At 46.6% G+C, this 144,179-nt stretch overlaps 2 protein-coding genes across 3 annotated transcripts; both read right to left on the reverse strand.

Annotated features, from left to right (window-relative positions):
• Window positions 1–11,584: 11,584 nt before the first annotated feature.
• Window positions 11,585–97,397, reverse strand: LOC122550422 (matrix metalloproteinase-20-like). 2 transcript variants are annotated; one of them, XM_043691132.2, is made up of 10 exons: window positions 97,235–97,359; window positions 96,902–97,140; window positions 96,672–96,820; window positions 78,981–79,106; window positions 77,113–77,274; window positions 75,117–75,237; window positions 74,871–75,004; window positions 74,261–74,420; window positions 12,359–12,462; window positions 11,585–12,120 (listed from the first exon to the last, which is right to left on the reverse strand). In XM_043691132.2, the coding sequence occupies exons 1-10, from the start codon at window positions 97,283–97,285 to the stop codon at window positions 12,020–12,022; spliced, it is 1,347 nt and encodes a 448-aa protein (XP_043547067.2). In that variant the 5' UTR covers window positions 97,286–97,359; the 3' UTR covers window positions 11,585–12,019. The 2 variants fall into 2 exon arrangements, with proteins under 2 accessions (XP_043547067.2, XP_043547066.2); XM_043691131.2 differs by having other exon boundaries at window positions 11,588–12,120; window positions 97,278–97,397.
• A 32,128-nt stretch (window positions 97,398–129,525) lies between these two features.
• On the reverse strand, window positions 129,526–142,769 carry LOC122551025 (collagenase 3-like). The gene is made up of 10 exons (XM_043692669.2): window positions 142,632–142,769; window positions 142,256–142,515; window positions 141,360–141,508; window positions 138,532–138,657; window positions 136,074–136,235; window positions 135,627–135,750; window positions 133,572–133,705; window positions 132,989–133,148; window positions 132,795–132,898; window positions 129,526–130,067 (listed from the first exon to the last, which is right to left on the reverse strand). The coding sequence occupies exons 1-10, from the start codon at window positions 142,746–142,748 to the stop codon at window positions 129,967–129,969; spliced, it is 1,437 nt and encodes a 478-aa protein (XP_043548604.2). The 5' UTR covers window positions 142,749–142,769; the 3' UTR covers window positions 129,526–129,966.
• Window positions 142,770–144,179: the final 1,410 nt, after the last annotated feature.

Raw genomic sequence — 144,179 nt, forward strand, 5'->3', positions numbered from 1 at the left:
ATGCTCATGCTCTCCCACTCTTCCTGTTATCCATAAGATCTTTCCACAGTCAATCCCCCCCCACCTTCCAGCCCTACCTTCTCCATGGCTTGCAGGGCCTCTGTACTGCCTCCTAACTCATCACCTACACCAGCCAAGGCACACTGTTCAACCTCACTCAATCCCTCACTATCACATTCCAGGGGAACCCAGCCTGTATTGTGCCAGAAAGGCCCTGCACCGGTGCAGGGGATGCCCAGCGACCAGCTCCCGGGGAACCGGGACTACCCCAGCAGAGATTCCGAAACACTACGGCCCAGCAAGCAGGTAGATACCACTCTCCATTCGCTGTGACTCCCCAACCCCCAGTCCCACACGTCTCAGTCAACACATGGCGATGGATTCCCAGACGTCATTTGATAAGGGTGGGGGCAGGGAGGGTAACATATTGGTGGAGATTGTGGATTCGAGCTGAAAATGTGTTGCTGGAAAAGCGCAACAGGTCAGGCAGCATCCAAGGAGCAGGAGAATCGACGTTTCGGGCATAAGCCCTTCATGCCCGAAATGTCGATTCTCCTGTTCCTTGGATGCTGCCTGACCTGCTACGCTTTTCCAGCAACACATTTTCAGCTCTGATCTCCAGCATCTGCAGCCCTCACTTTCTCTTGGAGATTGTGGATTGGCTGGTTAACAGGAAGCAGAGAGTAGGAAGAAGGCTTCTTACTCAGGCTGAAAGATGTCATGAGTGGTGTGTCACAGAAGTCACTGCTGGGTCAATTCTAATTTATTTGATGACTTTGAGGAGGAGGTCAAAGGTGAGGCAGTTAAATTTGCTAATGTCATAAAGTGGGCTGTCAAGAGGAATTAAGGAGCTTACAAAGGGACAGAGGTAGGATCTGTAATGGTTAAAGGTCTGGTAAATGGAGTATAACATGGAAATTGTGAAATTTTGTCTAAAAGAATGACTAAAAAAATTCTCTGAACAGTGAGAGATTGCAGAGTTCTGGGAAACAAAGGAGCTGGGTATCCTCATGTATGAATCACCGAAGGTTAGTCTGCAGGTACAAAATGATCAAGAAAGCTCAGAGAATGTCTTATTTGATTATGAGGGGAATTGAATACAAGAGTACAGAGGTTAGGCTTCAGTTTGGCAGGGCATTGGTGCGATCACGTCCGGTCTCACCGTACTTGCAGAAGGATGTTAATGTGTTGGAAGGTGTTCAGAGAATGTTTACTGGACTAATCCCTGAAGGAGTGGATTACCGTATGAGGAAAGGCCAGACAGGTCAAGCCTGTATCCTCTGGAGTTTAGCAGAGTCTGAATCCTGAGGGACCTGATTGTGTGGATGTTAAAAGGGTGTTTTCTCTTGTTTGAAAATCTCGAACTAGAGGTCATATTTTAAAATAAGGAGGCGCCCATTTAATACTGTGGTCAGGTAGCCAGCAAGGGAAAGACTGTTTCAGAATTAAAATCAAGCATGCTGGGAAATTTGGTCAAGCTAGTTTAGAATCATAGAACTGGTACAGCATGGAAAGAGGCCATTCAGCCCACTGAATTCACACTGATTCTCCCAAGAGCCTGGTACTTAGGCCATTCCCCATAACCTTGCTATCCCCATGGCTAACCCACCTAACCTGCACATCCCTGGATACTATAGGCAATTTAGCACGGCCAATCCTCTCTAACCTACACTTCTTTGGAATGTGGGTAGGAACCCATGTAGAAATGGAGAGAATGTGCAAACCCCACACAGATAAGGGCCCAAAGGTGGAATTGAACCTGTGTCCTTCACCACTGAGCCGCCCAGGAGTTTAAGTTCTGACTTTGGTTCAATCTGCACCTAGGACATAATGTGATCTGTCCTGAAACTGCGACCTGCAGTTTCCTGTGTTGACCAAATAAGGAAGTTGTATGTTGGTCTGCTCGACCATGTTACCCTCCAGAGAGGGTGGCATGTGGCTGGTTATGATTTGGTTTCAACATTTGAGAGTTGTTTACCAGCAAACTCCACTGGCTGGGATCCAACATTGGGATCAGGTTTGGTCAATTCCTTGGCTGACTGCCAGAGAAGTTTCCAGAAAATGAGCACACTTGGGAAAAACGTCACCAGCACAGATGATTTTGCAGGAGTGAGCCTTGAGAGCCACATTTGAGAAGTACGCACCTTGACATTACATTCTCAGGGACAAAGAACCACCCAGCCAGATCAACACTGACAGCGACAACTGGCCGTTTCACCCGAATCGAGGTGGTATTGACTTCAAGCCAACCCTTATTAGAGTTAAAGTTAGCTTTAAGTGAAGATTAAATTAAAGTTAACTAAAGTGAAGTTAAATGAAGTGAGTTAAAGCTGAAATTTGGTTAGATGAAGTTAGAAGTAAATGTTTCAATTAATTTCAGTTTTACATTGAGTATTGGTACCTGAAGAGTTAAATAAGGAAGGGTTTGTTTAATTAAAGACTAAATTGACTCACTGTCTTTTGACTATTGCACAATGGAAGAATTCCTGGGAACAAGGCTCCACCCCTCCACTCAGGTAATCAGTAAGAGATGCAGAGTTTGGATTCTCTCACACGTTTGTAAATCTTTGGTGAGCAGGGAGCTGAAGTTATTCAGGGAATGCAGGAATGTAGAGTTGAGGTTAAAGTCAGACCCAGGATAGATCTTATTAAAGTCAGACCCAGGATAGACCTTATTAAAGTCAGACCCAGGCTAGACCTTATTAAAGTCAGACTCAGGATAGATCTTATTAAAGTCAGACCCAGGATAGATCTTATTAAAGTCAGACCCAGGATAGACCTTATTAAAGTCAGACCCAGGATAGATCTTATTAAAGTCAGACTCAGGATAGATCTTATTAAAGTCAGACCCAGGATAGATCTTATTAAAGTCAGACCCAGGCTAGACCTTATTAAAGTCAGACCCAGGCTAGACCTTATTGAAGTCAGACCCAGGCTAGACCTTATTAAAGTCAGACCCAGGCTAGACCTTATTAAAGTCAGACCCAGGCTAGATCTTATTAAAGTCAGACCCAGGCTAGACCTTATTAAAGTCAGACCCAGGCTAGACCTTATTAAAGTCAGACCCAGGCTAGACCTTATTGAATGGTGGAGCAGACTTGAAAGGACAATGGCCTACTCTTGTCCCAGTTTTTTCTGAAAGTTTTTTTTTGTCTGGGAGAATTGAGGCAATTTGTTAGTAGTTGAGGAGATTTGTTAGCAGTTTTGTCTGGGAGAATTGTGGAGATTTGTTAGCAAAGAACAAAGAAAATTTACAGCCCAGGAACAGGCCCTTCGGCCCTCCAAGCCTGAGCCAATCCAAATGTACTGTCTGAACCTGTCAGTCAATTCCTAAGCATCTGTATCCCTCTGCTCCCCACCTACTCATGCATCTGTCCAGACGCATCTTAAATGAATCTACCGTGCCTGCCTCTACCACCTCTGCTGGCAACGTGTTCCAGATGCCCGCCACCCTCTGTGTGAAGTACTTGCAGCGTGTATCCCCATTAAACTTTCCACCTCTCACCTTGAAAGCATGACCTCTCGTTACTGAATCCTTCACCCTGGGAAAAAGCTTGTCTCTATCCACCCTGTCTATACCCTTCATGATTTTGTAAACCTCAATCAGATCCCCCCTCAATCTCCTTTATTCTAATGAAAACAAATCTAACCTACTCACCCTCTCTTCATAGCAAGCACCTTCCATACCAGGCAACATCTTCATGGACCTTCTCTGCACCCTCTCCAAAGCATCCACATCCTTTTGGTAATGTGGCAACCAGAACTGTACACAGTATTCTAAATGCAGCCGAACCAATGTCTTGTACAATTTTAACATGACTTGCCAGCTCTTGTACTCAATACCCCATCCAATGAAGGCAAGCATACCATATGCCTTCTTGACCACTCTATCCACCTGTGCAGCAACCTTCAGGGTACAATGGACCTGCGCTCCCAGATCTCTCTGCCCATCAACTTTTCCCAAGGCTGTTCCATTCATTGTATAATTCGCTCTAGAATTAGTCTTGCCTAAATGCATCAACTCCCATTTGTCTGGATTGAAAGCCATCTGCCACTTTTCCACCCAACTCTCCAGTCTATCTATATTCTCCTGTATTCTCTGACAGTCCCTTATGCTTTCTGCTACTCCACCAATCTTTGTGTCAGCTTTGTCTGGGAGAATAGAGAAGATTTGTTAACAGTTTTCAAAATTAAAAGGGTCCCCTTGATAAAATAGCAAAGGAGAAACTGATCCGATTGGCTAAGGTCAGAGGGCACCAACTTAGGTTGATTGCCATTAGATCAAAAAGTGCCACGGGGAATAATTTTGTTACATAATGAGTGGGTCAGATCGCCTCTGTGAGGAGCCGAATACAATTGTGCTTTTCAAAATTATATCAATTATCTGAATAGAAAACAATTGCAAGGCTCCAGAGTGAGTGTGAATGAAGGGAAGTAAATAACATATATTTACAAATTAAAGGACTCCTCCCCCAAGCAGTGCTGCTGAAGTCGTTCTTGATCCACTTAATTCAAACTAAACAGATAAAGCGTCCTTTTGGAGCAGTGAACACAATATAATAATGTTTTAAGACCAAACACAAAATAGAAGTGAGCTGAGGAGAACAGAAACTAAGTTCAGTGTGGGATTCTTAAAAGACTGAACACTAATCCAGTGAAAATCATGAAAATATAGAATTAATACAATAAAGAAAGATGGTTGCAAAGCCTGAATTCTTCTCATAACTCACTGAAGTATCTCACTGGAAATCAAGCTCCATTATTGTTGGAGTCATCATAAAAGTTAAAGATTTGAAAATAGGTACACAAATTTTCCCAATTTATCTCATGTTCACACCCAGGTTAAGAGCAAACATTGACCATTTACAAGTAGTTAGCCTCAAGCTGCATGTAAACAGTTATAAACTATCAGCGACTAACCCTACTAATCAAATTCCAACCCCCTTATAAACTTCCCACACATGCACACACAAACAAACATGCACACACAGAAACAAACATGCGTGCGCATACACACACACACACACACACACACACGAAGAAAAACTGACAGGCAGCTCAGTGCAGAGTATTTGTAGGTTGCTAAGAATATCCTTATGATTCTTACTCTGGTGAGAACCATGCATTACATTTGTCTTTCTTCAGATACCTACACTGGCTTGTAAAAAAGAGACACAAGTAGGCTAATTCATAGAGTCATAGAGATGTACAGCATGGAAACAGACCCTTCGGTCCAACCCGTCCATACCGACCAGATATCCCAACCCAATCTAGTCCCACCTGCCAGCACCCGGCCCATATCTCTCCAAACCCTTCGTATTTGTTTACCCATCCAGATGACTTTTAAATGTTGCAATTCTACCAGCCTCCACCACTTCCTCTTGCAGCTCATTCCATACATGCACCACCCTCTGAGTAAAAATGTGGCCCCTTAAGTCCCTTTTAAATCTTTCCCTTCTCACCTTAAATCTATGTCTCTTGTTCTGGCTCACCCACCCCAGGAAAAAAAACCTTTTCTATTTACCCTATCCACACCCTTCATGATTTTGTAAACCTCTATAAGGTTACCCCTCAGCCTCTGACGCTCCAGGGAAAACAGCCCCAGCCTGTTCAGCCTCTCCTTATAGCTCAAATCCTGCAACCCTGGCAACATCCCTATAAATCTTTTCTGAACCCTTTCAAGTTTCACAACATCTTTCCGATAGCAGGAAGACCAGAATTGTACACAATATTCCAACAGTGGCCTAACCAATGTCCTGTACAACTGCAACATGACCTCCCAACTCCTGTACTCAATACTCTGACCAATAAAAGCAAGATATTGAACACCTCCTTCACTAAGGGTCAGTTAGACTCGAAATGTCAGCTCTTTTCTCTCCTTACAGATGCTGCCAGACCTGCTGAGATTTTCCAGCATTTTCTCTTTTACCTTCTTCACTATCCTGTCTACCTGTGACTCCACTTTCAAGGAACTATGAACCTGAACTCCCATGTATTTTTGTTAGGTAACCTGCCCCAGAGCCTTACTATTAAGTGCTAAAGACCATAAGACTATAAGACATAGGAGCAGAAATTGGGCCATTCAGCCCATTGAGTGTGCTCTGCCATTTGACCGTGGCTTCTAGGTTTATCAACTAAATTTTCCTGCTTTCTCCCTATAACCTTTGATCCCTTTGGCAATTAAGAACTTTACTCTAAGGCTGTGCCTTCAGGTCCTCATCTCTCCTGCCAATGGACACATCGTCCCAACATCCACTGTGTCCAGGCCATTCAGTATTCTGTAAGTTTCAATGTGGTCCCTCCTTCATCCTTCTAAACTCCATCAAGTCCAGTTCCAGAGTCCTCAAATGTTCCTCATGTGTTCAGCTGTTCATTCCTGGGACCATTCTCATGAACCTCCTCTGGACCCACTCCAGGGCCTGTACATTCTTCCTGAGATATGGGGCCCAAAATTGCTCACAATACTCTTAATATGGTCTGGCCAGAGCCTTACAGAGCCTAAGAAGTACATTCCTGCTTTAATATTCTAGTCCTCTCAAATAAGTGCCATCATTATATTTGGAAACACACTAGCTTTCGGAGTGACGCTCCTTCATCAGGTGATGGTGGAGGGCTCGATCGTAACACAGAATTTATAGCAAAAATTTACAGTGTGATGTAACTGAAATTATACATTGAAAATTTGATTGTTAAGCCTTTCATCTGTTAGAATACAGTGATAGTTTCACTTCTTTCATGTGTAAATCACAAAACCCTTTTTTTAAAAGTTGCATTCTCGGGTTAGCTGTTAACAATGGTGATAGCTAGACAATATGTTGAAGGTGTTAGCCCCCTGTGTTCTCTGTCTATGACCTGATGTTTAGATAGATTCTAATCTAAAAAGTGAGATAACGGAGTTTTACATAAATTCATGCAGTTTTTGAGCTCAGAGTTCTACATGAATGTATGCAGCTTTTGAGCAAAGTGCAATGTAACCCTGCAAGTACAAATTCACCCCACAAAATATACCTGTGCATGTGGGTCTTTGTCTGTCTGTGTGTCTGTCTGTCTGTCTGGGGTGGGGGTTGTGAGTGTGAGAAAGTGTGTGTATGTGTGTGTAGTGAGTGCAGAGTGTCTTAAGTCTGTGAGAGGGTGTATGTATGAGTGTGGGAGTGTGTGTGTCTATAAGGGTGTGTGGGTGTCTGTGTGCGCGTCTGTGTGTACCTATGTTTCCTCCCAGTTGGGGAACACTTCAGTGGTCCACGACATTCAGCCTCGGATCTTCGGGTGACCATCCTCCAAGGTGGACTTCGGGACAGGCAGCAGAGGAAAGTGGCCGAGCAGAGGCTGATAGCTAAGTTCGGTACCCATAGGGAGGGCTTCAACCGGGACCTTGAGTTCGTGTCACATTACAGGTGACCACCATTGCACTACACACACACACACACACACACACACACACACACACACACACACACACACACACACACACACACACACACACACACACACACACACATATTCCTACACACACACACACGGACACACATATACACAAACGTGCACACCGAGACCCACACACACCCTTATAGACACACACACACTCCCACACATGCACCCCCTCACAGACGAAAGACACTCTGCACTCACTACACACACACACACACACTTTATCACACTCACAACCCCCACCCCAGACAGAGACACACACAGACAGACAGACAAAGACCCACATGCACACATATATTTTGTGGGGTGAATTTGTACTTGCAGAGTTACATTGTACTTTGCTCAAAAACTGCATGCATTCATGTAGAACTCTGAGCTCAAAAACTGCATGAATTTATGTAAAAGTCTGTTATCTCACTTTTTAGATTAGAATAAATCTAAACATCAGGTCATAGACAGGGAACACAGGGGCTAACACCTTCAACATATTGTCTAGCTATCACCATTGTTAACAGCTAACCCGAGAATGCAACTTTTAAAAAAAGGGTTTTGTGATTTACACATGAAAGAAGTGAAACTATCATAGTATTCTAACAGATGAAAGACTTAACAGACAATCAATTTTTCATTGTATAATTTCAGTTACATCACACTGCAAATTTTTGCTATAAATTCTGTTATGATCGAGCCCTCCACTATCACCTGATGAAGGAGCGTCGCTCCGAAAGCTAGTGTGCTTCCAATTAAACCTGTTGGACTATAACCTGGTGTTGTGTGATTTTAAACTTTGTACACCCCAGTCCAACACCGGCATCTCCAAATCATCATTATATTTGCCTTCCTAACTCCTGGCTGAACCTGCAAGTTTACCTTCATAGAAACCTGGACCAGAATTCCCAAGTCCCTTTGCACTTCCGATTTCTGAACTTTCTCTCTATTCTTTCTACCAAAGTGCATGGTCTTTGTAAACTTCCCAAACCCCTGGCTTCCCACTGCCCTGCACTACTTTCTCTTTTGTTGATATGTTGTCCCTGATTTCCGTAGTCAGCATGGTTGCCTCATTGTCCCTTTACTATGTTCCTTTTTCCTTGGGATGAATTGTTACTGTGGCTCTCTAATTACTCCCAGAAACTCCTACCATTGATGTTCCACTGTCTTTCCTGCTAGGCTTCTCTCCCAGTCAATTCCAGTCAGCTCCTCCCTCATGCCTCTATAGTTGCCTTTATTCAACTGTAGTACACCTGGGAGAAAGTGAGGACTGCAGATGCTGGACATCAGAGCTGAAAAATGTGTTGCTGGAAAAGCGCAGCAGGTCAGGCAGCATCCAGGGAGCAGGAGAATCGACGTTTCAGGCATAAGCCCTTCTTCAGGAATCCTTCTTCCTGAAGAAGGGCTTATGCCCAAAACATCCATTCTCCTGCTCCTTGGATGCTGCCTGACCTGCTGCGCTTTTCCAGCAACACATTTTTCGGCTGTAGTATACCTGGTACTATTACAGCATTGATAAGGGACCTGGGTGGGTATATGAATAGAAAGGGTTTAGGAGGATATGGGCCAAGTGCTGGCAGGTGGGACTAGATTGGGTTAGGATATCTGGTTGGCATAGATGAGTTGGACCAAAGGATCTGTTTCCTTGCTGTACATCTCTATGACTCTATGAATTAGCCTACTTGTGTCTCTTTTACAATCAGTGTAAGTATCTGAAGAAAGACAAATGTAAAGCATGGTTCTCACCAGCAGGGGTCTCCCAGTTTCCCTAATACTCTACAACCACCTGATGAAGGGGCAGCGCTCCGAAAGCTAGTGCTTCCAAATAAACCTGTTGGACTATAACCTGATGTTGTGTGATTTTTAACTTTGTACAGTTTCCCTCTGATTGTCAGGAGTGTTTGGAATTCTCTCTCCTCGCTCTCCCCTCCCTAGTGAGCAATGGGGTCTAGATCATTGAATGTACAGAAGTCTGAGAGAGAAAGAGTTTTGATTGATAGGGAGAGAAAGTTTGTGGAAAGCCGATAGGGAGGTGGAGTTAAGTCAACCTCAGATCAGCCATAATTTTATAGAATGGCAGAGCAGTGTTGAGCAACTAAATGACCAACGCCTGTCCCTATTATTTATGTTCTTATGTTATGTTGGTTACTGTAAGTTGGAAATTACAACAGAAAATTCTGAAAACACTTCTGTTAGGTTAAACAATGTAGGGTGGAGAGACCACTGGAGTGAACATTTCATATTGATGGTCTTTCATTAAGATTGTAGTCATAAAGGGTCACAGATCAAAAAGATTAACTGTGCCCCACTCCCCAGACACAGGCACCTCTTTTCATTTTTTTTTGAGGTGGGATGTTTATGACTTCCCAAAGTTGTCCACACAAGGAAAACAATATTCCCTTCAGAAGGGGATTGATGAAGAATGAGATCACCATCTACTGGGGAGGTAGCAACAGTCACAAAGCACACATGACAAGAATCTCCAAAGTGATACATCCAAAGTAAGTAATCTGGCATTGCTTATTCAGATTTATAAATCAGCATTTCACCAAGGGTTTCAGATCCCAATGTCATTGTCAAATTGGGGTTGTAAACTTTTGGCTTCAAAGTCTACTCATCCAGTCATTGGACAAAAACTTAAAATATTTATAATTTCCTGCTAAATTCTGTCAGAGATGTTATTCACTGGGTGATGACAAATTAACCACCCATTTTGAATGCATCATTTGACATATGCTCATCAGCTTTCAGATTCCTGTGAATTCTCTAACCTGCCTAAATTCCTCTGAGATAGCAGCCCCCACCAAATCTGATCTCTTCACAGCTTTGGTTTTGTTAATTTTGTTATTTGCTGTGCACTCACATACCAAGACTTGAGCTTTTTAATTCTCCTACTTATTCTTGATGACTCTGCCCCTTTTCCTTTTGCTGTGACGCTGTTTAAAGCACAAGTCTTTGACCAAGCTTTTGATCATTTGTCTAATACCCCCTTTTCCTTCTTTTCTCAGTTTCATTTTAGTTTCTAATGTTTCTTACCTTTTGGAGTCAGCAGCAGTGATGGAGCGCGGCAGCGGCTGGCAGCAGTGCTGGTCAGCAACAAGGTGGCGGTCAGTGCTGAAACTTTGTGAGGTGTGGCAAAGCCTGGCATTCTGGGATAGGTCTCAGCCCAGCACCGGGGAGAGCGAGCTCTTCTGGGAAAAGCTCAGCCTGGACCATCTGCAGGTCCATGGCTTAAAGGACTGTAATGTTTAACTTTCACCTTTATTTCTTTATTCTTCTACTTTTTATGCTAAGAACACCGTCATACTGAACTTTTTAATTTATTTTTTTCTCTCTCTATTTCTGTAACTAAGACTTTGGTGCTGTGTGCGGTAATCCTGTACCCAGTATTGAGAACACATGACAATAAAACCTACATCTAAATCGAAATGGAAAAGTCTTATGTAGCTCAGTGTCCAGCTCCATGAATTAATACTCACGTTAATTCATGGAACTTGAAATGTTTTACCACATTAACCATACGGTATAAATACAGATTAATTACTGTAATTATTGCAGTTTTGAATTCGATTTTGTTTATCTCAATCAAATCTCCTCTCCAAGGCAAAGAAGACCCACTTCTTCCATCTCTCTTTGTAAATGAAGTTCCTCATCTCTCCACAAAACCTTGAGACAATTTGGAAAGATTATTCTCCACGCTTTGGAACTTTGGGCTGTCTGATATGTTTCATAGTGAACCCAGCATGCTTTGGCTGTCTGGTCTGTATTTGAGTGATAACCCTCCACTTCCAGGGAAACAAGATTGTATACGAGAAGCATTAAAATATATTCTTTTTGCAGATTTTCATGTCTATTTTGGTGTTTCATATTAGCTTTGTGTCAGTATTCTGCCCCAGTTCAACATTCTGCAAACATAGCCCTAACACTTATGTAAGTTACCATGGGAATGTGTTTCAATAAAATGATTTCACTTTTCAGGTATGTAACTATTGTGTTAATCAAAGGTTAACCATAATTATCAACTCACATCATTGGCAGTGGTCAATGAAGTACAGCAGATCATAGAAATGATCAGAATTAGCATGCGATATAGATTGTGTGTTTCATATATTGATAGTAACAGGAATGAGCATTCCTGATCTCATCCTTATCTACCCATTTTCAGGTGCAATTAAATTCCAAACCATAGAATTGACCATGAAAATTACTTGTGTAACAGGAGGAGGCAATAATCTGAAAAAAGGCATCATTGAGTCATAAAGACGCAACAATGAACAACCTCCAACGTTATTTGTGTTACATTTGTACACATTAAACTCTGACCATACAGTGGGGTGGTCTATCAATAAAAGATGCTCAATGGACTGCTCATGGATTCACTTCTATCCTTTTGAATACCTTATATTTATAAAGATTTAGCATTGCTCAATCATTTAATACAGTTACAATGTTAAAAAACATTGGATGCATTAAAAGGATTTGTTGTAATCATGTTATTTAATTAAATTCTGTAGCAGAACTGTCCTCCTTATAACCATTTGGCCACAGAGATTTGACCTTTAGCCTAAAATATACGTTGTATAGTGAGTCTGAATTCAGAGGCTCAGCATCCCAACCATTTGTTAGAATTTAACGTACGAACAATTTCTCTTCTCCAGCTGTCATATTCATACAGGCGTGGCCCACTGAAGAAGTAAAGGAATCCTAGGAAAAATAATCAGAAAAATACCACTGTATTCAATTTGCTTAAAAAACAGAATTGGCCCAATAATCTTATCTGCAGTAATCTTTGTGTTTCATCAGCAATTATAAAGGATATCATTCCAATTATTGTACTAATTCTCCTGAAGTCTGTTATCCAGCTGAATTTAAATGGACAATGACAGTAAAACTCTTATCCATTTGAAGTTTTAAGAAACTTTTGTCACAATGATACACTTACCATTATTCTGTAAGGCAGCATCTATGTTGTCATCGATTCCTGGCCAGCTGCTATTTATCTGTTTTGGATAGCCATAGTCCATAGACTTTATTTTATCATTATAACTGAACAGCCGAAAATAAAACAACTTTAGTTAATACAACTTTAGTAATGTGTAAGATTACTAAATAAGTGAACAATTTTACACATTACCTATAACTTGGAAACTTGTGCTCCAGTATGTTCAAGTACTAAAACCTATTTAAATTGTGATAAGTCTTTACTGGCATTGAATTTCATTTGTTTTGTATACTTTATTGAAACAACGTGGAACTTAAATTTAAACCACACTCACTCAAATTTAAATTTCAGTTATTATAACAGTGTGACTCAGATTTATCTTCCTCACACCACCTCCTGATAGCCATTGTTGAAATACAATGGTCAGTGAGTTGGCTCGACAGTACTGTATAAAATCCTCCTGTCTTTCAGCACAGCCTTCCACTGGGGTGACTGAACCTATCTTTGGTTTTTTTATAATATTACTAACTGCCAAATATGACAGCTAGAGTTTTTCCCTGTTTCATGTTCCCTGCCTCAACTTCAATAGAGTGAAATTCCCAGCCTTCACAAGGCTGTATCCCTGACTCTGATGTTGATGGAATAATGACTGAAAGTATCTTTTGGATTCTTGATCTTCAGGGAGTTGGCTGGGTATGTATTCAGTGAACTGTCCTGTGATATTATTTGTTCAACTTTGCTCATGTGTATGTAATTTCAAAACATGAATTCACAATGGTATTCCACTGGCTTATAATAGCAGAATAAATTTGGTCAATCCCCAATATCGAATGCAGCCATTTCAACGTATAATCATTTACCATTATTTCAGTTTCTTTTTTCTATAGTTTGGTTTCACCCTGATTTTTGCTTTCAGCCAGATGCCATCCCAGATTTCTGACAGGCCAGATGATCATTCCTACAACATGTACACAATGACCCTCTGAAACCACCAATATAGCACTTGGGAGAGAGGGGGAGAATTGCAAGACACATCAGTAAGTCACTTTGGGGTATTAATGAAATGAAAATAGATGGAAACTTCCCATTTGTTATTGAGATACTGACCTTGTCATTGAAAACTTAAGGGAAAATTGGACTTGTATCCTAACAGCAAAAAATCAAATTTCCTTTTCATTCTCACCATGTGCAGTTCAGGAGGATCTGAGAGTTGATAACTGAGTCAGCAATGAGCCAGGCATATTCACAGCAGTAAGGATTACATCAGACGAAACAAGTGAAAGGCTATCCCAGGATAAGTGTTGGTAAGAGTTGGGGTTTCAAGGGAAGATTGTCACGGTCCCTCTACAACTCTCCTTTCACAATTTAGAAAAACGCCATCTTTCTAACAGCAGCTTCAGGTCTGGGTTCTTCAGGAAGCTGGAACTGACTATAACGCCACAGGTCCCTGGCAGTGCAGAGTAATCAGAGTCTGTTCTTGCAGTGCAGAGTAATGAGGGATTGATCTGGCAGTGCAGAGTAATCAGGGTCTGTTCTTGCAGTGCAGAGTAATGAGGGATTGATCTGGCAATGCAGAGTAATCAGGGTCTGTTCTTGCAGTGCAGAGTAATGAGGGACTGATCTGGCAGTGCAGAATAATTGGGGACTGATCTGGCAGTGCAGAGTAATCGGGGACGGATCTGGCAGTGCAGAGTAATCGCGGACTGATCTGGCAGTGCAGAGTAATCGCGGACTGATCTGGCAGAGTAGAGTAATCGCGGACTGATCTGGCAGTGTAGAGTAATCGAGGGTTGATCTGCCAGCACAGAGTAATCAAGGACGGATCTGGCAGTGCAGAGTAATGAGGGACAGATTTGGCAGTGTAGAGTAATCGTGGATTGATCGGGCAGTGCAGAGTAATCGGGGACTGATCTGTCAGTGCAGACTAATGGGGGACTGATCTGGCAGTGCAGAGTAATGGGAGACTGATCTGGCAGTGCAGAGTAATCGGGGACTGATCTGGCAGTGCAGAGTAATCGGGGACTGATCTGGCAGTGCAGAGTAATCGGGGACTGATCTGGCAGTGCAGAGTAATCGGGGACTGATCTGGCAGTGCAGAGTAATCGGGGACTGATCTGGCAGTGCAGAGTAATCGGGGACTGATCTGGCAGTGCAGAGTAATCGGGGACTGATCTGGCAGTGCAGAGTAATCGAGGACTGATCTGGCAGTGCAGAGTAATCGCGGACTGATCTGGCAGTGCAGAGTAATCGCGGACTGATCTGGCAGTGCAGAGTTATCAGGGACTGATTTGGAAGAGCAGAGTAATCGGGGACTGACCTGACAGTGCAGAGTAATCGGGGTCTCATCTGGCAGTGCAGAGTGATCTGGTTCTGACCTGGCAGTGCAGAGCAATCAGGGACTGATCTGAAGTGCAGAGTAATCGTGCACTGATCTGGCAGTGCAGAGTAATCAGGGACTGATCTGACAGTGCAGAGTAATCAGGGTTTGTTCTGACAGTGTAAAGTAATCGGAGACTGATCCGACAGTGCAGAGTAATCAGGGACTGATCTTCAGTGCAGAGTAATCTGGGGCTGACCTGGCAGTGCAGAGTAATCAGGGGCTGATCTGACAGTGCAGAGTAATCAGGGGCTGATCTGACAGTGCAGAGTAATCAGGGGCTGATCTGACAGTGCAGAGTAATCAGGGGCTGATATCTGACAGTGCAGAGTAATCAGGGGCTGATATCTGACAGTGCAGAGTAATCAGGGGCTGATCTGACAGTGCAGGGTAATCATGAGCTGATCTGAGTGCAGGGTAATCGGGGATTGACCTGGCAGTGCAGAGTAATGAGAGGCTGATCTGGCAGTGCAGAGTAATCAGGGACGGATCTGGCAGTGCAGAGTAATCAAGGGTTGATCTGCCAGCGCAGAGTAATCAAGGACGGATCTGGCAGTGCAGAGTAATCAGGGACTGATCTGGCAGTGCAGAGGAATCAGAGACTCATCTGACAGTGCGGAGTAATCGGGAATTGATCTGGCAGTACAGAGTAATCAGGGACTGACCAGGCAGAGCAGAGTAATTGGGGACTGATCTGACAGTGCAGAGTAATCAGGGGCTGATCTGGCAGTGCAGAGTAATCGGGGACAGATCTGGCAGTGCAGAGTAATCGCGGACAGATCTGGCAGCGCAGAATAATCAGGGACTGATCTAGCAGTGTAGAGTAATCGAGGGTTGATCTGCCAGCGCAGAGTAATCAAGGACGGATCTGGGAGTGCAGAGTAATGAGGGACAGATTTGGCAGTGCAGAGTAATCGTGGATTGATCGGGCAGTGCAGAGTAATCGGGGACTGATCTGGCAGGGCAGAGTAATCGGGGACTGATCAGGCAGAGCAGAGTAATCGCGGACTGATCTGACAGTGCAGAGTAATCAGGGGCTTATCTGGCAGTGCAGAGTAATCGGGGACAGATCTGGCAGTGCAGAGTAATCGTGCACTGATCTGGCAGTGCAGAGTAATCAGGGACTGATCTTGCAGTGCAGAGTAATTAGGGGCTGATCTGGGTGTGCAGAGTAATCAGGGGCTGATCTGACAGTGCAGAGTAATCAGGGGCTGATATCTGACAGTGCTGAGTAATCAGGGGCTGATATCTGACAGTGCTGAGTAATCATGAGCTGATCTGGCAGTGCAGAGTAATCAGGGTTTGTTCTGACAGTGAAAAGTAATCGGAGACTGATCCGACAGTGCAGAGTAATCGGGAACCAAACTGGCAGTGCAGAGTAATCGGGGACTGATCTGCAGTGCAGAGTAATCTGGGGCTGACCTGGCAGTGCAGAGTAATCAGGGGCTGATCTGACAGTGCAGAGTAATTGGGGATTGACCTGGCAGTGCAGAGTAATGAGAGGCTGATCTGACAGTGCAGGGTAATCGGGGACTGATCTGACACAGCAGAGTAATCGTGGACTGATCTGGCAGTGCAGAGTAATCGGGGACTGGTCTGACAGGGTAGAGTAATCGGGGACTGATCCAGCAGTGCAGAGTAATCAGGGACTGATCTAACAGTGCAGAGTAATCAGAGTTTGTTCTGGCAGTGCAGAGTAATCGGGGGTGGATCTGACAGTGTAAAGTAATCAGAGACTGATCTAGCAGTGCAGAGTAATCGGGAACCAAACTGGCAGTGCAGAGTAATCGGGGACTGATCTGCAGTGCAGAGTAATCAGGGACTCATCTGGCAGTGTAGAGTAATCAGGGAATATTCTGGCAGCGCAGAGTAATCAGGGACTGATCTAGCTGTGCAGAGTAATCAGATGCAGATCCGACAGTGCAGAGAAATAAGAGACTGATCTGACAGTGCAGCGTATTCGGGGACTGATCTGGGAGTGCAGAGTAACCGGGGACTGATCTGGCAGTGCAGAGTAATCGTGGACTGATCTGGCAGTGCAGAGTAACCGGGGACTGATCTGGCAGTGCAGAGTGGCCGGGGACTGATCTGACAGTGCAGAGTAATCAGAGGCAGATCCAACAGTGCAGAGTAATCAGGGACTGATCTGACAGTGCAGAGAAATGAGAGGCTGATCTGACAATGCAGCGTAATCGGGGACTGATCTGGCAGTGCAGAGTAATCGGGGACTGATCTAGCAGTGCAGAGTAATCGGGGACTGCTCTGGCAGTGCAGAGTAACCGGGGACTGCTCTGGCAGTGCAGAGTAACCGGGGACTGATCTGGCAGTGCAGAGTAATCGTGGACTGATCTAGCAGTGCAGAGTAATCGTGGACTGATCTAGCAGTGCAGAGTAATCGGGGACTGATCTGGCAGTGCAGAGTAATCGGGGACTGCTCTGGCAGTGCAGAGTAACCGGGGACTGCTCTGGCAGTGCAGAGTAACCGGGGACTGCTCTGGCAGTGCAGAGTAACCGGGGACTGATCTGACAGTGCAGAGTAATCGGGGACTGATCTGACCGTGTAGAGTAATCACGAGCTGATCTGGCATTGCAAGGTAATCAGGGATTCACCTGGCAGTGCAGAGTAATGAGAGGCTGATCTGACAGTGCAGAGTAATCAGGGACTGATCTGGCAGTGCAGAGTAATCGGGGACAGATCTGGCAGTGCAGAGTAATCAGGGACTGACCTGAGCTGACAGTGCAGAGTAATCGGGGACTCATATAGCAGTGTAGAGTAATCAGGGAATATTCTGGCAGCGCAGAATAATCGGGGACTTATCTAGCAGTGCAGAGTAATCGGGAACTGATCTGGCAGTGCAGAGTAATCGGGGACTGATCTGGCAGTGCAGAGTAATCGGGGACTGATCTGGCTGTGCAGAGCAATTAGGGGCTGATCTGGCTGTGCAGAGTAATCGGGGATTGATCGGGCAGTGCAAAGTAATCAGGGACTGATCTGGCAGTGCAGAGTAATCAGGGACTGATCTGGCAGTACAGAGTAATCGGGGACTGATCTGGCTGTGCAGAGTAATCGGGGAGTGATCTGGCAGTGCAAAGTAATCAGGGACTGATCTGGCAGTGCAGAGAAATCAGGAACTGATCCGGCAGTGCAGAGTAATCAGGGGCTGAACTGGCAGTGCAGAGTAATCAGGGACTGACCTGACAGTGCAGAGCAATCAGAGACTCATCTGACAGTGCAGAGTAATCAGGGACTGATCTGGCAGTGCAAAGTAGTCGGGGACTGATCTGGCAGTGCAGAGTAATCAGGGACTGATCTGGCAGTACAGAGTAATCGGGGACTGATCTGGCAGTGCAAAGTAGTCGGGGACTGATCTGGCAGTGCAGAGTAATCAGGGACTGATCTGGCAGTACAGAGTAATCGGGGACTGATCTGGCAGTGCAGAGTAATCGGGGACTGATCTGGCAGTGCAGAGTAATCGGGGACTGATCTGGCAGTGCAGAGTAATCGGGGACTGATCTGGCAGTGCAGATAATCGGGGACTGATCTGGCAGTGCAGAGTAATGAGGGACTGATCTGGCAGTGCAGAGTAATGAGGGACAGATTTGGCAGTGCAGAGTAATCGGGGACTGATCGGGCAGTGCAGAGTTATCAGGGACTGATTTGGAAGTGCAGAGTAATCGGGACTGACCTGACAGAGCAGAGTAATCAGGGACTGATCTAGCAGTGCAGAGTAATTAGGGGCTGATCTAGCAGTGCAGAGTAATTAGGGGCTGATCTGGCTGTGCAGAGTAACCGGGGACTGATCTGGCAGTGCAGAGTAACCGGGGACTGATCTGGCAGTGCAGAGTAATCGGGGACTGATCTGACAGCGCAGAGTAATCAGAGGCAGATCCGACAGTGCAGAGTAATCAAGGACTGATCAGACTGTGCAGGGTAATCAGGGACTGATCTGACAGTGCAGAGTAATCTGGGGCTGAACTGGCATTGCAGAGGAATCAGAGACTCATCTGACAGTGCAGAGTAATCGGGGACACATCTGGCAGTGCAGAGTGTTCTGGTTCTGACCTGGCAGAGCAGAGTAATCAGGGACTGATCAAGCAGTGCAGAGTAATTAGGGGCTGATAGCTGACAGTGCAGAGTAATCGGGAACCAACCTGGCAGTGCAGAGTAATCGGGGACTGATCCGGCAGTGTAGAGTAATCAGGGAATATTATGGCAGCGCAGAGTAATCAGGGACTGATCTAGCAGTGCAGAGTAATCAGAGGCAGATCCGACTGTGCAGAGAAATAAGAGACTGATCTGGCAGTGCAGTGTATTCGGGGATTGATCTGGCAGTGCAGAGTAATCGGGGACTGATCTGGCAGTGCAGAGTAATCGGGGACTGATCTGGCAGTGCAGAGTAATCGGGGCCTGATCTGGCAGTGCAGAGTAACCGGGGACTGATCTGACAGTGCAGCGTATTCGGGACTGATCTGGGAGTGCAGAGTAATCGGGGACTGATCAGGCAGTGCAGACTAATCGTGGACTGATCTGGCAGTGCAGAGTAGCCGGGGACTGATCTGGCAGTGCAGAGTAATCAGAGACTGATCTGACAGTGCAGAGTAACCGGGGACTGATCTGGCAGTGCAGAGTAACCGGGGACTGATCTGGCAGTGCAGAGAAATGAGAGGCTGATCTGACAATGCAGCGTAATCGGGGACTGATCTGGCAGTGCAGAGTAATCGTGGACTGATCTAGCAGTGCAGAGTAATCGGGGACTGCTCTGGCAGTGCAGAGTAACCGGGGACTGCTCTGGCAGTGCAGAGTAACCGGGGACTGATCTGGCAGTGCAGAGTAACCGGGGACTGATCTGACAGTGCAGAGTAATCGGGGACTGATCTGACAGTGCAGAGTAATCGGGGACTGATCTGGTAGTGCAGAGAAATCTGGGGCTGAACTGGCAGTGCAGAGAAATCAGAGACTCATCTGGCAGTACAGAGTAATCAGGGACTGATCAGGCAGTGCAGAGTAATCGGGGACAGATCTGGCAGTGCAGAGTAATCGGGGACAGATCTGGCAGTGCAGAATAATCAGGGACTGACCTGAGCTGACAGTGCAGAGTAATCGGGGACTCGTATAGCAGTGTAGAGTAATCAGGGAATATTCTGGCAGCGCAGAATAATCGGGGACTGATCTAGCAGTGCAGAGTAATCTGGGGCTGAACTGGCATTGCAGAGAAATCAGAGACTCATCTGAGAGTGCAGAGTAATCGGGGACACATCTGGCAGTGCAGAGTGATCTGGTTCTGACATGGCAGAGCAGAGTAATCAGGGACTGATCTAGCAGTGCAGAGTAATTAGGGGCTGATCTGGCTGTGCAGAGTAATCAGGGGCTGATATCTGACATTGCAGAGTAATCAGGGGCTGATAGCTGACAGTGCAGAGTAATCAGGGGCTGATCTGACTGTGCAGAGTAATCGGGAACCAACCTGGCAGTGCAGAGTAATCGGGGACTGATCCGGCAGTGCAGAATAATCAGGGACTCATCTGGCAGTGCAAAGTAATCAGGGACTCATCTAGCAGTGTAGAGTAATCAGGGAATATTATGGCAGCGCAGAGTAATCAGGGACTGATCTAGCAGTGCAGAGTAATCAGAGGCAGATCCGACAGTGCAGAGAAATAAGAGACTGATCTGGCAGTGCAGAGTAATCGGGGACTGATCTGGCAGTGCAGAGTAATCGTGGACTGATCTGGCAGTGCAGAGTAATCGTGGACTGATCTGGCTGTGCAGAGTAATCGGGGACTGATCTGGCAGTGCAGAGTAACCGGGGACTGATCTGGCAGTGCAGAGTAACCGGGGACTGATCTGGCAGTGCAGAGTAATCGTGGACTGATCTGGCAGTGCAGAGTAATCGTGGACTGATCTGGCTGTGCAGAGTAATCGGGGACTGATCTGGCAGTGCAGAGTAACCGGGGACTGATCTGGCAGTGCAGAGTAACTGGGGACTGATCTGGCATTGCAGAGTAACCGGGGACTGATCCAGCAGCGCAGAGTAATCAGAGGCAGATCCAACAGTGCAGAGTAATCAGGGACTGATCAGACTGTGCAGGGTAATCAGGGACTGATCTGACAGTGCAGAGTAATCAGGGAATGATCCAACAGTGCAGAGTAATCAGGGACTGATCAGACAGTGCAGGGTAATAAGGGACTGATCTGACAGTGCAGAGTAATACGAGGCTGATCTGACAGTGCAGAGTAATCAGGGACTGATCTGACAGTGCAGAGTAATCAGAGGCTGATCTGACAGTGCAGGGTAATCACAGACTGATCTGGCAGTGCAGAGTAATCTGGGGCTGATCTGACAGTGCAGGGGAATCAGAGACTCATCTGACAGTGCAGATTAATCGGGGACTGACCTGGTAGTGCAGAGTAATCGTGGACTGATCTGGGAGTGCAGAGTAATCGGGGACTGATCTGGGAGTGCAGAGTAATCGGGGACTAATCTAGCAGTCCAGAGTAATCGGGGACTGATCTGGCAGTGCAGAGTAATCGGGGACAGATCTGGCAGTTCAGAGTACTCGGGGGAAGATCTGACAGTGCAGAGTATTCGGGGGCTGATCTGACAGTGCACAGTAATCCGGGACTGATCTGGGAGTGCAGAGTAATGAGAGACTGATCTGTCAGTGCAAAGTAATCGGGGACTGATCTGGCAGTGCAGAGTAATCGGGGACTGATCTGGCAGTGCAGAGTGATCTGGTTCCGACCTGGCAGCGCAGAGTAATCGGGGACTGATCTGGCAGTGCAGAGTAATCGGGGACTGATCTGACAGTGCAGTGTAACCGGGGACTGATCTGACAGTGCAGAGTAATCAGGGACTGATCTGACAGTGCAGAGTAATGAGAGGCTGATCTGACAGTGCAGAGTAATCAGGGACGGATCTGACAGTGCAGGGTAATCAGGGCCAGATCTGACAGAGCAGGGTAATCAGGGACTGATCTGACAGTGCAGAGTAATGAGAGGCTGATCTGACAGTGCAGAGTAATCAGGGACGGATCTGACAGTGCAGGGTAATCAGGGCCAGATCTGACAGAGCAGGGTAATCAGGGACTGATCTGACAGTGCAGAGTAATGAGAGGCTGATCTGACAGTGCAGAGTAATCAGGGACTGATCTGACAGTGCAGAGTAATCGGGGATTGATCTGGCAATGCAGCGTAATCAGGAATTGATCTGCCAGTGCAGAGTAATCAGGGACTGATCTGGCAGTGCAGAGTAATCGGGGACTGATCTGGCAGTGCAGAGTGATCGGTGACTGACCTGACAGTGCAGAGTAATCGGGGACACACCTGGCAGTGCAGAGTGATCTGGTTCTGACATGGCAGAGCAGAGTAATGAGGGACTGATCTAGCAGTGCAGAGTAATTAGGGGCTGATCTGGCTGCCCAGAGTAATCAGGGGCTGATAGCTGACAGTGCAGAGTAATCAGGGGCTGATCTGACAGTGCAGAGTAATCGGGAACCAACCTGGCAGTGCAGATTAATCAGGGACTGATCCGGCAGTGCAGAATAATCAGGGACTCATCTGGCAGTGCAAAGTAATCAGGGACTGATCTAGCAGTGCAGAGTAATCAGAGTCAGATCGGACAGTGCAGAGAAATAAGAGACTGATCTGGCAGTGCAGTGTATTCGGGGATTGATCTGGCAGTGCAGAGTAATCAGGGACTGATCTGGCAGTGCAAAGTAATCAGGGACTGATCTGGCAGTGCAGAGTAATCGCGGACTGATCTGGCAGTGCAGAGTAATCGGGGACTGATCTGGCAGTGCAGCTTAATCAGGGACTGATCTGGCAGTGCAGAGTAATCGTGGACTGATCTGGCAGTGCAGAGTAATCGGGGATTGATCTGGCAGTGCAGAGTAACCGGGGACTGAGCTAGCATTGCAGAGTAACCGGGGACTGATCTAGCATTGCAGAGTAATCGGGGACTGATCTAGCAGCACAGAGTAATCAGAGGCAGATCCGACAGTGCAGAGTAATCAGGGACTGATCTGACAGTGCAGGGTAATCAGGGACTGATCTGACAGTGCAGGGTAATCAGGGACTGATCTGACAGTGCAGAGTATTGCGAGGCTGATCTGACAGTGCAGGGTAATCACAGACTAATCTGGCAGTGCAGAGTAATCTGGGGCTGAACTGGCATTGCAGAGGAATCAGAGACTCATCTGACAGTGCAGATTAATCGGGACTGACCTGGTAGTGCAGAGAAATCGTGGACTGATCTGGGAGTGCAGAGTAATCGGGGACTAATCATGCAGTGCAGAGTAATCGGGGACTGATCTGGCAGTGCAGAGTAATCGGGGACTGATCTGACAGTGCAGAGTAATCGGGGACTGATCTAGCAGTGCAGAGTAATCGGGGACTGATCTGGCAGTGCAGAGTAATCGGGGACTGATCTGGCAGTGCAGAGTAATCGGGGACTGATCTGGCAGTGCACAGTAATCCGGGACTGATCTGACAGTGCACAGTAATCGGGGACTGATCTGTCAGTGCAGAGTAATGAGAGACTGATCTGTCAGTGCAGAGTAATCGGGGACTGATCTGTCAGTGCAGAGTAATCGGGGACTGATCTGACAGTGCAGAGTAATCGGGGACTAATCTAGCAGTGCAGAGTAATCGGGGACTGATCTGACAGTGCAGAGTAATCGGGGACTGATCTAGCAGTGCAGAGTAATCGGGGACTGATCTGGCAGTGCAGAGTAATCGGGGACTGATCTGGCAGTGCAGAGTAATCGGGAACTGATCTGACAGTGCACAGAATCCGGGACTGATCTGACAGTGCACAGTAATCGGGGACTGACCTGACAGTGCAGAGTAATCGGGGACTGATCTGTCAGTGCAGAGTAATGAGAGACTGATCTGTCAGTGCAGAGTAATCGGGGACTGATCTGTCAGTGCAGAGTAATCGAGGACTGATCTGGCAGTGCAGAGTGATCTGGTTCTGACTTGGCAGTGCAGAGTAATGAGAGACTGATCTGTCAGTGCAGAGTAATCGTGGACTGATCTGACAGTGCAGAGTATCCGGGGACTGATCTGACGGTGCAGAGTAACCGGGGACTGATCTGACAGTGCAGAGTAATCTGGGACGGATCTGACAGTGCAGGGTAATCAGGGACTGATCTGACAGTGCAGGGTAATGAAAGGTTGATCTGACAGTGCAGGGTAATCAGGGACTGATCTAGCAGTGCAGAGTAATCGGGAACCAACCTGGCAGTGCAGAGTAATCAGGGACTGATCTGGCAGTGTAGAGTAATCAGGGAATATTCTGGCAGCGCAGAGTAATCAGGGACTGATCTAGCAGTGCAGAGTAATCAGAGGCAGATCCGACAGTGCAGAGAAATAAGAGACTGATCTGGCAGTGCAGTGTATTCGGGGATTGATCTGGCAGTGCAGAGAAATCGTGGACTGATCAGGGAATGCAGAGTAATCGTGGACTGATCTGACAGTGCAGGGTAATCACAGACTGATCTGACAGTGCAGAGTAATCTGGGGATGAACTGGCATTGCAGAGTAACCGGGGACTGATCTGGCAGTGCAGAGTAATCGTGCACTCATCTGGCAGTGCAGAGTAATCGGGGACTGACCTGGTAGTGCAGAGTAATTGGGGACTGATCTGGAAGGGCAGAGTAATCGTGGACTGATCTGGCAGTGCAGAGTAATCGGTGACTGATCTGACAGTGCAAAGTAATCAGGGACTCATCTGGCAGTGTAGAGTAATCAGGGAATATTCTGGCAGCGCAGAGTAATCAGGGACTGATCTAGCACTGCAGAGTAATCAGAGTCAGATCCGACAGTGCAGAGAAATAAGAGACTGATCTGGCAGTGCAGTGTATTCGGGGATTGATCTGGCAGTGCAGAGTAATCGGGGACTGATCTGGCAGTGCAGAGTAATCGTGGACTGATCTGTCAGTGCAAAGTAATCAGTGACTGATCTGGCAGTGCAAAGTAATCGTGGACTGATCTCGCAGTACAGAGTAATGAGGGACAGATTTGGCAGTGCAGAGTAATCGGGGACGGATCTGGCAGTGCAGAGTAATCGGGGACAGATCTGGCAGTGCAGATAATCGGGGACTGATCTGGCAGTGCAGAGTAATCGGGGACTGATCTGGCAGTGCAGAGTAATCGAGGACTGATCTGGCAGTGCAGAATAATCGAGGACGGACCTTGCAGTGCAGAGTAAGCGGGGACTGATCTGGCAGTGCACAGTAATCGGGGACTGATCTGGCAGTGCAGAGTAATCAGGGACTGATATCTGACAGTGCAGATTAATCGGGGACTGATCTGGCAGTGCAGAGTAATGAGGGACTGATCTGGCAGTACAGAGTAATGAGGGACAAATTAGGCAGTGCAGAGTAATCGGGGATTCATCAGGCAGTGCAGAGTAATCGGGGACTGACCTGGCAGTGCAGAATAATCGGGGACTGATCTGGCTGTGCAGAGTAATCGGGGACTGATCTGGCAGTGCAGATTAATCGAGGACTGATCTGGCAGTGCAGATTAATCGAGGACTGATCTGGCAGTGCAGAGTAATCGTGGACTGATCTGGGAGTGCACAGTAATCGGGGACTAATCTAGCAGTGCAGAGTAATCGGGGACTGATCTGGCAGTGCAGAGTAATCGGGGACTGATCTGGCAGTGCAGAGTAATCGGGGACTGATCTGACAGTGCACAGTAATCCGGGACTGATCTGACAGTGCACAGTAATCGGGGACTGATCTGACAGTGCACAGTAATCGGGGACTGATCTGACAGTGCAGAGTAATCGGGGACTGATCTGACAGTGCAGAGTAATGAGAGACTGATCTGTCAGTGCAGAGTGATCGGGGACTGATCTGTCAGTGCAGAGTAATCGGGGACTGATCTGTCAGTGCAGAGTAATCGGGGACTGATCTGGCAGTGCACTGTAATCCGGGACTGATCTGACAGTGCACTGTAATCCGGGACTGATCTGACAGTGCACAGTAATCGGGGACTGACCTGACAGTGCACAGTAATCGGGGACTGACCTGACAGTGCAGAGTAATCGGGGACTGACCTGACAGTGCAGAGTAATCGGGGACTGATCTGTCAGTGCAGAGCAATGAGAGACTGATCTGTCAGTGCAGAGTAATCGGGGACTGATCTGTCAGTGCAGAGTAATCGATGACTGATCTGGCAGTGCAGAGTGATCTGGTTCTGACCTGGCAGTGCAGAGTAATCGTGGACTGATCTGTCAGTGCAGAGTAATCGGGGACTGATCTGACAGTGCAGAGTAACCGGGGACTGATCTGACAGTGCAGAGAAACCGGGGACTGATCTGACAGTGCACAGTAACCGGGGACTGATCTGACAGTGCAGAGTAATCGGGGACTGATCTGGCAGTGCAGAGTAATCGTGGACTGATCTGGGAGTGCAGAGTAATCGGGGACTAATCTAGCAGTGCAGAGTAATCGGGGACTGATCTGGCAGTGCAGAGTAATCGGGGACTGATCTGGCAGTGCAGAGTAATCGGGGACTGATCTGACAGTGCACAGTAATCCAGGACTGATCTGACAGTGCACAGTAATCGGGGACTGATCTGACAGCGCACAGTAATCGGGGACTGATCTGACAGTGCAGAGTAATCGGGGACTGATCTGACAGTGCAGAGTAATGAGAGACTGATCTGTCAGTGCAGAGTAATCGGGGACTGATCTGTCAGTGCAGAGTAATCGGGGACTGATCTGGCAGTGCAGAGTAATCGGCGACTGATCTGACAGTGCAGAGTAATCGGGGACTGATCTGACAGTGCACAGTAATCCGGGACTGATCTGACAGTGCACAGTAATCCGGGACTGATCTGACAGTGCACAGTAATCGGGGACTGATCTGACAGTGCACAGTAATCGGGGACTGATCTGACAGTGCAGAGTAATCGGGGACTGATCTGACAGTGCAGAGTAATGAGAGACTGATCTGTCAGTGCAGAGTGATCGGGGACTGATCTGTCAGTGCAGAGTAATCGGGGACTGATCTGTCAGTGCAGAGTAATCGGGGACTGATCTGGCAGTGCACTGTAATCCGGGACTGATCTGACAGTGCACTGTAATCCGGGACTGATCTGACAGTGCACAGTAATCGGGGACTGACCTGACAGTGCACAGTAATCGGGGACTGACCTGACAGTGCAGAGTAATCGGGGACTGACCTGACAGTGCAGAGTAATCGGGGACTGATCTGTCAGTGCAGAGCAATGAGAGACTGATCTGTCAGTGCAGAGTAATCGGGGACTGATCTGTCAGTGCAGAGTAATCGATGACTGATCTGGCAGTGCAGAGTGATCTGGTTCTGACCTGGCAGTGCAGAGTAATCGTGGACTGATCTGTCAGTGCAGAGTAATCGGGGACTGATCTGACAGTGCAGAGTAACCGGGGACTGATCTGACAGTGCAGAGAAACCGGGGACTGATCTGACAGTGCACAGTAACCGGGGACTGATCTGACAGTGCAGAGTAATCGGGGACTGATCTGGCAGTGCAGAGTAATCGTGGACTGATCTGGGAGTGCAGAGTAATCGGGGACTAATCTAGCAGTGCAGAGTAATCGTGGACTGATCTGGCAGTGCAGAGTAATCGGGGACTGATCTGGCAGTGCAGAGTAATCGGGGACTGATCTGACAGTGCACAGTAATCCAGGACTGATCTGACAGTGCACAGTAATCGGGGACTGATCTGACAGCGCACAGTAATCGGGGACTGATCTGACAGTGCAGAGTAATCGGGGACTGATCTGACAGTGCAGAGTAATGAGAGACTGATCTGTCAGTGCAGAGTAATCGGGGACTGATCTGTCAGTGCAGAGTAATCGGGGACTGATCTGGCAGTGCAGAGTAATCGGCGACTGATCTGACAGTGCAGAGTAATCGGGGACTGATCTGACAGTGCACAGTAATCCGGGACTGATCTGACAGTGCACAGTAATCCGGGACTGATCTGACAGTGCACAGTAATCGGGGACTGACCTGACAGTGCAGAGTAATCGGGGACTGATCTGTCAGTGCAGAGTAATCAGAGACTGATCTGTCAGTGCAGAGTAATCGGGGACTGATCTGTCAGTGCAGAGTAATCGAGGACTGATCTGGCAGTGCAGAGTGATCTGGTTCTGACCTGGTAGTGCAGAGTAATCGTGGACTGATCTGTCAGTGCAGAGTAATCGGGGACTGATCTGACAGTGCAGAGTAACCTGGGACTGATCTGACAGTGTAGAGAAACCGGGGACTGATCTGACAGTGCAGAGTAACCGGGGACTGATCTGTCAGTGCAGAGTAATCGAGGACTGATCTGGCAGTGCAGAGTGATCTGGTTCTGACTTGGCAGTGCAGAGTAATGAGAGACTGATCTGTCAGTGCAGAGTAATCGTGGACTGATCTGACAGTGCAGAGTATCCGGGGACTGATCTGACGGTGCAGAGTAACCGGGGACTGATCTGACAGTGCAGAGTAACCGGGGACTGATCTGACAGTGCAGAGTAATCTGGGACGGATCTGACAGTGCAGGGTAATCAGGGACTGATCTGACAGTGCAGGGTAATGAGAGGCTGATCTGACAGTGCAGGGTAATCAGGGACTGATCTAGCAGTGCAGAGTAATCGGGAACCAACCTGGCAGTGCAGAGTAATCAGGGACTGATCTGGCAGTGCAGAGTAATTAGGGACTCATCTGGCAGTGCAGAGTAATCAGGGACTCATCTAGCAGTGTAGAGTAATCAGGGAATATTCTGGCAGCGCAGAGTAATCAGGGACTGATCTAGCACTGCAGAGTAATCAGAGGCAGATCCGACAGTGCAGAGAAATAAGAGACTGCTCTGGCAGTGCAGAGAAATCGTGGACTGATCAGGGAATGCAGAGTAATCAGGGACTGATCTGACAGTGCAGGGTAATCACAGACTGATCTGACAGTGCAGAGTAATCTGGGGATGAACTGGCATTGCAGAGTAACCGGGAACTGATCTGGCAGTGCAGAGTAATCGTGCACTCATCTGGCAGTGCAGAGTAATCGGGGACTGACCTGGTAGTGCAGAGTAATCGGGGACTGATCTGGCAGTGCAGAGTAATCGGGGACTGATCTGGAAGGGCAGAGTAATCGTGGACTGATCTGGCAGTGCAGAGTAATCGGTGACTGATCTGACAGTGCAGGGTAATCACAAACTTATCTGGCAGTGCAGAGTAATCTGGGGCTGAACTGGCAATGCAGAGTAACCGGGGACTGATCTGGCAGCGCAGAGTAATCTGGGGCTGAACTGGCAGTGCAGAGTAACCGGGGACTGATCTGACAGTGCAGAGTAATCATGGACTGATCTCGCAGTGCAGAGTAATCGGGGACTCATCTGGCAGTGCAGAGTAACCGGGGACTGATCTGGCAGTGCAGAGTAATCGGGGACTGATCTGACAGTGCAGAGTAATCGGGGACTGATCTGACAGTGCAGAGTAATCAGCCGCAGGTCCGACAGTGCAGAGTAATCAGGGACTGATCTGACAGTGCAGGGTAATCAGAGACTGATCTGACAGTGCAGGGTAATGAGAGGCTGATCTGACAGTGCAGAGTAATCAGGGACTTATCTAGCAGTGCAGAGTAATCGAGAACCAACCTGGCAGTGCAGAGTAATCAGGGACTGATCTGGCAGTGCAGAGTAATCAGGGACTCATCTGGCAGTGCAAAGTAATCAGGGACTCATCTGGCAGTGTAGAGTAATCAGGGAATATTCTGGCAGCGCAGAGTAATCAGGGACTGATCTAGCACTGCAGAGTAATCAGAGGCAGATCCAACAGTGCAGAGAAATAAGAGACTGCTCTGGCAGTGCAGCGTAGTCGGGGACTGATCTGGCAGTGCAGAGTAATCGGGGACTGATCTGGCAGTGCAGAGTAATCGTGGACTGATCTGTCAGTGCAAAGTAATCAGGGACTGATCTAGCAGTACAGAGTAATGAGGGACAGATTTGGCAGTGCAGAGTAATCGGGGACTGATCTGGCAGTGCAGAGCAATCGGGGACTGATCTGGCAGTGCAGAGTAATCGGGGACTGATCTGGCAGTGCAGAGTAATCGTGGACTAATCTAGCAGTGCAGAGTAATCGGGGACTGATCTGGCAGTGCAGAGTAATCTGGGGCTGAACTGGCATTGCAGAGGAATCAGAGACTCATCTGACAGTGCAGATTAATCGGGACTGACCTGGTAGTGCAGAGAAATCGTGGACTGATCTCGGAGTGCAGAGTAATCGGGGACTGATCTGACAGTGCACAGTAATCGGGGACTGATCTGTCAGTGCAGAGGAATCGGGGACTGATCTGTCAGTGCAGAGTGATCTGGTTCTGACCTGGCAGAGCAGAGTAATCGTGGACTGATCTGGCAGTGCAGAGTAATCGGGGACTGATCTGACAGCGCAGAGTAACCGGGGACTGATCTGACAGTGCAGAGTAACCGGGGACTGATCTGACAGTGCAGAGTAACCGGGGACTGATCTGACAGTGCAGAGTAATCAGGGACTGATCTAGCAGTGCAGGGTAATCAGGGACTGATCTGACAGTGCAGGGTAATGAGAGGCTGATCTGACAGAGCAGAGTAATCAGGAACTGATCTGACAGTGCAGGGTAATGAGAGGCTGATCTGACAGTGCAGGGTAATGAGGGACTGACCTGGCAGTGCAGAGTAATCAGGGACTGATCTGGCAGTGCAGAGTAATCAGGGACTCATCTGGCAGTGCAAAGTAATCAGGGACTGATCTAGCAGTGTAGAGTAATCAGGGAATATTCTGGCAGCGCAGAGTAATCAGGGACTGATCTAGCACTGCAGAGTAATCAGAGGCAGATCCGACAGTGCAGAGAAATAAGAGACTGATCTGGCAGTGCAGTGTATTCGGGGATTGATCTGGCAGTGCAGAGTAATCGGGGACTGATCTGGCAGTGCAGAGTAATCGTGGACTGATCTGTCAGTGCAAAGTAATCAGTGACTGATCTGGCAGTGCAAAGTAATCGTGGACTGATCTCGCAGTACAGAGTAATGAGGGACAGATTTGGCAGTGCAGAGTAATCGGGGACTGATCTGGCAGTGCAGAGTAATCGGGGACTGACCTGGCAGTGCAGAGTAATCGGGGACGGATCTGGCAGTGCAGAGTAATCGGGGACAGATCTGGCAGTGCAGATAATCGGGGACTGATCTGGCAGTGCAGAGTAATCGGGGACTGATCTGGCAGTGCAGAGTAATCGAGAACTGATCTGGCAGTGCAGAATAATCGAGGACGGACCTTGCAGTGCAGAGTAAGCGGGGACTGATCTGGCAGTGCACAGTAATCGGGGACTGATCTGGCAGTGCAGAGTAATCAGGGACTGATATCTGACAGTGCAGATTAATCGGGGACTGATCTGGCAGTGCAGAGTAATGAGGGACTGATCTGGCAGTACAGAGTAATGAGGGACAGATTAGGCAGTGCAGAGTAATCGGGGATTCATCAGGCAGTGCAGAGTAATCGGGGACTGACCTGGCAGTGCAGAATAATCGGGGACTGATCTGGCTGTGCAGAGTAATCGGGGACTGATCTGGCAGTGCAGATTAATCGAGGACTGATCTGGCAGTGCAGATTAATCGAGGACTGATCTGGCAGTGCAGAGTAATCGGGGACTGATCAGGCAGTGCAGAGTAATCAGCGACTGAACCGGCAGTGCAGATTAATCGAGGACTGATCTTGCAGTGCAGAGTAATCGAGGACTGATCTGGCAGTGCAGAGTAATCGGGGACTGATCTGGCAGTGCAGAGTAATCGGGGACTGACCTGACAGTGCAGAGTAATCAGGGACTGATCTGCCAGTGCAGAGTAATCGTGCACTGATCTGGCAGTGCAGAGTAATCAGGGGCTGATCTAGCAGTGCAGAGTAATCCGGAACCGACCTGGCAGTGCAGAGTAATCGGGGATTGATCTGGCAGTGCAGAGTAATCAGGGACTCATCTGGCAGTGCAAAGTAATCAGGGACTGATCTAGCAGTGCAAAGTAATCAGGGACTGATCTAGCACTGCAGAGTAATCAGAGGCAGATCCAACAGTACAGAGAAATAAGAGACTGATCTGGCAGTGCAGAGTAATCGTGGACTGATCAGGGAGTGCAGAGTAATCGGGGACTGATCTGGCAGTGCAGAGTAATCGTGGACTGATCAGAGAGTGCAGAGTAAGCGGGTACTGATCTAACAGTGCAGTGTAATCGTGGACTGATCAGAGAGTGCAGGTTAATCAGGGACTGATCTAGCAGGGCAGAGTAATCCGGAACCGACCTGGCAGTGCAGAGTAATCGGGGACTGATCTGGCAGTGCAGAGTAATCGTGGACTCATCTAGCAGTGCAGAGTAATCGGGGACTGATCTGGCAGTGCAGAGTAATCGGGTACTGATCTGGCAGTGCAGAGTAATCGGGTACTGATCTGGCAGTGCAGAGTAATCGGGGACTAATCTAGCAGTGCAGAGTAATCGGGGACTGATCTGGCAGTGCAGAGTAATCTGGGGCTGAACTGGCATTGCAGAGGAATCAGAGACTCATCTGACAGTGCAGATTAATCGGGACTGACCTGGCAGTGCAGAGAAATCGTGGATTGATCTCGGAGTGCAGAGTAATCGGGGACTGATCTGACAGTGCACAGTAATCCGGGACTGATCTGACAGTGTACAGTAATCGGGGACTGATCTGACAGTGCAGAGGAATCGGGGACTGATCTGTCAGTGCAGAGTAATGAGAGACTAATCTGTCAGTGCAGAGTAATTGGGGACTGATCTGTCAGTGCAGAGTGATCGAGGACTGATCTGGCAGTGCAGAGTAATCGAGGACTGATCTGGCAGTGCAGAGTGATCTGATTCTGACCTGGCAGAGCAGAGTAATCGTGGACTAATCTGGCAGTGCAGAGTAATCGGGGACTGATCTGACAGCGCAGAGTAACCGGGGACTGATCTGACAGCGCAGAGTAACCGGTGACTGATCTGACAGTGCAGAGTAACCGGGGACTCATCTGACAGTGCAGAGTAATCAGGGACTGATCTAGCAGTGCAGGGTAATCAGGGACTGATCTGACAGTGCAGAGGAATCAGAGACTCATCTGGCAGTGCAGATTAATCGGGGACTGATCTGGCAGTGCAGAGTAATCGGGGACTGATCTGGCAGTACAGAGTAATCGGGGACTGATCTGGCAGTGCAGAGTAATCGGGGACTGATCTGGCAGTGCAGAGTAACCGGGGACTGATCTGACATTGCAGAGTAACCGGGGACTGATCTGACAGTGCAGAGTAATCGGGGACTGATCTGACAGTGCAGAGTAATCGGGGACTGATCTGACAGTGCAGAGTAATCGTGGACTGATCTGACAGTGCAGAGTAATCGTGGACTGATCTGTCAGTGCAAAGTAATCGGGGACAGATCTGGCAGTGCAGAGTAATCGGGGACTGATCTGGCAGTGCAGATAATCGGGGACTGATCTGGCAGTGCAGAGTAATCAGGGACTGATCCGGCAGTGCAGAGTTATCACGGACTGATTTGGAAGTGCAGAGTAATCAGGGATTGATATCTGACAGTGCAGAGTAATCTGGCAGTGCAGAGTGATCTGGTTCTGACCTGGCAGTGCAGAGTAATCAGGGACTGATCTAGCTGTGCAGAGTAATCAGGGGCTGATCTGACAGTGCAGAGTAATCGGGAACCGACCTGGCAGTGCAGAGTAATCGGGGACTGATCCGGCAGTGCAGAGTAATCGTGGACTGATCTGGCAGTGCAGAGTAATCGTGGACTGATCTAGCAGTGCAGAGTAATCAGGGACTGATCTGGCAGTACAGAGTAATCGGGGACTGATCTGGCAGTGCAGAGTAATCGGGGACTGATCTGACAGTGCAGAGTAACCGGGGACTGATCTGACAGTGCAGAGTAACCGGGGACTGATCTGACAGTGCAGAGTAATCAGGGACTGATCTGGCCGTGCAAAGTAATCTGGGACTGATCTAGCAGTACAGAGTAATGAGGGACTGATCTGGCAGTGCAGAGTAATCGTGGACTGACCTGGCAGTGCAGAGTAATCGGGGACTGATCTGGCAGTGCAGAGTAATCTGGGACTGATCTGGCAGGGCAGAGTAATCGTGGACTGATCTGGCAGTGCAGAGTAATTGGTGACTGATCTGACAGTGCAGGGTAATCACAAACTGATCTGGCAGTGCAGAGTAATCTGGGGCTGAACTGGCAGTGCAGAGTAACCGGGGACTGATCTGGCAGTGCAGAGTAATCTGGGGCTGAACTGGCAGTGCAGAGTAACCGGGGACTGATCTGACAGTGCAGAGTAATCATGTACTGATCTAGCAGTGCAGAGTAATCGGGGACTTATCTGGCAGTGCAGAGTAACCGGGGACTGATCTGACAGTACAGAGTAATCGGGGACTGATCTGACAGTGCAGAGTAATCAGCCGCAGGTCCGACAGTGCAGAGTAATCAGGGACTGATCTGACAGTGCAGGGTAATGAGAGGCTGATCTGACAGAGCAGAATAATCAGGGACTGACCTTGCAGTGCAGAGTAATCAGGGACTGATCTAGCAGTGCAGAGTAATCGGGAACAACCTGGCAGTGCAGAGTAATCAGGGACTGATCTGGCAGTGCAGAGTAATCAGGGACTCATCTGGCAGTGCAAAGTAATCAGGGACTGATCTAGCAGTGTAGAGTAATCAGGGAATATTCTGGCAGCGCAGAGTAATCAGGGACTGATCTAGCACTGCAGAGTAATCAGAGGCAGATCCGACAGTGCAGAGAAATAAGAGACTGCTCTGGCAGTGCAGTGTATTCGGGGATTGATCTGGCAGTGCAGAGTAATCGGGGACTGATCTGGCAGTGCAGAGTAATCGTGGACTGCTCTGTCAGTGCAAAGTAATCAGTGACTGATCTGGCAGTGCAAAGTAATCAGGGACTGATCTCGCAGCACAGAGTAATGAGGGACAGATTTGGCAGTGCAGAGTAATCGGGGACTGATCTGGCAGTGCAGAGTAATCGGGGACTGTCCTGGCAGTGCAGAGTAATCAGGGACGGATCTGGCAGTGCAGAATAATCGGGGACAGATCTGGCAGTGCAGAGTAATCCAGGACTGATCTGGCAGTGCAGAATAATCGAGGACGGACCTTGCAGTGCAGAGTAAGCGGGGACTGATCTGGCAGTGCACAGTAATCGGGGACTGATCTGGCAGTGCAGAGTAATCAGGGACTGATATCTGACAGTGCAGATTAATCGGGGACTGATCTGGCAGTGCAGAGTAATGAGGGACTGATCTGGCAGTACAGAGTAATGAGGGACAGATTAGGCAGTGCAGAGTAATCGGGGATTCATCAGGCAGTGCAGAGTAATCGGGGACTGACCTGGCAGTGCAGAATAATCGGGGACTGATCTGGCAGTGCAGAGTAATCGGGGACTGATCTGGCAGTGCAGATTAATCGAGGACTGATCTGGCAGTGCAGATTAATCGAGGACTGATCTGGCAGTGCAGAGTAATCGGGGACTGATCAGGCAGTGCAGAGTAATCAGGGACTGAACCGGCAGTGCAGATTAATTGAGGACTGATCTTGCGGTGCAGAGTAATCGAGGACTGATCTGGCAGTGCAGAGTAATCGGGGACTGATCTAGCAGTGCAGAGTAATCGGGGACTGACCTGACAGTGCAGAGTAATCAGGGACTGGCCTGCCAGTGCAGAGTAATCGTGCACTGATCTGGCAGTGCAGAGTAATCCGGAACCGACCTGGCAGTGCAGAGTAATCGGGGACTGATCTGGCAGTGCAGAGTAATCAGGGACTCATCTGGCAGTGCAAAGTAATCAGGGACTGATCTAGCAGTGCAGAGTAATCAGAGGCAGATCCAACAGTACAGAGAAATAAGAGACTGATCTGGCAGTGCAGAGTAATCGTGGACTGATCAGGGAGTGCAGAGTAATCGGGGACTGATCTGGCAGTGCAGAGTAATCGTGGACTGATCAGAGAGTGCAGAGTAAGCGGGTACTGATCTAGCAGTGCAGTGTAATCGTGGACTGATCAGAGAGTGCAGGTTAATCAGGGACTGATCTAGCAGGGCAGAGTAATCCGGAACCGACCTGGCAGTGCAGAGTAATCGGGGACTGATCTGGCAGTGCAGAGTAATCGTGGACTCATCTAGCAGTGCAGAGTAATCGGGGACTGATCTGGCAGTGCAGAGTAATCGGGTACTGATCTGGCAGTGCAGAGTAATCGGGTACTGATCTGGCAGTGCAGAGTAATCGGGGACTAATCTAGCAGTGCAGATTAATCGGGGACTGATCTGGCAGTGCAGAGTAATCTGGGGCTGAACTGGCATTGCAGAGGAATCAGAGACTCATCTGACAGTGCAGATTAATCGGGACTGACCTGGTAGTGCAGAGAAATCGTGGACTGATCTCGGAGTGCAGAGTAATCGGGGACTGATCTGACAGTGCACAGTAATCCGGGACTGATCTGACAGTGTACAGTAATCGGGGACTGATCTGACAGTGCAGAGGAATCGGGGACTGATCTGTCAGTGCAGAGTAATGAGAGACTGATCTGTCAGTGCAGAGTAATTGGGGACTGATCTGTCAGTGCAGAGTAATCGAGGACTGATCTGGCAGTGCAGAGTAATCGAGGACTGATCTGGCAGTGCAGAGTGATCTGATTCTGACCTGGCAGAGCAGAGTAATCGTGGACTGATCTGGCAGTGCAGAGTAATCGGGGACTGATCTGACAGCGCAGAGTAACCGGGGACTGATCTGACAGCGCAGAGTAACCGGTGACTGATCTGACAGTGCAGAGTAACCGGGGACTGATCTGACAGTGCAGAGTAATCAGGGGCTGATCTAGCAGTGCAGGGTAATCAGGGACTGATCTGACAGTGCAGAGGAATCAGAGACTCATCTGGCAGTGCAGATTAATCGGGGACTGATCTGGCAGTGCAGAGTAATCGTGGACTGATCTAGCAGTGCAGTGTAATCGGGGACTGATCTGGCAGTACAGAGTAATCGGGGACTGATCTGGCAGTGCAGAGTAATCGGGGACTGATCTGGCAGTGCAGAGTAACCGGGGACTGATCTGACATTGCAGAGTAACCGGGGACTGATCTGACAGTGCAGAGTAATCGGGGACTGATCTGACAGTGCAGAGTAATCGGGGACTGATCTGACAGTGCAGAGTAATCGTGGACTGATCTGACAGTGCAGAGTAATCGTGGACTGATCTGTCAGTGCAAAGTAATCGGGGACTGATCTGGCAGTGCAGAGTAATCGGGGACTGATCTGGCAGTGCAGAGTAATCGGGGACTGATCTGACAGTGCAGAGTAATCGTGGACTGATCTGACAGTGCAGAGTAATCGTGGACTGATCTGTCAGTGCAAAGTAATCGGGGACTGATCTGGCAGTGCAGATAATCGGGGACTGATCTGGCAGTGCAGAGTAATCAGGGACTGATCCGGCAGTGCAGAGTTATCAGGGACTGATTTGGAAGTGCAGAGTAATCAGGGATTGATATCTGACAGTGCAGAGTAATCTGGCAGTGCAGAGTGATCTGGTTCTGACCTGGCAGTGCAGAGTAATCAGGGACTGATCTAGCTGTGCAGAGTAATTAGGGGCTGATCTGGCTGTGCAGAGTAATCAGGGGCTGATATCTGACAGTGCAGAGTAATCAGGGGCTGATCTGACAGTGCAGAGTAATCGGGAACCGACCTGGCAGTGCAGAGTAATCGGGGACTGATCCGGCAGTGCAGAGTAATCGTGGACTGATCTGGCAGTGCAGAGTAATCGTGGACTGATCTAGCTGTGCAGAGTAATGAGAGACTGATCTGTCAGTGCAGAGTAATTGGGGACTGATCTGTCAGTGCAGAGTAATCGAGGACTGATCTGGCAGTGCAGAGTAATCGAGGACTGATCTGGCAGTGCAGAGTGATCTGATTCTGACCTGGCAGAGCAGAGTAATCGTGGACTGATCTGGCAGTGCAGAGTAATCGGGGACTGATCTGACAGCGCAGAGTAACCGGGGACTGATCTGACAGCGCAGAGTAACCGGTGACTGATCTGACAGTGCAGAGTAACCGGGGACTGATCTGACAGTGCAGAGTAATCAGGGGCTGATCTCGCAGTGCAGGGTAATCAGGGACTGATCTGACAGTGCAGAGGAATCAGAGACTCATCTGGCAGTGCAGATTAATCGGGGACTGATCTGGCAGTGCAGAGTAATCGTGGACTGATCTAGCAGTGCAGTGTAATCGGGGACTGATCTGGCAGTACAGAGTAATCGGGGACTGATCTGGCAGTGCAGAGTAATCGGGGACTGATCTGGCAGTGCAGAGTAACCGGGGACTGATCTGACATTGCAGAGTAACCGGGGACTGATCTGACAGTGCAGAGTAATCGGGGACTGATCTGACAGTGCAGAGTAATCGTGGACTGATCTGACAGTGCAGAGTAATCGTGGACTGATCTGTCAGTGCAAAGTAATCGGGGACTGATCTGGCAGTGCAGAGTAATCGGGGACTGATCTGGCAGTGCAGAGTAATCGGGGTCTGATCTGACAGTGCAGAGTAATCGTGGACTGATCTGACAGTGCAGAGTAATCGTGGACTGATCTGTCAGTGCAAAGTAATCGGGGACTGATCTGGCAGTGCAGATAATCGGGGACTGATCTGGCAGTGCAGAGTAATCAGGGACTGATCCGGCAGTGCAGAGTTATCAGGGACTGATTTGGAAGTGCAGAGTAATCAGGGATTGATATCTGACAGTGCAGAGTAATCTGGCAGTGCAGAGTGATCTGGTTCTGACCTGGCAGTGCAGAGTAATCAGGGACTGATCTAGCTGTGCAGAGTAATTAGGGGCTGATCTGGCTGTGCAGAGTAATCAGGGGCTGATATCTGACAGTGCAGAGTAATCAGGGGCTGATCTGACAGTGCAGAGTAATCGGGAACCGACCTGGCAGTGCAGAGTAATCGGGGACTGATCCGGCAGTGCAGAGTAATCGTGGACTGATCTGGCAGTGCAGAGTAATCGTGGACTGATCTAGCTGTGCAGAGTAATTAGGGGCTGATCTGGCTGTGCAGAGTAATCAGGGGCTGATATCTGACAGTGCAGAGTAATCAGGGGCTGATCTGACAGTGCAGAGTAATCGGGAACCGACCTGGCAGTGCAGAGTAATCGGGGACTGATCTGGGAGTGCAGAGTAATCGGGGACTGATCTGACAGTGCAGAGTAATCGTGGACTGATCTGTCAGTGCAAAGTAATCAGTGACTGATCTGGCAGTGCAAAGTAATCGTGGACTGATCTCGCAGTACAGAGTAATGAGGGACAGATTTGGCAGTGCAGAGTAATCGGGGACGGATCTGGCAGTGCAGAGTAATCGGGGACAGATCTGGCAGTGCAGATAATCGGGGACTGATCTGGCAGTGCAGAGTAATCGGGGACTGATCTGGCAGTGCAGAGTAATCGAGGACTGATCTGGCAGTGCAGAATAATCGAGGACGGACCTTGCAGTGCAGAGTAAGCGGGGACTGATCTGGCAGTGCACAGTAATCGGGGACTGATCTGGCAGTGCAGAGTAATCAGGGACTGATATCTGACAGTGCAGATTAATCGGGGACTGATCTGGCAGTGCAGAGTAATGAGGGACTGATCTGGCAGTACAGAGTAATGAGGGACAAATTAGGCAGTGCAGAGTAATCGGGGATTCATCAGGCAGTGCAGAGTAATCGGGGACTGACCTGGCAGTGCAGAATAATCGGGGACTGATCTGGCTGTGCAGAGTAATCGGGGACTGATCTGGCAGTGCAGATTAATCGAGGACTGATCTGGCAGTGCAGATTAATCGAGGACTGATCTGGCAGTGCAGAGTAATCGTGGACTGATCTGGGAGTGCACAGTAATCGGGGACTAATCTAGCAGTGCAGAGTAATCGGGGACTGATCTGGCAGTGCAGAGTAATCGGGGACTGATCTGGCAGTGCAGAGTAATCGGGGACTGATCTGACAGTGCACAGTAATCCGGGACTGATCTGACAGTGCACAGTAATCGGGGACTGATCTGACAGTGCACAGTAATCGGGGACTGATCTGACAGTGCAGAGTAATCGGGGACTGATCTGACAGTGCAGAGTAATGAGAGACTGATCTGTCAGTGCAGAGTGATCGGGGACTGATCTGTCAGTGCAGAGTAATCGGGGACTGATCTGTCAGTGCAGAGTAATCGGGGACTGATCTGGCAGTGCACTGTAATCCGGGACTGATCTGACAGTGCACTGTAATCCGGGACTGATCTGACAGTGCACAGTAATCGGGGACTGACCTGACAGTGCACAGTAATCGGGGACTGACCTGACAGTGCAGAGTAATCGGGGACTGACCTGACAGTGCAGAGTAATCGGGGACTGATCTGTCAGTGCAGAGCAATGAGAGACTGATCTGTCAGTGCAGAGTAATCGGGGACTGATCTGTCAGTGCAGAGTAATCGATGACTGATCTGGCAGTGCAGAGTGATCTGGTTCTGACCTGGCAGTGCAGAGTAATCGTGGACTGATCTGTCAGTGCAGAGTAATCGGGGACTGATCTGACAGTGCAGAGTAACCGGGGACTGATCTGACAGTGCAGAGAAACCGGGGACTGATCTGACAGTGCACAGTAACCGGGGACTGATCTGACAGTGCAGAGTAATCGGGGACTGATCTGGCAGTGCAGAGTAATCGTGGACTGATCTGGGAGTGCAGAGTAATCGGGGACTAATCTAGCAGTGCAGAGTAATCGGGGACTGATCTGGCAGTGCAGAGTAATCGGGGACTGATCTGGCAGTGCAGAGTAATCGGGGACTGATCTGACAGTGCACAGTAATCCAGGACTGATCTGACAGTGCACAGTAATCGGGGACTGATCTGACAGCGCACAGTAATCGGGGACTGATCTGACAGTGCAGAGTAATCGGGGACTGATCTGACAGTGCAGAGTAATGAGAGACTGATCTGTCAGTGCAGAGTAATCGGGGACTGATCTGTCAGTGCAGAGTAATCGGGGACTGATCTGGCAGTGCAGAGTAATCGGCGACTGATCTGACAGTGCAGAGTAATCGGGGACTGATCTGACAGTGCACAGTAATCCGGGACTGATCTGACAGTGCACAGTAATCCGGGACTGATCTGACAGTGCACAGTAATCGGGGACTGATCTGACAGTGCACAGTAATCGGGGACTGATCTGACAGTGCAGAGTAATCGGGGACTGATCTGACAGTGCAGAGTAATGAGAGACTGATCTGTCAGTGCAGAGTGATCGGGGACTGATCTGTCAGTGCAGAGTAATCGGGGACTGATCTGTCAGTGCAGAGTAATCGGGGACTGATCTGGCAGTGCACTGTAATCCGGGACTGATCTGACAGTGCACTGTAATCCGGGACTGATCTGACAGTGCACAGTAATCGGGGACTGACCTGACAGTGCACAGTAATCGGGGACTGACCTGACAGTGCAGAGTAATCGGGGACTGACCTGACAGTGCAGAGTAATCGGGGACTGATCTGTCAGTGCAGAGCAATGAGAGACTGATCTGTCAGTGCAGAGTAATCGGGGACTGATCTGTCAGTGCAGAGTAATCGATGACTGATCTGGCAGTGCAGAGTGATCTGGTTCTGACCTGGCAGTGCAGAGTAATCGTGGACTGATCTGTCAGTGCAGAGTAATCGGGGACTGATCTGACAGTGCAGAGTAACCGGGGACTGATCTGACAGTGCAGAGAAACCGGGGACTGATCTGACAGTGCACAGTAACCGGGGACTGATCTGACAGTGCAGAGTAATCGGGGACTGATCTGGCAGTGCAGAGTAATCGTGGACTGATCTGGGAGTGCAGAGTAATCGGGGACTAATCTAGCAGTGCAGAGTAATCGGGGACTGATCTGGCAGTGCAGAGTAATCGGGGACTGATCTGGCAGTGCAGAGTAATCGGGGACTGATCTGACAGTGCACAGTAATCCAGGACTGATCTGACAGTGCACAGTAATCGGGGACTGATCTGACAGCGCACAGTAATCGGGGACTGATCTGACAGTGCAGAGTAATCGGGGACTGATCTGACAGTGCAGAGTAATGAGAGACTGATCTGTCAGTGCAGAGTAATCGGGGACTGATCTGTCAGTGCAGAGTAATCGGGGACTGATCTGGCAGTGCAGAGTAATCGGCGACTGATCTGACAGTGCAGAGTAATCGGGGACTGATCTGACAGTGCACAGTAATCCGGGACTGATCTGACAGTGCACAGTAATCCGGGACTGATCTGACAGTGCACAGTAATCGGGGACTGACCTGACAGTGCAGAGTAATCGGGGACTGATCTGTCAGTGCAGAGTAATCAGAGACTGATCTGTCAGTGCAGAGTAATCGGGGACTGATCTGTCAGTGCAGAGTAATCGAGGACTGATCTGGCAGTGCAGAGTGATCTGGTTCTGACCTGGTAGTGCAGAGTAATCGTGGACTGATCTGTCAGTGCAGAGTAATCGGGGACTGATCTGACAGTGCAGAGTAACCTGGGACTGATCTGACAGTGTAGAGAAACCGGGGACTGATCTGACAGTGCAGAGTAACCGGGGACTGATCTGTCAGTGCAGAGTAATCGAGGACTGATCTGGCAGTGCAGAGTGATCTGGTTCTGACTTGGCAGTGCAGAGTAATGAGAGACTGATCTGTCAGTGCAGAGTAATCGTGGACTGATCTGACAGTGCAGAGTATCCGGGGACTGATCTGACGGTGCAGAGTAACCGGGGACTGATCTGACAGTGCAGAGTAACCGGGGACTGATCTGACAGTGCAGAGTAATCTGGGACGGATCTGACAGTGCAGGGTAATCAGGGACTGATCTGACAGTGCAGGGTAATGAGAGGCTGATCTGACAGTGCAGGGTAATCAGGGACTGATCTAGCAGTGCAGAGTAATCGGGAACCAACCTGGCAGTGCAGAGTAATCAGGGACTGATCTGGCAGTGCAGAGTAATTAGGGACTCATCTGGCAGTGCAGAGTAATCAGGGACTCATCTAGCAGTGTAGAGTAATCAGGGAATATTCTGGCAGCGCAGAGTAATCAGGGACTGATCTAGCACTGCAGAGTAATCAGAGGCAGATCCGACAGTGCAGAGAAATAAGAGACTGCTCTGGCAGTGCAGAGAAATCGTGGACTGATCAGGGAATGCAGAGTAATCAGGGACTGATCTGACAGTGCAGGGTAATCACAGACTGATCTGACAGTGCAGAGTAATCTGGGGATGAACTGGCATTGCAGAGTAACCGGGAACTGATCTGGCAGTGCAGAGTAATCGTGCACTCATCTGGCAGTGCAGAGTAATCGGGGACTGACCTGGTAGTGCAGAGTAATCGGGGACTGATCTGGCAGTGCAGAGTAATCGGGGACTGATCTGGAAGGGCAGAGTAATCGTGGACTGATCTGGCAGTGCAGAGTAATCGGTGACTGATCTGACAGTGCAGGGTAATCACAAACTTATCTGGCAGTGCAGAGTAATCTGGGGCTGAACTGGCAATGCAGAGTAACCGGGGACTGATCTGGCAGCGCAGAGTAATCTGGGGCTGAACTGGCAGTGCAGAGTAACCGGGGACTGATCTGACAGTGCAGAGTAATCATGGACTGATCTCGCAGTGCAGAGTAATCGGGGACTCATCTGGCAGTGCAGAGTAACCGGGGACTGATCTGGCAGTGCAGAGTAATCGGGGACTGATCTGACAGTGCAGAGTAATCGGGGACTGATCTGACAGTGCAGAGTAATCAGCCGCAGGTCCGACAGTGCAGAGTAATCAGGGACTGATCTGACAGTGCAGGGTAATCAGAGACTGATCTGACAGTGCAGGGTAATGAGAGGCTGATCTGACAGTGCAGAGTAATCAGGGACTTATCTAGCAGTGCAGAGTAATCGAGAACCAACCTGGCAGTGCAGAGTAATCAGGGACTGATCTGGCAGTGCAGAGTAATCAGGGACTCATCTGGCAGTGCAAAGTAATCAGGGACTCATCTGGCAGTGTAGAGTAATCAGGGAATATTCTGGCAGCGCAGAGTAATCAGGGACTGATCTAGCACTGCAGAGTAATCAGAGGCAGATCCAACAGTGCAGAGAAATAAGAGACTGCTCTGGCAGTGCAGCGTAGTCGGGGACTGATCTGGCAGTGCAGAGTAATCGGGGACTGATCTGGCAGTGCAGAGTAATCGTGGACTGATCTGTCAGTGCAAAGTAATCAGGGACTGATCTAGCAGTACAGAGTAATGAGGGACAGATTTGGCAGTGCAGAGTAATCGGGGACTGATCTGGCAGTGCAGAGCAATCGGGGACTGATCTGGCAGTGCAGAGTAATCGGGGACTGATCTGGCAGTGCAGAGTAATCGTGGACTAATCTAGCAGTGCAGAGTAATCGGGGACTGATCCGGCAGTGCAGAGTAATCTGGGGCTGAACTGGCATTGCAGAGGAATCAGAGACTCATCTGACAGTGCAGATTAATCGGGACTGACCTGGTAGTGCAGAGAAATCGTGGACTGATCTCGGAGTGCAGAGTAATCGGGGACTGATCTGACAGTGCACAGTAATCGGGGACTGATCTGTCAGTGCAGAGGAATCGGGGACTGATCTGTCAGTGCAGAGTGATCTGGTTCTGACCTGGCAGAGCAGAGTAATCGTGGACTGATCTGGCAGTGCAGAGTAATCGGGGACTGATCTGACAGCGCAGAGTAACCGGGGACTGATCTGACAGTGCAGAGTAACCGGGGACTGATCTGACAGTGCAGAGTAACCGGGGACTGATCTGACAGTGCAGAGTAATCAGGGACTGATCTAGCAGTGCAGGGTAATCAGGGACTGATCTGACAGTGCAGGGTAATGAGAGGCTGATCTGACAGAGCAGAGTAATCAGGAACTGATCTGACAGTGCAGGGTAATGAGAGGCTGATCTGACAGTGCAGGGTAATGAGGGACTGACCTGGCAGTGCAGAGTAATCAGGGACTGATCTGGCAGTGCAGAGTAATCAGGGACTCATCTGGCAGTGCAAAGTAATCAGGGACTGATCTAGCAGTGTAGAGTAATCAGGGAATATTCTGGCAGCGCAGAGTAATCAGGGACTGATCTAGCACTGCAGAGTAATCAGAGGCAGATCCGACAGTGCAGAGAAATAAGAGACTGATCTGGCAGTGCAGTGTATTCGGGGATTGATCTGGCAGTGCAGAGTAATCGGGGACTGATCTGGCAGTGCAGAGTAATCGTGGACTGATCTGTCAGTGCAAAGTAATCAGTGACTGATCTGGCAGTGCAAAGTAATCGTGGACTGATCTCGCAGTACAGAGTAATGAGGGACAGATTTGGCAGTGCAGAGTAATCGGGGACTGATCTGGCAGTGCAGAGTAATCGGGGACTGACCTGGCAGTGCAGAGTAATCGGGGACGGATCTGGCAGTGCAGAGTAATCGGGGACAGATCTGGCAGTGCAGATAATCGGGGACTGATCTGGCAGTGCAGAGTAATCGGGGACTGATCTGGCAGTGCAGAGTAATCGAGAACTGATCTGGCAGTGCAGAATAATCGAGGACGGACCTTGCAGTGCAGAGTAAGCGGGGACTGATCTGGCAGTGCACAGTAATCGGGGACTGATCTGGCAGTGCAGAGTAATCAGGGACTGATATCTGACAGTGCAGATTAATCGGGGACTGATCTGGCAGTGCAGAGTAATGAGGGACTGATCTGGCAGTACAGAGTAATGAGGGACAGATTAGGCAGTGCAGAGTAATCGGGGATTCATCAGGCAGTGCAGAGTAATCGGGGACTGACCTGGCAGTGCAGAATAATCGGGGACTGATCTGGCTGTGCAGAGTAATCGGGGACTGATCTGGCAGTGCAGATTAATCGAGGACTGATCTGGCAGTGCAGATTAATCGAGGACTGATCTGGCAGTGCAGAGTAATCGGGGACTGATCAGGCAGTGCAGAGTAATCAGCGACTGAACCGGCAGTGCAGATTAATCGAGGACTGATCTTGCAGTGCAGAGTAATCGAGGACTGATCTGGCAGTGCAGAGTAATCGGGGACTGATCTGGCAGTGCAGAGTAATCGGGGACTGACCTGACAGTGCAGAGTAATCAGGGACTGATCTGCCAGTGCAGAGTAATCGTGCACTGATCTGGCAGTGCAGAGTAATCAGGGGCTGATCTAGCAGTGCAGAGTAATCCGGAACCGACCTGGCAGTGCAGAGTAATCGGGGATTGATCTGGCAGTGCAGAGTAATCAGGGACTCATCTGGCAGTGCAAAGTAATCAGGGACTGATCTAGCAGTGCAAAGTAATCAGGGACTGATCTAGCACTGCAGAGTAATCAGAGGCAGATCCAACAGTACAGAGAAATAAGAGACTGATCTGGCAGTGCAGAGTAATCGTGGACTGATCAGGGAGTGCAGAGTAATCGGGGACTGATCTGGCAGTGCAGAGTAATCGTGGACTGATCAGAGAGTGCAGAGTAAGCGGGTACTGATCTAACAGTGCAGTGTAATCGTGGACTGATCAGAGAGTGCAGGTTAATCAGGGACTGATCTAGCAGGGCAGAGTAATCCGGAACCGACCTGGCAGTGCAGAGTAATCGGGGACTGATCTGGCAGTGCAGAGTAATCGTGGACTCATCTAGCAGTGCAGAGTAATCGGGGACTGATCTGGCAGTGCAGAGTAATCGGGTACTGATCTGGCAGTGCAGAGTAATCGGGTACTGATCTGGCAGTGCAGAGTAATCGGGGACTAATCTAGCAGTGCAGAGTAATCGGGGACTGATCTGGCAGTGCAGAGTAATCTGGGGCTGAACTGGCATTGCAGAGGAATCAGAGACTCATCTGACAGTGCAGATTAATCGGGACTGACCTGGTAGTGCAGAGAAATCGTGGATTGATCTCGGAGTGCAGAGTAATCGGGGACTGATCTGACAGTGCACAGTAATCCGGGACTGATCTGACAGTGTACAGTAATCGGGGACTGATCTGACAGTGCAGAGGAATCGGGGACTGATCTGTCAGTGCAGAGTAATGAGAGACTAATCTGTCAGTGCAGAGTAATTGGGGACTGATCTGTCAGTGCAGAGTAATCGAGGACTGATCTGGCAGTGCAGAGTAATCGAGGACTGATCTGGCAGTGCAGAGTGATCTGATTCTGACCTGGCAGAGCAGAGTAATCGTGGACTAATCTGGCAGTGCAGAGTAATCGGGGACTGATCTGACAGCGCAGAGTAACCGGGGACTGATCTGACAGCGCAGAGTAACCGGTGACTGATCTGACAGTGCAGAGTAACCGGGGACTCATCTGACAGTGCAGAGTAATCAGGGACTGATCTAGCAGTGCAGGGTAATCAGGGACTGATCTGACAGTGCAGAGGAATCAGAGACTCATCTGGCAGTGCAGATTAATCGGGGACTGATCTGGCAGTGTAGAGTAATCGTGGACTGATCTGTCAGTGCAGTGTAATCGGGGACTGATCTGGCAGTACAGAGTAATCGGGGACTGATCTGGCAGTGCAGAGTAATCGGGGACTGATCTGGCAGTGCAGAGTAACCGGGGACTGATCTGACATTGCAGAGTAACCGGGGACTGATCTGACAGTGCAGAGTAATCGGGGACTGATCTGACAGTGCAGAGTAATCGGGGACTGATCTGACAGTGCAGAGTAATCGTGGACTGATCTGACAGTGCAGAGTAATCGTGGACTGATCTGTCAGTGCAAAGTAATCGGGGACAGATCTGGCAGTGCAGAGTAATCGGGGACTGATCTGGCAGTGCAGATAATCGGGGACTGATCTGGCAGTGCAGAGTAATCAGGGACTGATCCGGCAGTGCAGAGTTATCACGGACTGATTTGGAAGTGCAGAGTAATCAGGGATTGATATCTGACAGTGCAGAGTAATCTGGCAGTGCAGAGTGATCTGGTTCTGACCTGGCAGTGCAGAGTAATCAGGGACTGATCTAGCTGTGCAGAGTAATCAGGGGCTGATCTGACAGTGCAGAGTAATCGGGAACCGACCTGGCAGTGCAGAGTAATCGGGGACTGATCCGGCAGTGCAGAGTAATCGTGGACTGATCTGGCAGTGCAGAGTAATCGTGGACTGATCTAGCAGTGCAGAGTAATCAGGGACTGATCTGGCAGTACAGAGTAATCGGGGACTGATCTGGCAGTGCAGAGTAATCGGGGACTGATCTGACAGTGCAGAGTAACCGGGGACTGATCTGACAGTGCAGAGTAACCGGGGACTGATCTGACAGTGCAGAGTAATCAGGGACTGATCTGGCCGTGCAAAGTAATCTGGGACTGATCTAGCAGTACAGAGTAATGAGGGACTGATCTGGCAGTGCAGAGTAATCGTGGACTGACCTGGCAGTGCAGAGTAATCGGGGACTGATCTGGCAGTGCAGAGTAATCTGGGACTGATCTGGCAGGGCAGAGTAATCGTGGACTGATCTGGCAGTGCAGAGTAATTGGTGACTGATCTGACAGTGCAGGGTAATCACAAACTGATCTGGCAGTGCAGAGTAATCTGGGGCTGAACTGGCAGTGCAGAGTAACCGGGGACTGATCTGGCAGTGCAGAGTAATCTGGGGCTGAACTGGCAGTGCAGAGTAACCGGGGACTGATCTGACAGTGCAGAGTAATCATGTACTGATCTAGCAGTGCAGAGTAATCGGGGACTCATCTGGCAGTGCAGAGTAACCGGGGACTGATCTGACAGTACAGAGTAATCGGGGACTGATCTGACAGTGCAGAGTAATCAGCCGCAGGTCCGACAGTGCAGAGTAATCAGGGACTGATCTGACAGTGCAGGGTAATGAGAGGCTGATCTGACAGAGCAGAATAATCAGGGACTGACCTTGCAGTGCAGAGTAATCAGGGACTGATCTAGCAGTGCAGAGTAATCGGGAACAACCTGGCAGTGCAGAGTAATCAGGGACTGATCTGGCAGTGCAGAGTAATCAGGGACTCATCTGGCAGTGCAAAGTAATCAGGGACTGATCTAGCAGTGTAGAGTAATCAGGGAATATTCTGGCAGCGCAGAGTAATCAGGGACTGATCTAGCACTGCAGAGTAATCAGAGGCAGATCCGACAGTGCAGAGAAATAAGAGACTGCTCTGGCAGTGCAGTGTATTCGGGGATTGATCTGGCAGTGCAGAGTAATCGGGGACTGATCTGGCAGTGCAGAGTAATCGTGGACTGCTCTGTCAGTGCAAAGTAATCAGTGACTGATCTGGCAGTGCAAAGTAATCAGGGACTGATCTCGCAGCACAGAGTAATGAGGGACAGATTTGGCAGTGCAGAGTAATCGGGGACTGATCTGGCAGTGCAGAGTAATCGGGGACTGTCCTGGCAGTGCAGAGTAATCAGGGACGGATCTGGCAGTGCAGAATAATCGGGGACAGATCTGGCAGTGCAGAGTAATCCAGGACTGATCTGGCAGTGCAGAATAATCGAGGACGGACCTTGCAGTGCAGAGTAAGCGGGGACTGATCTGGCAGTGCACAGTAATCGGGGACTGATCTGGCAGTGCAGAGTAATCAGGGACTGATATCTGACAGTGCAGATTAATCGGGGACTGATCTGGCAGTGCAGAGTAATGAGGGACTGATCTGGCAGTACAGAGTAATGAGGGACAGATTAGGCAGTGCAGAGTAATCGGGGATTCATCAGGCAGTGCAGAGTAATCGGGGACTGACCTGGCAGTGCAGAATAATCGGGGACTGATCTGGCAGTGCAGAGTAATCGGGGACTGATCTGGCAGTGCAGATTAATCGAGGACTGATCTGGCAGTGCAGATTAATCGAGGACTGATCTGGCAGTGCAGAGTAATCGGGGACTGATCAGGCAGTGCAGAGTAATCAGGGACTGAACCGGCAGTGCAGATTAATTGAGGACTGATCTTGCGGTGCAGAGTAATCGAGGACTGATCTGGCAGTGCAGAGTAATCGGGGACTGATCTAGCAGTGCAGAGTAATCGGGGACTGACCTGACAGTGCAGAGTAATCAGGGACTGGCCTGCCAGTGCAGAGTAATCGTGCACTGATCTGGCAGTGCAGAGTAATCCGGAACCGACCTGGCAGTGCAGAGTAATCGGGGACTGATCTGGCAGTGCAGAGTAATCAGGGACTCATCTGGCAGTGCAAAGTAATCAGGGACTGATCTAGCAGTGCAGAGTAATCAGAGGCAGATCCAACAGTACAGAGAAATAAGAGACTGATCTGGCAGTGCAGAGTAATCGTGGACTGATCAGGGAGTGCAGAGTAATCGGGGACTGATCTGGCAGTGCAGAGTAATCGTGGACTGATCAGAGAGTGCAGAGTAAGCGGGTACTGATCTAGCAGTGCAGTGTAATCGTGGACTGATCAGAGAGTGCAGGTTAATCAGGGACTGATCTAGCAGGGCAGAGTAATCCGGAACCGACCTGGCAGTGCAGAGTAATCGGGGACTGATCTGGCAGTGCAGAGTAATCGTGGACTCATCTAGCAGTGCAGAGTAATCGGGGACTGATCTGGCAGTGCAGAGTAATCGGGTACTGATCTGGCAGTGCAGAGTAATCGGGTACTGATCTGGCAGTGCAGAGTAATCGGGGACTAATCTAGCAGTGCAGATTAATCGGGGACTGATCTGGCAGTGCAGAGGAATCAGAGACTCATCTGACAGTGCAGATTAATCGGGACTGACCTGGTAGTGCAGAGAAATCGTGGACTGATCTCGGAGTGCAGAGTAATCGGGGACTGATCTGACAGTGCACAGTAATCCGGGACTGATCTGACAGTGTACAGTAATCGGGGACTGATCTGACAGTGCAGAGGAATCGGGGACTGATCTGTCAGTGCAGAGTAATGAGAGACTGATCTGTCAGTGCAGAGTAATTGGGGACTGATCTGTCAGTGCAGAGTAATCGAGGACTGATCTGGCAGTGCAGAGTAATCGAGGACTGATCTGGCAGTGCAGAGTGATCTGATTCTGACCTGGCAGAGCAGAGTAATCGTGGACTGATCTGGCAGTGCAGAGTAATCGGGGACTGATCTGACAGCGCAGAGTAACCGGGGACTGATCTGACAGCGCAGAGTAACCGGTGACTGATCTGACAGTGCAGAGTAACCGGGGACTGATCTGACAGTGCAGAGTAATCAGGGGCTGATCTCGCAGTGCAGGGTAATCAGGGACTGATCTGACAGTGCAGAGGAATCAGAGACTCATCTGGCAGTGCAGATTAATCGGGGACTGATCTGGCAGTGCAGAGTAATCGTGGACTGATCTAGCAGTGCAGTGTAATCGGGGACTGATCTGGCAGTACAGAGTAATCGGGGACTGATCTGGCAGTGCAGAGTAATCGGGGACTGATCTGGCAGTGCAGAGTAACCGGGGACTGATCTGACATTGCAGAGTAACCGGGGACTGATCTGACAGTGCAGAGTAATCGGGGACTGATCTGACAGTGCAGAGTAATCGTGGACTGATCTGACAGTGCAGAGTAATCGTGGACTGATCTGTCAGTGCAAAGTAATCGGGGACTGATCTGGCAGTGCAGAGTAATCGGGGACTGATCTGGCAGTGCAGAGTAATCGGGGTCTGATCTGACAGTGCAGAGTAATCGTGGACTGATCTGACAGTGCAGAGTAATCGTGGACTGATCTGTCAGTGCAAAGTAATCGGGGACTGATCTGGCAGTGCAGATAATCGGGGACTGATCTGGCAGTGCAGAGTAATCAGGGACTGATCCGGCAGTGCAGAGTTATCAGGGACTGATTTGGAAGTGCAGAGTAATCAGGGATTGATATCTGACAGTGCAGAGTAATCTGGCAGTGCAGAGTGATCTGGTTCTGACCTGGCAGTGCAGAGTAATCAGGGACTGATCTAGCTGTGCAGAGTAATTAGGGGCTGATCTGGCTGTGCAGAGTAATCAGGGGCTGATATCTGACAGTGCAGAGTAATCAGGGGCTGATCTGACAGTGCAGAGTAATCGGGAACCGACCTGGCAGTGCAGAGTAATCGGGGACTGATCCGGCAGTGCAGAGTAATCGTGGACTGATCTGGCAGTGCAGAGTAATCGTGGACTGATCTAGCTGTGCAGAGTAATTAGGGGCTGATCTGGCTGTGCAGAGTAATCAGGGGCTGATATCTGACAGTGCAGAGTAATCAGGGGCTGATCTGACAGTGCAGAGTAATCGGGAACCGACCTGGCAGTGCAGAGTAATCGGGGACTGATCCGGCAGTGCAAAGTAATCTGGGGCTGACCTGGCAGTGCAGAGTAATCAGGGGCTGATCTGACAGTGCAGAGAAATAAGAGACTGATCTGGCAGTGCAGAGTAATCGTGGACTGATCTGACAGTGCAGAGTAACCGGGGACTGATCTGACAGTGCAGAGTAATCGGGGACTGATCTGACAGTGCAGAGTAATCGGGGACTGATCTGGCAGTGCAAAGTAATCAGGGACTGATCTAGCAGTACAGAGTAATGAGGGACAGATTTGGCAGTGCAGAGTAATGAGGGACAGATTTGGCAGTGCAGAGTAATCGGGGACTGATCTGGCAGTGCAGAGTAATCGGGGACTGATCTGGCAGTGCATAGTAATCGGGCACTGATCTGGCAGTACAGAGTAATCGGGGACTGATCTGGCAGTACAGAGTAATCGGGGACTGATCTGGCAGTGCAGAGTAATCGGGGACTGATCTGGCAGTGCAGATAATCGGGGACTGATCTGGTAGTGCAGTGTAATCGTGGACTGATCTGGCAGTGCAGAGTAACCGGGGACTGATCTGGCAGTGCAGAGTAATCCGGGACTGATCTGACAGTGCAGAGTAATCGTGGACTGATCTGGCAGTGCAGAGTAATCGTGCACTCATCTGGCAGAGCAGAGTAATCGTGCACTCATCTGGCAGTGCAGAGTAATTGTGCACTCATCTGGCAGTGCAGAGTAATCGGGGACTGATCTAGCAGTGCAGAGTAACCGGGGACTGATCTGACAGCGCAGAGTAATCGGGGCAGATCCGACAGTGCAGAGTAATCAGGGACTGATCAGACAGTGCAGGGTAATCAGGGACTGATCTGACAGTGCAGGGTAATCAGAGACTGATGTGACAGTGCAGAGTAATCAGGGACTGATCTGACAGTGCAGGGTAATCAGAGACTGATCTGACAGTGCAGAGTAATCTGGGGCAGAACTGGCATTGCAAAGGAATCAGAGACTCATCTGACAGTGCAAAGTAATCGGGGACTGACCTGGTCGTGCAGAGTAATTGTTGACTGATCTGCGAGTGCAGAACAATCGGGGACTGATCTGACAGTGCAGAGTAATCGGGGACTGATCTGGCAGTGCAGAGTAACCGAGGACTGCTCTGGCAGTGCAGATAATCGGGGACTGATCTGGTAGTGGAGTGTAATCGGGGACTGATCTGGCAGTGCAGAGTAACCGGGAACTGATCTGGCAGTGCAGAGTAATCCGGGACTGATCTGACAGTGCAGAGTAATCGTGGACTGACCTCGCAGTGCAGAGTAATCGTGCACTCATCTGGCAGTGCAGAGTAATCGTGCACTCATCTGGCAGTGCAGAGTAATCGGGGACTGATCTAGCAGTGCAGAGTAACCGGGGACTGATCTGACAGCGCAGAGTAATCGGGGCAGATCCGACAGTGCAGAGTAATCAGGGACTGATCAGACAGTGCAGGGTAATCAGGGACTGATCTGGCAGTGCAGAGTAACCGGGGACTGATCTGGCAGTGCAGAGTAATCGGGGACTGATCTGACAGTGCAGAGCAATCGGGGACTGATCTGGCAGTGCAGATAATCGGGGACTGATCTGGCAGTGCAGAGTAATCAGGGACTGATATCTGACAGTGCAGAGTAATCGGGAACTGACCTGGCAGTGCAGAGTAATCGGGGACTGATCCGGCAGTACAGAGTAATCTGGGGCTGACCTGGCAGTGCAGAGTAATCAGGTACTCATCTGGCAGTGCAAAGTAATCAGGGACTGATCTAGCAGTGCAGAGTAATCAGAGGCAGATCCGACAGTGCAGAGAAATAAGAGACTGATCTGGCAGTGCAGCGTATTCGGGGACTGATCTGGCAGTGCAGAGTAATCGTGGACTGATCGGGCAGTGCAGAGTAATCGTGCACTCATCTGGCAGTGCAGAGTAATCGTGCACTCATCTGGCAGTGCAGAGTAATCGGGGACTGATCTAGCAGTGCAGAGTAACCGGGGACTGATCTGACAGCGCAGAGTAATCGGGGCAGATCCGACAGTGCAGGGTAATCAGGGACTGATCTGACAGTGCAGGGTAATCAGAGACTGATCTGACAGTGCAGGGTAATCTGGGGCAGAACTGGCATTGCAAAGGAATCAGAGACTCATCTGACAGTGCAAAGTAATCGGGGACTGACCTGGTCGTGCAGAGTAATTGTTGACTGATCTGCGAGTGCAGAACAATCGGGGACTGATCTGACAGTGCAGAGTAATCGGGGACTGATCTGGCAGTGCAGAGTAACCGGGGACTGATCTGGCAGTGCAGAGTAACCGGGGACTGATCTGGCAGTGCAGAGTAATCGGGGACTGATCTGGCAGTGCAGAGTAATCGGGGACTGATCTGACAGTGCAGAGTAATCGGGGACTGATCTGGCAGTGCAGAGTACTCAGAGGCCGATCTGACAGTGCAGAGTATTCGGGGGCTGATCTGATAGTGCAGAGTAATCGGGGACTGATCAGACAGTGCAGAGTAATCGGGGACTGATCTGGCAGTGCAGAGTAACCGGGGACTGATCTGGCAGTGCAGAGTAATCGGGGACTGATCTGACAGTGCAGAGTAATCGGGGACTGACCTGACAGTGCAGAGTAATCGGGGACTGATCTGACAGTGCAGAGTAATTGGGGACTGATCTGGCAGTGCAGAGTACTCAGGGGCCGATCTGACAGTGCAGAGTATTCGGGGGCTGATCTGATAGTGCAGAGTAATCGGGGACTGATCTAACAGTGCAGAGTAACCGGGGACTGATCTGGCAGTGCAGAGTAATCCGGGACTGATCTGACAGTGCAGAGTAATCCGGGACTGATCTGGGAGTGCAGAGTAATCAGAGACTGATCTGACAGTGCAGAGTAATCAGGGATTGATCTAGCAGGCAGAGTAATTAGGGGTTGATCTGACAGTGCAGAGTAATCAGGGACTGATCTGGCAGTGCAGAGTAATGAGAGGCTGATCTGGCAGTGCAGAGTAATGAGAGGCTGATCTGGCAGTGCAGAGTAATCGGGAACCGACCTGGCAGTGCAGAGTTATCGGGGACTGATCCGGCAGTGCAGAGTAATCGAGGACTGATCTGCAGTGCAGAGTAATCCGGGGCTGACCTGGCAGTGCAGAGTAATCAGGGACTCATCTGGAAGTGCAAAGTAATCAGGGACTGATCTAGCAGTGCAGAGTAATCAGAGGCAGATCCGACAGTGCAGCGAAATAAGAGACTGATCTGGCATGTGCAGCGTATTCGGGGACTGATCTGGCATGTGCAGAGTAATCGTGGACTGATCTGGCAGTGCAGAGTAATCGTGGACTGATCTGGCAGTGCAGAGTAATCGTGGACTGATCTGGCAGTGCAGAGTAATCGGGGACTGATCTGACAGTGCAGGGTAATCAGGGACTGATCTGGCAGTGCAGAGTAATCAGAGACTGATCTGACAGTGCAGATTAATCAGGGATTGATCTAGCAGGGCAGAGTAATTAGGGGTTGATCTGACAGTGCAGAGTAGTCACAGGCTGATATCTGACAGTGCAGAGTAATGAGAGGCTGATCTGACAGTGCAGAGTAATCGTGGACTGATCTGGCAGTGCAGAGTAATCGGGGACTGATCTGACAGTGCAGGGTAATCAGGGACTGATCTGGCAGTGCAGAGTAATCATGGACTGATCTGGGTGTGCAGAGTAATCAGGGACTGATCTGTCAGTGCAGAGTGATCTGGTTCTGACCTGGCAGTGCTAAGTAATCAGGGACTGATCTGGCAGTGCAGAGTAATCGTGGGCTGATCTGGCAGTGCAGAGTAATCGGGGACTAATCTGGCAGTGCAGAGTAATCGTGGACTAATCTGGCAGTGCTGAGTAATCGTGGACTGATCTGGCAGCGCTGAGTAATCGGGGACTGATCTGGCAGCGCTGAGTAATCGGGGACTGATCTGGCAGTACAGAATACTCAGGGGCAGATCTTGCAGTGCAGAGTAATCGAGGACTGATCTGGCAGTGCAGAGCAATCGGGGACTGATCTGACAGTGCAGAGCAATCGGGGACTGATCTGACAGTGCAGAGCAATCGTGGTCTGATCTGACAGTGCAGAGCAATCGTGGTCTGATCTGACAGTGCAGAGTAATCAGGGACGTAACCGGCAGTGCAGAGTAATCGGGGACTGATCGGGCAGTGCAGAGTAATCGGGGACTGATCGGGCAGTGCAGAGTAATCCGGGACTGATCTGACAGTGCAGAGTACTCAGGGGCCGATCTGACAGTGCAGAGTATTCGGGGGCTGATCTGACAGTGCAGAGTAATCCGGGACTGATCTGACAGTGCAGAGTACTCAGGGGCCGATCTGACAGTGCAGAGTATTCGGGGGCTGATCTGACAGTGCAGAGTAATCCGGGACTGATCTGACAGTGCAAAGTAATCGGGGACTGATCTGGGAGTGCAGAGTAATCAGAGACTGATCTGACAGTGCAGATTAATCAGGGATTGATCTAGCAGGGCAGAGTAATTAGGGGTTGATCTGACAGTGCAGAGTAGTCACAGGCTGATATCTGACAGTGCAGAGTAATGAGAGGCTGATCTGACAGTGCAGAGTAATCGGGGACTGATCTGGCAGTGCAGAGTACTCAGGGGCCGATCTGACAGTGCAGAGTATTCGGGGGCTGATCTGGGAGTGCAGAGTAATCGGGGACTGATCTGACAATGCAGAGTAATCAGGGATTGATCTAGCAGGGCAGAGTAATTAGGGGTTGATCTGGCTGTGCAGAGTAGTCAGGGGCTGATCTGACAGTGCAGAATAACCGGGGACTGATCTGGCAGTGCAGAGTAATCCGGGACTGATCTGACAGTGCAGAGTAATCGGGGACTGATCTGGGAGTGCAGAGTAATCAGAGACTGATCTGACAGTGCAGATTAATCAGGGATTGATCTAGCAGGGCAGAGTAATTAGGGGTTGATCTGACAGTGCAGAGTAGTCACAGGCTGATATCTGACAGTGCAGAGTAATGAGAGGCTGATCTGGCAGTGCAGAGTAATCGGGAACCGACCTGGCAGTGCAGAGTTATAGGGGACTGATCCAGCAGTGCAGAGTAATCGAGGACTGATCTTCAGTGCAGAGTAATCTGGGGCTGACCTGGCAGTGCAGAGTAATCAGGGACTCATCTGGCAGTGCAAAGTAATCAGGGACTGATCTAGCAGTGCAGAGTAATCAGAGGCAGATCCGACAGTGCAGCGAAATAAGAGACTGATCTGGCATGTGCAGAGTAATCGTGGACTGATCTGGCAGGGCAGAGTAATCGTGGACTGATCTGGCAGTGCAGAGTAATCGTGGACTGATCTGGCAGTGCAGCGTATTCGGGGACTGATCTGGCAGGGCAGAGTAATCGTGGACTGATCTGGCAGGGCAGAGTAATCGTAGACTGATCTGACAGTGCAGAGTAATCGTGGACTGATCTGGCAGTGCAGAGTAATCGGGGACTGATCTGACAGTGCAGAGTAATCAGAGGCAGATCCGACAGTGCAGAGTAATCGGGGACTGATCAGACAGTGCAGGGTAATCAGGGACTGATCTGGCAGTGCAGAGTAATCAGAGACTCATCTGACAGTGCAGATTAATCGGGGACTGACCTGGTAGTGCAGAGTAATCATGGACTGATCTGGGTGTGAATAGTAATCAGGGACTGATCTGTCAGTGCAGAGTGATCTGGTTCTGACCTGGCAGTGCTAAGTAATCAGGGACTGATCTGGCAGTGCAGAGTAATCATGGGCTGATCTGGCAGTGCAGAGTAATCGTGGACTAATCTGGCAGTGCAGAGTAATCGTGGACTAATCTGGCAGTGCTGAGTAATCGTGGACTGATCTGGCAGCGCTGAGTAATCGGGGACTGATCTGGCAGCGCTGAGTAATCGGGGACTGATCTGGCAGTACAGAATACTCAGAGGCAGATCTTGCAGTGCAGAGTAATCGAGGACTGATCTGGCAGTGCAGAGCAATCGGGGACTGATCTGACAGTGCAGAGCAATCGGGGACTGATCTGACAGTGCAGAGCAATCGGGGACTGATCTGACAGTGCAGAGCAATCGGGGACTGATCTGACAGTGCAGAGTAATCAGGGACGTAACCGGCAGTGCAGAGTAATCGGGGACTGATCGGGCAGTGCTGAGTAATCGGGGACTGATCGGGCAGTGCAGAGTAATCGGGGACTGATCGGGCAGTGCAGAGTAATCCGGGACTGATCTGACAGTGCAGAGTACTCAGGGGCCGATCTGACAGTGCAGAGTATTCGGGGGCTGATCTGACAGTGCAGAGTAATCCGGGACTGATCTGACAGTGCAGAGTAATCGGGGACTGATCTGGGAGTGCAGAGTAATCAGAAACTGATCTGACAGTGCAGATTAATCAGGGATTGATCTAGCAGGGCAGAGTAATTAGGGGTTGATCTGACAGTGCAGAGTAGTCACAGGCTGATATCTGACAGTGCAGAGTAATGAGAGGCTGATCTGACAGTGCAGAGTAATCGGGAACCGACCTGGCAGTGCAGAGTTATCGGGGACTGATCCGGCAGTGCAGAGTAATCGAGGACTGATCTGCAGTGCAGAGTAATCTGGGGCTGACCTGGCAGTGCAGAGTAATCAGGGACTCATCTGGCAGTGCAAAGTAATCAGGGACTGATCTAGCAGTGCAGAGTAATCAGAGGCAGATCCGACAGTGCAGCGAAATAAGAGACTGATCTGGCATGTGCAGAGTAATCGTGGACTGATCTGGCAGGGCAGAGTAATCGTGGACTGATCTGGCAGTGCAGAGTAATCGTGGACTGATCTGGCAGTGCAGAGTAATCGGGGATTGATCTGGCAGTGCAGAGTAATCGGGGACTGATCTGGCAGTGCAGAGTAATCAGAGGCAGATCCGACAGTGCAGAGTAATCGGGGACTGATCAGACAGTGCAGGGTAATCAGGGACTGATCTGGCAGTGCAGAGTAATCAGAGACTCATCTGACAGTGCAGATTAATCGGGGACTGACCTGGTAGTGCAGAGTAATCATGGACTGATCTGGGTGTGCAGAGTAATCAGGGACTGATCTGTCAGTGCAGTGTGATCTGGTTCTGACCTGGCAGTGCTAAGTAATCAGGGACTGATCTGGCAGTGCAGAGTATTCGTGGACTGATCTGGGAGTGCAGAGTAATCGGGGACAAATCTAGCAGTGCAGATTAATCGGGGACTGATCTGGCAGTGCAGAGTAATCATGGGCTGATCTGCCAGTGCAGAGTAACCGTGGACTAATCTGGCAGTGCAGAGTAATTGTAGACTAATCTGGCAGTGCAGAGTAATCGTGGACTGATCTGGCAGCGCTGAGTAATCGGGGACTGATCTGGCAGAACAGAATACTCAGGGGCAGATCTTGCAGTGCAGAGTAATCGAGGACTGATCTGGCAGTGCAGAGCAATCGGGGACTGATCTGACAGTGCAGAGCAATCAGGGACGTAACTGGCAGTGCAGAGTAATCGGGGACTGATCGGGCAGTGCAGAGTAATCGGGGACTGATCGGGCAGTGCAGAGTAATCGGGGACTGATCGGGCAGTGCAGAGTAATCGGGGACTAATCTGGCAGTGCTGAGTAATCGTGGACTGATCTGGCAGCGCTGAGTAATCGGGGACTGATCTGGCAGCGCTGAGTAATCCGGGACTGATCTGGCAGTACAGAATACTCAGAGGCAGATCTTGCAGTGCAGAGTAATCGAGGACTGATCTGGCAGTGCAGAGCAATCGGGGACTGATCTGACAGTGCAGAGCAATCGGGGACTGATCTGACAGTGCAGAGCAATCGGGGACTGATCTGACAGTGCAGAGCAATCGGGGACTGATCTGACAGTGCAGAGTAATCAGGGACGTAACCGGCAGTGCAGAGTAATCGGGGACTGATCGGGCAGTGCTGAGTAATCGGGGACTGATCGGGCAGTGCAGAGTAATCGGGGACTGATCGGGCAGTGCAGAGTAATCCGGGACTGATCTGACAGTGCAGAGTAATCGGGGACTGATCTGGGAGTGCAGAGTAATCAGAAACTGATCTGACAGTGCAGATTAATCAGGGATTGATCTAGCAGGGCAGAGTAATTAGGGGTTGATCTGACAGTGCAGAGTAGTCACAGGCTGATATCTGACAGTGCAGAGTAATGAGAGGCTGATCTGACAGTGCAGAGTAATCGGGAACCGACCTGGCAGTGCAGAGTTATCGGGGACTGATCCGGCAGTGCAGAGTAATCTGGGGCTGACCTGGCAGTGCAGAGTAATCAGGGACTCATCTGGCAGTGCAAAGTAATCAGGGACTGATCTAGCAGTGCAGAGTAATCAGAGGCAGATCCGACAGTGCAGCGAAATAAGAGACTGATCTGGCATGTGCAGAGTAATCGTGGACTGATCTGGCAGGGCAGAGTAATCGTGGACTGATCTGGCAGTGCAGAGTAATCGTGGACTGATCTGGCAGTGCAGAGTAATCGGGGATTGATCTGGCAGTGCAGAGTAATCGGGGACTGATCTGGCAGTGCAGAGTAATCAGAGGCAGATCCGACAGTGCAGAGTAATCGGGGACTGATCAGACAGTGCAGGGTAATCAGGGACTGATCTGGCAGTGCAGAGTAATCAGAGACTCATCTGACAGTGCAGATTAATCGGGGACTGACCTGGTAGTGCAGAGTAATCATGGACTGATCTGGGTGTGCAGAGTAATCAGGGACTGATCTGTCAGTGCAGAGTGATCTGGTTCTGACCTGGCAGTGCTAAGTAATCAGGGACTGATCTGGCAGTGCAGAGTATTCGTGGACTGATCTGGGAGTGCAGAGTAATCGGGGACAAATCTAGCAGTGCAGATTAATCGGGGACTGATCTGGCAGTGCAGAGTAATCATGGGCTGATCTGCCAGTGCAGAGTAACCGTGGACTAATCTGGCAGTGCAGAGTAATTGTAGACTAATCTGGCAGTGCAGAGTAATCGTGGACTGATCTGGCAGCGCTGAGTAATCGGGGACTGATCTGGCAGAACAGAATACTCAGGGGCAGATCTTGCAGTGCAGAGTAATCGAGGACTGATCTGGCAGTGCAGAGCAATCGGGGACTGATCTGACAGTGCAGAGCAATCAGGGACGTAACTGGCAGTGCAGAGTAATCGGGGACTGATCGGGCAGTGCAGAGTAATCGGGGACTGATCGGGCAGTGCAGAGTAATCGGGGACTGATCGGGCAGTGCAGAGTAATCGGGGACTGATCGGGCAGTGCAGAGTAATCGGGGACTGAGCCGGCAGTGCAGAGTAATCGAGTACTAAGCCGGCAGTGCAGAGTAATCGGGGATTAATCTGCCAGTGCGGAGTAATCGGGGATTGATCTGCCAGTGCAGCGTAATCAGGTATTGATCTGGCAGTGCAGAGTAATAAGGGATTGATCTGGCAGTGCAGAGTAATCTGGGATTGATCTGCCAGTGCAGAGTAATCGGGGATTGATCTGCCAGTGCAGAGTAATCGGGGATTGATCTGCCAGTGCTGAGTAATCGGGGATTGATCTGCCAGTGCAGAGTAATCGGAGATTGATCTGCCAGTGCAGAGTAATCGGGGATTGATCTGCCAGTGCAGAGTAATCAGGGATTGATCTGCCAGTGCAGAGTAATCAGGGGTTGATCGGGCAGTGCAGAGCTATCGGGGTTTGATCTGGCAGTGCAGAGTAATATGGGACTAAGCCGGCAGTGCAGAGTAATCAGGGTTTGATTTGCCAGTGCAGAGTAACCGGGGATTGATCTGCCAGTGCAGCGTAATCAGGGACTGATCTGGAGTGCTAAGCCGGCAGTGCAGAGTAATCGGGGATTCATCTGGCAGTGCAGAGAAATCGGGGATTGATCTGGCAGTGCAGAGTAATCGGGGACTGATCGGGCAGTGCAGAGTAATCGGGGACTGAGCCGGCAGTGCAGAGTAATCGGGTACTAAGCCGGCAGTGCAGCGTAATCGGGGACTGATCGGGCAGTGCAGAGTAATCGGGGATTGATCTGGAAGTGCAGAGTAATCAGGGTTTGATCTGGCAGTGCAGAGTAATCGGGGACTAAGCCAGCAGTGCAGAGTAATCAGGGATTGATCTGCCAGTGCAGAGTAATCAGGGATTAATCTGCCAGTGCAGAGTAATCAGGGATTAATCTGACAGTGCAGAAAAATCGGTAATTTATCTGCCAGTGCAGAGTAATCGGGGAATGATCTGGCAGTGCAGAGTAATCAGAGTCTCATCTGACAGTGCAGATTAATCGGGGACTGACCTGGTAGTGCAGAGTAATCATGGACTGATCTGGGTGTGCAGAGTAATCAGGGACTGATCTGTCAGTGCAGAGTGATCTGGTTCTGACCTGGCAGTGTTAAGTAATCAGCGACTGATCTGGAAGTGCAGAGTATTCATGGACTGATCTGGGAGTGCAGAGTAATCGGGGACAAATCTAGCAGTGCAGATTAATCGGGGACTGATCTGGCAGTGCAGAGTAATCATGGGCTGATCTGGCAGTGCAGAGAAATCGGGGACTAATCTGGCAGTGCAGAGTAATCGTGAACTAATCTGGCAGTGCTGAGTAATCGTGGACTGATCTGGCAGCGCTGAGTAATCGGGGATTGATCTGGCAGCGCTGAGTAATCGGGGACTGCTCTGGCAGTACAGAATACTCAGGGGCAGATCTTGCAGTGCAGAGTAATCGAGGACTGATCGGGCAGTGCAGAGCAATCGGGGACTGATCTGACAGTGCAGAGCAATCGGGGACTGATCTGACAGTGCAGAGCAATCAGGGACGTAACCGGCAGTGCAGAGTAATCGGGGACTGATCGGGCAGTACTGTGTAATCGGGGACTGATCGGGCAGTGCAGAGTAATCGGGGACTGATCAGGCAGTGCAGAGTAATCGGGGACTGAGCCGGCAGTGCAGAGTAATCGGGTACTAAGCCGGCAGTGCAGAGTAATCGGGGATTAATCTGCCAGTGCGGAGTAATCGGGGATTGATCTGCCAGTGCAGCATAATCAGGTATTGATCTGGCAGTGCAGAGTAATCGGGGATTGATATGCCAGTGCAGAGTAATCTGGGATTGATCTGCCAGTGCAGAGTAATCGGGGATTGATCTGCCAGTGCAGAGTAATCGGGGATTGATCTGCCAGTGCAGAGTAATCGGGGATTGATCTGCCAGTGCAGAGTAATCGGGGATTGATCTGCCAGTGCAGAGTAATCGGGGATTGATCTGCCAGTGCAGAGTAATCGGTGATTGATCTGCCAGTGCAGAGTAATCGGGGATTGATCTGGCAATGCAGAGTAATCAGGGATTGATCTGCCAGTGCAGAGTAATCAGGGATTGATCTGCCAGTGCAGAGTAATCAGGGATTAATCTGCCAGTGCAGAGTAATCAGGGATTAATCTGCCAGTGCAGAGTAATCAGGGATTAATCTGCCAGTGCAGAGTAATCAGGGATTAATCTGCCAGTGCAGATTAATCAGGGATTAATCTGCCAGTGCAGAGTAATCAGGGATTAATCTGCCAGTGCAGAAAAATCGGTAATTTATCTGCCAGTGCAGAGTAATCGGGGAATGATCTGCCAGTGCAGAGTAATCAGGGATTGATCTGGCAGTGCAGAGTAATCGGGGATTGATCTGGCAGTGCAGAGTGATCGGGGATTGATCTGGCAGTGCAGAGTAATCGCGGGCAGATCTGGCAGTGCAGACTAATCGTGGACTGACCTGGCAGCGCTGAGTAATCGGGGACTGATCGGGCCTTGCAGAGTAATCGCGGACTGAGCCGGCAGTGCAGAGTGATCGGGGACTGATCGGGCAGTGCAGAGTAATCGGGGACTGATCGGGCAGAGCAGAGTAATCGGGGACTGAGCCGGCATTGCAGAGTAATCGGGGATTTATCTGCCAGTGCAGAGTAATCGGGGATTGATCTGCCAGTGCAGCGTAATCGGGGATTAATCTGGCAGTGCAGAGTAATCGGGGATTGATCTGGCAGTGCAGAGTAATCGGGGATTGATCTGGCAGTGCAGAGTAATCAGGGATGATTCGGGAAGTGCAGCGTAATCGGGGATTGATCTGCCAGTGCAGAGTAATCGGGGATTGATCTGGCAGTGCAGAGTAATCGGGGATTGATCTGGCAGTGCAGAGTAATCGGGGATTGATCTGGCAGTGCAGAGTAATCGGGGTTTGATCTGGCCATGCAGAGTAATTGGGGACTAAGCCGGCAGTGCAGAGTAATCGGGGATTGATCTGGCAGTGCAGAGTAATCGCGGGCTGATCTGACAGTGCAGAGTAATCGTGGGCTGATCTGACAGTGCAGAGTAATCGTGGGCTGATCTGACAGTGCAGAGTAATTGCGGGCTGATCTGGCAGTGCAGAGTAATCGCAGGCTGATCTGGGAGTGCAGAGTAATCGGGGACTAAGCCAGCAGTGCAGAGTAATCGGGGATTGATCGGCCAGTGCAGAGTAATCGGGGATTGATCTGCCAGTGCAGAGTAATCAGGGATTGATCTGCCAGTGCAGAGTAATCAGGGATTGATCTGCCAGTGCAGAGTAATCAGGGATTAATCTGCCAGTGCAGAGTAATCAGGGAAAAATCTGCCAGTGCAGAGTAATCAGGGATTAATCTGCCAGTGCAGAGTAATCAGGGATTAATCTGCCAGTGCAGAAAAATCGGTAATTTATCTGCCAGTGCAGAGTAATCGGGGAATGATCTGCCAGTGCAAGTAATCAGGGATTGATCTGGCAGTGCAGAGTAATCGGGGATTGATCTGGCAGTGCAGAGTGATCGGGGATTGATCTGGCAGTGCAGAGTAATCGCGGGCAGATCTGGCAGTGCAGACTAATCGTGGACTGACCTGGCAGCGCTGAGTAATCGGAGACTGATCGGGCCTTGCAGAGTAATCGCGGACTGAGCCGGCGGTGCAGAGTGATCGGGGACTGATCGGGCAGAGCAGAGTAATCGGGGACTGAGCCGGCATTGCAGAGTAATCGGGGATTTATCTGCCAGTGCAGAGTAATCGGGGATTGATCTGCCAGTGCAGCGTAATCGGGGATTAATCTGGCAGTGCAGAGTAATCGGGGATTGATCTGGCAGTGCAGAGTAATCGGGGATTGATCTGGCAGTGCAGAGTAATCAGGGATGATTCGGGAAGTGCAGCGTAATCAGGGATTGATCTGCCAGTGCAGCGTAATCGGGGATTAATCTGGCAGTGCAGAGTAATCGGGGATTTATCTGCCAGTGCAGAGTAATCGGGGATTGATCTGGCAGTGCAGAGTAATCGGGGATTGATCTGGCAGTGCAGAGTAATCGGGGATTGATCTGGCAGTGCAGAGTAATCGGGGTTTGATCTGGCCGTGCAGAGTAATTGGGGACTAAGCCGGCAGTGCAGAGTAATCGGGGATTGATCTGGCAGTGCAGAGTAATCGCGGGCTGATCTGACAGTGCAGAGTAATCGTGGGCTGATCTGACAGTGCAGAGTAATCGCGGGCTGATCTGACAGTGCAGAGTAATTGCGGGCTGATCTGGCAGAGCAGAGTAATCGCAGGCTGATCTGGGAGTGCAGAGTAATCGGGGACTAATCTTGCAGTGCAGAGTAATTGGGGACTGATCTGACAGAACAGAGTAATGGGGGACTGATTGGGCAGTGCAGAGTAATCGGGGATTGATCTGGCAGTGCAGAGCAATCGGGATTTGATCTGGCAGTGCAGAGTAATCGGGGATTGATCTGCCAGTGCAGAGTAATCGGGGATTGATCTGCCAGTGCAGCGTAATCAGGGATTGATCTGCCAGTGCAGAGTAATCAGGGACTCTTCTGGCAGTGCAGAGTAATCGCGGGCTGATCTGGCAGTGCAGAGTAATCGCGGGCTGATCGGGCAGTGCAGAGAATTCAGGGATTGATCTGGCAGTGCAGAGTAATCAGGGATTGATCTGGCAGTGCAGAGTAATCGCAGGTTGATCTGGCAGTGCAGAGTAATCACGGGCTGATCTGGCAGTGCTGAGTAATCGGGGACTGATCGGGCAGTGCAGAGTAATCGGGGACTGATCGGGCAGAGCAGAGTAATCGGGGACTGAGCCGGCAGTGCAGAGTAATAGGGGATTGATCTGGCAGTGCAGAGTAATTGGGGACAAAGCCAGCAGTGCAGAGTAATCGGGGATTGATCTGCCAGTGCAGAGTAATCGGGGATTGATCTGCCAGTGCAGAGTAATCGGGGATTGATCTGCCAGTGCAAAGTAATCAGGGATTGATCTGGCAGTGCAGAGTAATCAGGGATTGATCTGGCAGTGCAGAGTAATCAGGGATTTATCTGGCAGTGCAGAGTAATCAGGGATTGATCTGCCATTGCAGAGCAATCGGGGTTTGATCTGGCAATGCAGAGTAATTGTGGACTAAGCCGGCAGTGCAGAGTAATCGGGGATTGATCTGCCAGTGCAGAGTAATCGGGGACTGATCTGGCAGTGCAGAGTAATCGGGGACTGAACTGGCAGTGCAGAGTAATCGGGGACTGAACTGGCAGTGCAGAGTAATCGGGGACTGAACTGGCAGTGCAGAGTAATCGGGGACTGATCTAGCAGTGCAGAGTAATCGGTGACTGATCTAGCAGAGCAGAGCAGTCGGGGACCGATCTGGCAGTGCAGAGCAATCGGGTTTTGATCTGGCAATGTAGAGTAATTGGGGTCTAAGCCGGCAGTGCAGAGTAATCAGGGATTGATCTGGAAGTGCAGAGTAATCAGAGATTGATCTGGCAGTGCAGAGTAATTGGGGACTAAGCCAGCAGTGCAGAGTAATCAGGGATTGTTCTGGCAGTGCAGAGTAATCAGGGATTGATCTGGCAGTGCAGAGTAATCAGGGATTGATCTGGCAGTGCAGATTAATCGGGGTTTGATCTGGCAGTGCAGAGTAATATGGGACTAAGCCGGCTGTGCAGAGTAATCAGGGTTTGATTTGCCAGTGCAGAGTAATCGGGGATTGATCTGCCAGTGCAGCGTAATCAGGGACTGATCTGGAGTGCAGAGTAATCAGGGATTCATCTGGCAGTGCAGAGAAATCGGGGATTGATCTGGCAGTGCAGAGTAATCGGGGACTGATCTGGCAGTGCAGAGTAATCGGGGACTGATCTGGCAGTGCAGAGCAATCGGGATTGATCTGGCAGTGCAGAGTAATAGGGGACTCAGCCGGCAGTGCAGAGTAATCAGGGATTGATCTGCCAGTGCAGAGTAATCGGGGATTGATCTGGCAGTGCAGAGTAATCGGGGATTGATCTGCGAGTGCAGAGTAATCGGGGATTGATCTGCGAGTGCAGAGTAATCGGGGATTGATCTGCGAGTGCAGAGTAATCGGGGATTGATCTGCGAGTGCAGAGTAATCGGGGATTGATCTGCGAGTGCAGAGTAATCGGGGATTGATCTGCGAGTGCAGAGTAATCGGGGATTGATCGGGCAGTGCAGCGTAATCAAGGATTGATCTGCCAGTGCAGCATAATCAGGGATGGATCTGGCAGTGCAGAGTAATCAGGGATCGATCTGGCAGTGCTGAGTAATTGGGGACTAAGTCGGCAGTGCAGAGTAAGTGGGGAGTGATCTGCCAGTGCAGCGTAATCAGGGATTGATCTGCCAGTGCAGCGTAATCAGGGATTGATCTGGCAGTGCAGAGTAATCAGGGATTGATCTGGCAGTGCAGAGTAATCAGGGATTGATCTGGCAGTGCAGAGTAATCGCGGGGTGATCTGGCAGTGCAGAGTAATCGCGGGGTGATCTGGCAGTGCAGAGTAATCGCGGGCTGATCGGGCAGTGCAGAGTAATCGGGGACTAATCTAGCAGTGCAGAGTAATCGGGGACTGATCTGGCAGCGCTGAGTAATCGGGGACTGATCTGGCATTACAGAGTAATAAGGGATTGATCTGGCAGTGCAGAGTAATTGGGGACTAAGCCGGCAGTGCAGAGTAATCGGCGATTGATCTGCCAGTGCAGAGTAATCGGGGATTGATCTGCCAGTGCAGAGAAATCGGGGATTGATCTGGCAGTGCAGAGTAATCAGGGATTTATCTGGCAGTGCAGAGTAATCAGGGATTTATCTGCCATTGCAGAGTAATTGGGGATTGATCTGGCAGTGCAGTGTAATCGGCGATTGATCTGGCAGTGCAGAGTAATCGGCGATTGATCTGGCAGTGCAGAGTAATCGGGAATTGATCTGGCAGTGCAGAGTAATCAGGGATTTACCTGCCATTGCAGAGTAATCGGGGATTGATCTGGCAGTGCAGTGTAATCGGCGATTGATCTGGCAGTGCAGAGTAATCGGCGATTGATCTGGCAGTGCAGAGAAATTGGGGATTGATCTGGCAGTGCAGAGTAATCGGCGATTGATCTGGCAGTGCAAAGTAATCGGGGATTGATCTGGCAGTGCAGAGTAATCAGGGATGGATCTGGCAGTGCAGAGTAATCAGGGATTGATCTGGCAGTGCAAAGTAATCGGGAACTGATCTGGCATTGCAGAGTAATCGGGGATTGGTCTGGCAGTGCAGAGTAATTGGGGACTGATCTGGCAGTGCAGAGTAATCGGGGACTGAACTGGCAGTGCAGAGTAATCGGGGACTGAACTGGCAGTGCAGAGTAATCGGGGACTGAACTGGCAGTGCAGAGTAATCGGGGACTGATCTGGCAGTGCAGAGCAGTCGGGGACCGATCTGGCAGTGCAGAGCAATCGGGGACTGATCTGGCAGTGCAGAGTAATCGGGGACTGAACTGGCAGTGCAGAGCAATCGGGGACTGAACTGGCAGTGCAGAGCAATCGGGGACTGAACTGGCAGTGCAGAGCAATCGGGGACTGAACTGGCAGTGCAGAGTAATCGGGGACTGAACTGGCAGTGCAGAGCAATCGGGGACTGATCTGGCAGTGCAGAGCAATCGGGGACTGATCTGGCAGTGCAGAGTAATCGGGGACTGAACTGGCAGTGCAGAGCAATCGGGGACTGATCTGGCAGTGCAGAGCAATCGGGGACTGATCTGGCAGTGCAGAGTAATCGGGGATTGAACGGGCAGTGCAGAGTAATCGGGGACTGAACTGGCAGTGCAGAGTAATCGGGGACTGAACTGGCAGTGCAGAGTAATTGGGGTCTAAGCCGGCAGTGCAGAGTAATCAGGGATTGATCTGGCAGTGCAGAGTAATCAGGGATTGTTCTGGCAGTGCAGAGTAATCAGGGATTGATCTGGCAGTGCAGAGTAATCAGGAATTGATCTGGCAGTGCAGAGTAATCAGGGATTGATCTGGCAGTGCAGAGTAATCAGGGATTGATCTGGCAGTGCAGAGTAAGCAGGGATTGATCGGGCAGTGCAGAGTAATCAGGGATTGATCTGGCAGTGCAGAGTAATTGTGGACTAAGCTGGCAGTGCAGAGTAATTGCGGATTGATCTGCCAGTGCAGAGTAATCGGCGATTGATCTGGCAGTGCAGAGTAATCGGCGATTGATCTGGCAGTGCAGAGTAATCGGCGATTGATCTGGCAGTGCAAAGTAATCGGCGATTGATCTGGCAGTGCAAAGTAATCGGGGATTGATCGGGCAGTGCAGAGTAATCAGGGATTGATCTGGCAGTGCAGAGTAATTGTGAACTAAGCTGTCAGTGCAGAGTAATCGGCGATTGTTCTGCCAGTGCAGCGTAATCAGGGATTGATCTGCCAGTGCAGCGTAATCAGGGATTGATCTGGCAGTGCAGATTAATCAGGGATTGATCTGGCAGTGCAGAGTAATCAGGGATTGATCTGGCAGTGCAGAGTAATCAGGGATTGATCTGGCAGTGCAGAGTAATCAGGGATTGTTCTGGCAGTGCAGAGTAATCAGGGATTGATCTGGCAGTGCAGAGTAATCAGGGATTGATCGGGCAGTGCAGAGTAATCAGGGATTGATCTGGCAGTGCAGAGTAATCGGGGATTGATCTGCCAGTGCAGAGTAATCGGGGATTGATCTGCCAGTGCAGAGTAATCAGGGACTGATCTGGCAGTGCAGAGTAATCAGGGATTGATCTGGCAGTGCAGAGTAATCAGGGATTGATCTGGCAGTGCAGAGTAATCAGGGATTGATCTGGAAGTGCAGAGTAATCGGGGACTGATCTGGCAGTGCAGAGTATTCAGGGACTGATCTGGCAGTGCAGAGTAATCAGGGATTGATATGGCAGTGCAGAGTAATCGAGGATTGATCTGCCAGTGCAGAGTAATCAGGAATTGATCTGGCAGTGCAGAGTAATCAGGGATTGATATGGCAGTGCAGAGTAATCGAGGATTGATCTGCCAGTGCAGAGTAATCAGGAATTGATCTGGCAGTGCAGAGTAATCGAGGATTGATCTGCCAATGCAGAGTAATCAGGAATTGATCTGGCAGTGCAGAGTAATCAGGAATTTATCTGGCAGTGCAGAGTATTCGGGAATTGGTCTGCCAGTGCAGAGTAATCACGGGCTGATCTGGCAGTGCAGAGTAATCTGGGATTGATTTGGCAGTGCAGAGTAATCGGGGACTGATCTGGCAGTGCAGAGTATTCAGGGACTGATCTGGCAGTGCAGAGTAATCAGGGATTGATATGGCAGTGCAGAGTAATCGGGGATTGATCTGCCAGTGCAGAATAATCCGGGATTGATCGGGCAGTGCTGAGCTATCGGGGGTTTGAACTGGCAGTGTAGAGTAATTGGGGACTAAGCCGGCAGTGCAGAGTAATCGGGGATTGATCTGCCAGTGCAGCGTAATCAGGGATTGATCTGCCAGTGCAGAGTAATCAGGAATTGATCTGGCAGTGCAGAGTAATCAGGGATTGATCTGGCAGTGCAGAGTAATCAGGGATTGATCTGGCAGTGCAGAGTAAGCAGGGATTGATCGGGCAGTGCAGAGTAATCGCGGATTGATCTGCCAGTGCAGAGTAATCGGCGATTGATCTGGCAGTGCAAAGTAATCGGCGATTGATCTGGCAGTGCAAAGTAATCGGGGATTGATCGGGCAGTGCAGAGTAATCAGGGACTGATCTGGCAGTGCAGAGTAATTGTGAACTAAGCTGTCAGTGCAGAGTAATCGGCGATTGTTCTGCCAGTGCAGCGTAATCAGGGATTGATCTGGCAGTGCAGATTAATCAGGGATTGATCTGGCAGTGCAGAGTAATCAGGGATTGATCTGGCAGTGCAGAGTAATCAGGGATTGATCTGGCAGTGCAGAGTAATCAGGGATTGTTCTGGCAGTGCAGAGTAATCAGGGATTGATCTGGCAGTGCAGAGTAATCAGGGATTGATCGGGCAGTGCAGAGTAATCAGGGATTGATCTGGCAGTGCAGAGTAATCGGGGATTGATCTGCCAGTGCAGAGTAATCGGGGATTGATCTGCCAGTGCAGAGTAATCAGGGACTGATCTGGCAGTGCAGAGTAATCAGGGATTGATCTGGCAGTGCAGAGTAATCAGGGATTGATCTGGCAGTGCAGAGTAATCAGGGATTGATCTGGAAGTGCAGAGTAATCGGGGACTGATCTGGCAGTGCAGAGTATTCAGGGACTGATCTGGCAGTGCAGAGTAATCAGGGATTGATATGGCAGTGCAGAGTAATCGAGGATTGATCAGCCAGTGCAGAGTAATCAGGAATTGATCTGGCAGTGCAGAGTAATCAGGGATTGATATGGCAGTGCAGAGTAATCGAGGATTGATCTGCCAGTGCAGAGTAATCAGGAATTGATCTGGCAGTGCAGAGTAATCGAGGATTGATCTGCCAGTGCAGAGTAATCAGGAATTGATCTGGCATTGCAGAGTAATCAGGAATTTATCTGGCAGTGCAGAGTATTCGGGAATTGGTCTGCCAGTGCAGAGTAATCACGGGCTGATCTGGCAGTGCAGAGTAATCTGGGATTGATCTGGCAGTGCAGAGTAATCGGGGACTGATCTGGCAGTGCAGAGTAATCGGGGACTGATCTGGCAGTGCGGAGTAATCAGGGATTGATCTGGCATTGCAGAGTAATCAGGAATTTATCTGGCAGTGCAGAGTATTCGGGAATTGGTCTGCCAGTGCAGAGTAATCACGGTCTGATCTGGCAGTGCAGAGTAATCTGGGATTGATCTGGCAGTGCAGAGTAATCGGGGACTGATCTGGCAGTGCAGAGTAATCGGGGACTGATCTGGCAGTGCAGAGTATTCAGGGACTGATCTGGCAGTGCAGAGTAATCGGGGATTGATCTGCCAGTGCAGCGTAATCAGGGATTGATCTGCCAGTGCAGCGTAATCAGGGATTGATCTGGCAGTGCAGAGTAATCGGGGATTGATCTGGCAGTGCAGAGTAATTGGGGACTAAGCCGACAGTGCAGAGTAATCAGGGATTGATCTGCCAGTGCAGCGTAATCAGGGATTGATCTGCCAGTGCAGCGTAATCAGGGATTGATCTGCCAGTGCAGAGTAATCAGGGATTGATCTGCCAGTGCAGAGTAATCAGGGACTGATCTGGCAGTGCAGAGTAATCAGGGATTGATCTGGCAGTGCAGAGTAATCAGGGACTGATCTGGCAGTGCAGAGTAATCAGGGACTGATCTGGCAGTGCAGAGTAATCAGGGACTGATCTGGCAGTGCAAAGTAATCAGGGACTGATCTGGCAGTGCAGAGTAATCAGGGACTGATCTGGCAGTGCAGAGTAATCGGGGACTGATCTGGCAGTGCGGAGTAATCAGGGACTGATCTGGCAGTGCAGAGTAATCAGGGACTGATCTGGCAGTGCAAAGTAATCAGGGACTGATCTGGCAGTGCAGAGTAATCAGGGACTGATCTGGCAGTGCAGAGTAATCAGGGACTGATCTGGCAGTGCAAAGTAATCAGGGACTGATCTGGCAGTGCAGAGTAATCAGGGACTGACCTGGCAGTGCAGAGTAATCGGGGACTGACCTGGCAGTGCAGAGTAATCGGGGACTGATCTGGCAGTGCGGAGTAATCAGGGATTGATCTGCCAGTGCAGAGTAATCAGGGATTGATCGGGCAGTGCAGAGCTATCTGGGTTTGATCTGGCAGTGCAGAGTAATTGGGGACTAAGCCGGCAGTGCAGAGTAATCGGGGATTGATCTGGCAGTGCAGAGTAATCGGGGACTGATCTGGCAGTGCAGAGTAATCGGGGACTGATCTGGCTGTGCAGAGTAATCGGGGATTGATCTGGCAGTGCAGAGTAATCGGGGATTGATCTGGCAGCGCAGAGTAATCGGGGATTGATCTGGCAGTGCAGAGTAATCAGGGACTGATCTGGCAGTGCAGAGTAATCGGGGCCTGGCAAATCACACCAACTATAGTCACCATATTCAATCATTTCAATATTCAGATCAGTTGGATTGCTCCAGTGAATGCTTATGTACGTGTGGTAAGTTTGGGGTTCGGGTTAAGGGAGGGTAATATGCCAGCTGGTTATGGTACAGGTCACCAGGTGGGCAGGGGGCCAGCTAATGAAGAGGTGTTTCTGGCAGGTCGAGTGAAGGTGGGTCCTGGTGCCAGGTCTCATGGGGTCCGAGGCTGTCGGGTCCCAAGGGAAGGCAGGTACACCTTGACTCGTGGTGGTCAGTTCCCAGTGGGTGGGTGGAAGGGTGTGTTGGTCTGGAGTGGGGAGGAGGAGGGTGTTATTTGGAGAAGGAAGTGTGTTGGTCCTGAAGTGGTGCAGGTCCTGGTGAGAGTCTGGGATTTGGGCTGGTAGCAGGGTTGGTCTCAGCTCCTGGACGGGAGGGTGTATGTTGGGTCGGGGAATGTAAGATGTTGGGTTTCAGTTTTGAGGAATGAGGGTGTGTTGGGTCTGACAGTAGACAGACTCTGGGTTATAGTCTGGAGGTTTAAGTGGTCAGGGGAAGGTATAGTTGTCAGGTTGGTAAGTTGTGGAAGAGCTATCAGTTTATTAGTTACCTAGTGGTTAGACCCTGAATTTAATAGTCTACCTTTTCCTGGGTAGCTATTAATCTAAATGCAGCAGAACCCTCTGATTTCTCCGGAGTAACTGGAATCTTTCAGAGGGTTCCAGGCACAAAAACATTGTCTATCAGAGCCTTCAATTCCCAGCCGTTGCCTGGAGTCTGCTGTGTTAAGGGTTCTGCAGAGTCTCCACACATTACCACAATCTATGCTGCAGAAACGATTATCCTTTCCTCAGAAAATCGAAACTACATCAAAAAGGAGAGAAGGTGATTGAGGACATTGATGGCTGTAACCAATTCCAGGTGAATGGGAGATTAAAGGCTGGACAGCAAAAACAATAACAGTCAATAATACTTACCTCCAGTACATTGTCCCCACAAAGAATATTAGCTTTTTTGTCTGTTGAATAAATACTACTGCATCGATTTGCTTCACATATGCTGGAAATCCAAAGAGGGAGATAGATTGAGAGGAGTTTTGACTATGTCCAAAATGGCTGTAAGTCCAAAATTTTGATCCTGCAAATGAAAGAAGTGTTTAATTATAAATCCCATTCAAGGGCAACCAGGAGTGTACCACAGGTCAGCAATCAGCTCACATCTGTTTGATATCCATGCTGGAGTTATGTTGCAGTCTTAATTGTATTTATTTTTGATTTTGAAATTTGTTGGATGAACCACAATGGTCTTTGCCTCTGCTTCCGTATAAAGTTAAAACATTCGGCAGTTAAATACAAATTCTACTAATTTATTTTAATCTTACTAGTTTCAATCTAATGTCAGGGTTAGAGTGGTGCTGGAAAAGCACAGCAGATCAGGCAGCATTCGAGAAGCAGGAAAATCAACGTTTCGTGCAAAAGCCCTTCAAAACCTTCCTCAATCTAGTCCCAGTCTTGCTCTGTGTTAGCTGTATTCATATCGTTTCAATTAATCTCTACTTTGGAAGCAATGTAGAATAAATTGAGTTACCTTTGAAAAAATAAATAATATCGTCCTCAGGAATTTCACAAGCAGCGTCGATGCTCGATGGGAGACCATGCCAGCTATCTTGGATAGCGATGAACTTGGCATCAGCTACTTTTGGTTCTGTTCGCCAGAAGTATCTAACCAACACATCAAACCACATGCACCATTAACCAAACTGCTTATGAATCAAGGAGCAATGTCAATATCCATATTATACAAAAGATGGGCATATAAATTATAAACTTTTACTTATTTTTGAAGAGCAATATTTCACCATGTGCACTGGTGGCAGCATCAAATGATGTGGAGGAATCACATTTATCTGTTATTAGTGGTTCTGCAGATTGTTGACGATACATTCGTATGAATCCTAAACAGAGAAAGAAGTATTTATTGCAAAAGAAAAGATTAAAGTTACTATTGAATAATATTGTAAAACTATTGAAAATAGACATGGATTTCACTTATTCCCTCATTGTCGCGATTTGTGAAAGAGTTTGTGAATTTGGACTGGGCAGGAAAGGGAGATGTGAGGTTGCTGGAAAACTGAGGGGATCTCAGGATGTCATCCCTAGTGTTATGCACCTGCCACAAGCACAAGTGTAATAAAATATTTTGTAAGGCATATTTGGTTGTTTTTGTTAATTAATTAAAAATGACCTTTAATTTGGGATTTCAGTAGCCTGTTAAGTAATGTTTAGTCTATGTCCCTTTCAGTTTGCTAGTTATATAAAAGTTAAAAAATCTGAAATGTTGTCTTTTGGCTATTTCCATCAAATGTTGGTGATACACCTCTTTTTATGACCTAGTAGCCTCTAGTGCAATCTTAACACTTGGCTCCAGATTGAAACTGATACAAGGAATGAGAAGGTCTGTGCTATTGAGAATGCCACCTCATTATAAGCAGCTTGTTCAGTTCAGTTCAATTATCAGCTGGTGCCCTGGAATCCCACACTGGGGCTCTGAGTAGTCTTGATTCCCCCAGGGCTACTCTGGGACTTGTCCTTCTGGGATAACAGGTTCCTTTAGGATAAAGGCATTGTTGAAAAATTGAGAAAAAAATGAGCATTGTTTTCCATCTCAGGTGCTGCTGGAACTAAATAGCTGGGTGTCAAGATTTATAATCCCTTTCTATTCAAATGGGCAGTGATACTTTTCAGCAAAGTTTGTAATTCCACACGGACGCGCCTTTCTTCTTTGGTCTTTCATCCCTGGTCTTTCAGGATTCCAAGGTTTCTAAAACAAAATGTCACAACGTATTCGTCATGCTGCTAAATGTTCGTGAGCAGGAGGTGAAATCTCTTGTTCAAACAACAACGAATTGGAAAGTTCTTTTATGGATTGATGAACATCTGATTGATTCTGATGCGGATGCTCTCAAAACAACTGGAAATCGTTGATGTTCAAATTTGGCAGCCATTGACAGTGCATTGTCTGTGATAAAATTAAGCTGCAGGTCTAATGGGGGACTGTGTGACATCACTGCATCATGACGCTCCTTAAAAACCACGGTTTCCGAAAGCACCTTTCCTTTAAGTGTGGACTCTGTTTGTTTTTGCTGTAACTGGTTGTATCTATTTGTTTCTCTTTGTATTTTTTGATTTATTTATTTTTCTTTGTATGTGTTTGTTTCTGTTGTGACCAATTTAGGAAAAAATGAGCTAACACCCCTCCATAGACATTAATATCCCTCACTTCAAAAAGCAGTGACACAAAATATTCCCAACAGGAATTAGCCATATTAAGGGAACCAAGGGACTATTGTATTCAGAATGAAAAAGCAAGGGAAACAATTGAGATTTAACCACAAACATTGACAATACTCTCTCCGAACCTCTTTAAGCTCACACTTGTATACAACACACCATCTGGAAACCATGAACATTCAATTTAAATGAATGAGTGATGATAACAGTGAAAAATCAAGCAAAATATGACATAAAATAAGAGTGTATGATGTTGATATGTTATTTTTAGATCAAGTCCTTAAATCTGTTTTCCAACCAAGAAACATAATCTACATGCATTTTGGAACCATGCAAATTAAGTTTGTAACATTGGAGAAGATGAAAATATCATTAGAGACCATTTTAAAATGATAACCATTCAGCTTTACTGAGTCAGTATCCAAATGTTAGGAAGCGGACAGGGGAACATCTTTTGTTTTCTAATAGTCATTCTGTGATTAATTTAATAAGTGTTATACCTTTTCTATTTGTTATGTTTAAAAAAATAATGGTCATACCATACAGATCCTGTACAGCCATGATGTCATCCCATGAAAGAGAGAATATATTTGATCGACCGTATTTGTACGTAGGATACATCACAGCAGAACGATGCCTGGAGTGACCAAGCCCCAGTGCGTGACCAAATTCATGGGCAGCAACATGAAATAGGTTGACACCTTAAAGGAAATAATTTCATTAGAAACAAACTCACAATGAGTGACATGCAATGAATGGTAATACATCGACAGCTTGAGATTTCCACATCTCTTTCTGTCTACTTTATTTTGTCTGTTATAAACAGCACCTCCTGCAACAAGGATTCCTAAGTAACTTTGTGGCATAAAACTGACATATTAATATTTCAGAATTAACAGGCATTTTTCTCCCAATGAGGTCAAGCCCAGTTAACAATGTTTCAAATTAGAATATAAATTAGTTTTCCTTTAACTTTGGAAAGTCTTGATGTCAGGGATGGTTAGCATGGCTTTGTTAATGGAAGGTCAAACCTTACAAACTTGATTGAATTCTTTGAAAGGGGGATTGACAAGAGGGATCGATGATGGCAGTGTAGTGGATGCTGTCTTTTAGTAAGGGACAGTCCCACATGGCAGACTGCTCAATAAAGTCAAAGCTCATGGCATCCAGGGCAATGTGTCCAACTGGATCCCGAGTGACTCAGCTACAGGAATAAAGGGTAGTGATCGATGGCTGCTGTTGCGAATAGAAAGCTGTTTTAAGTGATGTTCCACAGGGCTCAGTGTTGGGATCCCTACTATCTGTTTTATACATCAATGATTTGGACCTGAACATGAACATAAAAACTGGCTGCGTAGTGTATGGCAGAGCTGTAAGCTCCACCATGATATAGATGGGTTGGAGTGGGTAGGATAGTGGTAGATGGAGTTCAACTCTGATAAGTGTGAGGTCATGCACTCAGGGAGGTCAAACAGTGAAAGGGAATAAACAATAAATGGGCATAAACCGAGAGGGGGAGATGAAGTGAGAGATCTTGGTGTGCATGTAGAGAGGTCCCTGAAAGCAGTAATACGGCTGGATAAGGTTTTACAGAAGGCATTTGGAAAGCTGTCTTTCATTAACAGAGGTATACAATACGAAAGAAAGGACCTAATGATGAAACTGTATAAGACACTGGTGAGGCCACAACTGGAGGATTGTATGCGGGGCTGGTCACCACATTACGGGAAAGATGGAATTTCTTTGGAGAGAGAGTGGAGAGGATTTACCAGAATGTTGCCAGGGCTGGCAAATTGTAGTTATGAGGAGAGATTGGAGAGGTTGGGGTTGTATTCCATGGAACAGAGAAGGCTGAGAGGTGACATGATTGAGGGATACAAAACTGTGGGGGGGCAGAGACAGACAGGAGGAACCTGTTTCCTTTGGCAGAGAGTTCAAAAACCAGGGGCCGGAGCTTCAAGCTAAGTGGCAGAAGGATTAGTGAGGAAAAAGATTTTACATGGACGGTGTCTGGAATTCACTGCCTGAGTTGGTGGTGGAGACAGAGATCCATGCACCTTCAGAGCTGTAAGCTGCAGGCCCATGAGTCCTGTGCAGGAAGAAGGGATCAGAAAGGGTTTCTGAGTGCCCTCGGGTCGGCATGTACAAGATGGGCCAATAGCCCTATTCCATGCTGGATCATTTCCACGGGTTGATGGTTCTAACTGTAGAACTTTGCCCTTTGGAGAACTACAGATTAAAGGAGGTTGGGAATTCAGATTATTTCTAGCACTTCCAGAAAATAAACTATCTACTTCGGTGGACAAGGGGTCAATGCATTGGATTAACAGAATCAATTGGATGTTCCTGTATGTTTAACCCTCACTATAAACCCTAGATTTTCAGTGCATTTGTTGAGAATCTTTACCATAGTCTCCTATTGTCCAATCCTCCTCCTGATCAAAATGAATATTCCCTCCAATACCCGGTCCAGGTGAAAATGCATGAGCCAAAGTACCTCCACGTCCATCGAATGGAAAATTATCACCATGAACTACCAAAGGAGTGAAGATAAAAAAAAAGCAGCAATGTCAGAAACAGAACCACAGTCCGAATGGTTTATTGTTGCATTGAGTTCATTGTACTTGATAATGCATGGTGGTAATATATAACAGTGGACTGAACAGGACCAACACACTCAGGAATAACCATAATCAACAAAACAGAAACTGCTAGTAAAGCTTAGCAGGTCTGGCAGCATCTGTGGGAAGAAATCAGAATTAACATTGCAGGTCTGGTGACTTTGTTAGTAACAATATTACCTGACAACATATTTAATGCAATGAAACATTAACAAATAACCCTTCAGCCAAGTCTGCAGACCCCAAGAACAGTATGAAGTGAAAGAATACCCCTGTCATATAAGGAACTATTAGGGCAAATGATCATTATATAAATGATTTGGATGTGAGCATAAGAGATACAGTTAGTAAGTTTGCAGATGACACCAAAATTGGAGGTGTAGTGGACAGCGAAGGTGGTTACCTCAGATTACAATGGGATCTTGATCAGATGGGCCAATGGGCTGAGGAGTGGCAGATGGAGTTTAATTCAGATAAATGCGATAAGTGCTGCATTTTGGGAAAGCAAATCTTAGCAGGACTTACACACTTAATGGTAAGGTCCTAGGGAGTGTTGCTGAACAAAGAGACCTTGGAGTGCAGGTTCATAGCTCCTTGAAAGTGAAGTCGCAAGGTAGATAGGATAGTGAAGGCGGCATTTGGTATGCTTTCCTTTATTGGTCAGAGTATTGAGTACAGGAGTTGGGAGGTCATGTTGCGGCTGGACAGCAAGTTGGTTAGGCCACTGTTGGAATATTGTGTGCAATTCAGGTCTCCTTCCTATTGGAAAGATGTTGTGAAACTTGAAAGGGTTCAGAAAAGATTTACAAGGATGTTGCAGGGTTGGAGGATCTGAGCTACAGGGAGAGGATGAACAGGCTGGGGCTGTTTTTCCCTGGAACGTCGGAGGCTGAGGGGTGACCTTATAGAGGTTTACAAAATTATGAGGGGCATGGATAGGATAAATAGACAAAGTCTTTTCCCTGGGGTGGGGGAGTCCAGAACTAGAGGGCATAGGTTTAGGGTGAGAGGGGAAAGATATAAAAGAGACCTAAGGGGAAACTTTTTCACGCAGAGGGTGGTACGTGTATGGAATGAGCTGCCAGAGGAAGTGGTGGAGGCTGGTACAATTGCAACATTTAAAAGGCATTTGGATGGAAGGGTTTGGAGGGATATGGGCCGGGTGCTGGCAGGTGGGACTAAATTGGGTTGGGATATCTGGTTGTCATGGATGGGTTAGACCTAAGGGTTTGTTTCTGTGCTGTACATCTCAATGACTTGACTCTAAAAACTTGATTAGATTACTTACGGTGTGGAAACAGGCCCTTCGGCCCAACAAGTCCACACCGACCCACCAAAGCGCAACCCACCCAGACCCATTCCCCTACACCTAACACTATGGACAATTTAGCATGGCCAATTCACCTGACCTGCACATCTTTGGACTGTGGGGGGAAACTGGAGGAAACCCACGCAGACATGGGGAGAATGTGCAAACTCCACACAGTCAGTCGCCTGAGACAGGAATTGAACCCGGTTCCCTGGTGCTGTGAGGCAGCAGTGCTAACCACTGTGCCACTGTGCTACCCACAGATGAAATTGTTCGGTCTGAAGAAGAATCTCAAACACAAGGCCGAGATATTTAGGGCAGGAATTCCTTGACTAAGGTGGAGTGATTAAAATTGAGGATGCTCAATAGTTAGAATAAGGGGGGTTCCGGTATATCAGAAGGTTGTGAGGATGCAGGGGAATAGAGAGAGAGGGAGCAGCAAGACCATGGAAGTTTTGAAAGCAAAGATGAGAATTTTCAAATCAATATTTTGTTTAATTATTCGTCTGTATAAGTCAGTGACCAGAGGATTGACAGTGACTGGCTGAAAGTTAGGACTATTACAATGGGGATTCGATAAGTTCAGATTTACCAAGAATGAGGAAGCAGTCCGTCAGAGTAAATTAGTCTGGACATAATAAAGATATGGATGAACGTTCCATCAGACAGGGCTGAAATGAGATATTGTCGAGGAAGGGGAAATCCACCCATCATGTTGGTGGGACTGGTCCGTGGTCAGAAACTTATCAGATGGTAGACAGTGACACGTGTTGTTGCACCTGGTTTGTCATTGTTGGACCGGGCTGATTGGAATGAGGTATAGGGCTTGATCTCTTAGAGCTTACCCAACCAGTGCTACCTGTGGGCTGAGTGGGGCTACACCTTGTCTTGCTTTTGTTGTGGTTCTGTTCGCCGAGCTGGGAATTTGTGTTGCAGACGTTTCTTCCCCTGTCTAGGTGACATCCTCAGTGCTTGGGAGCCTCCTGTGAAACGCTTCTGTGATCTTTCCTCCGGCATTTGTAGTGGTTTGAATCTCCCGCTTCCGGTTGTCAGTTCCAGCTGGCCGCTGCAGTGGTCGGTATATTGGGTCCAGGTCGATGTGCTTATTGATTGAATCTGTGGATGAGTGCCATGTCTCTAGGAATTCCCTGGCTGTTCTGTTTGGCTTGTCCTATAATAGTAGTGTTGTCCCAGTCGAATTCATGTTGCTTGTCATCTGCGTGTGTGGCTACTAAGGATAGCTGGTCGTGTCGTTTCGTGGCTAGTTGGTGTTCATGGATGCGGATCGTTAGCTGTCTTCCTGTTTGTCCTATGTAGTGTTTTGTACAGTCTTTGCATGGAATTTTTTTTAAGCCTGCACTGGGGTATGCAGGCTTGGCTAAAGGGGTAATTATTAGTAATGAAGGTGGGCGCCATGAACAGGAAATGGGGTTACGGGGAATTGTGAATGAAAACAGAGAGGGGCATGTGGGAGGGGCATTCACCCATGGTCCAGAGGCAGCTGACCCCATGAGGACTAGCATACGAATTCCTTACCCTCATCGACAGAGACGCGACCCAATGGAGCTGCATCCAGGTAGCCGTGGGTGGGGGTTACAGGGTCTGGAGGTTTTAAAGGGAAGGAATCTGGAGGGTTATGGCTTCACTGATGTACAGAGGCAGAGGTTGGAAACTACAGGCCAAGGAGTGCTCACTGTCACCTTCTATCTGAGAAGGAAAATGGCAGTGAGCTCAAGGAAGTCCCAACCTGTGAGGGAGGGCTGCTGAGAGGATCCTTACACATGACACACACACACACTCTGCAGCGTACAGGACAGAGTTCTGTCATCCTAAGACATTGGCTCTGTCTCAGCCCCTGCCTCAGACATCACTGATCGTCTCATTCATACCATCTCCTTTATGCAGGGGCCAAGGAGAGGATCGACATGTTGGAGGTTGAGGGCCAATGGTCTCAGCAGGAATGTCCTGGATACATGGGGCTGCAGCAGGCTCCATACAAGCATAGGCCCCTGGTCTACCCCGGGCTGGCTCTGAATGTATGCTTCATGCTGGCCCGGTTACACAAACACTCAAACACATTGGTTTTGCACGACATCTATCAAATCTATTCAAAGATGATACGCACTGTGCTGTCACCCACACCAACAAAGGGCCCACCCCTCGCCCTCTCTCTCCCCCTCTCCCCTCCCCCCCGTCTTCCTTTCTCCTTCACCCTCCTCCTCTCCCTCTGCCTCCCCTTCCACCTCCCTCCCTCCCTTTGTCCCTCTCCCTCCCCATCCCTTCCCCTCTCTTTTCCCCTCCCCTTTTCCTCACTCTTTCCCTCTCCCTCTCCCTCCTCCTTTCCCTCTGCCTCCCCTTCCTCCTCTCCCTCTCCCTCTGCCTCTGCCTTCCCCTGTGCCTTCCCCTTCCCTCTGCCTCCCCCCCTTGGTCTGGGTTCACAGCTGGGGTGGAGGAGCCCTCCCAGCAGGGGAGCTCACTGGCCATTCGGGCCATCTCTGGGGAGGTGTGTGGCTGAGAACAGGGTCAAACCAAGGGTTTCTGTGCTCGAGGGAGGTGGACTGTATTTGATTTCCATACCAAGGGTCTGATTGGGCAAATAGAATGGGGCTGCAGCATTCTGTCTGCCCTTCCTCCTCCGCCTGGGTACCTCCTGGCACAGTGTCCTCCTGTGTCCTTGTGAGAATGGGGCACTGAAGCGGGCACCGTTGAGATAGTATTGACCCAGATGGCAACCTCAGACTGGGGGGTGGCAGTCCTCCAGATAAAGGAGAGCCCTAATCTGCAACAGTGCCTGTAGCAGGACCTCAATGCCCCGGTCAGAGAATGGCTGCTGTCAACTTTCCTTTCTCCACTTTCTTCAACAAATGTCCGTGACCAAACAGGGGCAGCTTCAGACGCCAGTGCTTGTCTGGCCTCTCGATAATGGTCTGGATACAGTTATTTACTGTGTGGCAAATTGTTCCAGAAATGTCACATGGTAAGATGGGGTGGGAATCAGACCATCCTTGGGGATGCCATGGGGCAGGGGAGCTCTTTATGAAGTGAGATACAGGAAGAAATGGCACACAGTTTCACAGTGAGAATCCATTTGAAAACACAACTCACATCTACCCACACAATAATCAGCCTATAAGTACAATCATTTGGTAAAAACTGGAGTGGGGCCAAATAGGAACCAAAAAGAGAATTTATACAAGTTCAGGACATAGTTAATGGTCCCTTGAGTAAATGCAAGTTATTGAAGCAAAGCCAGTATGGGTTTGTTAAGGAGGTATTGTGATTTACTGACTTGTTGGTGTTTTTTTGATGAGGGTTGATGAGGATAATGCTGTTGATGTGGTGTAGATGGGCTTCCAAAAGGCACTTTTGTAAAATACTGCTCAAAAGATGTGAGCAAAATTGTCTGACAGGAAGCAGAGCATAATTGTGAAATGATTTGGAGATGCCGGTGTTGGACTGGGGTGTACTAAGTTAAAAATCACACAACACCAGGTTATAGTCCACCAGGTTTAATTGGAAGCACACTAACGTTTGGAGCGACGCTCCTTCATCAGGTGGCTGTGGAGGTTAAGATTATAAGACACAGAGTTCATAGCACAAGTTTACAGCGTGATGTAACTGAAATTATACAGTGAAAAATCCCTTGATTGTTTGTTAATTCTCTCATCTGTTAGAATGACCATGATAGTTTCACTTCTTTCAGATGTAAATCACAAAACTTTTCTTTAACTTAGTGATGAAAGGTTGCTTTTGTTAGATATATCATAAAGCTCACCAAAGGTCATTATTAGAACCCCAATTCTTCCTGTTATACATTAATGATTGAGACTTCAGGTCATAATTACAAAAGTTATGGGTGTTATGATGAAGTGTTGTAAACCATGAGGAGGACATAGATCAATAGGGTGGGTGGACAAATGGATTATCAAAATTAATGCAGAGATTATAATGTGTCAGATGAGGTTCAATGCAGAGAAATGGGAGAATAGGGAGAAGCAATCTAAAACCCAGGGTAAAACAGGTCTAAACCAGCTTGACACAGGAGGGATGTTCCCACTGGTGGGGGAGTTCAGAACTAGGAGCTTGAAGATAAGGGGGAAGCCTTTTAGGTCTGAGATGAAGAGAAATGTCTTCACCCAGAGTGGGATGAGCCTATGGCATTCATCAGCACAGAATGTAGCTAAGGCTAAAACATGATGTGTTTTCAACAAGGAGGTAGGTGGAATTAGGATCATAGACACATAGATATATACAGCACGAAAAACAGACCCTTCAGCCAAACTCATACATGCCAACCAGATATCCGAACCTAATCTAATTCAGTTTGCTAGCACTTGGCCCACATCCCTCTAAACCCTTCCTATTCATATATCCATCCAGATGTCATTTCAATGTTGTAATTGTACTAGCCTCCACCACTTCCTCTGGCAGCTCATTCCCTGCACACACCACCCTCTGGTTGAACAAGTTGCCCCTTGGATCCCTTTTAAAAATTTCCCCTCTTACTTATGGCCTGTCATTTTGGACCTCCTACCTATCCATATCCCTCATGGATTTTATAAACTTTTCTAAGATCACTCCTCAGTCTCCAACACTCCAGGGAAAAGGGCTCCAGCCTAGTCAGCCTCTCCTGACAGCTCAAATCCTCCAACCCTAGCAACATCCTTGTAAATCTTTTCTGCACCCTTTCAGGTTTCTAAAGAAGGGAGACCACAATTGAACACAGTATTCCAATAGTGGCCTCACCAAAGTCCAATGCTACTGTTACATGACCTCCCAATTTCTACACTCAATACACTGACCAATAACAGCAAGGTTTACCAAATACCTTCTTCATTATCCCAGGAGAAGGTGAAGTTTGCAGATGCTGGTGTTCAGAGTCAAAGAGTGTGGTGCTGGAAAAGCACAGCAGGTCAATCATCATCCGCAGAGCAGGAGAACCAATGTTTCGGGCAAAAGCCCTTCATCAGGAATGAGGCTGATGAAGGGCTTGTGCCCATAACGTGAATACATCCTGCCCTGATTTGCCTTTGCAAAATGCAGCACCTTACATTTATCTAAATTAAACTCCATCTGCCACTCCTCAGCCCATTGGCCCATCTGATCAAGATCCCACTGTAATCGGAGGTAACCTTCTTCGCTGTCCACTGCATCTCCAATGTTGGTGTCATCTGTAAACTTACTAGCTATACCGCTTATGCTCACATTCAAATCATTTACATTAATGATGACAAGTATTGGACCCAGCACTGACCCTTGTGGCACACCACTGGTCACAGGTCTCCAGTCCAAAAAAAAAATCCTCCACCACCACTCTCTGTCGTCTACTTCAAGCCAATTTTGTGTCCAAATAGCTAGTTCTCCCTGGATTAAGGGCTTATGCCCAAAACATCAACTTTTCTGCTTCTCGGATGCTGCCTGACCTGCTGTGCTTTTCCAGCACTACACATTTAGACTCTGAGTCCAGAACTAGAGGGCATAGGTTTAGGGTGAGAGGGGAAAGATATAAAAGAGACCTAAGGGGCAACTTTTTCCACACAGAGGGTGGTGTGCATATGGAATGAGCTGCCAGAGGAAGTGGTGGAGGCTGGTACAATTACAGCATTTAAATGGCATCTGGATGGGTATAGGAATAGAACATAGAACATAGAACCATACAGCACAGAACAGGCCCTTCGGCCCACAATGTTGTGCCGAACATTGGTCCTAGCTTAAGCACCCATCCATGTACCTATCCAATTGCCGCTTAAAGGTCACCAATGATTCTGACTCTGCCACTCCCACAGGCAGCGCATTCCATGCCCCCACCACTCTCTGGGTAAAGAACTACCCCTGACATCCCCCTATACCTTCCACCCTTCACCTTAAATTTATGTCCCCTTGTAACACTCTGTTGTACCCGGGGAAAAAGTTTCTGACTGTCTACTCTATTATTCCTCTGATCATCTTATAAACCTCTATCAAGTCACCCCTCATCCTTCGCCGTTCCACTGAGAAAAGGCCTAGCACTCTCAACCTATCCTTGTACGATCTATTCTCCATTCCAGGCAACATCCTGGTAAATCTTCTCTGCACCCTCTCCAAAGCTTCCACATCTTTCCTAAAGTGAGGCGACCAGAACTGCACACAGTACTCCAAATGTGGCCTAACCAAAGTCCTGTACAGCTGCAAAGTCACTTCACAACTCTTGAATTCAATCCCTCTGCTAATGAACGCTAATACACCATAGGCCTTCTTACAAGCTCTATCCACCTGAGTGGCAACTTTCAAAGACCTATGAACATAGATCCCAAGATCACTCTGTTCCTTCACCTCACTAAGAACCCTACCGTTAACTCTGTATTCCGCATTCTTATTTGTCCTTCCAAAATGGACAACCTCACACTTGACAGGGTTGAACTCCATCTGCCACTCCTTAGCCCAGCTCTGCATCATATCTAAGTCCCTTTGCAGCTGACAACAGCCCTCCTCACTATCCACAACTCCACCAATCTTCGTATCATCTGCAAATTTACTGACCCACCCTTCGACTCTCTCTTTCAAGTCATTAATAAAAATTACAAACAGCAGAGGACCCAGAACTGATCCCTGCGGAACTCCACTTGTAACTGGGCTCCAGGCTGAATATTTACCATCTACCACCACTCTCTGACTTCGACCGGTTAGCCAGTTTTCTATCCAATTGGCCAAATTTCCCTATATCCCATGCCTCCTGACTTTCCGCATAAGCCTACCATGGGGAACCTTATCAAATGCCTTACTAAAATCCATGTACACTACATCCACTGCTCTACCCTCATCCACATGCTTGGTCACCTCCTCAAAGAATTCAATAAGACTTGTAAGGTAAGACCTACCCCTCACAAATCCTTGCTGGTTTTCCCTAATCAAGCAGTGTCTTTCCAGATACTCATAAATCCTATCCATCAGTACCCTTTCCATTACTTTGCCTACCACCGAAGTAAGACTAACTGGCCTGTAATTCCCGGGGTTATCCCTATTCCCTTTTTTGAACGGGGCACAACATTCGCCACTCTCCAGTCCTCTGGTACCACCCCGTTGACAGTGAAGATGAAAAGATCATTGCCAACAGCTCTGCAATTTCCTCTCTTGCTTCCCACATAATCCTAGGATATATCCCGTCAGGCCTGGGGGACTTGTCTATCCTCAGGTTGTTCAAAACGTCCAACACATCTTCCTTCCTAACAGGTATCTCTTCTAGCTTACCAGTCCATTTCACACTCTCCTCTTCAACAATACGGTCCCTCTCGTTTGTAAATACTGAAGAAAAGTACTCATTCAAGACCTCTCCTATCTCTTCCGACTCAATACACAGTCTCCCACTACTATCCTTGATCGGACCTACCCTCGTTCTCGTCATTCTCATGTTTCTCACATACGCATAAAATGCCTTGGGGTTATCCTTGATCCTATCCGCCAAAGACTTTTCATGCCCTCTCTTAACTCTCCTAATCCCTTTCTTCAGCTCCCTTCTGGCTATCCTGTATCCCTCCAACGATCTGTCTGAACCTTGTTTCCTCAACCTTATGTAAGCCTCCTTCTTCCTCTTTACAAGACATTCAACCTCCCTCGTCAACCAAGGTTCCCTGACACGACCATCTCTTTCCTGCCTGACAGGTACATACATATCAAGGACACGTCGTATCTGTTCCTTGAAAAAGTTCCACATTTCCACGACATCCTTTCCTGACAGTCTATGCTCCCAACTTATGCTCCTCAGATCCTGTCTTACAGCATCGTATTTACCCTTCCCCCAATTGTAAAACCTACCCTGTTGCACACACCTATCTCTCTCCATAACCAAGGTGAAAGTCACAGAATTGTGGTCACCATCACCAAAATGTTCACCCACTAACAAGCCCATCACTTGTCCTGGTTCGATACCAAGTACTAAATCCGATATGGCCTCCCCTTTGGTCGGACAATCTACATACTGAGTTAGAAAAGATTCCTGGACACACTGCACAAACACCGCCCCATCCAATCTACTTGATCTAAAGAGCTTCCAATCAATATTTGGGAAGTTGAAATCGCCCATGACTACTACCCTGTGGCTTCTGCACCTTTCCAAAATCTGTTTCCCAATCTGATTCTCCACATCTCTGCTGCTATTGGGGGGCCTATAGTAAACACCCAACAAGGTGACTGCTCCTTTCCTATTTCTGACTTCAGCCCATACTACCTCCAAAAGCAGATCCCCCTCGAACTGTCTTTCTGCAGCCGTTATACCATTTCTAATTAGCAACGCCACCCCCCCTCCTTTTTTCCCACCCTCCCTAATCTTACTGAAACATCTGTAACCAGGAACCTCCAACAACCATTCCTGTCCCTCTTCTATCCACGTTTCCGTGATGGCCACAACATCGTAGTCCCAGGTACCGATCCACGCCTTAAGTTCACCGACCTTATTTCTGATACTCCTTGCGTTGAAGTATACGCACTTCAACCCATCTCTGTGTCCGCAAGTAGTCCCTGTCAGTGCTACCTTCTTCACAGCCTCCCCACATTCTTAGACATCCTGACAAACAGCTAGCCTACTTGCTGGACTACAAGTCCGGATCCCATCCCCCTGCCAAATTAGTTTAAATCCCCCCGAAGAGTGCTAGCAAACCTCTTGTGGGCGGCACGGTGGCACAGTGGTTAGCACTGCTGCCTCACAGCGCCAGAGACCCGGGTTCAATTCCCGACTCAGGCGACTGACTGTGTGGAGTTTGCACGTTCTCCCCGTGTCTGCATGGGTTTTCTCTGGGTGCTCCGGTTTCCTCCCACAGTCCAAAGATGTGCAGGTTAGGTGAATTGGCCATGCTAAATTGCCCCTAGTGTTAGGTAAAGGGGCAAATGTAGGGGAATGGGTGGGTTACGCTTCGGCGGGTCGGTGTGGACTTGTTGGGCCAAAGGGCCTGTTTCCACACTGTAAGTAATCTAAAGAAATCTAATCTACCTCCCAGGATATTGGTGCCCTTCTGGTTCAGGTGCAACCTGTCCTGCTTGTACAGGTCCCACCTTCCCCAGAATGCAGCCCAATTGCCCAAATACCTGAAGCCCTCCCTCCTACACCATCCTTGCAGCCACGTGTTCAACTGCACTCTCTCCCTATTCCTTGCCTCACTGTCACGTGGCACCGGCAACAACCCAGAGATGACGACTCTGTCTGTCCTAGCTTTTAGCTTCCAGCCTAACTCCCTGAGCTCTTGAATGACCTCCCCACCCCTCTCCCTACCTATGTCGTTGGTGCCAACGTGCACCACGAGTTCTGGCTGCACACCCTCCCCCTTAAGGATTCTGAAGACACGGTCCGAGACGTCTCGGACCCTGGCACCCGGAGGCAACAAACCATCCGAGAGTCTCGCCCATGTCCACAGAACCACCTGTCTGTCCCTCTAACTAGAGAGTCCCCTATAACTAGCGCTCTCCTCCTCTCCCCCTTTCCCTTCTGAGCCTCAGAGCCGGACCTCATGCCAGAGACCCGGTCACTGCAGCTTACCCCTGCTAGGCCGTCCCCCCCAACAGTATCCAAAGCGGTATACTTATTGTTGAGGGGAATGACCACAGGGGATCCCTGCACTGCCTGCTTCCTCCCCTTCCCACCTCTAACTGTTACCCAGCTACCTCTGTTCTCTGGCGTAACTATGTCCCTGTAGCTTCTATCTATCACCCTCTCAAATAATCCTCAGTTCATCCAACTCCAGTTCCAGTTCTCTAACATGGTCTGTGAGGAGCAGGAGCTGACTGCACTTCCTGCAGGTGAAGTCGGCAGGAGCATCGGTGATCACCCTACCTCAAACATCCTGCTGGAGGAACATTCCACTGCCTGCGCTGCCATTACTCTACACTTCGTCTCCAAAACAAGAACACTGAGTAGCTTACCTGTGGACTTTAAAGTTAGGTTAGAGGAGGAGGATGGGAGGGAGGCCCTACTTTGGAGGGCCTGGGGTCTAGAACACAGCCATTCAAATATCAATCACTTACCTTCCCAACCAGCTCTGCGCTCCAACTTCACTTCCGCCCAGCTCGCGCCGCTCTTTGCTGTGAATAGGAAGGGTTTGGAGGGATATGGGCCAAGTGCTGGCAGGTGGGACTAGATTGGGTTGAGATACCTGGATGGGTTGGACCGAAGGGTCTGTTTCCATGCTGTACATCTCTCTGACTCTAAGATAGTGAGACATGATTTCCCACGCACAAAGCCATGTTGACTATCCATAATCAGTCCTTGCCTTTCCAAGTACATGTAAATCCTGTTTCTCAGAATTCCCTCCACCAACTTGCCCACCACCAAGGTCAGGCTCATGTCTATAGCTCCCTGGCTTTTCCTTACCACCTTGCTTTAATAATGGCACCACATTAGCAACCCTCCAGTCTACCAGCACCTCACCTGTGACTATCGATGATACAAATATCTCAGGAAGGGGCCCAGCAATCACTTCTCTAACTTCCCACAGAGTTCTGGGATACTACTTGATCAGGTCCTGGGGATGTATCCACCTTTGAGTGTTTTAAGACATCCAGCACCTCCTCCTCTGGACACTATTCAAGGTATCATTGTTTAACTCTTCAAAGTCTCTCGTTTACATTTCCTTCTCCACAGTAAATACTGACTTGAAATACCCATTTAGTACCCTGCCTATCTCCTACAGTTCCACACATAGACTGCATTGCTGATCTTTAATGAGCTCTATTCTGTCCCTATTTACTCTTTTGCCCATAATGTATTTACAGAATCGCTTTGGATTCTCCTTAACCTTATTTGCCAAAGCTATCTCATGCTGCCTTTTTATCCTTATGATTTCACTATTGAGTATTCGCCTGCTAGCCTTCTCCTCCTCTAAGGATTCACTCAATCTCTGCTGTCTATACCTGATATATGCTTCCTTCTTTTTCTTAACCAAAACCTCAATTTTTGTCATCATCCAGCGTTCCCTATACCTACCAGCCCTGCCTTTCACCCTAACAGGAATATATTGTCTCTGAACTCTCATCATTTCGTTTCTGAAGGCTTCCCACTATCTGATGGTTTGTTTGGCCTTGCTCTAATTTAGATATTTAACTTTTACATTAGTTCTTTCCTTTTCCCTCACTAGTTTAAAACTAATAGCATTATGATCACTGGCCCCAATGTGCTCTCTCACTGATACCTCAGTCACTTGCCCTGCCTTATATGATTGATTGATTGATTGTCACGTGTACCTGAGTACAGTGAAAAGCTTTGTTTAAGAGCAGTACAGGCAGATCATGATAAGCAGGATATACAGATCATTGGGTGAGAAAAACCTTAGAGGTATACAGATTACCGTCCACAGGGGCGTGCGCAAGACAAGGTCAACATCAGCAAGATCAGTATTATTCAAGGCTAGAGAGTCCATTCATCGGTCTAATAACGGCCAGAAAAAAGCTGTTCCTGAACCTGCTGGTGCATATGTTCAGGATTCTGTATCTTCTGCCTGATGGAAGAGATTGTCGGACATTGTTACCGGGGTGCCTAACAAGTCCACACTGACCCTCCGAAGAGTAACCCACCCAGACCCACTCCCCTACATTTACCCCTGACTAATGCACCTAATACAATGGGCAATTTAGCATGGCCAATTCACCTGACCAGCATTTGGCATACTTTATTTTTAAATCTCCTTGAAGCATCTTGCCATCCTGCTCACAACAAAGATTTCCAACACGTCTTGTGCCACCTGAAAACTACAAAAAATTATAACACCCCTCATTCAGAACCATTGATTCCTCTTTCTCTTTTCTCCCTGTTAACCAACCCTCACTTCAGTGTATTATCTCCAGTCCCATCTCTCCTGTGTAGTACTTTACGAAAAGCCTTCTGAAAATCCAAATCACCTTATCTACTGGTTCACTCTGCTAGGAACATACTCAAAGTCTCAGAGTCTAGATTAGAGTGCTGCTGGAAAAGCACAGCAGGTCAGGCATCAAACTCTGGTTTCCAGCATCTGCAGACCTTGTTTTTACCTCAAAGTCCCAGGTTTGTCTAATTTCTGTAAATCCTTGTTCACTTTTGCCAATCAGACAATGATTTTTTTAAATATCCAGTAATGACATGCTTGATGATAGATTCAACGATGACTGACATCAAGCTAGCTGTCTTGTAGTTCCCCACTTCTGTCTCCATCCTTTCTCACCTTGTAAGATTAGATCTACGTAAACCTCAAACTATAGAAACCATTGCCGAATAAGAGAAATATTAAAGGTGTTCACCAATCGATCCATTATCTTTGCGGCTATCCCTACAAACACCCATGGGTCAAGGTGGCTGGGTCCCCAGGTAACTTCCAGTCCCATTGAGGTTGAAGCTAATTGGCAAAAGACACAATGGCAACACGAGGAAGGAGCTTTGGTACTGGGAATGCTCTTTCTGACACTCTGGCAGGCGCGAGTGAGACTTTCACAAGGATATTGGATCATTACCTGAGAGGTAAGCAGCTTGGACAGTGAGGTGATGACAGGACCGTTTGTGGCACTCTGTGACTTACAGCAGGGTAAGTTACACACTGGGAATTAGAGCAGGATCAGTGGCACATCTTGATGGAGGGCTTTTGCCCGAAATGTCAATTTTCTTGCTCCTCGGATGCTGCCTGACCTGCTGTGCTTTTCCAGCAGCAGGATACGTGGCACTCTGAAAAGTGGTCTTTCTGAGGACCTGCACTGACATGACAAGGTGAATGCCTTTTTTCTGAGCTGCAACTATTCCATGAGACTATATGCTCCACCTCAGCTCATGTCCAACAAAGATAGACCTTTTTGCCACTTCAGCCTGGAGCTTCACTTGTCTTAGAATCATCCCAATGTACAGCGTGGTAAGAGAACCAGCTGATTCCTTCCAACCAGATTGTTCTGAATTAATTGAGCACCATCTGGCCCATATCGCTCTAAACCCTTCCTCTGCAAATACCCATCCAAATGACTTTTAAATGCTATAATTGTACCAGCTTCCACCAATTCCTCTGGCAACTTATTCCATACACATACCACCCTCTGCATGAAAAACTTGTCGCTCACATCCTTTTAAATCTTTTCCCTGTCACTCTAAATCTGTACACTCTAGTTTTGGGCTCACCTCCCCTCAGGAAAAGACCTTGGCTTTCCAGGGAAAATAGTCCCAGGCGACAGTCCAGAGAAAACAGCCCCAGCCTGTTCAGCCTCTCCATATAGCTCAAACCATCCAACACTGGCAACATCCTTGTAAATCCTTTCTTAACCCTTTTAAGTTTAACATTTTTTTCCTGTAGACCAGAACTGAATGCAGTATTCCAAAAATGGCCTAACCAATGTCCTGTACAGCCACAACATGACCTCCCAACTCCTATACTCAGTGCTTTGACCAATAAAGGAAAGCATACCAAACACCTTCTTCACTATCCTATCTACCTGCAACTCCACTTTCAAGGAATTATGAACCTGCACTCCAAGGTCTCTTTGTTCAGTAACACACCATTAAGTGTATAAGCCCTGCCCTGATTTGCCTTCCCAAAATGCAGCACATCACATTTATCTAAATTGAACTCCATCTGCCACTCCTCAGCCCATTGGCCCATCTGATCAAGATCCCATTGCACTCTGAAGTAACCTTCTTCACTGTCCACTACGCCTCCAATTTTGGTGTCACCTACAAACTTATTAACCATATCTCCTTTATTCACATCCAAATCATTGATATAAAGTTTGCTTTCAGAAAGGCTGGAACTATATTACAAAATTTTGGGATGCCATGCTGTGTGTGTGTAGTTTCCCATGACTCTGTCACAGGGGAGGAAGCAACAATGAAATTCTAGTCGGTCAGCCCCATAGCATGAGGAACTGGCTCCAATGGCTGGATTTGCTTCATGCAGAAACAATTCACTGAACATTTAACCTCAGAGTAAAGGTGCAAAATCTTTTAAAATCTTGGAGAAGTAACAGGAAAGCAAGCAGCAAGATATGGAGGCTTTAAATTCCTGGAGATTCAGCACCTCTGTTTAATCTTTAATGGAACTTGCATGACCCCACATGTAAATTAAATCTCTATCCTGAGGTGAAATGTTCAGTGTGGGTTATAATTCCAACCTTTGAAACCAGCTCCTCATGCTCCTAGTGCAGGAGGTCTGACTGACTGGAATTCAGTCATAGCTGCTCCCAAGACAGATTAGCAAGAAACAACACAACATGACGTTCCAACATCCGGAAATTTAGTTCCAAGCCTTTCTGAGAGCAAAGTTTCCCTATCCAACAGAAATGGGAACAGAAAAGAGGATGGGCACAAAATTAGGTGGAGATCTGACATCAGGGCTCTCTATCCTCTTTCCCACAGACGTCTTTCTGATTACACTGAAACTTCAGGAAGATTGCAATTAAACCTCATGGCTAAAATCCACAATTTTTCTTACCCCAATTCAAATTTCTGCAGAGTTTCTTGTGAACAGTTTTTGCAACAATAAAAATGGAAGATTTCACCACCCAGAGTTTAAGCAAGAAATGGAGGCAGAAAATAGGTGAAAATTTTAATCTGTTTTCCTTAGATGCTCCAAATTCCAGTTCATTAGGTTGTATCATCACAAATATAAAATTGTCTATGAAGCCATCAGAGAACATCTTAAAATGTAATTGTTTTCCTTCCCTGCACTCACAAAATATTCCATCCTAAAATTAATAACTACTGCATTTTATTGCTGATGTAGAGGTGCCAATGTTGGGGTGGACAAGGCTGAAGTCACATGATTCCAGGTTACAGTGAAGACTTATTCTGATGAAGGAGCAGTTCTCCAAAAGCTTGTGATTTCAAAAGACCTGTTGGACTATAACCTGGTGTCATGCGATTGCTGGCATCTTAATAATGCAGCTCAAATTTTATCACAAAAATTAAGTATTAAAGCAAATATTGTTTTCACAGGTTCTGGGACACAAGCATCAGCACTGACCTGGGGCTCCAGAGGCTGTACTCAGTGGATGAGAAACCAGGGAGCGCTCTCCTGCAGGTAGCTCTGTCTTTGAGCTGACTACACAAGGCCATGCTGTTGGCTCAGTCACAGCTTCAAGACCTAGCCAACCCTGAGGCAGAGACTCTCCTACTTACAAATTATTTTTGTGAATTATAACATAAGCAACACCATATAACTCAAGTTATTAAGCAATGTCAATGTGCACATCATCACTGCAATTAGGAAAACATGAATAGATTAAACAGGAATGATTATGTCTCTCAGAAATAGCTACTGTCAGTCAATTTTTTTCTATTAACTCATCGGATGTGGGCATCTCTGGCTGGGCATAGCATATATTGCCCGTCCCTCATTGCCCCTTGAGAAGGTGGGAGTAGCTGGCTTTTTGAACTGCTGCAGTGCATGTGCTGTAGGCAGACCCACAATGACCTTAGGGAGTGAACTCCAGATTTTGACCCAGTGACAATGAAGGAACGGTGATATATTTCCAGGAGGATAGTGAGTGCTACAATTGCAACATTGAAGGGGCATTTCGATGGGTATGGGCCGGGTGCTGGCAGGTGGGACTAGATTGGGTAGGGATATCTGGTCGGCCTGGACGGGTTGGCATCTAAGGATCTCTGGTGAGATTCTGCAGTGCATCTTATAGACAGTACACACTGCTGCTACTGACCATTGGGGGCAGAGGGAGTGGATGTTTGTGGATGTGGTGCCAATCAAGTGGGAGCTGCTCTTTCCTGGATGGTGTCCATCTTCCTGAATGTTGTCTCACCTGCATTCACCCAGGCAAGTGGGAGTATTACTGGCATACTCCTGCAGATCAGAGTTTACACCAAGATTACTATGTTTTCAACAAGATCATCCCAATGAATATTGAAAATATTGCGCCTTGTTTGAAATAGTTGCACCAGCCTCTTCTGTCACCAATGATTCCATAACTAACCTCTCAAATGACACTGTTACTTTTGAAAATGATGCTAGTTTACTCGAAAAATACGAGGAACTCAAATTCAGTGTTAAACACTGAAGGAGGTTATGATGAATAACATTAACATTTACTGTTAAATTATCACAACTTTCCAATAGATTTAATAAGTGCAATTTAGGTTTTGCTAAACAGCCTATGTTACTGTGAATTGAATTTAAAGAAGTTAATAAAAAATAAACAGAAGTTAGTTCCTTGCTCATGAGCAACAAGGTTAAAAATGGTAACATACCACGTCCTTCAAATGAAATCATGATATCAGCTTCAAAATTATGGACTCTGACAAAATTCAGTGGGGTTGCTTTTTGCCAAATATTCACAGCCCTCCAAATGGCATCTTCTATTTCAAAGTAGCTTAGTTGAGGTAGATAATTCACTATACTTTAGGAAGGAAAAACATGGTTTTATCATCATTTTATATTCAACTAAAATAAAAAGAAATACATTGTATGAATTCCTTACTTGTATGTGACAAATGGTTTCCTCCAACGAGGTCTCCCTGGATAGAGTTGATAGTGAGCGAGATCAGGAAAACCACATCGAGGTGCTTTCATTATCTCTATGGTTTCACGGTTCAGTTCCCCTGTTTCCTGCAGTCCATAAAATTGTTGCAGTTCTTTAATCTTTCCTGATAGGAAGTCCTTACTTTCTATGAAATTTTCTGAACCATCTCCAAAGGTATAGAACTGTTTAATGTATTTCTGTTCAAAAGAAAAAATAAAATCAGAGTGACTCTTGCATGACTTTCTTCTCCACATTTATAAAAAGGCAAAATTATTACAACATCAAACTTACCAACATTTCAACAATCTGTGAAGGATTGCTAAGTATTACAAACCTGTGCATAGTTCAAGTCATTTTGAAACATTTCCTTTGCTTCAATTTGAGGAAAGATAGGCATAGAGGTAACAAGATTCACAAATAAAAAACTGAATGTCAAGCAAAGGCACTTCATCCTCAGAGTTATTCTGATGAACTAAAACATTTCTTGCTGGGACTGGAAACCTTTCTACATTTAATTGTTTAACACCTTGATGACTCATTTCTTGTCTAACAAAGCTTACACCAATATTTTACAGTTAAATTAAGAGGGAAATGATGTAAGAATAATTGGTTATGTACCTCATTTAAAAATATTGGCTAACATATTCTTGAATCTATGTTCCCTCGTTGGGAATTGTAAATTGTAAATATGTTCAGGCACAATTAGGTGGTTTTAATAAGTTTAATATATTACAAATATGCTGACATTGCAGTGCTGAAGAAACATTAGGAAAATCCCTCCTTGTCATAGTACAAACAAGATGGCAACAGAGAATGCCAGGAATACAAAAAAACAAGGAGTTCTTTAAAGACTCTCTCCTAATGAATCATTGAGCAGCTAAACATTACAACTGAGGTAGAATCCAAGTTTGACCCCTACGTTTTGTCCAGTTCACTAGCCATAGTGCAGAGCTCACAAATGTCTGAAAAGATCATGGGGTAAGAAGAGAAGGAATGGGTAGAATTCCCTCTGATCTAGATTGGAAACATACACTTGTGTACGTGGGGTGAAACCAGATTCTGATTTAGCAGTGACGGTTCCTGGTGTAGAGTAGATTCCCACCGATGTTTGCATGTAGATGAGAATGTTTGGTGAGATCTGTACCCAGGAATAGAATCACTTTTTCTCAGCTGGAAAAGTAGTTGTTGAACACTTAATAAATTAAAGATAAACTTTATTCAGAACAAACTAACTGGAAAGGAAGCATTATGATCATTCATTACTTCAAAATTACCCAATTAGCAACACGACCTCAGGAGGGACAATATTTGAACATGATGTTATGCAGCTTTATTCCTCTGTGATAAGGTCAGGGTGAACTCTAAGTATTGGATACGGACTGCCTCAATACCTGAAGAGCTGTGAATTGTACTGAAATGTGTTCAATTATCAGTGAACATCCCATTTCAGACCTTTCACTGATAGAGAGCAGCTCCTGTAGAATTGCCCTGTGTCAGAGATGCTGAACCTCCCACAACCCCAACCATCTACCTTTGTGCTGGAACCTTCTCATGGGGTTTTAATACAATTGTTTTTGCTCAGTTTCCCTGATTCCAAATACTGCCTTAATGTTAAGGACAGCACTGGTGTGCTTGGGACAGCTGCTGGCATACCCTCCCACAGTCTTCATTGAACCAGAGTTGATTTCCTGAATTGAGTTAGCTTTATCGCCACGTGTACTCATATGGATACAGTGAAAAGTTTACAAGATGCTGCTAAAGACACTATCTTAGGTACAAAGATCCTTAGTTACACCTTCTTCAGTTACAGTTCATAGAAAATAGAGAAGTAAAATGTCCAGCATTGCAGATTTTAGGAATAAATAATAAAATGGAGAAAGAAATAAAGTTCAGTACAATGTTCTTCCGACCCCCTCCATACTGGCTCCTAGCCTCCAGTCTGTACCGGGCCTTGACCCCAAACCACATCGGGCTTCACCCCAGGGTACGTGAGGCTGGGAGATTGCTCTGGAATCACCTTGAGATCAGAAGTCCACAGCAGGCTGAGACACCGACTCAGCAGGTCTACACCTGAGGCTGGGAGTTCCTAGGCCAGGAATTCTACAGCCACGAGGTCCAAGGCTAGGAGGTCAGAGGCTGAGTGGTCAGAGGCCTGCAGGATGAAGGCCAGCAGGATGGAGGCCAAGAAGAGAAAGAAAAGACAAAAAAAAGAGAGAAAAGGAGAGAGAAAAAGTATATAAAACATATGGATGAAGCAGATGAGCTCTGGCTGAAGTGAGCTACTCCATTGCCATCTTAGGTATAGTCCTCCTTGATGGTCACGAGAAAGGAGGGCATATCCCCAGGCCAGAAGGTTACAGACTGGTGTTGAATACAATTCTGCAGGTGTTGATGGTCGAGAGCATCATGTGGACATCCAGGTTTTGAAATGATAGAAATCTACTTAGCACAGGGGTTGTGTCATATCATGCGATGGAGGGTATTCTCAATGTGAGGCAGAATTTTGTCTCTTATTCCTTCATGTAATTTATTCTTGTAAAATGATAATGAAAAGCTCAGGCCCCAGTACAGATCACTGGAAAAGATCACTTGCTATATTTCACTAAACAGGGAACATTGCTTCTACCTCGACTCTATCCCTTCTGCTGCTCAATCAATTATAAAACCTTGCTATGATGTTGGTGATACTCTGTCTCGGTAAACTGATCAGGTACCTTCAGAAAATCCATCTAAGCAGCCAGGCTCAATTTTTGCCCTCAAAGAAATTTCCTGACCCAAGACAGAGGCAGCCCCTTTAATCATGCGATCCACGTGTCACCTTTTAATTTTTGGGGCCCTGAGCCATCACCCGCTAAGTCAGTCAGAGACAGGTACAAAGAGAGGCCCACAGCAGGGCAGGCTATTCGGAAAGCTGACCTGGGTGTTCTGGGAGATTCTCCCCACTGGTTTAAAGGCTGTTAGCTCATCTGGCATCCCCTTTCACATCACCTTTCTCTCTCCCCAGGAGAACCTCATTGCTCCCTCCATGTCCCTATCCCCCTCCATGTCCCCTGTCGCCCTCCATGTCCCTTATAGCCCCCCACGTTCCCTGTCGCCCTCCATGTCCCCTGTCGCCCTCCACATCCCTTATAGCCCTCCACAACCCTATTGCCCACCATGTCCTAAAACCCTTCCGTGTCCCTATAGCCCTCCATGTCCCCGTATCCCTCCATATCCCTATAGCCCTCCATGAACCTTATCCCCCTCCATGTCCCTATAACCGTTCCATGTCCCGATAGCCCGACATGTCCTAAAGCATCTTCCGTGACCCTTGCCACCCTCCGCGTCCCTGCCACCCTCCACGTCCCTTATACCCCTCCATGTCCCTATAGCACTCCATGACCCTTATACCCCTCCATGTCCCTATAGCCCTCCACGTCCCTTAAATTCCTCCATGTCCCTATATCTCTCCATGTATCTATAGGCCCATCATGTCCCTTATAGCCCTCCATGCCCCTACACCCCTCCATGTCCCCTGCCACCCCTCCATGCCCCTATAGCCCCTCCATGTCCCTGACCCCCTCCATGTCCTCATGGCTCTTATAGCTCTCCATGGCCCTTATAGCCTTTCCTGCCCCTGACTCCCTCCATGTCCCTGACCCCCTCCATGATCCCTACAGCCCTCCATGTCTCTGTCCCCTTCCATGTCCCTGATATCCCTCCATGTCCCTGATATCCCTCCATGCCCCTGTACCCCTCCATGCCCCTGTACCCCTCCATGCCACTGCCCTCCCTCCATGTCCCTGTCCCTCTCCACGTCCCTGTCCCCCTCCATGTCCCTTATAGCCCCCTCCACGTCCCTGTCCCCCTCCATGTCCCTGTCCCCCTCCATGTCCCTGTCCCCCTCCATGTCCCTGTCCCCCTCCATGCCCCTGTCCCTCTCCAAACCTTATAAAAACCTACCTGGATCTGGTCTATGGTTCCCAATCATTTCAACGATGTGTCCTCAAAAAACTGGCCTGATCCAAGAAAATTGTAAAGAGGGAGTTGCATGCGTACCCCCATAATGGAAGTGGCCAGGCTCAGAAATCAGAATGCAGATAACGGGCATGTTGCTGGGGCCAGGAATTGGATGGAACTGACAGAATTGGACAGCTCTCACCATCTCAACATGCCTATAGAGCCAGCCTAACCCAGCAAGAGTCTAACTGTTCATCTCAGGATAAAACAGCAATAATTTAGAACTGAAATGAGGAGAAATTTCTTCTTACAGATGGTTTCAAATGTTTGGAATTTCCTCTTGGACATGCGTGTGGATGTGCCACTGTTCAATATTTTTAAGGCTAAATAGACAGATTTTTAGTCTCAGGGAATTAAGGGATATGGGGCAAGAGTGGGAAAATGGAGTTGAGACAGAAGATAAACCGTAATCATATTAAATAGTGGGGCCAGCTTGAGAGGCTGTATGGATTCTTCCTTCTCCATTCCTTTCAGTTATGTTCTCCCCTATCAGCAGTGTTAATGACTATCTGAAAAATTCAACCACGTTAATCAGTTCCTTTTCAGATGGACCCAAAAATGATCAAGGAAATGTCCAGGAAGTGATTTGAAGATATGCAAGGGGGAAAAAAAAAATTACTTCTACCCACTTTCCTCAGTTGGAATCCATTTTCCACCACATTATCTGCATTGGACACAGCAAGGCAAATTCAGATTGAGCAGTTTTAAAGACCAATGGGACAGATCCGTCATCTACTACAGTGTCATGGTCTAAAGTGATCCTGACAACTTTCAGTCCCATACGCGACCTCAGGTTATTCAACACCCTTTCAATGCATTTGATGATGTGACTTATTGGGAGTGATTATGTTGTGATTTAACAGGAGTGTCTTCCACAACCAAGACACTCTGTGGGCAGAGGAGCTAATTTTCTTAACTTCACCACCCAGCCAATGGAATGAGAATTGATCAGGGTTTATATAAAGCCAGATGCACCACATTATTACCTGAGTGACAAACTCAACAATAACCCTCTGAAATTACACTCAAGTCTCCCCTGAGGTTTGAGGCTTCCTAATTTGCATTTGTGTCTTCTAGTTTGCAATCCTACCTTAAATTATACAACAATTAGATCTGAATTATTTTTATATTTCAATTTTAATGAACATAGACTATCATTCTTCTCAAACTTTCAAGAGAATATAAAACAAAGTCCCATAAATATTCTTAAGTGAATTGTTTCCAGTGCATTAGAACGTAGAACATTACAGTGCAGTACAGGCTCTTCAACCTTCGATGTTGTACTGACCTGTGAAACCAATCTGAAGCCCATCTAATCTACACTGTTCCATTTTCATCCATATCTTTATCCAATGACTATTTAAACACCCTTAAAGTTGGTGAGTCTACTACTGTTGCAGGCAGTGCATTCCACATCTTTACTACTCTGAATAAAGCAACTATCTCTAACATCTCTCTATATCTATCACCCATCTATTTAAAGCTATTTTCCCTCATGCTAACCATCACCATCTGAGGAAAAAGGCTCTCACTCTCCACCCTATCTAACCCTCTGATTATCTTGTATGTCTCAATCAAGTCACCTCTCAACATTCTTCTCTCTAATGAAAACAGCCGCAAGTCCCTCAGCCTTTCCTTATAAGACCTTCCCTCCATACCAGGCAACATCCTAGTAAATCTCTTCTGAACTCTTTCCAACGTTTCTGTATCCTTCCTATAATGTGGTTACCAGAACTGTACGCAATACTCCAAGTGCGGCCGCACCAGAGTTTTGTACAGTTGCAGCATAACCTCATGGCTCCAAAACTCCATCCCTCTACCAATAAAAGCTAACACACCGTATGACTTCTTAACATCCCATAAACCTTGGTGGCAACTTTCTGGGATCTATATACATGGACACTAGAGGTCTCTCTGCTCAGCTACACTGCCAAGAATCTTACCATTAGTTCAGTACTCTTAATTCCTGTTACTCCTTCCAAGGTGAATCACCTCACACTTTTCCATATTGAACTCTATTTGCCACATCTCAGCCCAGCTCTGCAGCTTACCTATGTCTCTCTGTAACCTACAACATCCTTCAGCACTGTCCACAACTTCACCAACCTTAGTGTCATCCATAAATTTACTAACCCATCCTTCTACCCCCTCATCCAGGTCATTTATAAAAATGACAAACAGCAGTGGCCCCAAAACAGATCCTTGCAGTACACCACTAGTAACTGAATTCCAGGATGAACATTTCCTATCAACCACCACCCTCTGTCTTCTTTCAGCTAGCCAATTTCTATCCAAAACACTGAATCACCTTTAATCCCATGCCTCTGTATTTTCAGCAATAGTTTACTGTGGGTAACCTTATCAAATGCATTACTGAAATCCATATACACATCAGCCAGTTTACCCTCATCCACCTGTCAGTCACCTTCTTAAAGAACTCAATAAGGTTTGTGAGGCATGACCTACCCTTCACAAAACCATGCTGACTATCCCTAAACAACTTATTCCTTTCTAGATGATTATAAACCCTATCTCTTATAACCCACAACCGAAGTAAGGCTCACTGGTCTATAATTACCAGGGTTGTCTCTACTCCCCTTCTTGAACAAGGGAACAACATTTGCTATCCTCCATCTTCTGATACATTCCTGGAGACAACGATGACATAAAGACCAAACCCAAAGACTCAGCAATCTCCTCCCTGGTTTCCCAGAGAATCCTAGGATAAATCTCACCTGGCCCAGGGGACTTATGTATTTTCACAATTTCCAGAATTTCTAACATCACGTCCTTATGAACCTCAATCCCATCTAGTCTAGTAGCCTGTATCTCAGTATTGTCCTTGACAATATTGTCTTTATCCAGTGTGATTACTGATGAAAAACATTCAGTTAGCACCTCTCCTATCTCTTTGGACTCTAGACACAAACTTCCACTACCATCCTTGATTAGCCCTAATCTTACTCTAGTCATTCTTTTATTCCTGGTATACCTATAGAAAGGTTTAGGGTTCTCCTTTAACTTCCTTGCCAATGACTTCTCATATCCCCTCCTGGCTCTCCTTAGCTCTCTCTTTAGGTCTTTCCCGGCTAAATTGTATCTCTCAAACGCCCTAAATGAGCCTTCACACTTCATCTTTTCATAAGCCTCCTTTATCCTCTTGACAAGAGATTCAGCTTCTTTAGTAAAACACGGCTCCCTCGCTCGACCACTTCCTCCCTACCTATGTTTCCATATGTCCAACACCAGATTCCTGAAGCAACTGCTCTGCCTGATGCAGTTACAGCAGCAGACAGCAAAAGTGCCATTCGAACATGTGGGCGTGCACACGAGGGCTAGTCATCTTTTACCTTGTCCCCTCCATTGCACATATGGCAGCAAATTAACACAGGCTGTCCATAAAATCATAGGGGTTGCTTGATTCACATGGAAAGACCTTACAACAGGCACCTACAGGATGAGGTAAATAAACATGGCACTGTTCAAGGCTCAGCTGACCTTTTTCCCATAGTAAGGAAATCCTGTTGATTCTAATTGTTTGGCGTGGTAGTCTTTGGTAAGTGTCATTGAATAATAAAATTAGTGTGAGAGAGAAAATGGTTAAACTAGAATGGAAAGTTTGAAAATCTAATTTACAAAAGTTAGTGTTGTCGATGCAAAATAATCCGAACAGTTGGTTAAGGTGTGGCCAAGTGCAGGTCGAGTGGACAAAGAACGAGGCCAGAAGCTCAGACACAAATGTATAGAAAGCGAAGATAAGTCCCACCTTGGGCAGATCCTTCCTGCTGATTGGACAGGGAGGAAAACCAGGCATGGGGGAGAGAGAAAGCAAAGGATTCATTTCTGACAGGCCTCTCATTAGCACAAATTAATAGTGAGGAACTAAAACGTTACAGCAATTCATGGTTTATAAAGTGCTTTTCTGTTTGGTGACTGCAATGCTTCCTTTGCAAAATTAAAATCAATAACTTTAACACAGAGTCATACAGTGTGAAAATACACCCTTTGGTCCAACTAGTCCTTGCCAACCGTATTCCCAAATCAAACCAGTCCCACCTGCCTGTGCTTGGCCCATATCCTTCCAAAGTTTTCTTATTCATGATCTGATCCAAATGTCTTTTAACTGTTGTAACTGCCCCCTCACTATCTCCTCTGGCAGTTCATTCCACACACAAACCATCCTCTGTGTACAAAGGTTGCCCCTTATGCCCTTTTTAAATCTTTCTCCTCTCCCCTTAAAAATATGCTCCTGTTTTGAACTCCATCACCCCAGGAGATACAGCTTTGCTATTCACCTTACCTACACCCCTAATGATTTTGTAAATCACGATAAGGTCAACCTTCAACCTCCTACACTCCAGTGTAAAAGGTCCCAGCCGAACCAGCCTCTCCCTATAACTCACATGCTCTATTCTCAGTAAGATCCTGGTAAATCTTTTCTGAACCCTTTTCAATTTAATAATATTCTTCCTATAACAGGGTGACCAGAGCTGCACACCGTACTCCAGAAGAGGCCTCACCAATGTCCTGTACAACCTCACCATGACATCCCAACTCCGATACTTATTGGTCTGAGCAATGAAGCCAAGCATGCTAAGCACCTTCTTGAATACCCTGTCTATCTGTGACACAGATTTGTGTACCTGAATTCCTACATCTCGCTGTTCGACAGCACTACCCAGGTTCTAACCATTAATTGTATAAGTCCTGCCCTTGTTTGTTTTACCAGAATGCAATACCTCACATTTATCCAAATTAAACCCCATCTGCCATTCGTCAGCCCATTGACCCAATTGATCAAGGTCTTGTAATCCTTGATAATCTTCTTCACTGTCCACTATGCCACCAATTTTGATGTTATCTACAAATTTACTAACCATGCCTCCTCTGTTCTTATCTAAATCATTTGTACAAATGGCAAACAAAAATGGATTTTGTGCCATTCCCTGTGGAACAGGCCCTTGGTCCAAAAAACAACCCTCCACCAACACCCTCTGTCTCCTACCATCTATCCAATTTTGTATCCAATTGGCAAGCTCACCCTGAATCCCATGTGATCTAACTTTACAAATTGGTTTACCATGCAGAACCTTACAAAAGACTTGACTAAAGTCCAAGAAAAACAAAATCTACTGCTCTGCCCTCATCAATCTCTTTAGTTCCTTCCTCAAAAAAATCAATCAAGTTTGTGAGACATGATTTCCCTCACACAAAACTACACTGACTATCCCTAATCAATCTTTGCCTTTCCAACTGCATAGAAATCCTAACTTTCAAACAAAGCGTGAAATATGGATTCATGTTCCCTAAAAATCAGCTTTAATTATAATTGAAAATACAAGCCCAACCATCATCATTATCATGCTCAATATTTCATAGCTGATGTCTTTGCAATTGATGGTTAGTAGTTGGTAACACGTGCCTGATACAAACAGTTGCCTGTAAGAATGGAGAGGAATTTCTGAGGAGTGTAAGGGTTTCAGGGATGTTGATTAAACAGCAAAAGTTGAGTTGAATGAGAAAAAAAAACAAAGAACTGCAGATGCTGGAAATCAGAAACACAAACAGAAAGTGCTGGAGAAACTCAGCAGGTCTGGCAGCATCTGTAGAGAGAAAGCACAGTCAACATTTCAGGTATGGTGATCCATTCTCAGAACTGATTGCAGCTCAGAAAAACAGCAATGAATCAGAATACAGAAGGGAGATAAAGGGCTTTGTGATATGGTGCAATGAGGACAACCTCTCTCTCTCGCTCTCTCTCTCAATGTCAGCAAAACTAAAGAACTCATTATTGACTTCAGGATGAAAGTAGGGAAACATGCCCCAATCTACATCAATGGAGCGGAGGTGAAGTGGATGGAGAGCATCGAGTTCCTCAGGAGTGACGATAATCGACAATCTGCCCTGGACTTCTCAAAATCGATGTGATGGTCCAGAAGGTACAACAGCGCCTCTCCTTCCTCAGACAGCTCAGGAAATTCAGCATTTTCATAAGGACCCTGACTAACTTTTACAGATACACCATCGACAGCATTCTGTATGGGTGCATAATGGCCTGATACAGCGACTGCTTTGTCTCAGACTGTAAGAAACTGCAGAAGGTGGTGTGCACAGCCCAGACCAACCTCCCATCCATGGACTCCATTTACACAGGCCCTGGCTACAGAAAGGCTGCCAACATCAAAGACCACTCCCACCCCAGCAATGTTCTCCTATCACCTCGTCCATCAGGCAGAAGATGCAGAAACTTGAACACATGCGCCAACAGGCTTCTTCCCTGCCATTATCAGACTGATGAGTAGACTCTCTAACTTCAAACCTAATGTTGATTTTGCTTTGAGTGCCTCCTGTACACCTTGCTCTGTCTAAGCACCCTATGATCTGTACATCCTTGTTTGCTATAGTTAAAAATCATTCACCATCAGGCTAAAGTCCTGCAGGTTTATTTGGAAGTACAAGCTTTCAGAACGCTGCTCCTTCATCAAGTAGTTACCCAATGAAGGAGTGACACTCCGAAAGCTAGTGCTTCCAAATAAACCTGTTGGACTATAACCTGGTGCTGTGCAAACTTTAACCTTGTCCACTCCAGTCCAACAGCAGCTCCTCCATGTTTTGTTCGGTATGATCTGCCTGTACTGCTTGCAAAACAAAGCTTATCACTGTACTTAGGTACATGTGACTACAATAAATCAAATCAAACATGCTGAAAATTGGCTGGAACACCACACAGCCCCATTTGGTATTCAGGCCATCTTATAAGTCTGCCCACCAGCCTGGGGACGCCGTGATTACATACCACTATCACATGAATGAAAAGGCAGGAAGATATTTATTGATTAGAACTAGTACAGGTAAATTGTGAATTGTAGTGTTCTCAGCCAAACAACATCACAATCCAATTTTTACACCTTAATATTTTAATAGTTTAACAGCCAAGGCTAATTATTGAAGGGTGTGTCTGTTTGATGGTGTAACTTTAATTAAAGTTGAATCATAGTTTTTCAACAGATCATGCATCATAAGTATTATTTAAGTTATCTGTAAACTGTAGTCAGGATCACTTAGCTTCAGTGTAGTCCCTAGCCTAATCTCTGGCAGGAACTGGTTTGTATTTTTAGTTCTTCTCACAATTAACATCTACCTTCTGCTCTCTACACTACAATATGGTAATTCTGGTCAATGTTAGTAATGTCGTAAGTAACATCTACCTTCTGCTCTCTACACTACAATATAGTAATTCTGGTCAATGTTAGTAATGTCGTAAGTAAGAGGTACAAGAAAGTAAAATCATTCAGATGATTTAGTTTACAAATTCTAACAGCTTTCACAAAAGGATTTTATTGCTGATGGGACTGTGTGTTTTAACATGTCCGGGTCATGAATGTTGTGGTTACAAGTTCCTGTCACTTGTTGCTAAAGTTGGAAATGGGCAGATGTTCAGGGCAATATCAATTCTGTTAACCAGCTGAATGGGTTAAAATATTTTATCCTTGGCAATATTTCTTTATAAATCCTGGTTAAACCACCAATTCCTCTAGCAAGGTACTGGCTTCCTGGCCACACATCAACCTGAAAAGTATTGCGTGGGTTTTGTTCTGAGATACATAATGCAAATACGTAAGAAAGAAATTGCTGAGTGCAGCAACTAAATAGCAATGAGCACATTGTTGTTGCCTGTTTGCGCCATGTTAAACCCAGCCCAACCACACCAATAATAATGCTGCTCTGTAATCACTGCTATTATCAATGCAGAGGGAACCGGTTGGGATTGAGTCAATCTGATTATTGGTATTTGATGCGAAATGAAAAATACTGGACTCTAGTCTATGCCATCTAATAGCCATCATATTTCCTTACCTCGGTGTGAGTTACAATTAGAGGATGCCTTAAGGTTACAGGTTTGGTTAAGCTGGGAACTTTACTTTCTATCAGGGACCATTGCCAGTGTGTGAACTTGGTGCTGCCTCAGCTACTGGTCAGAAATCCAGGAAACAGAGGGAGACACCGAGAAGGGGGGGAGGGGGGGAAGAGAGGGAGAGATTTGTTATTTATTCTGTTCTTATTCATGAATTGAAAGTGCATTTGCATTTTAATTTGGATAAATTCACATTTCCATTACAAAAGAGGCCCCTTCTTCTCAAACCTCCCCCTGTGCCTGAGGCTTGGGTTAAACCCACTACCAGCCATGTGTCTCTGGGATAACAAGGACTTCCACTTCACCCTCGCCATTTATTCCCAAGACGATCCCCTGGCCTCTGCTCACGGCAGCATCACAGCCAATGGAGGTAGAGGCAGAACTCCTGGCCACCTTTGAGCTGGCTGCCTGGCGGGGAAAGAGCAACACATTCCCTTCCCACCTGATGACCACTAGAGCAAGGTGTCTGCTGGAATTTCCCCAGCCTGGGATCTTCTCCTGCCGACTTCAAGGTTCAGGTCGGATGGGAAGTGGCGTTTAAAGGCCTCCAGTAGAGTCAAGGTGTGCAGACTGCCTTGTCCATCACAGACTGGGTGGGCCAGTGAATGAGCAAGTGAAGAGCTCTCAACTACACCCTGCTCTGGGGAGTCATGACACACAAAGCGACATCACTGTGTCATGTTGGTATTGTTTCAAAGTTGTCAGCTGTATCGTAACAGAGTCAGGCTGTGCCATGATGATACAGTGAGGCTGGTAATGCCAACGTCTGAGGATGGGTGAGGCCACTGGCCATGGGCTGTACCTGGAGATGTTGAGGACTGCTGTCCCGGGAGGAGACCTGGAGTAGCAGGTCAGGGACACCCTATGACATTCACAGCATGAATTGTCACTGTCTAATAACTCTCCCCTATGTGGGAGAACAGCAGACTGCATGTCAGTAAGGTGATAGGAGGCAATAATGAGAAGTAAAGATGTTCTAACCAGCCCCTTGCCACTCACCAGCATGATGCCCACCATTGAACCCTTCAGGGGAGCATTGACATTCTTTCTATTGCCATATATTTCCATTGGATCACCACTTGCCTTGCTCTGTGTCTAGGAAAGGTCTGCACATTGTTTCTGACATACCTGACAAAAGGCTATTAATGTACCATGTTCGGTTAAATAGGAGCAGCCCTTCAAGTCTGTTCCACCGTTCACTGAGATCATGGCTGACCTGTGATCTAACTTCCTTTGGTCTAACTATACCTGCCCTTGTCCAAAATCTTTAATATCTTTGCTTAACAAAAACGTATCAATCTCAGATTTAAAATGAACAACCGGTCCATCATCCTCTGCCGTTTGTGAAAGAAAGTTCCAAACTTCTCCCATCCTTTGTGTGTGGAAGTGCTTCCTAACGTCTCTCCTCAACAATCTGGCCCACATTCTCAGACTATGCCCCTAGTGCTAGAACCTCCAATCAGTGGGAATAATTAATCTTTATCTATCTTGTCTTTTCCTGTTAATACCTTGAAAACATCGATCAAATCACCCCTGACCTTCTAAATTCTAGAGAAAACCAGCCTAGTTGCCTAATTTCTCCTCATAACTTAACCCCTGAACTCCAGGTACCATTATTATTGATCAAACTATAACAACAACTTATATTTCTATCATGTTTCAAATGTATTAACATTAAAGATGCTTCACAGGGACATTATAAAATAGAATGTGACATCAAGCTGCATAAGAACAACATTAGGTCAGAGATCTGAAAACTTGGGAGAAAGTGAGGACGGCAGATGCTGGTGATCAGAGTCGAAAAGTGTGTTGCTGGAAAAGTGCAGAAGGTCAGGCAGCATCCGAGGAGCAGGAGAATCGACGTTTCATAATTGAAAAGTGGTCAAAGCTGTCAGTTTTAAGGAATTTCTTTAAATGGAAAAGCACTATAGATGGAGGTGATGAGAGGGCGGTCCAGAGATTCAGGCCCTGGCACTGAAGGCGTGTTCACTGATGGTGCCGTGACTACAATGAGAGATGATCCAAAAGCCAGAATTTGATGAACATTGATAGCTCCGCGATTTCTCAGGCTGCAGGAGATTCCAACGGCAGGAAGGGGTGAAACCGTGAAGAGATCTGCAAGCAAGGATGAGCATTTTAAAATTAATCATTGCTTGACCCAGAGCTGATGAAGGTCAGTGAGGATAGTGGGGATGGGTGAACAGGATGTGGTGCATGTAAAGACATGGGCACCAGAGTATTGAATACCCTGAAGTTTACAGGGAGGGAGGCCAACCCAGAATGCACTTGAATGATCAGGTCTGGAGGTAACCAGGGCACCAATGAGGCTTTAGCAACAGATACTGACATAGAAACATAAAACATTGGAGCAGGAGAGGCCATTCAGCCCTTCGAACCTGCACCACCATTCATCACCATCATGCTTGAATGTCCAGTTCACTAGCCTAATGATGCTTTCTCCCCATAACCTTTGATCCCATTTACCTCTTGTGCTATATCTAGCCACCTCCTGAATACATTCAGTGTTTTAGAATCAACTCCTCCCTGTGGTAATGAATTCCCCAGGCTCATCACTCTGTGGGTGAAGAAATGTCTCCCTCATCTCCGTCCTATTTTGTCCACCCTGAATCCTCAGACTGTGACCCCTGGCTCTGGACACAGCCACCATCGGGAACATCCTCCCTGCATCTACCCTGTCTAGTCCTGTTAGGATGTTATATGAAATGAGACTGATCTCAGGGCAACGTTAGCCATTGTTAGAGGCTGACTTGATGACAAGAGCTCACTCTGAGCTCTAACATAATAGCAATGTTACGCTGAATCTCAGACAGTTCCCAGGATTGAGAAATGGAATCACACACCAGGAAACTGAGTTTGGAGCAAAGTCCAAAATCATAACTTCAGAATTCCCAGCATTTAATTGGAGGAATATTTTTGCTAATTTGGTACTGGATGCCAGCTAACCAGACTGAGAAGGATCCACAGCGGAAACTCAAGAGAGGTGCTGGTGGAGTTGAAATGGGTGTTGCCAATGTCTTTGTGGAAATCAACAGTGTACCTTCAAATGATGTAATCAAGAGACAACATATCTATGAGGAATAGAGGGACACACAAAGAATTAGATGAATTCTAAATGCAACACAGTGATATATATAGCTCTGGAGTAATTGAAGGTCTCTGCTGTGTTTATTTACAAAGAAGCTAATATATCCAGTACAGAGGGGTCTCCAGATGGGTTGGATTAAGGCCTATAGATTAGATTCCCAACAGTATGGAAAAGGCCCTTTGACCCAACAAGTCCACACTGACCCTCTGAAGAGTAACCCACTTTGACCCATTCCTCTATCCTATATTTACCCCTGACTGCGGGCAATTTAGCATGACCAAGTCACTTAACCTGCACATCTTTGGATTGTGGGAGGAAACCAGAGCACCCAGAGAAAACCAACACAGACACTGAGAAAATGTCTGTATGGAGTTTGCACAGTCACCCGAGGCTGGAATCGAATCTGGACCCTGCCACTGAGCCACTTAGCCGCCCCACAGTGCAAGCAGACCTGATCATATATACATGCTTTCATACTACTCATATTACAATTAGGTCACTGTACCTATTTAATGATAGGTTAACCATACTCATTCTCTGCATGATATAAACCTAATCAACTGTAATGATTTGATTTAGACAATTGTACACCCTTTAACTAGCATATACTCATTTCTCATGACCAAATCCAAGAATTTATCTGTCTCTGGAACCCTTTCTATGGAGGTGTTGGTGTTGGACTGGGGTGGACAAAGTCAGAGGTCACACAACACCCGGTTATAGGACTGTAACCTCATATGGTGTGACTTCTGACTGAGCCATTGTTTGAGATCTTCAGCATATCGTTTTTAGATACTCGAGGGTCCTTGTTACAGAGAATTAAAAATGGTCATTTAGCACTCTGTTGATCTCCGTCTGGTCACTCTCTACAGTGAAAAGTCAGAGGTTAGGAGGGTGACTATCAGATCCTGAAATTCCCGCAGCAGGTTCCAGTGCTTGGATGGGATTGATAGACCCTTACAGTCCACTCCAGGCAGCGTGTGCCACACAATCCCAGCGTACTGTGCTCTGCACAACTGGAGCAAGCAAAGGGGAGGATGTCATTGAGCTGGGGGAGTGGCAGGAAGATGATGACGTTGAGCAGGAGGAGCATCACCGTCTCTATGGTAGAGTGCTGCAGTATCTATGAAGTACAGCTGCATTCCTTGTTTAAAAATCTTGAATTTGAAAGAGAGGTCTGTTACTGTCCTGTTTGTGGTAGAGAATTTGATATCCATCCTTCTACTTCAGCTCGGTCCTGAATGCAAACCACGTAATTTGTTGCTTTAAATTTGATGCAGTTCTCAGATCAGCCCAGCTCTGACTCTTGGTGATGGACCATCTTTGAAATAGGCTTTAGACAGAGCAGGTTTATACCAGCTACATTGAGCTGACCAACAAGAACCTGCTGATAGCTTGATCTTCAATTTTCTGTACCATGGGACAGTTCTTTCTTTTCTCATGATTTTTAAGAAAGTAAAAAATATCAGGCAAAACAACATGGCATCAATTTTATGAATGCGGGCACTCATCCCCTGGGAGTAGTCATCACACGTTCATAAGCACCCTTTACACAGTTTTCCAACTGTTAAACTAATATATAGAAAATCACGGGGAGTATGTTGGCACTTTGCCAATATTTGTTCATAATAGACAAGATTTTTTTCCAAAAGCGCAGTTTAGTAATGTTATAGAAGCATAGTCATTGAGATGTACAGCACAGAAACAGACCCCGTGGTCCAACTTGTCCATGCCAACCAGATATCCCAAACTAATCTAGACCCATTTGCCAGCATTTGGCCCATTTCCTCTAAACCCTTCCTATTTGTAAACCCATCTGTTTGCCTTTTAGACATTGTCATTGCACTGGCTTCTGGCAGCTCATTCCATCGTGCGGAGTATTCTCTTGGGTAATGAGTTAGTTACTGGGTGATAAAGTCAAGAAGGAATGCATGCAACAATAGAATATTACTTTAATTACTTACTTTTGTAACCTTTCAATCATTAGATCAGTTAAATTTCTTTTGTTCATGTATGTTAGTATGTATAGGAGAGACAAACACAAAAGCAGCAAATAACGAAATGAAGAATCATTCTTTTTGCTTGTCGGGAATACGAGGACGGTTTGGCATTTCCGCCTGCATTACTGTCGCTGTGTGACCAGAAACCAGTGAACATTGGCACGTAGAACTGTTTGGTGAAACAGGTGCTGGCTGCCTCATATCCACTAAACAAGCCGTACCAACACATGGATTCCTGGAATCATACAGCAGCCGTTCAAACAATATTGTTGGAAACATCGTTATGCAGGAACTATTCTATTATTCCCAGTTGAAAATTATTATCCCCAAAACTTACAATCTCTTCTCTATCCAGAACCTTTCCTTTGAGTGACTCCCACTGTCCCACCAGCTAGTGTACTCCAGCTTTTAACAATCCGTTGTGTCAAGATGTTCCCTGTGCTTCAATTTATTAATGATTTTAAACCTTTGTCAAATAAAAAACAAAATTAATGCTGAAATTCTGAAACAAACACAGGGAATGCTGGAGAAGGTCGGCAGGTCTGCCAGCAGCTGTGGAGAGAGACACAGCTTTAACATTGAGAAGCTGATGTGACTTCCTCGGAACTGAAGAGGAGTCCTATGGGACTCAAACCACTAATTTTAAGTCTGTGCCATTTGATTGGCTACTCTCCTGCCTGGAGAAACACTTCCTTAATGTTTGCTCTAAACTAACTCCCCATTGTTTTAAACACCTCAATTTAATCTTCTCAGAAGAACCATCCCAACTTCTCTCCAATCCCTCACCAGCTCTGTATTTTTGGCAATTACCATGATTACTGACTGTTCTACAAGTGGAAGCTGCTTATAGTCTAAGAGTCAGAATGTCATACAGCACAGAAACAGACCCTTCCAGTGTAACCAGTCCATGTCCAACATAATCCCAAACTAATCTAGTCCCACCTGCCTGCTCCTGGCCCAAATCCCTTCAAGCATTTCCTTTTCATGTACTTATCCAAATATCTTTTAAATGTTGTAACTGTACCTGCATCCATTCCTGATGAAGGGCTCATGCCCGAAACGTCGATTCTCCTGCTCCTCGGATGCTGCCTGACCGGCTGTGCGTTTCCAGCACCACACACTCAACTCTGATCTCCAGCATCTGCAGTCCTCACTGTCTCCTCCCTGCACCCATCACTCCCTACCACTATTTGTTTCACACACAAACCACGCTGTGTAAATAAGTTGCCCCTCGTGTCCTTTTTAAAAGTTTTCTCATCTCACCTTAAAATCATGCCCCCTAGTCTTTAAATACCCCACCCAAGGGAAAATACCCTTGCTATTGACCTAATCAATACCCCTGATGATTTTATAAACCTCTATAAGGTCACCCCTCAACCTCCTACACTCCAATGACAAAGGTCTCAACCTACTCACTCTCTCCTCATAACTCAAACATCCCACACACTTCAGAATTTTTAACATCACCAATAAATACTTAAAGAACATCCTTAGCTTTAGTACACATTTGCAAACCCTCTCCCCATTTGTACCATTCCATGTGGCCTTCAAAATCTTTCGAAAGCATCTTAAACCGAACACAACTCTCTGCTGAAAGCTAAACGGTTATTCACGGATATCAAACCAACCGTTTGTTTGAGGAAGGGTCACTGGGCTTGAAGTAACTGCATAGAGGCCGGTTTCCCATCACCCGGTCTCCCTGTACAGGACAATGGATATGGCCAGCTAGCTCAGAGTCACTCCTCAACTGAGGGGATTCTAGTCTCCCAGTTATATTTTCTTTATTCTAATCTCCTGTTTTTTTCCTCACAGTAAAGAAATATCGAGTGTAGAAATCCTTATTCATATCCCACCAACAGGGAAAAGAAAAACACCCAAGTGGCCAGTGACAAGCCGTGCCCTTCTCAACGCAGGGTAATGCCCACATAAAGTGAAGGGGGTGGGGAAAGGAGGGGGGGCTAGGGATTAAATCAAAATACAATCTGAGGGGGAAATAAACAGTCCACACCCTGCGGTGCCCAGATCTCCCTGAAAACCTCGAGGGTGTTGGTAGACACTGTGTGCTCCTTCTCCAGAAACACCCGGGCCCGAACATAACTGAAGAAGAGTGGCAGGCAGTCGGTCATAACGCCCCCCCACCCCCTTCCACGGCCTGCTGCCTGGCCCCATTTATGACCAGGTTGGCCAGGCCCAGGTGCAGAATCTCCTGCTTAGATATATACTTTTGTCCTGGTAATTTTTTTTTTATTTTATGCAACAGTACAAAATACAAACAAAGAGTTAACAATGAACACGAAGCAGCAGGTTACAAGAAACAGTGATTTACAGGGGAAAGGGGCATCATGGACAAACTCCAAACTCCTCCGTATAACCTGTTCCCAGGACCAACCTCAAATCCCACTTTATCTTATCAAAAAGGAAACTGTAAACGCAAACACATACAAAACAGTCTGATAAACTGAACAATAAAACACAGTGCATACATCACAGACACCCCTGGCAAGCCTGCAAACCACCCAGCCCTCCCACCTTCCAGCCCCCTCTAGGACAGCCCGCCCTGGCACCTGCCCGGGCTGACAGCGCTGAGCACGGCTCACTCTTCCAGTTACTTTTTTTTCCAAAAAGGTTCCCCATGGGGATCCAAGATAGCGGCATCCTGTTAGGATCGTGTTTGCTGGGCTCTGTACTGCCACACTGACTCTGACAGAGTCAGGACCTATCCCAAACACTTCACTCTGAGTAAGAACACAGTAAAGGAGCTAGAAACATGAAAAAAAAATCTACTTACCTTTGTCATTGCAGCTGGAGAATGCCAAAGGCAGGAGGAAGCTCACCTGGGGCAGGGCCACGGCCCAGCCCACTGAAGCAGCGGGCTTGCTTACTCACTCACCAGACACTGGATGAGGAGCTGACCAAATCTCGTGAGGTCCTGCGGAGGCAGATCCCCGCAGGAAAAATCGAGGAGAAGCTGGCTCCTGTATCTGCATTGCTGTAAGACCTGGGAAAAAGAACCAATGAGCTCGAGTTCCGGGCTGCAGGGGTACAGGCGGAGACTGAGTCCTCGCAGAGCTGGATGGAAGCCCTGGACCTGTTGGATCTGGTGGACAATCTTGAGAACAGAGACAGAAGAAAGAACCTGTGCGTCGTTGGCATACCGGAGGGGACAGAAGGTGAGCGGCCGGGGGAGTTCTTCAAGAAGTGGTTCCCAGAATTCCTTGGTTTGGAGGTTGAGAGGGGAGGATAACAATTGAGAGAGCCCACTGGATCACGGCATGAAAGCCAGGTGCAGATTAGTGACCACGCCCTGTCCTGGTAAGGTTCCATCATTATAAACTCAAGCAAAGGGTCATGGAAACCTCTAGAGCCCAGGGGAGGGATTAAAGGGCATTGGTATGTGGTGGCTCTAGGGTCATGTTTCTTCAAGACATCTCGGTGGCAGTCGTCTAGAAAAGGCAGTCCTATGATGGCACCAAGAGAAGATTGAGAGAGCGATCGGGATCCAGTATTCTTTAAGTTATCCAGTGGTGCTTCGTGACAGTCATAATGGATCCATACCTTTGGTCGACTTTGAGGAGAAAGTGAGGTCTGCAGATGCTGGAGATCAGAGATGGAAATGTGTTGCTGGAAAAGCGCAGCAGGTCAGGCAGCATCTAGGGAACAGGAGAATCGACGTTTCAGGCATTAGCCCTTCTTCAGGAAGGGCTAATGCCCGAAACGTCGATTCTCCTGTTCCCTAGATGCTGCCTGACCTGCTGCGCTTTTCCAGCAACACATTTCCATCTTTGGTCGACTTGCCAGAGAAAGAGAAAACCTTTGTGGACACATTGACTAAGTCGAGCAGCTGAACAGGCGTAGGGGACAGAGCTGTTCGGGTTGTTCTTCTTTCGAAAGGACTTGATGGAGTGTCCTTTCTGGGAATAAGTTGTGTGAGATGATGTCCAGGATGGATCGAGTGCTTATCTTTAATCTCTAAGTTATGTTAAGGGATGGTTGACATTATTATTTTTCATTGATTTGTTTTAGATGTTTGTTTTTCCCCTACCGGGTGGTTGGTGTACATGGTGTGACTCTGGCTGGTAGGAGTTGACCTTTCTTCAGAACTGAAGCTGTGATCTGCAGCTACATTTTTCCAGAAATTTGTATTTTTGTTTCAGATTTCCAGCATCTGCAGTTCTTTGTGTTATTTAACTGAAAGACACATGTTTATTATCCCCATAGATCAGTATTTTATTCAATTTTATGGGTGGGTATAATTGGGCCTTGATAAGCATTAATATTGTTTGAGATCTTTTGTTTTGTTATTCAAAGCAAGTAGAAACCACAAATCACTCTCACAAACAATTAATTGCCTTTTAGGTTGTGAGAAGAATGCCATTAACAAAGAATCTGGTTAACTTTTGTGACATGATCAGCTCAACAAAAGCAAGATGGACTCACCGATAGCTGACCCCTAATCCCAACGATAGCCGAAAGAGAGTATTCGGTAGGTGACAAACTCTGGGAATGTTTGAATGAAATACTTATACACCTAAATTGGGACTCTCATTCTGGTGGTACAACCCCAGTTGAAATTTACCAGGCATTGGTTAAAGGTTACTGTGTGTGGTCCATTCAGTTATTTGGGTTTACAAGGTCTGACCAGTGGCACTTAACTGAGCATCTACCCCCACAGTTAAAAAAAACATTGTTAACACGCATTTGATTCAGCTGAAGATCGTTTTCTAAGAACGGTGTATTTAATATCAAATGGAGTCAATCTGAGTCATGTCCATGCAGCCAATTGAGGAAAGCCAGCTGATGCTCACAGTTTATTTTATTTTTTTTATTTTTTTATTTTTCTTTTATTTTTTTTTTTAACTCCTGTTTATTTATTTATTTATTTATTTTTTCCTTTTTAACCCCCACACTACCGCCTAAGTGCGGTAGTGCTTATTTTTTCCCCCAGCACCCATGGTGTGTGTGTGCAGGTGTGAGACACAGTGGAAGACACAAAGTGCACCAATCTTTATTCGATTTCCACCACCAGGAAGATAGGAAAACACCCGGGTGGCCAGTGACAAACACTGCCCTTCACATCAAAGGGCAATGCTGTGTGATCAAAACAGTGAGGGGATGCTCACAGTTTACTGGTTCTGTGCTAATGAAGGTCAAGCTGTGGGCTGTTATACAATTACTGGGGATGATATAAAGACTGGGCTGAAGGGCAAGGTGGGGGGTTACAAATAAAATGGACTGTCTATGGCAGATACTGCCAGGTGCTGGAGCATTCCCAACAATGTTACCTTTGCAAGATCATGTGAATCCACTGGGACGACAGAGACCCCAACACCCAATGAATTGAGGCACTGACTCCCCCCCCCCCCCCCCCACCTTGGTCAGCTGCGATGGACTGAGGACATTCATAAGACCATAAGACATAGGAGTGGAAGTAAGGCCATTCGGCCCATCGAGTCCACTCCGCCATTCAATCATGGCTGATGTGCATTTCAGCTCCACTTACCAGCGTTCTCCCCGTAGCCCTTAATTCCTCGAGACAACAAGAATCTATCAATCTCGGCCTTGAAGACATTTAGCGTCCCGGCTTCCACTGCACTCCGTGGCAATGAATTCCACAGGCCCACCACTCTCTGGCTGAAGAAATGTCTCCGCATTTCTGTTCTGAAATGACCCCCTCTAATTCTAAGGCTGTGTCCACGGGTCCTAGTCTCCTCGTCTAACTGAAACAATTTCCTAGCATCCACCTTTTCCAAGCCATGTATTATTTTGTACGTCTCTATTAAGTCTCCCCTTAATCTTCTAAACTCCAACGAATACAATCCCAGTATCCTCAGCTGTTCCTCATATGTTAGACCTGTCATTCCAGGGATCATCCGTGTGAATCTCCGCTGGACACGTTCCAGTGCCAGTATGTCCTTCCTGAGGTGTGGGGACCAAAACTGGACACAGTACTCCAAATGGGGCCTAACCAGAGCTTTATAAAGTCTTAGTAGTACATCTCTGCTTTTATATTCCAACCCTCTTGAGATAAGAGACAACATTGCATTCGCTTTCTTAATCACGGACTCAACCTGCATGTTCACCTTTAGAGAATCCTCGACTAGCACTCCCAGATCCCTTTGTGCTTTGGCTTTATTAATTTTCTCACCATTTAGAAAGTAGTCTATGCTTTTATTCTTTTTGCCAAAGTGCAAGACCTCGCACTTGCTCACGTTAAATTCCATCCGCCATTTCCTGGACCACTCTCCCAACCTGTCTAGATCCTTCTGTAGCCTCCCCACTTCCTCAGTACTACCTGCCTGTCCACCTAACTTCGTATCATCGGCAAACTTCGCTAGAATGCCCCCGGTTCCCTCATCCACATCATTAATATATAATGCGAACAGCTGTGGCCCCAGCACCGAACCCTGCGGGACACCGCTCGTCACCGGCTGCCATTCTGAAAAAGAACCTTTTATCCCAACTCTCTGCCTTCTGTTAGACAGCCAATCCTCAATCCATCCCAGCAGCTCACCTCGAACACCATGAGCCCTCACCTTGCTCAGCAGCCTCCCGTGTGGCACCTTATCAAAGGCCTTTTGAAAGTCTAGATAGACCACACCACTGGGTTTCCCTGGTCTAACCTACTTGTTACCTCTTCAAAAATTCCAACAGGTTTGTCAGGCATGACCTCCCTTTACTAAATCCATGTTGACTTGTTCTAATCAGATTCTGCTCTTCCAAGAATTTAGAAACCTCATCCTTAATGATGGATTCTAGAATTTTACTAACAACCGAGGTTAAGCTGATTGGCCTATAATTTTCCATCTTTTGCCTTGATCCTTTCTTGAACAAGGGGGTTACAACAGCCATCTTCCAATCATCCGGGACCTTTCCTGACTCCAGTGACTCTTGAAAGATCTCAACCAATGCCTCTGCTATTTCCTCAGCCACCTCTCTCAGAACTCTAGGGTGTATCCCATCGGGGCCAGGAGATTTATCAATTTTAAGACTTTTTAACTTTTCTAGCACTATCTCTTTCGTAATGGCAACCATACTCAACTCAGCCCCGTGACACCCTTTAATTTTTGGGATATTACTCATGTCTTCCACTGTGAATACTGACGCAAAGTACTTGTTAAGTTCTCCTGCTATTTCCTTATCTCCCATCACTAGGCTTCCTGCATCAGTTTGAAGTGGCCCAATGTCTACTTTTGCCTGTCGTTTGTTTCTTATGTACTGAAAGAAACTTTTACTATTATTTCTAATATTACTGGCTAGCCTACCTTCATATTTGATCCTCTCCTTTCTTATTACACTCTTTGTTATCCTCTGTTTGCTTTTGTATCCTTCCCAATCTTCTGATTTCCCACTGTTCTTAGCCACTTTATAGGATCTCTCTTTTTCTTTAATACATTTCCTGACTTCCTTTGTCAGCCAAGGTTGTCTAATCCCTCCCCGGTTAATCTTTCTTTTCTTGGGAATGAACCTCTGTACAGTGTCCTCAATTATACCTACAAACTCCTGCCATTTTTGCTCTACTGTCTTCCCGGTTAGCCTCTGCTTCCAGTCTATTTTAGTCAGTTCCTCTCTCATGCTCTCATAATTACCTTTATTCAACTGTAACACCATTACATCCGATTTTGCCTTCTCCCTTTCAAACTCCAGACTGAACTCTATCATATTATGGTCGCTACTTCCTAAGGGTTCCCTTACTTTAAGATCTTTTATAGAGTCTGGTTCATTGCAAAGCACTAGGTCCAGAATAGCCTGCTCTCTTGTGGGCTCCATGACAAGCTTCCTATGACTGATGTGAGACTCCCCAAGCAGGTGCTCCACTCCCAGCTCTGAAACAGCAGGCCAGCCCAAGGTGGACAGAGGAAGTGCCTCAGGGATACCTCCAGGCTTCAATGGGAAAGTGCAGCATTCCCACTGACACCTGGGAATCACTGGGCCAAAACCGTTCAGAGTGGGGGAGGAGCATCTGGGACTTTCTGTTGGGCAGAAACGAAAGGCAGGAAAAGAAGCCACCGTCTGTTTCCCTCGGCCACCTACTACCCCAAACGTGACAGAGCCTGTGACAAGCATGAACTCTCAACCTCCTGATGCTGTCTGGCTTGCTGTGTTTTTCCAGCCTCCTGTCTGTCTTGTATCAGTCTGTCCAGCCACCAACAGACTCTTCCTGAGAGAAGGATAGAGTCTGTGATGGAGTGATGATGACGACGAGGGTGAAGATAACAGTGATGAGAATGATGGTGCTCATTTGGCTGACCCTCAGGTGACTATTTCTGGGTGGATTTAGGGATCATCCCAAACAGAACCAATCATTTTCCCACCCAGTTTCACAACATTTACCACAAGCCACAAAAATGTCAAAATCTATTCTACATTAAATGTGGCAACTGTTCTCAAGTAATTAACTTGTAGGCGGCACTGTAAATGTAACATAACAAGATTAATTGAGTATAATGGGCTGACACCTAATATTTCATAACCATCAAGAAAGGGTGCTCTTCTCTATAGAAATGTAAGCTTTTACAATTTATTACATTTACTAACAGATGTCAGTGCCAATAAAAGGTTATGTGATTTCACTTTTTTTGGGTTAGCCATTTCAGGGCAAGGGAGGGGAATAATGAAGTGCCTTTCGTAAAATACAGTGAGAGATCTCATGAGGCCTCCCAGTGAGAAAACACTATGTATCTGATACTTACCAGACCTTTTTCACTTACTGATGGGACGTGGGCATCACTGACTGGGCCAGCATTTATTGCCTGTCCCTAGTTGTGCCTTGAAAAGGTGTTGTCGTCTTGAACAACTGCAGCTCATGTCCCATAGGCTGACCCACCATATTCCTTAGGGAGGGGCTTCCAGGGTATTGACCCAGTGACACTGAAGGAATGGTGATATGTTTCCAAGTCAGGATGGTGAGTGGCTTAGAAGGGAATTTGCAAGGGTTGGTATTCTTATGTACCTGCTGCCCTTGTCCTTCGAGATGGAAGTGGTGGTGGGTTTGGAAGGTGCTGTCTGAGGAGCCTTGGTGAGTTGCTGCAGTGTGTGTTATAGATAGTAGACACTGCTGCCACGAAGCATCACTGAGGAGAGAGTGAATGTTTGTCGATATGGTGCCAATCAAGTGGGGGCTGCTTTGTCCTGGATGGTACCGATCTTCTTAGAGCATAACATGGTATGATTAAAAAGCAGAATAAAGCCTTTTAGCCAATTAAGTCTGCTGTATTGTAATTATTTTCTGATCTTTAACTGAAAGGTAGCAGCTTTGATATGGTAGATGAGTTAATTTGACAAAGAAAGGAAATCGATGCCTCCTGACAGATGAGAGCATGCTCCTGTTCCCAGACCATTTTGTCGAGTGGACAGGTTGAGGCAGTGTACTCTAAGTTGGCCTGCAGTCTTTTGTGGTTGTCTCTGGAAATCTTCACTCTGTGCTGGTGACCACTGGAAGAGGCTGAGATGGATCATTTACTCGGCACTTCTGACTGAAGATTGTTGCCAATGCTGCAGTTTTATCTTTTGCCCTGATGTGCTGGGCTCTTCCATCATTGAGGATGGAGATATTTGTGGAGTCTCCTTCAGCAAGTTGTTTAATTATCCGTCAATATTCACAAATAGATATGCAGGGCTGCAGAGTTTAGATATGATTTTTTAGCTGTGGAATCACTCAGCTCTGTCTATCACTTACTACTTATCCTGTTTGATGTGCAAGTAGTCCTGTTTGGTAGCTTCACCAGGGTGACTCCTCATCCTCAGGTATGCTAGGTGCTGCCCCTGCCATGCCCTCCTGCACGCTCCATTGAACCAGGGTTGATCCCCTGGTTTGATGGTAATGGTTGAGTGGGGGATATGCTGGGCCATGAGATTACATTTTGTACTGGAGTACAGTTCTGCTGTTGATGGTCCACAGCACCTCATGGATACCAGATCTTGAGCTGCTAGATCAGTTTGAAGTCTGTCCCATTTGGCAGCGTCATAGTGCCACACAACATGATGGAGGGTATTCTCAATGTGAAAGCAGGACTTTGTCTCCAAAAGGACAGTGCGATGGTCACTCTTCCCAATACTGTCCTGGAGAGATGCATTTGCAGCTGGCAGATTGGTAAGGATGAGGTGAAGTATGTTTTTCTCTCACCACCTGCCGCATACTCAGTCTAGCAGCAGTATCCTTTAGGACTTGTCCAGCTCAATCAGTGGTACTGCTCCCAAACCACTCCTGATGATGGACAGCAAGATCCCCCACCCAGAGTACACCTTGCCCTTGCCATCCTCAGTGCTTCCTCGAAGTGTTGTTGGAGGGGTATGGGGCAGTACCGATTCATCAGCCGAGGGAGGGTGGTACATGGTAATCAGCAGGAGGGCTCCTTGCCCATGAGACTTCATGGAGCCCAGAGTCAATGTTGGGCACTCCCAGATCAACTCCCTCCTGACTGTATCCCACTGTGCCACCCCCTCTGCTGGTGGGAAAGGACATATTCAGGAATGGTGATCATGATTTGGAGATGCAGGTGTTGGACTGGGGTGTACAAAGTTAAAAATCACACAACACCAGGTTATAGTCCAACAGGTTAATTTGAAGCACACTAGCTTTCGGAGCGACGCTCCTTCATCAGGTGGTAGTGGAGGGCTCGATCGGAGCACAGCATGGAATGGTGATGGTAGGGTCTGGAACATTGTCTATAAGGTATGATTCCGTGAGTATGATTGTGTCAGGCTGTTGCTTGACTAGTCTGTGGGACAGATCTCCCAACGTTGGCATGAGCCCACAGATGTTAGTGAGGAGGACAGGGCTGTTGTCTTTTCTGATGTCTAGATGAACATTGGGTGATCTCTCTGGTTTCATTTCTTTGTCACAATTAATACAACTGGCTTGCTAGGTAATTTCAGAGGGCAGTTAAGAGCCAATCATGTTGCTGTGGGTCTGGAGTCATAATAGGGGATGATGGAGGACGGTTACATAAAACATACAACATAGTTACAGCGCAGTACAGGCCCTTCAGCCGTCGATGTTGCGCCAACTTGTGGAACCAATCTGAAGCCTATCTATCCCGCACTATTCCAGTCTCATCCACATATTTATCCAGTGATCATTGAAATGCCCCTAAAGTTGGTGAGTCTACTACTGTTGCAGGCACTGTGTTCCACACCCCAGCTACTCTCTGACTAAAGAAACTATCTCTGACATCTGTCCTGTATCTATCACCTCTCAATTTAAACCTATATCTCCTCATGCTAGCCATCACCATCCAAGGAAAAAGGCTCTCCCTGTCCACCCTATCTAACCCTCTGATTATCTTATATGTCTCAATTAAGTCACCTCTCAACCTTCTTCTCTCTAAGGAAAACAGCCTCCAGTCCCTCAGCCTTTCCTCCATACCAGGCAACATCCTAGTAAGTCTCCTCTGAGCCCTTTCCAAAGCTTTCACATCCTTCCTATAATGCGGTGACCAAAACTGTACGCAATACTCCAGGTATGGCCACACCAGAGTTTTGTACAGCTGCAGTACGACCTGATGGTTCTGAAACTCAATTCCTCTACTGATAAAAGCTAACACTCTGTATGCCTTTGTAACAACCCTATCAATCTGGGTGGCAACTTTCAGGGATCTATGTACCTGGACACCGAGATCCCTCTGCTCATCTACATTAGCCCTGGACTCTGATTCCTGTTTCTCCTTCCAAAGGTTGTTTTTCAGACTGGAGGCCTGTGACCAGTGGAGTGTCACAAGGATCGGTGCTGGGTCCTCTACTTCTTTTTATCATTTATATAATGATGTGAGCATAAGAGATATCATTAAGTTTGCAGATGACACCAAAATTGGAGGTGTAGTGGACAGCAAAGAGGGTTACCTCAGATTACAACAGGATCTTAATCAGATGGGCCAATGGGCTGAGGTGTGGCAGATGAAGTTAAATTCAGATAAATGCGAGGTGCTGTATTTTGGGAAAGCAAATCTTAGCAGGACATATACACTTAATGGTAAGGTCCTAGGGAGTGTTGCTGAACAAAGAGACCTTGGAGTGCAGGTTCATAGCTCCTTGAAAATGGAGTGGCAGGTAGATAGGATAGTGAAGAAGGCGTTTGGTATACTTTCCTTTATTGGTCAGAGTATGGAGTACAGGAGTTGGGAGGTCATGTAGCAGCTGTACAGGACATTGGTTAGGCCGCTTTTGGAAGATTGCGTGCAATTCTGGTCTCCTTCCTTTCGGAAAGATGTTGTGAAACTTGAAATGTTTCAGAAAAGATTTACAAGGATGTTGCCAGAGTTGGACAATTTGAGCTATAGGGAGAGGCTGAACAGGCTGGGGCTATTTTCCCTGGAGCGTCGGAGGCTGAGGGCTGACCTCATAGAGGTTTATAAAATCATGAGAGGCATGGATAGGGTAGACGGGCAAAGTCTTTTCCCTGGGGTGGGACAGTACAAAACTAGAGGGCAAAGGTTTAGGGTGAGAGGGGAAAGATATAAAAAGGACCAAAGGGGCAACTTTTCCATGCAGAGGGTCGTACGGGTATGGAATTAGCTTAAAATGTGTTGCTGGAAAAGCGCAGCAGGTCAGGTAGCATCCAAGGAGCAGGAGAATCGACATTTCGGGCATGAGCCCTTCTTCAGCTCCTTGGATGCTGCCTGACCTGCTGCACTTTTCCAGCAACACATTTTCAGCTCTGATCTCCATCATCTGCAGTCCTCACTTTCTCCTATGGAATGAGCTGCCAGAGGAAGTGGTGGAGGCTGGTACAATTACAACATTTAAAAGGCATCTGCATGGATATATGAATAGGAAGGGTTTGGAGGGATATGGGCAGGTGCTGGCAAACAGGACTAGATTAGGTTAGGATATCTGGTCAGCATGGATGAGTTGGACCGAAGGGTCTGTTTCCATGCTGTACATCTCTATGATTCTGTTAATAAAGCACATAGCTCCCTCTTCTGGTGGTTTTGAATATATCTTCATTTTACTCAAGGAGTTTCAGATAACCTGAGCTGCAGTGAACAGGTCATACAAAAGGTCATGGGGATAAAAGAATGACTTGAGAGGGCTACTGCAAGGGAAATCTGCGCCATCTCATTTAAATAACTCTGTAACAATCTATCCCTCTCCATTCGCAAATGAAAGGTCTCATCCTTCAGCTTATCACCCACCACACGCACTGGGGTACAGCACATCAGTAGCCCACCTTGCCTGCATCAGGAAGTATCACAAATTTAATAAGTTCAAGAAGAGTGTCCTGCTGTCAGCATCACAATGAATTAGCCTGGGAAAATCTTATCACACCAGGGAATTTCTCATTGAAACAAAGGAGCAGATGTTCAGCACATAAAGCAACTGACTGCAGGACAAGAATTATTTCTGTTGCAATCAGTGGAATGGACTATCAGGGGGTATATATGATGGATGAGAAAGTGAGGTCTGCAGATGCTGGAGATCAGAGCTGAAAATGTGTTGCTGGAAAAGCGCAGCAGGTCAGGCAGCATCCAGGGAACAGGAGAATCGACGTTTCGGGCATAAGCCCTTCTTCAGGAATGAGGAAAGTGTGTCCAGCAGGCTAAGATAAAAGGTAGGGAGGAGGGACTTGGGGGAGGGGCGTCGGAAATGCGATAGGTGGAAAGAGGTCAAGGTGAGGGTGATAGGTCAGACTGGGGTGGGGGCGGAGAGGTCAGGAAGAAGACTGCAGGTTAGGAAGGCGGTGCTGACTTCGATGGATTTGACTGAGACAAGGTGGAGGGAGGGGAAATGAGGAAACTGGTGAAATCCGAGTTCATCCCTTGTGGTTGGAGGGGTCCTAGGCGGAAGATGAGGCGTTCTTCCTCCAACCGTCGTGTTGTTGTGGTCTGGCGATGGAGGAGTCCAAAGACCTGCATATCCTTGGTGGAGTGGGAGGGGGAGTTGAAGTGTTGAGCCACAGGGTGGTTGGGTTGGTTGGTCCGGGTGTCCCAGAGGTGTTCTCTGAAACGTTCCGCAAGTAGGCGGCCTGTCTTCCCAATATAGAGGATGCCACATCGGGTGCAGAGGATGCAATAGATGATATGTGTGGAGGTGCAGGTGCAATAGATCTTGCATTCCGTATAGATGATGCAATCAGCATTCCGTAAAGACCCCTCCCTCCATGACTCCCTCGTCAGATCCACACCCCCCACCAACCCAACCTCCACTCCCGGCACCTTCCCCTGCAACCGCAGGAGGTGCAAGACTTGCACCCACACCTCCCCCCTCACCTCCCTCCAAGGCCCCAAAGGAAACTTCCATATCCGCCACAGATTCACCTGCACCTCCACACACATCATCTATTGCATCCTCTGCACCCGATGTGGCATCCTCTATATTGGGAAGACAGGCCGCCTACTTGCGGAGCGTTTCAGAGAACACCTCTGGGACACCCGGACCAACCAACCCAACCACCCACTGGCTCAACACTTCAATTCCCCCTCCCACTCCACCAAGGATATGAGGTCTTTGGACTCCTCCATTGCCAGACCACAACAACACGACGGTTGGAGGAAGAGCGCCTCATCTTCCGCCTAGGAACCCTCCAACCACAAGGGATGAGCTCGGATTTCACCAGTTTCCTCATTTTCCCCTTCCCCCACCTTGTCTCAGTCAAATCCATCGAACTCAGCACCGCCTTCCTAACCTGCAATCTTCTTCCTGACCTCTCCGCCCCCACCCCAGTCTGACCTATCACCCTCACCTTGACCTCTTTCCACCTATCGCATTTCCGACACCCCTTCCCCAAGTCCCTCCTCCCTACCTTTTATTTTAGCCTGCTGGACAAACTTTCCTCATTCCTGAAGAAGGGCTTATGCCCGAAACGTCGATTCTCCTGTTCCCTGGATGCTGCCTGACCTGCTGCGCTTTTCCAGCAACACATTTTCAGCTATATATGATGGATGGCCAACCTGATACTGTATAACAGCTAAACATTAACTTTCACACCCTCCATCCCCTGTTGCAGGATACAGTCTTCTCTGAGACATATGCAACTAAAAAGAAAACACCATAGACACAACAAAAAGGTGCAGTGTTTGATAACAAGCCCCTAAAATTTGAAAATTGTTCATGTGCTGAAGATTCTAAGTTATGAAGGTTCCAATCTGAAGCCGATTGGGCGGCACGATGGCTCGGTGGTTAGCACTGCTGCCCCAGAGCGCCATGGACCTGGGTTCGATCCCAGCCTCAGGTGACTGTCTGTGTAGAGTTTGCACATTCTCCCTGTGTCTATGTGGGTTTCCTCCACGTGCTCTGGTTTTCTCCCACAGTCCAGAAATGTGCAGGTCAGGTGAATTGCCTGTGCTAAATTACCCGTAGTGTTCAGGGATGTGTAGGTTAGGTACGTTCGTCAGGGGTAAATGTGGAGTAATAGGGTAGGGGTGGGATGCTCTTTGGAGAGTCAGTGTGGACTTGTTGGACCAAATGGCCTGTTTCCACACCATAGGGATCCTATTCTAATAATTTGAAAAGAAGATTGACTATGTTTTAAAGGTAGTTTCATGTTCACTTAACATTATAACATCGGAATGACAAGCGCAAAACACAGAGAATCAGTCAGCAAATTAAATTTCATGTCTTTTAATTTTGTTTGCAACATATTAGTTGAAAAATGATCAGGATGTACAACATCCCTACACTTCATTTTAGTCATACACTGTTTTTACCCCAATTTAGCCCCTCACTGTTCAAACATGTACAGAATGATATCATTTAACATTTAATAAAAACACATCAGTGGCATATCTCAAGATCTACCATATTTACATGCACTGCAGCATTGTTGTGAAAAATAAATAACATCAAATTTTGGAAACATATTTTGCTTCCAGCGTTGAATAGTAAATGACAAAAAATACGAGAATGATGTTGAATTGTTTCAATTAGTTTGTTTGTTTACAATAATTACATTGGATTGTAATAACATTTAAGCACCATCTAATGGTGAGAGGTATTTTGCATATAATCTATTCACAATGGTTTAGTACAGAGTGCACTATCAATTTGATAAATGCGTAAATGCATTTATCTAACAGCCCACCCACTGATTGATTCTGTGCATCCCAGTCATTCGCTGCTCTCTGATGCTGAATTGGAAATGATGTGGTCCATGGAAAATATAAATATATCCTATAAAACAGAATGCAAAACAGAGGTCTTACTTCAGTGTCAATAAACAGTTTCAATCAATGCATCACAAATGAAAATAAAACAAATCCAACATATTTCTCAGATACATTTATTGTTTCTACACCTTACAACATTTTCTTTTTTAATAATTGCTTTAAAACAGATGTACAGAATATCAAAGTCAGAATGTTATTTTGAATTTGAATTAAATAAATTGTCTAAAAATACTAATTGAAGACATATTATGGAAAAGAGTTTGCTTTTAGTCTGCTGACATTGTCAATTTGCAACATAATTTAGATTCAGAAAAAGATTAAATTCATAGACAATACAAAGCCAAGAAGGACAATAAGGTCGGGAGAAGTAGCTCAGGAACTTTAAAAGAGTCTGGCAAAATTTGCAATTATACGGAACAATGAAAAGGTTCATTGAGGATAACTGTAATACACTCAATTAATTAAAAATGTACATACTGCGTGAATTTGGATCTTAGTATGTTTCGCAATCAATATGTTAAACCAATGTAGATAACAATCATAAAAGCTAACAAAATGCTGAAATATAATGTCCAAACAACAGAGTACAAGCTAGAAAAAACTAGGGTCAAGCACTTGTTGTACCAAGTCCTGAAAACAGAAACACAAAGGACCCTTTAAAACTGTGAGCTGCCAGACTAATAGAGCACCAATGGAATACAGAACACGTACAAATAATGAGACTTCCAGGGATAAGAAAGTGATTGTTCAGGCAATAAATATCCAACACCACTTCAAAATAACTGATGGGACTAAATCCAAAGGATAATGGCTCCAACTGGCAATTGGTAAATTTAGAGCAAATACAAAAAATTCATTTCTGTACATTCACCAAGGCAAACCCATCTGAGAGAAAAGCCTGAAATTGATTAAGAACCATGTTATGGACCAGACCCGGCTCCTCAAAACATTTTATGAAGGTGACCTAGACCCTAACATTTTCTTATTTTAAAGGTAGATGTGAAGTTCCATGTTCCAGATGGGATGTGACTGGCCAGACACAATTTATTTAAACACTATAGTTAAAAAACAAACAAAAGAAAGAGGAATTTAGAATAACTTAATTGGAAAACTTAACTGAATAATAGATACAAAAACTATTTCAAAATAACTGTTCCAATATAATAATATCCCACCACAAACCCCTTGGGAAAACACACGTTCAGACACAGATCCTCATATCAGGTTCTCCAAACCGGTGAGATTAGCAGCTCAGAGACATTCATTGAAACCTCCAGCTCTACAGGCTTCTGCTTAAAACTAAACATAAAAACAAAGAAAGACTCTAAAGCGTGGTTTGTGAGAACTGGCCACACCCAGCCTCCTCCCACACTCCCAGCTTCAGACATCCCCAAAGCCTCACAAATTGTTTACTTTCTCAGCTCGGCCCCTCTACTTACAATCTCTCTTCAAACAAATGCCAGGATAAAATAATCTCACAAAGTAACAACATTGTCACAAACAGTTGGGTACAGAGGAGCTTTGGGCAACAGCAGAGAAACATTAAATGTTTTCTGGATGAACGTAAAGAAAATAATCACCAACAATCATCATTTCATGTTCTGAGAAAGATCACAATAAGAATCTGAACATCATGTTGTCCCTTTAACTGAAAAATTAACTGCATTAACGTTTAACAAATGAACTCAGTCCAGTGGATCCTCCTTGTTCAAACACACGACTACCTTCAATAGTTCTTGGAAGATAACCATCCAAACTGAGGCTGGCTTATCCGACCAATTTTCTTCCCTAACTACCTTCATCCTTGTTCCCAGCTTTTTACTGTATCATCGCTGTCATTAAGAATTCGCATAAACCTTCTCATGATGTCTCATACTAACGTCCACAGTCAGTGGAAAGCCCAGTGAAACAGCATTTATATCATCTACTCAGGCTCCAACAAGATCCTGCTGAGGTTATGGGGGAGATGAGGACTTCTATCGAAATTCTACCCTTACATTTGAACAAATGAACAACAATTAAAAGAACAGCTTCATGCCAGAGCTCAGAAACAAAGTTCACTGAAATGGATCAAGTGACTTTTTTTTCATATTTCTGAAGGTAATATTAAAAGGAAATCGAATAAATATTGTCCTTCCATAAATCTCTAGCAGACATTGGAAATAAATGCCAATCATTTCTGCCCCTATTCGACCAGGAACACAATGGGTCAACAAATAGCAAGTGGCAACACAAGAGGCAATGTAACTCTGCTGACCCCATTATTGGCCAGTCTCCGATCACATCCCCTTAAAGCAGGTGATCTCTACTGCAATAGGCATTGTCTGTATGGTTCATGTATTATATAGGAGCCAATTACTGTAGATGCTGGAATCTGGACTGAAAACCACAAATGCTGGAGATCACAGCAGGTCAGGCAGTATCCATGGAGAGAGAGCGAACAAGTGAACATTTCGAGTCCAGTTCTAATGAAGAGTCATCTAGACTGGAAACATTAGCTGGCTTTCTCTGATCTGCTGTGATCCCCTGCAATTTGTTTGTTTTCATGCTTCATGTACTCATGGAGTTAACACACTGAGCACTTGGAAGTGTTCTGCAATATTCACTCAACATTAAAGAAGTGCTTCTTTTCATTGCAATGTCAGTTAAAATTAAACTTCAGCTCACGCAAACAGCACATAGATACTTTGACTATCTCAATAGTTTATTGATTATTTGCTTTTAAATTTACCATGTTGTGCAAATGCTGCATCCACTCTCCCGGGTATTCCTGGCCAGTTATCTGCTATCAGGCGTGGGGAATCTTCATCCATCACTCGTTTCCGTTCATCATAACTGGAAAGAGACGCACATTCTTTATGTAAACAGTGACGTGTTGGTGATGAGAAACATTGATGAATATTTACGTTCAGAATGAACCGTTACCTCCAATACTGGTCTCCTGCAAAGAATAGAGTCTTTGATGTCTCCGCAATATGTACAGCTGCATCGATTTTCCTGACGGATTTCGGAATACCGAATCGGTAGATGTACTTTGGGTAACCTGGCATGATATCATAGCCATTGATGGCCCAGTATTTGTTCCCTGTGAGATTACACAAAATCGATTAGCATCTGCACATTAATAAAAGTTGTTCTTTCTTCAAATCCTCAATCTCCTCAACTCAGCTAAGACCAATCACAACTCCCTCCTAATAGTACATTTGTGGTTCATTTTGCAAGAGATACTTTTCCAGAGTTGTGCTTTACTGCCTCGTGTTCATTTATTGGCAAAGCTCAGCCCATTGTGTGTAGCATAACAATATATAGCTGCAGTCACTAGCAAAGATTCAAAAACTTTCTAAAACGTTTTCTTTAAATTTAAAACTGAGAAAGTCTTGTAAAAGCTCATTGTGATTTCAATTCATGTTCCAAAAAACTATGCCCCAATTGTAGCTTTGCTGTTTCCATACAATTGTATTTTAAAAATTCCTGTGTTCTTCACAAAAGAGAAGTAGCAGTACTCAACGTTTAATAACAACCAGGAAGTCCCTCTCCTGGTTTTCATAGGCCGCATCGATCCGTGCAGGTAACTTTGGCCAGAATGACCGAATTAAAGTCAATTCAACCTCAGGCACTGTTGGATGTCTCCTCCAGAAAAACCTAATGAATAACAAGGATTTATTCCAGCATATTCAAATAACTCACTTGTATTATACATAATTATTCTGGAACCCAACATAGATAAACACCAACAACAAAAACAGAAATTGCTGGAAAAGCTCTGGCAGCATCTGTGGAGAGAAATCAGAGTTAGCGTTTCAGGTCCAGTGACCCTTCCTATTCCGGTGAAGGGCTACTGAATCCGAAACTTAACTTTGATTTCTCTGCACAGGTGCTGCCAGAGATGCTGAGCTTTTCCAGCAAGTTCTGTGCTTGTTTTTCATTTACAACATCGACAGTTTTTTTTCCGGTTTTTAGGTAAGCAGCACATGTCCTGAAATGTTCTCTGGGCAAAATTACTAGGGGAATGTTGGGTTCCAAGCCAGTACAAATATGACTTCAATTGAAACAGTGACAGCCTCAAGTTGGCAGTAAAGCACTTTAGCATATCCTGAGATCAGGAAAGAAATGATACAATTGTCTTTATTCCACTTTGTAACCAGCCAATGGAATCTGTACCAGATTATCCAGACTGCATTGGCACCAGTTTATTATCTCATCCAATAAAACTCTTTGGCTTTGATCATCACTTCTGTAAATCCTTGCATATGGAGAACTGTAAGCAACAAATATCTCAGCAAGAGGCCCAGCAATTACTTCTCTAGCTTCCCACAGAGTTCTCGGGTACATCTGATCAGGTACTGGAGATTTATCCAACTTTATGCGTTTCAAGACATCCAGCACCTCCTCTTCTGTAATATTGACATTTTGCAAGATGTCACCATCTATTTCCCTACAGACTATATCTTCCACATCCTTTTCCACAGTAAACACTGAGGCAAAATATTCATTTAGCATCTACCCCATTTTCTGTGGTTCCACACAAAGGCCACCTTGCTGAACCTGGAGGGGCCCTATCCTGTCCCTAGTTACCCTTTTGTCCTTAACGTATTTGTAAAAACTCTTTGGATTCTCCTTAACTCTATTATGAGGGTCATGGATAGTGTAAATAGGCAAAGTCTTTTCCCAGGGGTCGGGGAGTCCAGGACTAGAGGAAATAGCTTTAGGGTGAGAGGGGAAAGATATAAAAGAGACCTAAGGGGCAACTTTTTCACACAGAGGGTGGTATGTGTATGGAATGAGCTGCCAGAGGAAGTGGCAGAGGCTGGTACAATTACACATTTAAAAGGATGGGTATATGAATAGGAAGGGTTTGGAGGGATATGGGCCAAGTGCTGGCAGGTGGGACTAGATTGGGTTGAGATATCTGGTCAGCATGGACGGGTTGGACCGAAAGGTCTGTTTCTGTGCTAAACATTTCTATGACTCTAGAACAAGTCCGAGAATTGAAAAGAAAGTGATCAGGGATGTTTATCGAAAGCACACTCAAATATTATTGTAAAACATTTTAAGAACACAGAGACAGGAGTCGGCCATTCAGCCCCTCGAGCCTGTTCCTTCATTCAGTGAGATCATAGCTGACCTGTGACCTGCCTTCATTCACCTGCCTCTGGCCCATGTCCCTTAATAACTTTGCTTAACAAAACATCATCTGTCTCGGATTTAAATTAGCAATGGATCCATCATCCACTGCTATTTGTGAAAGACAGTTCCAAACCTCTCCCACCCAAAATGCTTCCAAACATCTCTCCTGAACGGTCTGGCCCTAACTCTCAGACTATGACCCCTAGTTCTCAAATTCCCAACCAGTGGGAATAGTTTATCTCCCCTGACTTTTACAGTTCATTTCTTGATCTTAATCTAATCACCTGTAACTTTCTAAATTCTCAAAACAAACAGGTCTAATCTGTGCAATTTCTCCTCTAGTACCTGAAGTTCTGGTATGATTTTCCTATATAAAACCATCAATGATAAATAAACAGGCATAAAAATAGTCTGGTTTGCTTGACATTATTCTTACCTGTCTTTGAAGAAAAGCATTTCTCCTCGAAGACTAACGACCGCATCAAATGACAACTTACGACTGCATTTCTTTGGTGTCCTTTGTGGTGGTCTGCGATTTGTGATTATCTGTTTTGATGCACCTAAGTAATCACAAATCTCGGTAAGCAAGATAGAAGAAACTGTTTGCTGCATTATCCATATTCCCAGAGTAATGCAACTTATCACGACTGTCCAATTTTACTTAAAGTACATTAACTTTGTAAAATTTACAGAACTTAAATGATTGGTGAAACTCTGATTGTGTCAAACTATTTATGCAGGAGGGAGCAGTCAAGGTCCTAGAAAGGAAGAGAGAAATTCTAAATCATTCTATTACTTATTCCAGTAACTTTACAGAGAGAGAAAAAAATTCCAGCAAGATGTAGAAAGAAAATGTATGGTTTTCTTTAAGACGTGAACCTACCATACAGAGCCTGGATTCCCTTGACATCATCCCAAGAAAGGCGAAACTCATCCATACTTGTATATGTGTAGGTCGGGTACATTAATGCACCTGGATCACGAGAATGAGCCAGTCCGAGTGCATGGCCAAATTCATGGGCAGCCACAAGGAACAAGTTATAACCTAAATGAAACAATCACAAAGCAGCCTGTTTAAAATCAATTCCAACACATTTACCTCCACTGAAAATTTAAAATCATAAACCAACAAAGTAACTATCTATTAATCAAATAGAACACAACAGAAATATTCACTCAAATATTTAATAACCTGTATTGTATTCATATTTTGTCTTAGAGATGAGTGAATCATGCCTTACCATAGCTTTTAAACATTTTCAATACATTTACAAATAATAAATTATTTAAAGGTAATTGGACAAACATCCAGAACATCACACACGTATAAAACTTCCAGAAATGAAGCAAAGCAAAGAACTGTGGATGTTGGAAATATAAATGAAATATAGAAAGTGATGGTGAAAAGTAGCAGATTTGGCAGCCTCTGCAGTGAGAGAAATCAATTTGATGCTGTGAATTCAATATGACACTTCCTGCCTTTATTCCTGATGAAGGGCTTTTGCCCGAAACGTCGATTTCGAAGCTCCTTGGATGCTGCCTGAACTGCTGTGCTCTTCCAGCACCACTATTCCAGAACCTTCTTTAGAACTGGCATAACAAATTAATGACATTGAATTTCTCAGGGGAATTAAAATAGATTTGTAGTCCTTCGGGCTGTAGTTATATAGCCATTAGGAAATGTCATGTAACCGGACGGGATTTATCCAAGGATCTCTAGGAAGCCAGGGAGGAGATTGCAGAGTCTTAGGCTTTGATTTTAAGTCTTCATTGTCTACAGGAATAATGCAGAAGACTGGAGTATAGCAAATGTTGTCCCCTTGTTCTAGAAGGGGAATAGAGACAACCCTGGTAATTATAGACCAGTGAGCCTTACTTCGGTTGTGGGTAAAGTGTTGAAAGGGTAATAAGATAGGATTTATAATCATTTAGAAAGGAATAAGTTGATTAAGGATAGTCAACAGTGTTTTGTGAAGGGTAGATCATGCCTCACAAACCTTATTGAGTTCTTTAAGAAGGTGACCAAACAGGTGGATGAGGGTAAAGCAGTTGATGTGGTGTATATGGATTTCAGTAAGGCATTTGATAAGGTTCCCCACGGTAGGCTATTGCACAAAATACAGAGGCATGGGATTGAGGGTGATTTAGTGGTTTGTATCAGAAATTAGCTAGTTGAAAGAAGACAGAGGGTGGTGGTTGATGGGAAATGTTTATCCTGGAGTACAGTTACTAGTGGTGTACGGCAAGGATCTGTTTTGGGTCTACTGTTGTTTGTCATTTTTATAAATGACCTGGATAAGGGTATTAGCAAAGGATGGGTTAGTAAATTTGTGGATGACACTAAGGTTGGTAGAGTTGTGGATAGTGGATAGATAAGCTGCAGAGCTGAGCTGAGAGGTGGCAAATGGAGTTTAATGCAGAAAAGTGTGAGGTGATTCACTTTGGAAGGAGCAACAACAATAATAAATATTGTGCTAATGGTAAGATTCTTGGCAGATGAATCAGAGAGCAGAGAGACCTCGGTGTCCATACACATAGATCCCTTAAAGTTGCCACCCAGGTTGATAAGTCTGTTAAGAAAGCATACGGCGTGTTAGCTTTTATTGTTGGAGGGATTGAGTTTTGGAGCCATGAGGTCATGTTGCAACTGTACAAAACTCTGGTGCGGCTGCACTTGGGTTATTGCATACAGTTCTGGTAACTGCATTATAGGAAGGATACAGAAACGTTGGAAAAGGTTCAGAGGAGATTTACTAGGATGTTGCCTGGTATGGACGGAAGGTCTTATAAAGAAAGGGTGAGGGATTTGAGGCTGTGTTTGTTACAGAGAAGACGGTTGAGAGGTGACCTCATTGAGACTTATGAGATAATCAGAGGGTTAGATAGGGTGAACAGTGAGAGCTTTTTTCCTCGGATGGTGATGGCTAGCACAAGGGGACATAGCTTTAAATTGAGGGGTGAGAGATATAGGACAGATGTCAGAGGTAGTTTCCTTACTCAGAGAGTAGTAGGGGTGTGGAACACACTGCCTGCAACAGTAGTAGAGTCACCAACTTTAAGGTCATTTAAATGGTCATTGGATAAACATATGGATGAAAATGGAATAGTGTAGGTTAGATGGGCTTCAGATTGGTTCCACAGGTCGGTACAACATTGAGGGCCGAAGGGCCTGTACTGCGCTGTAATGTTCTACATTCTAACATTAAGATATTGCAAAATAAACCTCTCAAAATTAATATTGTTAGTTAACAACTAAGTTCTTTTCTGACTAGAAATATCCTATTAACTTGTTCACATTTTCTCTACTGGATCACTTTAATAACTCTGGTCAGTTTATGTACCATTTGACCCCATTGTCCAGGTCTCATCTTCATCGAAGTGTGTGTCACCTCCAATGCCTGCTGCAGGGGGGAAAGCATGGGCCAATAATCCATCCGCTCCATCAAAGGGATAACTATCACCGTGTTCTGGAAATAATGGAACAAAGAAACATCAGAGTTCATACCGAGCCTGTGACTAGCTGGTAACATGCTAAACACTACAAATTGAAACCAACACCAACAATCAAAGCAACTGTTCATTGTGTAACAAGTTCTTCTTTTCACAAATGAGCTCTCAGGATAGATTTGGCCAACCAGAGGCCAACTTGAGGTACAACTCAGGTGATGGGATGCCTTGTCCACTTTGAGGGAGTCTGGCCCTTCAGCCCAGTGCCAGCGAGCTGAGAGATCAGGGTATTTTATAGCTCACCTATTCAAGGCCAGTATAACCTTCTCGATGTGGATATGTTCTAAGGAAAGGTGATTATCGAACAGCTGGAGCTTGTCATGGAGCCAGCACCATTCCTATGGAGTCTGAGAGAGAAATCCTGCTCCTTCCGGCCTGTCAGCGGTCACTGTACATCTACCTTATTGTTGCTGCTGAACATTTTAATGAAACTCGTAGGAGCTTGATTCCCCAGTTAGCACTCAAACTGCTATGTACCACAATTTGTTTCCTAAAAATGCATGCACATGACACAAACAGGGACTATCCAATGGAAAACATTTCGTAAATTGACGATGACCACACCGTTGATGTCAATGGGCCTATTTTCCAGTGACTACGGATTTCTCTATCTAAGGTCATTGAAGTTCTCAACCACCCATTGACACTTGCTCATTTTCACAGGAACCAGGACTATTCTCCGTTTGTCACTAAATAGTGAATGATATTTCACCAACAGTTCAATGGTGGTTGTTTGAGCAGAAATGAGAATTTCTGGATGATTTCTTCCTGATCTCCCCCAACTTAACCTCGGTGTGAAGAAGTGAATTGCACTGCTATAACTAACAACACTGGTGAGAGAGTGAGTTAGGAATCCTACATGTTCTGATGCTTTCATCAGTACATCACACTAAACCATCTGGAAATTCTGAATCCCTTTCCTCAAATGGAAAATCTAATCACAGTAAAAGAAAACTTTGATAATATACAGTTGCAATATGTCGCTAAGAAGTCTCCTAATGTTTTTTGTTACTGTATCCCTACAGTGGGGAAACAGGCCATTCAGCCCGACAAGCCCACACTGACCTTCTGAAAACTAATCCACCCAGACCTATTCCCCTACCCCATTACTCTACATTTACCCCTGACTAATGCTAACCTGTACACTATGGACAATCTAGCACGGCCATTCCACCCTAACCTACACATCTTTGGACTGTGGGAGGAAACCCACACAGACACGGGGTGCAAACTCAACACAGACAGCTGCCCAAGGCTGGAATCAAACTCAAGTCTCTGGCGCTGTGAGGCAGCAGTGCTAACCACTGAGCCACCGTGCTGCCCATGATTAGAAACTGGGAATATTTACTAAAGCAAATATTCATGAGTATATATTTGAATTCAATTCCTAAAGTTTTATGACTAGTCATTTCACTGTGAAATCATCCACAGACTGATAAAAGATTTTTTCTGAAGTCAGCTACAAATCAAATTGGTGACGGCAGTGCAGTAGGTCTTGTTTACATGGATTTTAGTAAAACCTTTGACAAAGCTCCACATGGCAAACTATTTAGCAAAGTTGGATGATTTGGGATTCAGGATGAGCTTTCCAATTGGATCCAAAATTGGCTTAATGGGAGGAGACAGAGGGTGGTGGAGGGTTGTTTTTCAGACAGGAGGGCTGTTACCAGCAGTATTCCACAGGGATCAGTATTGGGTCCACTTTTATTTGTCATTGATATAAATGATTTGGATGAGAATGATTTGCGGATGATGTCTAAATTGTTGGTATAGTGGGCAATGAAGAAGGTGATCTAAGATTACAAACAGATCTTGATCAATTGGGTCAATGGGCTGAGGAGTGGCAGATGGAGTTTCAATTTGAATAAATGCAAGGTATTGCATTCTACTAAAACAAACAATGACAGGACTTACATAGTCAATGGTAGGGCCCTGGGGAGTGTTATAGAACAGAGACCTAGGGGTTCAGGTAAATAATTGTTTGAAGTTTGAAGGTAAAGAGGGTGGTGAAGAAGTTGTTTCGCACACTCGCCTTCATTGTTCAGACCATTGAGTAAAGGAGCTGGGACAACATGTTGAGGTTTATACAGATCATTGGTGAGGCTGGTCCTGGAGTACTGTGTGTAGTCCTGGTCACCCTGTTATAGGAAGAATACTATTACATTGGAGAGGGTTCAGAAGAGATTAACCAGGATTTTGCTGGGTCTGGAGGGTTTGATTTATAAAAAAAATGGGTTGGATAGGCTGAGACTATTTTCACTAGAGCATAGGAGGTTGAGTGGTGAGCTTATAGAGGTTTATAAAATCATGAGGAGCATCGATAAAGTGAATAGCAAGGGATTTTTCCCGAGAGTAGGGGAGTTCAAAACTAGGGGCATATTTTTAAGGTGAGAGGGGAAAGTTTTAAACAGGACATGAGGGGCAACGTTTTTACACAGAGTGCTGTTCATGTGTGGAATGAACTACCAGAGGAAGTGGTAGATTCAGGTATAATTACAAAGTTTAAAAGACAGTTGGATAAGTACATGTATAGTAAAGGTGTGGAGGGATATGGGCCAAACGTGGGCAAGTTGGACGAGTTTAGTTTGGGAACATGGTTGGGCCAATGAGCCAATGAGTCTGTTTCCATGCTGGATGGCTGTATGATTTTATCACTCTTTACCTCCAGTTCCAAAAGAGATCATGATATCAGCTTCTCCCTCATGGATTCTTGTGAACTTCAAAGGTGTGACTTCACTCCAAATCATAAAAGCTTTCCAAATTGCTGTGTCCACATCCACAGACTGAAGATCGGGGGTGTAGTTTGTTATTCTTTATGAAAGAAAATAGAAAATAAAGGTATTGGGATAAAAATAACAACTACATTTTGGTGGAGCAGGCACTTTGTAGCAAATGCTGCAGATTAGGTATTTTACGACACCTTTCCGATTATAAAAACATAACTTATCCAATAACTTGCTGGAAATGCTATGTGAGAATAAAGAGTAATGGGACCTCAGTGGAGCGAGAGTTCATTTAGGATTGAAAACAAAGAAAGGAACAATGAAGAAGTTGTAAATTAGAGTCAATCAGTTACAGAAAGAGAAAAGAGGGTGAAAGGAAAGTTAAATTCGGAGAGGACAGAAAATAACAAAATGAAAAAGTAAACCTTCATTGAACTTAAAAATTTCAATGTTTCTGCAACAATGATGAGAGATTGAACAGTTGACATTGTGTCCTTCTGAGGCACAGACTGATTAATTCAGAAATATCAGATCAAGAAGAGATTACTTATACTTTTAATTACCAATTTTTATGCTCCAATTAATGGCCATTTTTAAAGTAAATTTAGCCAAAATGGAGGCTAAGAACTAGATGCTGTTTCTCTCAAGAAATGACTGAATAAAACAAATCAACCGAGAGATTCCACTCCACAACCATTCCCTAAACTTGCTGTCAATTTTGTGCATTAATAAGAACATGCATACTTAGCATATTTAGCATAAGCTGACTTTTCGAGCAAGTTTTGGCCCAATCACTCACGGAAATAATGTCATGAAATATTATAAAAACTGTTACCTGTATGTGATATTGTTTTTCTTCCATTTAATCTTTCTTGGAAAGAGATTGTATTCAGCAACATCGGGGACTCCACATCGAGGCTTTTCCATGACTTCCATTGTTGCCAAATCCAGATTCCCAGTTACCCGAAGACCAAAGAATTCTTGCATTTTCTTAATCTTATCTGATAGGGACCTCTTTGATACATAGTTTATTGGCAGATTGATTGCAAACTTTGTTGAACTGTCTTCAAGCTTGTAAAATCTGTTCAAGTATGTCTTCAAGAAAAATAAATATTCACATTATTAAACTTGATATTAGCTGTGAAAGAAGAAAATGTTTAAACTTAAAGGGATCACAAATTTTATTTTGCTAATTGCACTCCACACCATACCTCTGCAAATTGCCGGTCCTGCTCATTTTTCTCCACTTCTGAAAGTAGTGGAACAGCGGAAGAAAATGTGATATAAAGTACAATAAATAAAACTGAAAACCAAAGGCACTTCATCATTCTGTTCTCAACTGAAGATTGAGAGAGGAAATTGTATCTCTGGCTTTCTCACTGTGGCTTTTATAGTGTTTTATCACCGATGTTGGGTTAATTACAGGGTGATTCAAACGTGATTTAGAGCTAAAACCAGTCGTCTCATAATTGGTTAAGCGCAGCCAGGAAGTCCATTAAAGGATATTCTTTCCTTCCTTCACCCAGTCAGTTATGCTGAAAACTATATTAGCTACTAAGAAGCACTTCAAACAATGTTGAAATTAACTGTCATGTCACTACAACATACAAAGATGAATGTTGAGTTTCTAGGAAATTGTATTCTTTTCTAACTATAGTGGAAATGGGTAACATTTCATGATGGATTATTATATTGTGGTGAAGTGGTGTCATGCAACCAAATCTCTCATCACAATGCGTCATCATATGCTAAACAAGAGCCAGGAGGCAATACAAAAATTTGGCTAATTCTTTCAAGTCCTAAACAGGTAAACTCAGAGCCTATGATAGCATACCTGTTGAGATCTCTTAAAACATTTCACATCTACATAGTTTCTGACAGGTGAGAAATGGACCAGAACAATTTGCTGACATGAAATGAGAATATCACTGAAGAGCTGGAAGCTGGAGAATTCATTGCTTCCACATTGAATCCCTGTCAAGTTGCTGTACATCACACGCAAAACCATGCACCTGGTATTGAGAGACAGAAACCCTCAGAACATTGGAGAAGTATTTTGAAGTGTGCTTGCAATGTCAAGGCATAGAAGGCTATATACCACCTGCTGAAGAATGGGATTAAAATGATTAGGTGTTGTTTTTAACTGACGCAGGTCGATGGGCTGAATGGGTAGTGAGGTGGTAGCAGAGCAGTATGGGTCTGGGGTGAGGGTAGTGCCTGACTTCAGCGTTGGTTGGGTCTGGTGTAGACGACAGCAAGGTGATGGAGGAGGGATGGTGGTGTAGGCAGCGTTGATGATGAGCTGGCTCAGACCCTGCTGGACTCTAAGTTATTTTTCCTTTTTACCCCCCCACCTTATTCTTAAATTATTTGAGACAGCACCAAATTGTGGTAACAAAAGAAAGCTTTTCACTGTATTTCATTGTTTCTTAATGCAAAATGTGCATTCCTTCATTCATTAAAACCGCAGAAATCAAAAATCTAAATCAAAACAGAAATTTCTGGCAGCATTTGCGGTGAGAGAAAGCAATGTAATTTTACGAGTCCTGTGACACTTCAGAATTCTGAAATATATTACTAACTAGACTTTGTAAAAATTACAGAAAAGTCTCTAAGAGTTCTGTGAAGAAATCTTGTATCTATGGGATGCTCTTTGTAAATGAGTGCGTGAGTCAAAATGAGACTCCTTGGTTTCTGGGAAACTGACTATTCAGTCCATTGAGTCCACACCAATCCTGTGGAGACACATCCCACTCAGA

This window comes from Chiloscyllium plagiosum, unplaced genomic scaffold, assembly GCF_037043375.1.
Source record: "Chiloscyllium plagiosum isolate Xiang-an unplaced genomic scaffold, Cpla_swu_hap1 HiC_scaffold_6, whole genome shotgun sequence".
Lineage (NCBI taxonomy): Eukaryota > Metazoa > Chordata > Chondrichthyes > Orectolobiformes > Hemiscylliidae > Chiloscyllium > Chiloscyllium plagiosum.

What these genes read in the sequence shown, in the direction of transcription:
- LOC122550422 (XM_043691131.2), bottom strand. Translation starts at nt 97,394, where the DNA reads ATGAAGTGCCTTTGCTTGACATTCAGTTTTTTATTTGTGAATCTTGTT. An exon ending in GTGGGGACAATGTACTGGAG is followed by an intron (nt 12,463 to 74,260) that starts GTAAGTATTATT and finishes TCGGCTGTTCAG; the next exon opens with TTATAATGATAAAATAAAGT. An exon ending in TGCTGCCTTACAGAATAATG is followed by an intron (nt 12,121 to 12,358) that starts GTAAGTGTATCA and finishes TATTTTTCCTAG; the next exon opens with GATTCCTTTACTTCTTCAGT.
- LOC122551025 (XM_043692669.2), bottom strand. Translation starts at nt 142,748, where the DNA reads ATGATGAAGTGCCTTTGGTTTTCAGTTTTATTTATTGTACTTTATATC. An exon ending in GCAGGAGACCAGTATTGGAG is followed by an intron (nt 132,899 to 132,988) that starts GTAACGGTTCAT and finishes GTCTCTTTCCAG; the next exon opens with TTATGATGAACGGAAACGAG. An exon ending in TGCAGCATTTGCACAACATG is followed by an intron (nt 130,068 to 132,794) that starts GTAAATTTAAAA and finishes TCTGTTTTATAG; the next exon opens with GATATATTTATATTTTCCAT.